We start from the raw sequence: 105010 nt of genomic DNA, 5'->3' as shown, positions 1-105010 counted from the left end.
TGCAGCGCCAAAAAGTTGTTTTCTATGTTTAATCAGTGCTATCCCCCATTTTCCGTGGCTTTGTCTCTTTGTTGTTTTTCTACAAAATTAAATTTTTCGAAAAATAATACATTCTTCTTCGTCGTCTGGCTCTTTTGGCTCTCTAGTTGGCCGCCTCCTCGGATCCGTTGTTTTTCATTAGTCGTTGAAAATCTGAAAAAGAAAACACGTGTGTTTTCTTCACCGCCGTCTAATGGGCTTTGATTAAAAAGTGTTTTGGGGATTAGTATTTATTTATTGTTGTTCCGAAAACGGTTTTAAATAGAGAGATTTGTATATTAATGTTTCTGTACACCGAAAAAAAAAATATTTTGTTGTTCTAAGGCAAGCTTTACGGACCGAAATGGTATGGAAGATATTCCCATTCACCATTTCTTCTGCGCAAAACCTTTGCTTTAAGGTCAAAATTAAGAACTCAAGTTCGTTTCATGTTTCGGCTCATAATTAATAAATCATGTCAGCGTCAGGCGCAAAATAAGGGGGGAGTGGAGTGGGTTTTGACGGAGTGTGCTGGGAGGCCTGGAATTAAATGTGTCAAATGCAAACACGCAGTGTTGTCGGAGCCAAGAAAAACCAAGGCGGACTGCTGAAAACAGGGGACTAAAGCCGGATCCGGAGTCAGGAGGCCCGATTCTGGCAGCAGGAAATGTCAAGAGCGAAGTTAACCCAACACGAAAACAAAACGCAGTCTCGAGGCATTTTTGCCGCTTTGGTTTCATTTTCAGTGGCAGCTAGAATTTCCATTAGCCCGATGGACTGAGTGGGTGGAGGTTGGGGGTGTGGCAAACTGAAGCCTCGCACGCACCACCCACCGGGAAAATCGCCAGCAAAATCGCTGCCAGAGTCGAGCCGTTGCCTTTTTTTAATAAATTAAATTAAAGCCGCATGAGAATCGTCTTATTTACCTGCTGAGGTCTGGGTAAATAATGCCAAAAATGTTCCAAATATGCAAATACATATATTTGAGGTAAGGTGTGTGGGAGCGTTTGTGGGAGCGGGATAGGTGCTGGGGAAGTGTGTTTTGGCAGAGGGAAATGATAAATGGCGTGGTAATATAAAAAATGGCAAAAACAGCGGGCAGCCAAAAAAAAAACATATATATATGGCCTGCGGAATGAGTCCGAACAAAGAATATATATTTATATATAGCGAACCGGCAAAAGTTTCCTCCTTTTTCCAACTTTTTGGTCAACGCCGCGGCAGAAAGTGGAAAAAATGGGCGCCGCAAAATAAAAACAGGCAAAATAAAAGGGAAAGAAAACCAACAAGCGAAGCAACATTTTCCACTTGGTAACAAATTTTCGGTCTAGATATTTTGGCTTTTTCCCTATCTCTGACCATATCCCCTCACTCCCCCATTTCCCCGCTATCTTTTGTCCGTTTGTGTTACGCAATGTTTTCCCGAAAACCTTCTTGGAAAAAAATGAGCGACACACACCCAGTGACCCTAATTTTCAGTCCTTTGAGAACCAGCAAGCACCATGGCCACGGCCATGTCCATCCAAGGAACCAGCGAACCCACCCTGAACTTTGGGCCACCCCAATGCCCCCACTCCTTTGTTTTAATTTCATTTATGGCTTCCGTTTTGCCTACTTTTCGGTGACTTTTCGCCCGAGTCCTCCGATTCAACTTTTGTGATTTTCGTCATTATTCAAATGGTGTCAGCCTAAGTTGGGAACTTCATTTAAATTTATTTTCCTTTGAAAATTAATTTTAGTTTACAATGCGATGAGTTTTTGGGCTGGAACTTATAGGGTTTCCGAGATGAGATCTTTGTGAGGGAAATAAAATAGTTGTCTCGGGTGAAGCATGTCAGGATTCCTGTCAGTTTTTGCAACTAAAAATAAGCATTATTCCTTTCAGGGAAAATAAATTTATTGTCAATAATAAATTAATTAAAACCTAAAATATATATAGTCAAGACCAACTTTAGGAAATACTTTTTATAATATTTTCTTTAGTGTATAATTATCTGAAGGGTATTATCAAAGACCAAGGCGAGTTCAACGCATGAATAGGTGAATACCAAATGTTAGACGTTCCTTGGCCAGTCCTTCGATACAAAACCCTCCATTCCGGGCCACGCATTTAAATTGCCTGTGATAAGATACGCTGCATTCGGGCCCGATAAGTCGGGGAATGGGAATGGCAACGAGTACGAAATGAGGACGAGGACTCAGTCAGCATGCGCTTCCTTCCGGTTGTTTTCCCGGTTTTTCTGCTTCCCTCGTGGGCAAACAGAAGGCTCGTGCAACTGCCACGCGTTTCGCATAGTTTGGCCAACTATGTCGGGGTTGGAGGACACCCAGCTACATCGAAGATGTCTGCGCACCAGTTCCGCGATATCTCATTTTTATAATTAAAACACTTGGGTTCAGGACATGTGCGCTGCCCTCGGCCTGACTTCGAGCAGCATTCCGTTTGGCATTCCTCGGAAGCGCCCTACCAAAGCCGGCAGCGGGCTCTCTTTCTGGCCCCAGCTGCCGTCTCCTTCTTAGAGGGTGATATTTATCAGCTGGCGGGCGAGTGTGTGGTCCTGCTTACCCGTATCCTGGCCAACAATCTACGGCCATCTGATTGGGGGTAGTTGAACCGAACAGCAAATGTCCCGGCGGCAGTGAAGGAATAAATTCAAACTTAATTCCAAATGCGAATTGCCGATGGAATACGGAGAGAGGAAAATAAATTTAATAGAAAATATTCATTTGGTCGGCTTGCAAGAGTTAATATTGTTTAAAGTTAAAAGAAAATCAAATTATTTTTAAAATTGTGTTGTTATTTTTATTTAAGTAAAAAATGTTATTCAGACCCGATTAATATTAATGTTCAATCCATAATCGTCTTGGTATTGGCCCATTCTTAATTACCCATCGATTGTATTTGAATAACTGACCAACCAGAGTCATAAATTAGTTAGTTCATTATTTCTGCATAAATCAATAGTTTGTTTAAAAATTATAATTAATAAATCATTGCTTTTATCTGCCCTCGTTTCAGGTGAGTTCCGTTCCCAAGTATCTGCACCTAATGATTTGTCAAGCAATTATCAAAAAAATATATATATTAAAATCGAATGCAAACTGAGAAGCAAAACTTTTCGGCGACCGTAAAAAATCGGACTGTCAGAAAACTTTGCCACCAAAACTGAATTTATGAGTGCAGTTAACGGGTAAGTTCGAGGCGCCTTTGGGCCAACAGCGAAGGCAACTGGGCAGAAGCCAAAACCCAACGCCAACTAACCAAACCAACTTGCACTAAGGCCAAAGCAAACGTCAGCCGACTGGCCGAGTTTATTAATTTAAAAAGGAAATTCTCGTTTAGTCACCTTTTGATTTAAGTTCGCACCATGGCAAAGTGCAGCCGAGCCGGTAAGAGGGCGCAGCCAAAGCGGCCGGGCTTAAAGGGGATGAAGAAGTGGAAGTTTTTAGCCTGGTTAGTGGGTTTTCCTGCCCGAAAGGGATATATGTATGTGTGCGTAAAGGAAAGCAGTGAAACCCTCCAGCCAACGGGTGAATTCAATGCCCTGGCTTTGGTCGTGGACAGTAGTTCTAGGCATTACTTTGAATACTTTTGTTAAAGAACTATTTAAATATATTTGATCATTTTCAATATGGTACAAATAGACTGATAATTTGTTTTACAAGTTATATTTTTTAATTGCTTTTCCTTCTATAAATATCTTACTAATGTAACACATACCTTAAACCCACTGTGGCCCTCTGTTTCCTTCCATTCGGCTGCATATATTTCTCGAATACCCCCGAACATATATCCCCATTTGTTTCCCACTTCCCCAGACCCCTTTTTCGGTTGCGTTGAAATGTTCTCGATTTTGTTGCTGGTGACGATGTCCAGAGAACATGGAAGTGAAAAACCCCGCTGCAACGTGGGGCACAGCCAAAGAGTTGTGTTTTGTTTTGGTTTGTGGGGCTGGTGTTTTGCTTTTTTACGTTTCTTTCTGTGCAGCGAGTTCATTCAAACTCATTCAGTCACTCGTGCAGTTTGCTGGCTGCCAGACCAGAGCCATTTAAATATGCAAAAAGTTCGCACTGAATGCAGCAGAAATGAGTGGGCCACCCCGCAGATTTCCCCATTTCCCCGACAATCATGCGCAAAATCCAGAGAGTTTTCACCCCCCAGACGGGCCGCTGGGTGGCAGTTGGGCAAAAGTTGTTGCACCCCCGCAGATTGCATGCAAATTGGTTAAAGTGTGAATTTATGTGAGAAATATTGTTTGCTCTTGTTCTGCGCACATTCGCACAAACACTCGAAAGACACGACAAAATGATTTAGCTGCCTATGCAAATTGAAGTCAACTGGATGACTGACATTTGATTTAAGCAGTTTATTATTTGCGGCTGAGCTCGGCGACGCTTTTCGACTTTTCAAAAAGTAATTATAATTTTTAAAAATAATTTAAGCCTCGCCGGCAGTCGTAAATCTCTCACATTAAATTTGCTTTCATATTTATGCGCTTAAAATTCCGAATCATATGCAATTTTCATCTGTGTGCAGCGCCATAAACACTCAATTAACGATTTTAAAAATTAATTTTTCATAAATTTCTGCATTTGGCGCTCTGCATTTCCTCATTTGCCCGGCTGTTTTTTTCTTTCCATGGGCAAATTAACAGAAAATGAAACGAAAATGGAAATTTTGTGGAGTTCACTTCACGCTGCTCTGCATTTCCCGCTCCCTCTGTGCTGGTGTGTGAGTGGAAAATGCGTTTTATTTATGGCCTGGTCCTGGTTCGAGGACTCGAACCTGGAGACTCCTCTCTGCGAAATGCGTGTGTCCGAAAAATTGTCGATCCCCAACCCCGAAACAATCCCGGTCCGTATATTTTTTGCAACTGGCGCCAATGCAAATGTACTGGCTGCAATCTCAGGTCGAGGGGGATTCTCGGAAGGGAGCAGTGACCTTTGTGACATTTCAGTGAATAAGATAAATTTATTTTCAGGGCGAACAACATTTTCGCAAACTTTTCGGGTATATATCACAAGAAATATCTCAAATATTTTAGAGTGTATTTTAGTACTTAAACGTGTTCCGAATCATTTGAGATAGAACTATGGATTTAATTATAAAAAATGTCGTGTTTTGTTCAGAACAACAAATTTCAATAAATTTATAAAAGTTTTGAATATGCGTTTATTATTTCAAAACTGCATTTCAAGTTTCATGAAAGATTAAAAAACAAATACTTTTTATCGGTGTCTTTTGATATAAATAAATTGGCATCAAATAAAAAAGCTTACCGGTAGTAATATGTCCACACAATCACAACGGCCAACTTGAACTTCACCAAGCTAAACATTTTTCAGACGAGTTTTGGAGGGGATTCTCCCTTAAATTAAAAATGCAACACAAATTGCATTTGGCACCTGGGCAACCCCTTTATCTTCCCCTTTCACCCCTTAAAAACGGAAGTGGCAGACGAGTGAGCGAGTGAAAAGTTGTTGATAAACAAAGCTATTCCATGAGTTAAATGGAAATACGGGGAATCGAGGGGCTTGCTTGCTCGCACAATTGAATTAGTCAGTTGAGCAAAATGCTAAATACAGTGAGTGCAACAAAACGAGGCAAGGTCTACGGACACGCTACATCACACCAAAGACTCGCTTTATTTCAAGGTGTTGGCGTGCGGCCGAAAAAACAACACAAAAATTGAATTTTTAATTAAGTGTGGCTCACAGGTGCTAAATAGCCATGTCCCTTTTTGGACATGCAACTCCAAGTTGCTCAGGCATTTTTCGAGGTGTTGCAGTCCCTGTATAGAATTTAAAAACCTAACTTTGGAGAGTGAAAGAATTTAATCTTAAATATTTCTATGCTCTCCACGCTGTCTTTAAGTGATTAAGTTACTCCTCAAAACCTTTAAAAGTTGTGGATATATTTTTATACATTATACTTATATATACAAAGTGTTGCCTAATTTTTAAATTTAGTTAGAGGCTTTTTAATTTTGTTAGAAATAGCGTGTAATTTTTCTGTCACAAGCGAATCTTTATATTTTTATATTCCGTTGCATATTCAGCAATTTTCCACTTCAAATTGCAGACGTAAATAAAAAGATGCAACCCAAATCGAGTGGGTAAAAATAAAAGCAATGCAGCATCAGAGTCACGGGCTTCCGATTCTCGGTTGTAAAGGGGATAAGGAGTATACAATGTTGCTGCCCCCGCTCATCCCACCCCTTTTGGGGTTAAGTGGCTCAGACACAGGCACCTCCACATTCACATCGTCACTCGCAGCCACAGCGTCAACATTTCGAACCCACCCACAGCAGCTGCTGCTGCAAAACACCCACTTGGGCAGAGCCGTATGCAAGGCTTTTTAAGGGGGGTCTGTTTTAAAAATATTTTCAGGTACAGAGGACCTTTTGAAAATGTCATAAAACATTTGAATCCATTTTGATAATATGGATACAAATGTAAAGGTCAATAGTTTAAATAATTTTGTATATTGTAAGGATTAAATCGCATATTTTCAAAAATTCTACCATTACCGAAAACTATACATACAAATACAAGTGGAGTTCATACTATTACGAGCATATAATTAATTCATTATCAAATTGTTAGTAGCCTCTATTAGCAGCTTGGACTACTGACAAGTACAAGGCGTAATGCCTTAACAAATCTACGCCCCTGCTTTTATCACCAACTTTTCCCCCGAAAATCCGACCTCTCCTCGAACTCTGGGCTTAATAAATAATTGCAACGGCGGGAAACATTTCGCGTTGCACTTTCTGCAACCAAAGAGAAAAGGCAACAACAATTGCGCTGGGCAGCACCCGCTTTCCCGCCCCTCCCACATTTTCGTCTGCCGGTTCCTGCCCACTTCCCCCGCATTTCCCGCCCTCCCCTCGCCACCTCGCCCCCGCACAAATGGACGCTGGCCAGGGCAACTGTGCAACAGAATGAAGAGATTTTTATCGGCGATTCTCACTGATTTCATGGCAAATAAATCGCTCATTTTCGCTTAATTGGAAAATTATGGCTTTTTCGGCTTGTGCGGAGCTCTGGTTGGTCGTTGGGGCGAGGGGTCCGGGGGGAATAGGGGGCTGCGAGCCGCGTGTGTTTGATTTGCATGCATGTGAGTGGAAATGTTGCATGCTCCGCACATGCTTAAATTAAATGCAGAAAATTATACGCTTTTGGTGGTCGCTGCAAAGAGCGAAAATATCTGAAGAACCTTGCGCTTTGCATTTGCGTTGCATTTCAAAATTATATCTCATTTAATTTTAGAATGCTGAAACAATGTTGCGATATGAAAATATAATATTTCCTTGTTTTTGCTAGTTCCCTAAATAATGAATTTCATTTGCTCAATATATCACAATTAGTGATTTATTTATGTTTCGTAAAGGAGGGATGAACATAAGATAGAAATAAGTATGTACTCGCAGAATTTTTGTATTTGAAATTAGATAAGATCAATATTTAAAGTACTAACTTTGCACTATAGTTTCTCGTACCGCTCCTGCATAGCTTTATTTTCAATACGTATTTAACTGCATATATTTCACATTTTCACCCAATTCCATTCAAGTATGGGAAAAGTTCCAATTTAACACGGTGTCGTCTCAGCGATGATTTATGGGCCGCAAAAAAAGACGGTCGCAGGGAAAAAAGCCAAAACACAGCGGCCACGCCAACGCCAGCTTGCCTCCGATCCGCCCCCACCCCGAGCCCTCCTCCTCTGCCACCCCACCCCCCCCTCGCCCATGTGCCGCCCATGGAAACGTGGCACATGTGTCGCTGCCTCGAATTTTCCACCACCGCCATTGTCTGCTCGGTATCGCTTGGGTCGCACTAAGCGACGGCAGCATCAAAATCAGGCGGTAGTATCATGGCCGCCACTGTTATCGTTATATAAGCAACTCCACAGACGACTCACATACACACACACAAGGACCAAAAAGGACGAGGCGAATGGCTGCTGCTGATGCTCCTGCACCGCCACATGTTGTCATGCGATGGGCCAAAGGATTTGTCGACCTCTGCGGTCTCAAATTTCAATATCGCCCACGGACACGCACACAGCTCCACTTGAGACCCTTTTTGTGGAAGGGATAAGGGAGCGGCGGTTGGGGGTTGGTGCGAGGACTCTTCCGGAAGATGTAACCCAAGCCGTGCAGACTAAACGCTTTTTAAGTGCGGGTTTCTCAAATCATTTGGCTCAGTGGTCCGAACCAGATCTTAAGCATCAAATACGAAATGCACAACTAAAAATATGTCCCACATAAAATGTACATTGAAAACTGTATTTCTTTTCAGTTACTTTTACCGAGTTATTGATTTTCTCCACTGAAAAACTAAGTTGATTCCTACACAAACATAAACTTTAATTCGAGTGCTTTAAAATAAATCTAATACAAAGGGAAAAGATAGTAAGATCAGAACAGATATTCAGGAGACCTTTAATTCTATTTGCCCCAATTCATTGCCAAAAAGTATGCAATGATTTTCATCAGTCCGTGGCCAGGATATGGATATAATTGAATATTAAAATGATAGTCGATTGGTTTTTGAATTTATACTTAATAAAAAGGCTTGTTTTTCAATGTATAAGTTAAAGTTTTAACACTTTTTATGGCATTAAAAATTGCATTTATTAAAAGTCTGATTGATTTATGGAACTGAATTTTATTCGCCTTGGTTAACTGTGTTAGTTCCGCGAATAACCCGATTATTTCACCCCCGATTCGCATCCCTGTTCATAAAGGACTTCCCTCGCACCCAAAGCCAACCGAAATCCCGCCCTGTCCTGTCATAATATAATAAAAATGAAGTTAACCTTTAAACAAGTTGCACCTCAGCCAACGGCCAGGATCTCCATCCACATATATACGTGAGTGTCTGTGTGCGAGAGAGAGTCCTTTCTCGGTTGCATGTCTGTGTAAACTCCGCAGTGCCCGAGTGTCTTTGTGTGAGAGTGTGCGTGCATGTGCGACTATGATTAATTACTTTTGCATACATTTACATACAAATTTGTTGCCACATTGTCTGCCTCGGCCATCGCATTCCCCAACCCTTACCCTTCGAGCTACCCCGTTTCCACCCAGGGTGGTTCACGGGGGTTGGGGTGGCTTTCCTGCCCGCGGCGGGGTTAATTTCACATGATATTTTTCATTTTCTGCGCAACGAGAACGGAAGGAAGTTGATTTGACAAAACTTTTTTCCTCTTCTGCCTGCACTCGCGTTTTTGTGCCTGCTGAAGCCTGATAATTGCATTTAAATATTTCATAAATTTGGCGATTTTTGTTTGAATTAAACAATTCAAGTTGGTAATGAAACGGTTATATAAATGGTACATTTTAAAAACCTCGAGGATTGTACATAAAATAAATTATTCCGAATTAATCGAATACATATATCTATTCATTCATTTAAATTTAATAAAGTATCTGTTCACTTATTTAAAAAAATCTCCCCAGTTTCACAAAGAAAAGGAAAACATAAAGGGGCGCGACAAACGGAAGCCAGCTAATTTCTGTAATTAAAAACTCATATAAAATGGGTACACCAAATCTCCGTCTCCACGCTGCCTTCCAAAATTAACACGATTTTTCCACTTTGCTACCCTCGAAACATACATGGGTACAAAGATATATACGTACATATGTAGAAAGGAATAGCAGGGGCTAAGCCAAAAAAGGGTTCAAAGCCCAAAGGGAGGCCGACGCAACGATGACGCCGATGAGTCCTGCGGCTTTTTCGACTTCCCTTTGCCAGGGACTGCAATCAGGCTCGGCAGCTGCCTTGCCAGTTAACCTGTCGCCCTGTCTTTTGTCTCCTGCCACCCCCTTAACCCCTCCCGACACCCTTTGACTCCCTTTGTCCGTCGTGTTTTATATAATAAATGAGCTAGGTGGGTTAAAGGCGTATTTCTGTCTAGTAAATTAGCAAAATACACGCAGAGACAGAGGGTCTCAAATGTGAAAACGGCTGAAAGCGGCTAAAGTAATAGAATAATAATAAGAACAAGATTAGTTTTTATAAAAAATAGTACTAGCAAAACTCTTAAAAAATTATATTTAAGAAAAAAATACCGAGTTTTTGTTTTATAGGGTTTAAATTGTGTCCTTAATTAAGAGTTAAAAGGGATCAAGTTAATGATTTATGTTGTCAATAATGTATTCATATAATATTCCCATAAAAGTGTTTTTGTTAACTTAATTTTAAAAAAGATGTATTTTAACCTTCCGTTGCTATTGCTTTATCCTCTGCTGTATGCGTGTGTGTAGCCACACCTCCTTTTCGGGCTGAAAATCCCAGAGGAGGGAGGAGACTAATGGGCTGCCGTGTGCTCTGATTGAGTTCGGCACAAATTGCTACTCAACCGAAACCATCAACCCTACCTACACACACACTACACTCCCTCCCACACGCACACACATCTGTATGTGTGCGTATCTGTGAGAGGTTATCCCCAGTTGTCGGCTTGTTAAGTTTAAATAATGCTTTTTGCCATTTCCTCTATGCCAAGGTCATTCAAAATTCAAACCAAGTTTGCATATTTTCCAGCTTCACCCCCACTCTTTGTTGAGATATACATACACACACACCTAGCATTTGAGGTCGCCCTTTCGGAATTGAGTTTGAAATATTTCCAACATTGTCTGCAAATTTCTGCCGCATCATAAGTTGAACTTAAATGAACTGACTTCATTGAGGAGCATTTTCAGCTTGTAGCCGCAACTCCACCTCTCCACCCACACAGCCCCAATCACACCTACAACCCTACACCCACACAGAGACACCCCCACACACACAGGGACAGAGGAACAGTTGTCGCACATGCAATTTATGGCGAATTCCAAGTCTCAATTGGTTGCCAAAATGGAAATTGACTGAGAGAAAGAGAAAAGTTGAACGAGAGGTGGAAAAGTGTACTCAGGGCAGAGGCCAACCTACAAGTTTAACTTGAATCGACCGGACCAAACTAAGTAATGCAATCGGATGTTTGAACTGAGAGCTTCGAAGAACTTATTTCAGGAAATTTAATATAGATTTTTGTGTCAATAGTTAATATATTATAGCATTCTTAGGGCTTTGTTTCGTGATTCGTAATCATATTTATAAGTGTATAAACGTATGCAACAATACATTATATATTTCTATTTACGGCATACTCTTAGACATCTTTATAAGTGATTTAGAACACCTGCATTTTCACTGCCTTACCTATAAAAATAATTTCTTTAAAACATTAGGAAATGGTGTTGGTATAGTTTGTTATAAAACATTGCCTTGGATTAATAAACTCACAGGACGCCAACTAAAATTACATTTTCACCCTCAACCAGCCCTCAAGCCTTCAATCATTTGGCGAATTAATAAATCAAGATGGTTGAGCTGCGATTAAATGGCAACTAGTTCAGGCACAACCACATAACGGCACTCTCTAAACTGAGTCACTAACCAGAAAAAACCCGCCGAAATTGCCGCTTTTGTCTTATGAATTTAGATTGAATCAGAAAGTGCTGACCATGAAGACGGAGTCATGTAAAAAGTTAATCACTTACCGCTGTCAGGTTGGCCGGTCCTCCTTCTTCGCCGACGTTTAGTCAATATTTCGCCGGGGCAAGCTTTTCATCTGGACCGCTCTGAAGTGGGAACTCGGGAGAGATTCTTATCGCCCCGACCGCAATGGACAGGGCAAATTCATGGCGTGGAGCGAACAACACGAATCATAGTCACATCATGTACGCGCTAGACAGCCAAACAAGATATAGAAACACGACGGAAAAAATATAGAAAAAATGCCAGAAACATCGCACTTGTGGTTCAGGTTCAGGGTCTGCAGGGGGGACCTTATCGTTGGCGCTACGACAACAAAAGGCGACCTTACCGACACATCGTTCATTTTAATTTGCACAATAACTCACATCCAACCAAAGCTAACTCGCTCTTTTTTCGCAAAATGAAAAAATAATTACCCAGCTGAGGAGGCAAAAAAGACCGAAAACCAAAAGGTTAATTTAAATTTCAAGTCACACAAGAGACCAGAAGCGCAAAAAAAGAGTAGTACATGAGTTGCTCTGGCACTCTGTCCCCCAAGCTCCCCACCGGCATTTCAGATAGTGTCACGAAAATGACTTACAGGTTACTTCGAACTCAGTTCTCCATCTTTCGCCTGCAATTCATCAAAATGCAAATCTCGTTGCCACAAGACCGACAAAAAATATGGGATAAACGCCTGGGACTGACTGGTTATTTTTGTGGAAAAACAAGCTTCATATATGGAAAATATATATAAGCAGTGGAGTCGAGGAGTAGGTTCCACTTGAAGATCAAGATCATCTCCCCTTGAGATGATGATTATTGTTTATTAAGTGTCGGCTCTGTCATAAAATTAAAAGGAACTTTACTTTTTATTGCCTTACGTTTTGGCCAGTTGTTTTTAGATGTTTTTTATACTTCTTGCCGTCACTGAGTCTGTGTCTAGCGAATGTGTGTGGTCTTCTTTATATGGTCCTGTTCGTCTTTTGTGTACAAATTATTTACAAGCTTTCGTATATCTTATTATTTTTTTCCATATTTTATTAACCAGAAATCTGGTGACTGGCATAACGATGATGGTTAAGTGACATGCTCAAGACAACTTGTTTGCTTTGAATTTTTATTGTGCTCCTTAGCATTTTTTATTTATTATTTTTTAATTGCTTAAGGTTGCTGAATTCAGAAGAAATGTGTAGGACAAAGAGTGGGGGTGAAAAATGATTGCCTCCGTACGATGTGCAATCGTGGATTGAATAGAGGTTTATTTGAATAAATAATAATAATATAATATGATTTGTCTCTTAATTTATTAATTTTTTTTTTTAGTTATTTATTGTAATGTTTTAATAACAAAATAAGTTAAATAGGTGTAGGAAAATAGCTATAACCTAATTTTCTTACTGAATAGGTATTTGCAAAACATTGAGCTTCTAAATGTCAAACTTTCTGCGTCTTTTTAACTGACAAAAAATAACACATCAATATTTATGATAACCCATATTGAACAGATCGAAAAATGCGTTTTCCATTGAAAATCTTTAACGAATTGTTGTAAAGAGTGTTACCAAATCAACATTTTTGCAAGGAAGGCTCTCAGGACTTCAAAACCCCTCGAGGACCAGCGTTGCCACTAGGAAACATGCCAATAGGTCCAATAGGTGGCGCTTTACATTTATCACGGCTTTCCCACTGATTCGCTTCAAATTTTCCTCCATATTCTTTAGCCGGTAGACCGAACTTTCTGCATTCTCCCTGTTATCCTTTAGTCTGGACAACAACCACCAGAAAATATCCTTCATCCTGAGCTTTCACTACAGTTCATTCACCAACCGTCAGATGGCGCTACACATTTGGCATCAAATGTCAAATATTTTTACGTCAGTGGGAGCATTTCATTTCCACCGTTGCTAGATTTTAAGCTTTTGAGAAATTGTTATCATAGTCCTATGGCTAAGATATTTTTTCCAAGTGTACCAATGCAATCCCCGTTTCGCTGAATTTATTTTTAGCTACAAGTGCAGAATTTGGATTTGGGCATCGGTTACTGCGCATTCAAATGCCGCTTAATGTGTCCACGTCGTCTGCGTAAATCAAACGAACGCACTCCGATTTGGGGACGGTGGCCCACCCACGAACAATTCCGGCGATCCATCGATCTATCGGGGGTACGACCAATTAATTAAATATTGCGATCACAACCGACGACTTATGCGGCTAAAAACTATTTTCGCTGTTTAATTTTACGATGATCTCGGTTCGGTGGAAGGCTCTTTACGGTTTTTTACGACCCGGCCATAAATCGCATCGAGTGCCGCTGCCGGGGCCTAAATGACAAAAATATTTATGGATGTTTTCTGATGTTGGGCGTGAGCTGTGTGTCTGATCTGTCATTCACGTGTCAGTTCCTCGCGCCCCCCGGTATCTTTATCCCTCGGTGTGCTGGCCCTGCCTCGCTGACTTTCAACAATTACGCAGCGAGCGCGAAAATATTTTCGCGATCACAACAAACGGCGCAAATAGCGCAAAAATTATGCATATGAATTTGGGAACAGTTACGCCTAGGTGGTCTCTCCCCTCTAATGCCATAAAATGTTTTCGAATTCCAAGGGTTTATTTGCTTCTTCGTCGCTTTTTTGCGGGTCTACGTGAGGCGGATCGTGTCCGCAGAAATAATTTCAAGCGAAATACCTTCGGGCCTTGGGTGCGAAGTGATTTGGGGGGGGATCGGAACCCCAAGAAAATTTCGAAGCCTTCACTTTCTTTAGCGATGATTGTTTTGATTGAAAGGGGAGCAGCGATATCATTGGCTTTCTCAAGATAAATGTTGTAAATTTGCAAATGGCAGAGCATTGTAGAAAATATTTGGAATTTTACCTAGTTTTCTTTTAGACCTTCAGCAAATCTCGAACTTAAATTTCATAAAAGGGCAAAAAATAAACCTGGAACTATGAGTAGGAAATAATCATTTCTTATCTAATCCTCACCTTCAATGCCTAGATCCTGACTTGCCAAACAAAAACTGATATCTAAAGCTCTGGTAATTCCTCTCATACCTCGCGCAATTAACAATCAGCGGATTCAAAGCCAAATCGAAGCCTGCCCATTGTTGGCACCGCAACCTTCTAAACCAGGTGCATACATGTGTCACTCCTTCTGTCGCTTTCATAAGGTCCCCAAAATAAATATAAAAAGGAAAACATTTCGCACTTTGAGGGTCTTTGAATTGTGTCCACACTGCTAAAAAAATGTATTTCGATATAAATATGTTATGTAGTCACAAAATTATTTTAATAATTACTATAATGAAGTCGAATAAATTTTAAAATACATATGTATTATACATGATTTCCCATTTAATTTATTTGTTTAAAAGAATAATTCTGATTTTCCTTTTACGAAATGAAATATTTTCTGAGTCAAAAGCTAAAGTTGAGTTTGCAAAAACATTCCCAGTGGAATCAACTGCATTGAAATCGCATTATTAACGCCTGCAAGGAGTGGACTGCAGCGCAGACTCTGGGCCACTCCATTCAATTCACTTACCAAATTGGCAGCAGCCAGGGACCGAAGTCGGGTGTGAAAATAATCTGTTTAACGAGGGAGTTTTACAAAAGACCCGAAGATGCCACAGAAAGAGGCAGCAGCGGCCACAAAGGGACAACAACAAACGAGCAACAATAATGACATTTGGCGCAAATGAATGAGAGGCGGCCTCAAATATCCACTGCTCCCCCTTTCCCCCTCTCCACAGTCGCTTACCGCAAAAGGATATGACAGCAGCTCCGAAGTCGAGCCTGAAAGTCTGCGAATCTGTGAGCCTGGAGCCCAAACGTAAACTTTAACTGAAACCTAACCTGACAGTCTGCCACTTGGTCTTTGGCTCTTTTGGCCATGGCCAGCTTCCTTGTTGTTCTGGGTACTCCGGTACTCGGCTGTTAGCGATTTTTTTGCTGCCGATCGCTCCTTTTTCTGGGTTCCGTATGCGAACCGACTTGGTGACATTAAAAGGTGGGAAAATGTCAAAAGTTGGCAATGGAACGGACGAATCTTGTGTCTCCGGCTCGGAATAATTGCTGGAAATAATTGCTGTGGGACAAGTAATTCGTAGGTAGGTTTTAAACAGACAAACTGATTAATAATAGTAGCAAAAGAGAGAAAGTACGATTTTTGCAAAATAACCATTCAAATTTCTAATACGTTTCGGGAGTATAAAAAAAAAAATTTTTATATAATTTCAAGTTACTGATTGAATGCAACCGTACGTATGAGTAATAAAACTTAAACAATATATATATATATACTACAATCCTTTGAATTTTTTCAAATAGTGATAATGTATTGCAACTAACAACAACCAACAATTATTATTATATTTTTCATAAATTGTTAATAATATATATGTGTTAAGTTTATTAAACCTAAATATACCGAAAGCGCATTCCCTTCCATATTTCCGCACAACTCACAATTTTACATGACTGCTTCAGCCACCCGCCAACGGATGGCGCCAGCCAGGATCCGAGGCGTTAATTTGCCTGGGAAACAATTTGAGCAACAATTTTAATGTCCTTCTCCCTCCTTTGCAGTGCAATTTTGGATTAACCCAGCTGTAAATGGACAACAATCGCGGATTACCTACATGGATTACGAGAACTTAGCCGCGCATTCGTCGAAAAAGGTAGGCCCCAATTGAATCAATTTTCGCTACACAAATGTTTAACCCGCGACACTCGGGCGCTCGCTATTAATCCTAAGTGCTTCCTGTGATTTTATGCAAATCGAACATATCGGCGGGCAACGAGGAAAGAGGAGCGAACGAGGCCGCAATTCAATGTACAAATGACAGTTGGCTGTGACACAAAACAGCGACTTAAAGAAGATGTTAAGCGCTCTGCAAGTTGCATGCCAACATCTACGGCAACAGCTATTTTCCCCGGACAAAAGACATTTTCATTTATTCATTGATAATGCTTTAAGAACAAAAAAAAGACTAACGACGACAAAGCGCAGCCAGAAGAAGAAGAGGGAAACATGCGACAAAACAACATAATTTAAATTTTGCGCATGCATCAGGTTTTTTCTCCGTCCCCGAAATAAAAGCGAAGGAAAAAGCCTGGGCAACATGTTGCCGCAACACGCCAACAAGTCCAGCAACAACCTCCCTCTTTCATTCTTGTTTATTTCTTTTTTATGGCTCGTAATCCGGTAGCTGTTGCTTTTCTTGCCCCTTTGTTGTTGCTCCCTCGATTTGCTTTGAATGAAAATGAAATTATCGCATTATTAACTATGAGGAAGGATGCTCCGGCTGGAGGAAAGCGAGGCAGCCCAGAGTCTGCGGACAGGGCTAACAAGATGGTCTAAAAGGAACCCCCGAACTCCCCATTTGGGGGCCCGCCAGACCGCATACTTAACAATAAAATGAATTGTTAATTCCCTTGCACTTTTCCCGCCGATTTTTTCCTTTGGCCGTTCTGGCGGACTCGGCCCAAAAGAAATCTTGGTTGGCAGAGAATACTCCGCCTGCCCTCGCCGATGTAATGCTCAAGTGCCTTTCTTTTATCTGCGCCACAATCGCCCAGTTGGCTGAGCCTCGCAATGGGTACAGTGGACAAGGCCGGGGATTGTGTGGTTAGAATTGGCATTTAAATAAATATATGAATATAAAGTATATATATTTGTAATACAGACTACACTTTTTAAAACAGTTAAAGGTTTTGAATTAAAAATACATTTTTGAAAATGAAAATGTATCAAAATGTACGATACAATCAATAACAGATTTTATTGGTTCTTGATAGAAGGTGTAAAATGTAGGATCTGTACAAAAAAAAATTGTATTTAACCCAAAGGATTAGGATTGGATTTATCTTGTGGAAAAATGTGGTTTTCAAGTGCTATGTAGATCTGCCTAAGCGTGTTTTTGAATAAATCGGTTTCATAGGTAGACAAATAACTCAAAATAACAGCTCTAGTTTTCCAATAGAATCCACTGTTTAGACCAACTCGACTGCCTGGCCGTTCTTCCAATTTTAGCAGTGCTTTAAAGCAAAATACCGAACCTGTTCTTACTTTTTCGAATGTCCAACGAGCAGGGACCAAAGCAAACCAAAGAACGAACCGAACAATTGTTTGCGCGCCAATTGTCTCCGTCCCGAAGTCCCACTGTCCCATCTCACTGGGCTTGGACCTGGGTTTAAGCTCGGGCTCGGTTTTGGTCCCACAATGGAACGGACCCGAGACTTTGGGGCCTCAGCAAATGTCTTCTTCCACAGAATTTGAAACGGAAACATCGAACACTTTGTTTTGGTTCTTGTTTCACATTTTACTTGTTTTTCCTTGCCAGTCGTTTTTTGCTCGCTGTTTCGCCAGTCTTTTTTGTGAAACTCGGTTTGGCGTTTGTAAGCGCGCGCATGCGTAAGTCTCTCAGGTTGGGTCAGTCACGCAATGGGCCGCGACTCTGGGAGCTGGGATCTGGGACTTGGATTGGGAACAGAACCGAACGCAGCACGTAACTGCAGCGACTTTAGTCAAAATTAACAAGCCTCAAAACACAATTTCCAGCGCATGCAAATTCGTTGTCAAAATAAAATAAAATAAGACCAGTGAAACCGAAACAGAAACTGATAGCACACAGGGAAAAATGTTCACTTAAATGTTTTTGTATTTATTACTATCAATTTTAATGCAAGTTCAGCTTCTTCTTCTAGACATTGCACACAAACAGTGTGACCGTGCTCTTGAAAATAGCTTAAAAATATGTGTGGACATGCTCCGTATTGAGGCATTTGACATTTATGTTAGCTGAGTACTGTAAAGTGGTTGGTTTTTGGAATGGGGTAAAACTAGCTTGAGAGTCTTGATTTTTTTCTCTGCACAGCTGAACCTGGTAAAAAGGAGTTCGGAGGGGCAACTCCAGTTAAGCGATAAATGAGTTACTGACGTCCGAGCATGTGCATGTCCAGTATCAGGCTCCATTCGAGGCTCCTTCTCGGCCAGCCGAGTGTCTTGCTCCAGGCCAAAAAGCAGGTGCTACATCCAAGGAGAAACCTCCAACACCCTCCCCCGCCCCTTAACCCCCTTAACCCACTGAACCCCCGCTGTAGCAACATTTCAACAGCCTTCAAAAAGCATTTCCAGACATTCTCATATGTAAATTTATGCACTAAGCGGACCACTTTTTTCTGGGCGAGGGGGCGTGAGGTGGGCGACAGGTGGAGGCAGTGGGGGCGTCACCTCGGGCACAACACGTAGTCGAAGAAGAAGAAGAGGCTGTGGAGCTGTGGAGCTGCGGAGCAAAAATTGATATATGCCCGGGTTATGGTAAAAATCAACTAATTGATCTGCGGCTAACATGATTTTTATCTTTTGAGAACTTAATTATTTTCTGTTTCTGTTTCGCCAGCCGTGCGAGTCGGGACTTCCAATTTGAAATCGATATGGGGCTGGGCCTATACACAAATGCACATATATCGATATCTTAGCCAACTGACAGGGGACAAAAACACCAACAGAAACCGAGATACTGGAGCGGATGCGTAGGAATGCAAAGGTCTTCGTTATGGATCTGGATTTGAGGGGTTTCACCGATTGGTTTTGATTTGGAATGGCTTGAAGGGATTTCTGAATGTTTTTGAAGCTAGTCAGTGTAATAGAAGGAAGAGTATAGCATTAGAATTAAAAAACGTATCTGTTTTAAAAATAAAAGTAATTTTTATTTATCATTTGAAAGATATACATAAAAGTCTATAAAAAGGTGTTTTCCTGTAAATGCTAAAAACCTCTTGGAATAAAATTTATTTGTTGTTACGATTAGCTAAGGTAGAATTTCTAGAGAAAAAAACTTTTTTTTTTAGTAATACCCAAAGATTAATATCTCCATTAATAATTACGAAAGATTTATATTGATAATAATTGTATTTACTTGAAACCAATGAATTTCTTTCGGTGTTGCGAAAACAATTCGACTGTTGGCCCAACCCCATTACTATTGTTTGGCCAAAAGCGAGTACCTTGAAGGGGGTCAAACGTGCGAATGGGCCAAAGACGAAAATAACCAAAGCCAAATCTACTTCTTGTCGGTTGCCTTAAATGATCGAAAGTTGATGTTGCGTGCCACAAATACGGCGGAGAATTTATGTTAATACCGCCTAATAAACCCGATCAATATGCGAGTCAGCCGAGGGCAGTAATCGGTATCGGTCGATTTGGCAATGGAATTAAATTTCGATTAAAAACAGGGAAAAACAAAGGCAAATGCAAATATTTTCCTGAATGGATGGCAAAGGCACTTCCAGTCGGTGCTTTTGCCGTCTCTTAACTTCCAGTGGAGGGGCTACTTTTTTGGCGCCAAACTGCTGCAACAGCTGTGCGCTGTTCTTAAGAGCGAAACAGGATAAGAGAGGATTCTCTTCCTTGCTTTCTAAGAGGGGTGTCGCTCTCTTTCAGCGTCAGCTTCGACTTCTCTCTGGTTCTGCCATTTGGCATCCGCCACTCGAGTTCTTCACTCTTCACTTCGAACTCCGCTCCGCAATGGTTGCAGTCGAGGATTTTTGGAAACTGCCGACGGCAAATCATGGCCGCCTTCCCGTTCCACTGCTCTCTATTGTTGTAGCTGCGCTGTGTGTGTGTGTCTCCGTGTGTGTGCTTGTGTGTTCCTCCCTTTTTGGGGTTTTGCAAATTGATTCGCGCGGCCATCACTCATCTTTTCCTTTGAAAAACAATTAAAGGTCGATGAAAGCCTTCAAGTTCATCGGTGTCATTGCTTATTCACTGTCTCTCAAGTTCATCCTGATTTTGTTGCGCATTTTGTGTAAATTTTGTTTCTCGGAAAGCGTCTGTATAACCGGCCGACGGCAAAACAGAAAAATATCATTTTAGTAAATTAAATAAAACTTCTTTGTTTTTTAATGGTTTGTTTATTTTATGTTTTAAAATGTAAGTGCTGTTTAAATTAGAAGAAATGCAAACAAAACCATCTTTTGCTTAAAAAGCAATCGTAATTTTTAAGTATAAGAAACAATTAAACTTGTTGTTTGTAATAACAAAAAAATAATTTAAATCAATTTGAGAATGTTTAATAAAATTTTTAGGCGTTTAAAAAGTTTTAGGAGTCTTATGGAACCTAAAAAATGAATTTTAAATGGTCCAAATCATGATACAATTTTAAAGTAATTAATTTAGCTTGTACTTCAATAAATTAAAAACCCATGAAATTTATATAAAATTTAAAAATAATCATTATATTTGGTCGCATTCAAAGTACGTTTGTTAAACGGATTATTTCAATGACCAAATATTTATAGTTAAAAGAAATGGTACGCCAATAAATGTTAAGAAAGCTTTTTACTCGTATTTAAATACTTCCATATAAGCCGCATTTCCCCATCAGATTCATTAGGCAGCATTAGGCAGTTTTTTAGAAACTAAATAATAATAAATAATCATTTATTGTTTGATATTTAACTAGTCGCATTTAAAGTACTTGGTGTGTTAAAGAGATTATTTTAATATTTGTACTTAAAAGAAATGCTAACCCAATTAACCTTCAGAAAGCGTTAAGTATTTATTCGTGTTGGAATACTTCCCTATAAGACGCATTTTTCCGTCAGATTCATTAAGCAGCCTTTCACTGGGCCTTCAATCGATTCTCACATCAATTTAGTGCACACCCCGGACGCCAAGTTCCCCGGTTGCCAAATATTGTTCTTGCGCTACTTTAATTCAACTTTGGCTGGCTTTGGTTTTCGTGGCTGTCTTCTGGGGTCTCTCGTTTTCCTTCTTTTTTGATGGAATTGGCACTTAAGTTACTCAAGTGGAAAAAAGTTTTTGTTTTTCGTTACTCGATATAACTATACGAGAAGAGGACCAGAAGCACGGATGGGGGAGAAACTTGGCGCTGTCTCTTTCTCGGGCCTGTCAGCTGGACTTCTTCACGGGGGTTATACTTATAGATGTGCTGGTGCTGTGTATCCCTCGCTGGGGTTGTTTTAGCCCGCGAACTCTTGCCCTCTCGTGCTGTTCAATTTTTGTACTTCGCTGGCTTCTTATATCCAATTCAATTGAAGGCTGACAGCGGCAAGAATTTTCATTATGAAATTGGATCGTTGTCAATTTGGTTGGGAAAAGCGGTGGCTTAGAGGGGAAGAACGCTCCGCGGGCCTTGGGTTATTATGGTTATTACTTGCTAGCCTGAAAATTTGCGCGCGGACAGTTAGCACCTGTTAGGCCTACAACTTTTTTATGGCCGCTCTTGCCTCCTGCCTCTTTTTGTTACCTGTTTATCGCTGCATCTCAACAAATCGCTGTTCACCTTGATGACGGTTCGAGAGTGAAGTGAAAAGACTAGAGCGAAAAAAGAGCCGAGGAATACCGAAATTCCACTGTGCATCGCCTCCTTCTCGTGCTTCAGTTCATAAATTAGAGCTGGCTTCCCTCTTTTATTTTGTGTTTTTCTGGGGGCCTTTCAGGGGTCTTCAGTTAGCCAGTGATGTGATAATTGCGGCTTGGCTCAGCTTGGCTTACTTTGTTCGCCATTTAATTGTTAGCAATTTGTGCTTCGCGCTCGCCGCTTTCCTCCCCGCTTTCCACTTAGTTTTCCCTTTTCATTTGCCAGTCATTTATTCATTTATGCAAGCCGGGCTTTTCCTCTTCGGTTTCTCTGGCGAAATTGTTCAACAAATTCTCGCTGGCACGCATTGCTGGCTTCGGATGCCCTTTAATCCATTGTTGTTATTATGGCCGGGCTTTCCTATCTCTGGGTTGGTTTCTGTTCCATTGCCGGGTGGCAATTGCAATGAATGTTGTTATTCTGGCTTCACTTGCACCTTTACGCTTCGTAGTTTGTGTCTAAGCTTTGACGTGCACTTCCTTTTCATGTTAACGGAAGCGTGACAACCACGAAAATAACGAATACCCGGCCAAGAAGCTGTTTTACCAGGAACTCACGTTAGGTTCGGCAAAATGGTAGAAAGGTGCTTAATTTTGTAATGGGAAATATGGGAATAATTAGCTTGTTTATTAATTTAACTAAAAAAAATTTAATGTTTTTACAAATCAAAACCTAATTAAACAGATTTTATTATAACTGGAACTGACTATTTAATTAATACAATACAAAATTTCCACTTTAAATTAAAGGTAAAAATTCCAATCGGCTTTTTAAATTAAAATAAATTGGCTTCTGTTATGTTGCAGATCTATCGATTATATCTATTTCAAAGGTGTTAGAAAATGTTTCTTTGTATAGTTGATTAGTAATCAAACATAAAAATTATTGACGAAATAAAATCTCAGTGTAAAGCATTTTTACTTTAATATACAAAATTATGTAATTGTTTAGGCTTTCTAGTCCTAATCGAGGTATCTTCAAGATACACCATCTGAGAACCCACTGTACTCAAACAAGCCCTAAAAAGTAGCGTTCTTCTGCGCTGAATTCCCTTGTCGCCTGTTCCAGGAATAAAAAACATAGCCTAAAAAACCAGAAGTCGAAGAAACTGAACCGAAATGGTTACCAAGAACATTTAAGAACCTCGGAGACCGCAGAAGAGGAACTTTGACATTTTCCTTTTTGTGATCAACGTCTGCGCTCTCTCTCACTCATCCCCAGTAAGCCCGCCCTCTGAAACCCCTTTCCCGCAGCCCCTGTCATTGTGCTGAACGTTTTCATGTTTTTGAGCGCAAAAACTTTTTTGGGATTATTTTTGTGCGACTTTTCGGGCATGTGAAGTTGACTTTTTGACTTTTTCGGTAGAATAACATGGACTTTTGTTTCATCTCCGCTCCTCCGTTTCTTTTGCACTTTTGTCCGTGTGTGCCTGCGACTTTATTCATAGTTTTGTGGAGCTTTGGGCTGTCACCTTTTATTTTTCCTCCTTTTTGCCTGGTTTTTGCATGTGTCACAGAACTGAAACGGCGACTGCGGAAATAGAAAATTGTTTTCTCGGCGGGTAACAAGTTTGACCTTCACACTCTGATGAGGTGCCACGCCCACTATTCGGGCGGACCTGAGTCACATATGCCGCCCCTCGAGCGGCCCTTGGTATTTGTGTTTTGACGATGCCCCATAAATCAAAGTCGCAAAACTACAGAAACAGAGAAGTGTCAGGCTCTTGCAAATTACTTGGAAGTTGACATCGCATAGCCGTTGCCCCAAAATATGTGTTTTTTGGGTCCGGCCTCTGGGAATCGCTTAGCAATAAGCACAGAATATCTATATACATATTCATCTCTTTCACTCACTCGCCTTCCCGCTCGCACAAAGCGACGGCTCAGCAAAGTGGAGCAACATGTGTGGGTGTCTTTCGGTGGCGGGAAAATGGGAGATATGCTAACAGTTCGTATTCGATGTAAGCTATTTTATAATGGATCTCAAAAAATCCGTAAAAAGTGGACTTTCCTTTTGTTCCGAGCCCCCGAAAATTAAAATAGGCCCATCGATGCAAACAAGGTTCTGTCATTCAATATCTTTTAATGGATTTAAAAAAAGAATTATCCCATTTCTTCCTCCTTCCAATCCCCTTCACCTTTTCCCACCCCCACTTCAAAAAGCTACATGGGGAATAATATTCAGCAAAGTTTCCCGAATAATAATGCCAACGAAGAACCCCAAACTTTTGTATTAAAATCGAAGGCAGCACTTCAAACGCTCAGCAGCCGGAAAATTACGCTAATCAGTCGCTCCACTGGCGATTAGCGAATACAAAACGGGAGCCAACAATAAATAAATAAATCAAATTCACAACAAACAACAGCAGCAACAGAATCAGGAGGAGGAGCAGCAGCTGAAGGGGCACCAAGAAAGAGGGCAAAGTTTGCCAAGTGATTTGGATAAGTTCGATATTGCGTAGGCAAGTCTATAAACGGGCGGGGGAAAATCATCGGGGACTGAGGGGTTCCGAGAGACTGGCCAACAAATATTTTGACATTTTTCCAGCAGCAACCATAAATCACTCAGCGAGCGAGCGAGAGAGCAGCGGAGGACGCCTGACATGATTTCTTTGCTCTGGACTCATAATTAGAAAATTAGTTCGAGTAACTTCAGGGGCGATTTTAAGTGTGGAAAAGTTTCTACTTTCTGTGGGTTAAAGTTGTAGTCGAATTGCTGACGAGTAGATAGCCGGTTTTAGGTTGTTTAAAAACCATTGCATACTTTCTGGTGACCTATTGTCGGAAATGGTACGGAAGGAACTACCCAAATTATTTTAATGAGCAACATATTGGACCTATCGATATGCATCTTCGGATGTGAATGGATGCAATATAAATAAATCAAATATAACCTGTGTCGATTAAATTAAGACAAATAAAAAAACGAAAAAATTCGAAATAGCTTAAAAAATGTTTTAAGTTTCAATCCGTTTATGATTTATACAGCAAATTTGACGAACCGAATCCCATGTTTTGAGATTCCGCCGATCCCTGATTTAGGTCTGCGTACATCCCTCCACCTCATGGAACATTTCCGAATCTATCCCCGTTCACTCTGCGGATTGTCAAGTGCTAAGTGCTCCAGAGTGGCGAGCTGCGCGTCACAGGAGCAACTCGAGCACTTTGACAGACTATTATGCGAGAAAGGTTTCTTTCACTTTCCGTGGCCCTGGAGCGGAGCGGAGAATCGGGGGTCGGGAAGTTGGGAACTCGGGAACCCGAGAACCGGAGAAACCAGACGTGGGAAGCGGAGGAGCGAAAGATGTTCGAGTCGCTGCGGAACTGTCATTTCCGTTTTACTTGTAAAATGAACATGGAAGTATTCGAGCCGACAAAGTGGCAGCAGAGGCAGTAGCTGTAGCCCTCGCTACAGCGGTGGCCATGCTCATAGGAGCTGGTGCGGGCGGAGCGGAAAGGAGCAGCTGACGCTGACTTGTTATACACTAAACTGCCCGAGGGGCGGCGTTGGGATCGGGCACTGGGAAGCGGATGGCGGTAAGCGGAAGGATGAACCGGGCCAGACAGACAGACAGAGAGAGACGGGGACAGCCGGACGGAGGGCGGACTGCGGAAGAGCGAGGGAGACCGACACAAGGGGCGGACGGACGGACAATTGCGTTTAACGTTTTTAGCAAAAACTTTTCGCTTCGCTTTCGCTGTATATTCTGCGCCGAAGGAAATTGCCGGCGAGTCGCAGACGGAACGGAGGCAGTGTTGTTAACAATAAATGGCAAACTATAGCTAAATCAGATAATCTAAAAAAGCAATTTAAAGAAGGGGAAGTGACAAATGTGATATCTTAAATGGTAGGAGAATATTACAACATATAAATTTCCACCCTTGATCCTTGACTAAAAAATTGGGATATATAGTTAGGAATAAAATATTTTATACAATAAAGATGATATAACATATCAGTCCTTTGGAACCCTTAATATATTTATAATAAAAGTGTTTAGGGAAAAATAATCCGAATTATAATAAAACTCCTTAGTGTTGTGGGCATTACAAAACCCCTAAGGCACCGGAGGGGTACTCGAATGCATCCAAAATTGGCCAGAAATTAGCCAACTTGGCAGCTCCCGAAGGAGGGGAGGCCTCGGCAGCTGGGGGAGGGCGGAGGTGGAGCGGGTGGGTGGTTCGGGGCAACAACGCAACCAAGCATTTCGCACTGTTCCCGCTCCGAAGGTAACAACGCAAGAAAATGCCAGGCAACAAGACAAGCAGAACTGACGTAAAAAGATTTTTGTGTTTCCCCCCGGACGGGCGAACCCCCTCCGCTTCCCCTGGCCCCCACTTCAAGGGGGTGGCGTCTGGCCGGATTGAAGCCTCATCATGTAGCTTTCGCCCTCAACGATAAAGGCGAGTGCGATCTTTAAACGCTGTCCAAACGCCGCGAAGTCCATTACGAACGTTCGGAGGGGAGAGAGCATTTCAACGCGTGCGACTTTGGATTGGAAAAATGGCGATTAAATGGGGAAAATTTAATTAAATGATTTTGGGTCCAAGAAAATCCTGTATCTGCCACCGCTCCAAAATAAGAACTTTTTGAACAACATAAACACTTTATTTAATATTCAAAACATTTATTTTGTCCTTCGTTTAAGTTTCGTTTTGCTTTCAAAACATCGCCGCAAATTGTCCAAGTTACTGTGACACTTTTAACAACACATTCAACGACAATCTTAAAGTTTTCACCACACGTACTAAAATGTGATTACAAAAAATCCCAACTTAAAGTTTTCCTGCTTTCGAAATTTGACATCCACACCCCCACAAAAATTGTAAAATGTTTAATTTTTTCCACTTACAATGCAGAATTTCCTCGGCTAAAGAAAACTATTAGGCAATGGAAGGGACAATTTTAATGAAAAATCTTTTGGCCAGCATGCAAAAGCCACTTGAAAGGGCTGTCCCTCCCCTCTTCCACCCACTCGCCCCGCACTTTCCCGGTGGGCGGCTCTCTCTTTCGGTGACATGAATGCTGACAACGTGTCTTAGTTTGCACAAAACGAGCTCAGAGATGCAGTCAACACACACAGACGCAGGGCTTTCCCATTACCAGGACACGGACGCCTGTTGTTGACTCCTTTCTGCCAGTGTATGTGTGTCTGTTTTCCCGCCTGTCATGTTAAAGGAATTTTAATTTAATTACAAGCCATGGCTGAGGGCGAAATCTGGAGGGATCCGTATTCATATTCTCGATTCACCAAATAAATATGCACGTTAATAGATTAGCCTGCCAAAGATACAAAATGACACACTGCAAAAAATATTTTAACTGGGATTTATGTCTCATTCAGTGGAGTCAAGTAAAATAAAATTGGTTTGCACATCTAAAATCAATACTTAAATAATATTTACAGTGCAGCCGAAAATATCCGCGGCCCCTGGTTGATAATCAATAACAAAAATCAAGCCCGCATAAATCATTTCCTCCTGTCTAGCTAGATGCCTATCGCACTTGTCTGGGAAATTGGGAAAACTTCGGTAGGCCCCTTCCAGAAACGAATTTTCAATTTTCATAATTTTCGGCTGAGAGAATTGCGCCGTCGGCGTTGACACGCCAAAATCAATATCTGGGAAAATTCCTTGCAGGCCGCCTTGCCACAGGTATTTTTTCCTCAGCTCAAATGCTTTGTCACATCAACAGACGCCTGCCCCCGAAAATCGTACCCCCCTGCGGGGACTCCACACACTTTGCGGCAAGGCCGCACGTTCGTGCGTTCGTGCCAAAAAATAATTTCCTACTCGCCAGACGCAGTGGCAAGTAAGGAGAGATCGCAGAGGAGGCAGCATCCGAGGGGCAACTCGAGCGCACTTATTGTTATCAACGGCTGAAATATGGCATTTTAATTTTATTAGCTGCCTTTACATGCAGCACACTACCAGGCCAAATAAATGTGCAGATGATGATGGCCATGGTGACGATGACAATCTCGGAGCGCGACAATGGGATCAAATGGATTTTCGAGGGCACTTGAGATGCCGCAGGAAGCCATCGTTAGGAAACCATTTTCATTAAACAGTAATCGGAAAATCACTTTAATAATGATTAGAAAATACTAAAAATATGTTAAAGCTTTTGGAAATATCAACTATTTGAAAGGATATTTAATTGAGATATATTAAAAGGTAAAATATTTAAAAATGATTAAATTCTTTTAGATTTTTTTTTTTAGTTTTTACGTTTTAACTCTACTGATGGTTACAATAATAATAATTAGAAAACATTTTAATTGTGTTTGAAGCTTAAGCACTCCTATTTAGTATATTATATTACGTGTTATTCCTTTTTTGATTAAATGATTTTAGTTTCCGTAATACCTTCGGTATATATAAGGGATATATGTCCCACTCGAATCCCCATTGGCTTCCATGGTACGGGTTGTTATTGTTCTGGCTCTGATTGTTTTTTGCCTTGGTCGGATCCCTCCACTTTCGACAGCAGGGAGACTGGTGGGGATGGTGGCACCTTGTAGGGGGTGTCCGTTCTGGAGAGAAAGTGAGACAGAGAGTTTGCCCAGGAACTGCGCATGCCGGGAATCTCTAAGAGAATCGGGACTGGCGTGGCACGGAATGGGGCTATCAAAGAGCCATAAAACTATAGTTGCCACAGCGATGAAGTCATTTACCCAAAGTTTATTGCCAGTTGAAAATTGCGTTATTATTATGTGGCCACTCCGCTCTCTGGCCCACTCTCTTGACCCCGGGGCCGTTCTCTTAAGTACAATAATTTATTGCGCCTTGATTTGACCCCACTTGCCCGCCCCTGTTGCCATTTAGCGGTTTTGTTAAGCATTTTCGAGCGCCAGCCAAAACGCTCCCAAATAAGAGGAAGGCGCCGACGGAGGAGAGCGGAAAATGGGGGAAATACGGAAAATACTTTTGTATTTTGGCTCCTAAGGCGGCCAGCAAACTGGAGGCATCTCTAGTTGGCAATTTCGCAGCGTCGAGTCGAGAGAGATTCGAGCGCAATAATTTTCCGGAGAAAAGCGTGGCAAGAAAAGGCGATAAAGTGTCCTCCCGTACAGTTTTTCCGTCGGCAAACGAGCTTTGACCACCGCGAGATCTAGCATAAACAGACTGTCCGCTTGATTTTGGCCAAATGTGCGGCTGACACGGCCAATGGATCTGAGTCCTTTCCCGCCCCCCTCCGCGTCTTCACCTCCTCCGGCCGCATCGAGCGAACATGTGCCCCCTAACTCCCGTTGAGCTACTGTCCACGATAATCCTCGAGAAGCGCAAGCTACGGCCCCCGACGAAGCGGAAAAAGTGCCGCAAGTAGCCGGGAATCGAACTGGGTTCCCCTTATTTCCCCAACTCAGCCATTTTCCGGAGGTTTCAGTTCGACGGAAAGTGTCGCTCAATCCACTGCAGGTAAAATGCCGACTTCAGTTCCCTAGTTTGTTTATTTTGCTTCTTGGGTCTATTAAAAGTTCTTGAGAGTTCCGAAACAGCTGCTGGGCCAAAGTTTTTTGCCGCCCGGCAAGTGTCGAAATGCCTTGTATAAATAATTCCTGTGACTGCATACCAGTTCGCTTTGTTTTCCCGCACTTCGGAGGGGTCAGAGTGCATTATTTTGATGAGCTTCCCGGAGAAAGTGCCTTTGGGAAAGTGTGTATGGGAATTATTATCTTAGTGTTATTTCTGAATCATTTGTAAATGCTCTAAGTTTGCTCCCCGAAGAAATTGCGTTTCCAGATGTCACACAGCGTACAGTAATAATATATCATTTAAAATTTTAGCTTGGTATGCTAACTTCATTTTCTTGTTTTCCATTCACTTTTCCGCTTTCGCCGAGCTATTTTCAGAACTATTTCCATTGAGCGTCTTGCACAGCTAAAATCTGTTCAATTCACCACAAATATTCCTTGGGTTGGCCGTATAGGAATACCTGGCCTGCGCTCTCCGCTTCCCGCTCCCCTGCCCCGGCTTCCCTGCGTTTTTTCGTGGCGCCCCGCATGTCACCGAAAAAAGGAAATGTAATGCATTTCCACCGCTGCTGCCACATGAAAATGGAATTGAGCAATGCAACAACAATGAAATGTGTGTAACGCATGAGATGAAATGAAATGCAACACGCGCTGAGGGCAAAAAAGATTGGACAAAACGAGAATTGAAAATCGGGCGAGCGAGAAGCGAAAAAAAGGAAGCAAAACGCAGACCGGGAAAAAAGAATTTTAAACATGGCGCGAACATAATGTCCTGTGTCCTTGCCGTCGTCCCTCTCTTTCCTTGCGAATTTCCCTCCCGTTGTTGTGGGGAAAATCGAACATTGATTTATGGCGTGTGCGAATGTCGGGGAGGCAAAAAACGAATGAAATGTACGGATGCACGCGGAAAAGGGGCTGACAACGATGATGCTGATGAGCTGGAATTGTTTTTGATATGTCCCGGGCAGGCCGGCAGGCAGAGGGAGAGGCAAGGCGCGCCAGAGGGAGATGGCCAGAGAGACAGATGCAGGTCGGTTACATGAGCACATATCGGACTTTTACAGGACCGATTCTCGGGGTCCCTCATTGCCCCGATTATTATTATTATTTGCGACAAGCGGAGGGAAGAGTCTTCCCTCTCCCTCCGTCGGATATCGCCCTCCCGCTCCCGCCAGCCCGCTTTCCTCATTTCGCATTCATCGATGTTGCATTTACAACAGAGCAGCCGCAAACAACAATGAGAGGGAGAAAAAATTGCAAATGCAATTCGTAGCGCATAAATTTAAAAAACACAAAAATGAGACAGTGGCGGCGAGGGGGGGCCTGCGAACGCGTGTCACATGTCGATTTTCGATTGTTCGCAAATTAATATATAAAACACAACGATGCGGTCTGGCTTTTCTGCGGTTCGGCCGCTTCGCCACAATCCCCCGAATTCGCATTTACATGTTACAATTGCGGATATTGAAAATGTATCGATTTGTTAGCCGAGTCTGAAATTGTCAGGAGCTTCATTTTAAATATAAATGTCAGTTCGCGGAGGAGAAAAGAGCCATTTAAACATTATTAATCGGCTTGCAATAAGGTACTTGCATTTCATTTTCCTCTGCTCACAACACTTCCTGGAAGCCCCGCTTGAAAGGAATTTTTCCGCGGTAATTGGTCGAATTCTCAACAAATCAACTCCATCTACCACTCCGTTTCAATACCCCCGGCCGCCCCAATAGATCCCTGTCTCCACACCGAATCTATCTAACTAAATCTAAACTCGTTTGGCCCGCCATTGCCGACGGCCAAACACGCGCTGGTAATTGCGGCAATTGGCGCTCATTTCTCTGTCATAAATATCTTTTTGGCCAGCTCCGGACTGGCGCAAATTATCGCATCATGCATGGCCGTCGTTCGAGAGGGGGCGGCATAAATTGTAAATCACCTTCACACCAAAGACGGGCGGAAAGCCGATTTTCCAACACTGCCCCCAGGGTCAGGGAGTTTGCACTAGAAAAGCGAGTTAATAAATTACGTGTAAAACAACGTGTGAACTAACATAAATAATTTTCGCTGGGCCCACTCCGCCGCTTCTCGCAGTCACTCCTAGGAACAATCGATTAAGCGTAGATAAAAATCAATTTGCGGCCATAATAAATTGCTCAACTACCAGGAGCATAAGCCCCAGCCCTGCACCCCGCCTGTTGCAGCAATTTAGCTTCATTTTGCCAGGCTCTCAGCAGTCCCTCGAACAAATTGGCCCGCAAGGTGAACCCAGAGTAAGGTAAAACCAAATAAAATAAACCGAAATCTCCGCGCAGAGCCAGGCCGAGGCAGGGAAAAATTTACAAACATTGTAATCACGGGTTAAATATCGCCGAAGCCAGGGCCAGCTGCTCGCAGTGCCCGGCCATCTTAACCCCGCAAGTATCTAGAGTTGAGAATCTTCCGCCGTCGTGGATTAATCACCGCGGGCAGGGCAAGCCCCAGACTCCAAGGCTCTTCGGACTCGGCCAGCAACTCGGACGCCCACTCCAACTCCGTCCGCAACTGCAGCTGGAAGTCTTCGGGTGAAGCGCAGTCCCATCCACTTGCCCAGCGCTCGCCGAGATCACGATTCACAACTTAATCCCAACCAGCTAGCTCAGCCGGTTTCCCCTGCCTCCTTGCGCACTGAAAGAAATGTTTGAAACTACCGAAAATGGCAATGATGAGGCAGTATTAACGACCACTATATAAATATTATCTAACTACCGTAACTAAAATATTATTTGTAATCAGTTTTAAAAGAAAATAATATATATATAAAATATTAGCAAGGCTCGGAAATTGTTAAACTACAAGTAATCTCTTTAATTACATCGAAAGTATAACACTTATTTTAAATATGTGGGATATACAACAAAAATGTATCTTTTTCCCGGTGCACATCATCTTCCATCCTCGAACTGCAGCTTCATCTAGAGAGGTGCAGCATCGTTTGTCCATTTGTTCCAGACGCTTTTGTTGCGTTTTGTATTTTGTTCATTTCACATTTTTATTTACCATCCGCAAATCGTCTGCCGCCCTCTCTTTTTCCGCTCCGACCACGCCCCCAATTCGTGGAGGCCAGGCAATGGCAAAAAGTTGCCAACTGATTCATCGAACCCGAAACAAAATGAATTCATTTGTGAGCGCACAGAGCCGTCGGGCAAGGAGGGGCACTGGCTTTCTGGGGAGGGCAGAGCGGCCTTTTCTAATTGAAGTGTTTGTCTAGACCCCGGAGCGGTGAATGTTGCAAGTGATTAGCAAATGGAAGGCAGAGCGGATGCTCAGAGCCCAGAGGTTGGCTTGTTAAACGATCCGAAACGGAAGATGGGTGGACTGTAGGGACCCCAATCCTGTGGAGGCTTAAGGTTTTATCCAGACGCATATATTATGTTATGATTTAAGGTACATATGTTGACAGACATTTAACTAAACTTAATGTTACAGCTCTTTTAGTTCACAGCTTTGAAGAAATGTAATCCAAAACATTAGCTTTATTTTCAATAAGTCCGCCTTTGACAAATGTAAGAAATGGACATTTTTAAAATATAATTCTTTAGTATATTTGTTTTACCAATACCTTAATGCTGCTTATAGCAACTAAATCCCGTTTTTAACTAGGAAAACTTTAATATTTTTAACGACGTTACAAAACTGGCTTTTAACGTTCGACGAACGGTAGTCAGAAAGCGGAAAACCACCCAGAAAAAACAACAGCTCGTCCTGCACTTTTATCGGAGGGTAATAATTCATTACACACTTTTCGCCCCCTTTCCCTCACCCTTTTCCTTGGACCATCAGTTGGCATCGGAAGTGCAGCATTTACCGCAATCGACGGCCATTTTCCCCATGCTCCTGGGGTGGAAAATGGAAAGGGAAGCGGGATCGGTCAGTTAGCGGGAGAAAGTGTCGGAAAAGATAGCCGGCAAGAGGTAGGAGTCCAGCTGATAAGACATACGCACCTAGGAAAAGGAGGAAAAACAAGAAGAAAGGATAAGCCTGGATAAGGCACTCAATTAACTAATTGTCCTCAAATGATATTCATTAGAGGAAAAGCCCCGGGTCAGCGGGGACTTTGGGGGGAGGAAAGCCAGCCTGACGGATAAGATTTCGGTTATCGTAGGACCAAAAAAAGAGCTCCAAGCGGGACCATAAATCAATGTAACTGTCAGCGTCAACGGCGTCAATAGTTGAGTGCGAGGGAGAGAGCACGAGTGACGGAAACCACCCCCGAGCGAATGCCACGCCCCCAACCCCAAAGGACGAAATCCCGGGGCCTGACGAGGGAAGTTGGCTTTTTGCATTACAACTAGATGATGTCAGCAAATATGAAATGGCTAAATTGTTTCAAAGTGTCAGAGGAAAATACGCAGCACACACTCGCATGAATATAATGTCCTTATGAGTGCCGGCACTTCCTTTGGCCCAGGCCAAACAGGATATTACAAGCAGCTTGTGGGGAAATTAGATCTCCGCAACTGCCTTGTAGCCACAGAATCTTTCACACAGTTTTCCCAAGCAGCAGAGGGATTGGGAGATTGAAAAGAGGAATCGAGGGGACCGGGGTACTGAGCAGGAGATTGGGTAGCCATGTATGTCAAAGGTCCCACGAGGGCATCGGCGGCGCCACTAAAATACATGTTGCACTTAATTGGAATGATTTCGTCTGTGAAATATGACTTCTCGATGGGTCCCCCGATTTTGAAAGGGGAGAATGCGTGTCTGGTAATGGTTAAGGCAAATATGGAATTCATATTTGGGGATGAAATGTGGTTTAATCGGTTAAATTAAACTAGGTCTGTGTAGGTTTCTTGTAACTCTTTATTCTATGCGATCAAATAAGTCACATTATAACAGACCAAACAGTTCCTAACTAAATGGACACAAATAAAATAATAACACACAGGGATAAGCACACCCAATTCGTTCCATATTCATTGAAGTTATCGCACAGTCCCATTCGTGGCCACCTATAACATCACAATTACATCCTCTGATTGCCCAGAAACCCACTCCATCCGTCATATCCACTCTCTATCGCCCACTCCCAATATGATCTCTCAGTTATGCATCTAACAAATTGAACTAATTTCCTATGCTCACCTCTTTGTCATTGCAGGTAAACACGCAACCGCTTTTCAGTCGCCAAAAGACAGGGAAGCACTGTGCTGCGATGCCATCTCCGTCTGCCCCACCAAGTAAGGCATTTGCGGGACGGGTCCTGCGAGGGGACTCTGCGGTGGGATGGGTAGCTGAATGGGATACATTTCAAATACCTTAAATGCGCAGGCAGCATTCCAGCAGTGGCTATATCTGATTTCTGTCAACATTAAAATTGCAGACCTGACAATGCAACGGACAAAAGAACCGAACCGATTCGAGCCAAGGCGAACTGCGGCGAACTAAGTAACCCACAGATAGAGTGACAGGATACAGAATATTGTGGGGAAGCGACGGGTTTTTCGGGGAGCGGACTCGAAGGTTTGGCCAATTGGCCAAGTGTAGTCCTAGGCGATAACACAATGGCTAAAACGGCCCAAACTGGTTGGATGGGGAGCCCAGTGAGTGGCAACAGAGATTATAAATTGAAATTGAGTTCATAAAACACGAATCAGCAAAACGTTTAACATCTTTATTCCTGCGAAATGGCAGAGACACAGCCCGACAAACCGACGTCTCGAGGCAATCGCAATCGCATTGCCAATGCTATTGGCATTGGCATTGGCTCTGGCTCTGGCAGCCACAGATGGCACTGAGACCCGGACCAAGGTGCGATTTCCTCGACTTCTTCGACTGCTCCTCGAGAGCAATCAAACAAGCGCTAGTCAATTGCAGCCATGTCGATTCCTTCTCCGGGCCAGCACCCAGCATCGAGCATCCAGCATCCAGCATCATCTCCCGGGCAGGCAGCCTGCCAACTCGGTCTGGCCAAGAGACTCGATTCTCGGTTCCCGACTCTCGGCCAATACCCAGACCAGCAAATAGACAGACAGATGTACGCGAGTGCGAGCAGCCGGGCTGCCAAAGTGCTGGAGGACCATCGTGCTGAAAAGATGGCCTACCATGGGCCAGGCAGCTGGAATTCCGAACTAAAATGTATCAAAAGATGCAGGCTCCGAAACTGATACTCAATTCTGAGAATCGCAGAGTTCTTTAATTGTATCTAAAGATTTTTAGTTGAGAGCAAAAAATGACTTGCAAATATCTTTAAAAACTTGTTTTTAATTTTTGAAAAGCTCTTCCGCGTAAAACTATTCAGGCAGTCTGAACTTGTGCAAAAGCCAACCAATATTAAAGAAATTGGTACTATTGCCGTCTAACTAAATAGCAACATAACTTCTTACTGAGTTTACAAACAAAAACTAAACTATACAATTTTTAAGAACAAAACACCTAATGAGCCCCACTGTTTAAGCTTTTTCTTGGATGCTGTGTGAGCATCTTGAATGCGGAATGTGCACGCGTTGAATTTCTTGTAGACGTGCGATAAAAATTTGCGACATTGCAACAGTTTGGCGAACGTGCGAGCCCGTCGAAGGTGATGCCGCCCCTTGGCCCCCCTCGGCATGCGCCTGCCTTAGTGGCAGCTCTTAGCATAAGCCGCTGCAGGGCCAAAAAGCAGATGACACTGCCCGATACTCCTAATCTGCGTGAATAAAAATGTAAATGAATTAAAGATTGCCCCGAACCGCATTTATGAGCTATGACCACTTAGCGGGCCGGCAGGGGGGCGTGGAGGACAAAACGTGGACACAAGTGACAAGTGCGATTAGGTCGGGCCATGGGTGACTTTGTTTTTTGTTTTAATAAGCCGCGACAGGCAGGGGAACAGCGCTAAAGCAGAGCGGTACGTAACACAAATGGCCACTGAGCCCCTTGGTCCTCTCCCCGAAAACCAGTTCGATCCGAGGAGAACTCCCGTGCCTTCCAGAGTCGGGCAAACCTATCGGAGCTGAGCCGCCGAATCGGGTTGAAGGCTCAGAGCCAGACTCGGCACAAACATGTTTTCACTTTCCGGACGAAAGCTTCCCAAAATGAGAAAATAAAGGAGAAAACGCACACGGCAATCAAAATGCCACCAGATGGGATCAGAGGCGCCCCGAAGTGGGGATTAGTTGTCCCTATAATGTGGTAAACCTTTAATGACTACTCCATAAACGAAATATGTCAAGTTTGCTATGCTCCAAAATCCAATATATTTCAGTTCTACTATATATGCGTATTTTAATACAGGCTTTCGAAAAAAATCTGAAATTTAATAAACTTTTAAAAGAAGTTTTTTTTAACGATAAAAACCTAGATGTTTTGAAATCTTCATATCAAATTTTTTTTAAGTAAAAGTTTTTTGAAAAATCTTGTTCAATAATATCGGATACAACTGATAACTAACTAAGACCTAAGCTTAAGCTTAATTTGGTTCTGTTCAAGTGCGAATAGTTTCACCATCCACCCCTTTTTGGCACGCCCCTGCACGACCATCTAAGACTTCCATTTCATGATGGCTTCGTTGCCAAAGTGTTTGTCGATAAACCAAGGCTAAGGTGACGGGGGAAGAGCAAGGTGAGGGAGGTGAGAGGGGTCCGATTGACCAAGGCGCATATAATAAAAATTAAATCGCACAATATAAAAACGCTCAACTACAGCGGCGGAAAACGGGGCTGAGGGGAGGAACCTTAAGCGAAGACGGGTCGAAATGAAAACGTAAGCGGAAAAATCGAGTCACGAACATTGAAATATGTGTTGTCTACGGCCCCAGAGAGCTGATGAGGATGTGGATGTGGATGTGGATGCGGAGGACATGGACATGGCATCGACTGATAAATGCGTGGAAAATGCAACAGCTGCCAGAGCTGGATAAGAACGCTCCGCACCAGCAGGCAGCCGGCAGGAGTTGTGGATGTGCCTGTGGAAGTGGCAAAGGAGTACGAAGGAAAAGTGGCCGAGGAAGATTTTCCAGAGGAGGTTTAGTAGCTGAGGCAGCCGCGGCTCTGTTGGTAAACAAATCATTTGAAAGGATTTTCACACACAATCCATCTTCGTTGGACCGCTGACTGAGCCACACTGAGATCTGTCTCAATCTGTGCACTCTAAGAAAATAGGCTGAGGTTTTAAAGTATTACAATTTCAATAACATCTTAGGATTAACACAAAATAAAAAAAAACTAAAATCAATTTTAAAAACAAATTAGGATAAATAAATTAATTGAGATGAGTTTTGATGATGATGATGCTTAGAAGTTATGTATCTAGTTTTCTATAAAGATATTTTTCTAGAATGATATGTTCTTTCAAACCTTAATTTATAAAACCACTGACTGATTTTGACACACACAGGACTTCCTGGTTTGAAGTCGATATTTCTCCAAGTGCAGCTCAGCCCTTCTCTTACTCTCTCTTTCAATCCCTTTTGAGCGACGGGCAACCTGTTTGTTCGCCTGCACAAAGGATCAACTCCTTTGGAGGCGAAAGTGTTTAGGACAAAAGGCCAATTCGGATTAGAGGCAGTACAAAAAAAGAGAAAGTTGCCATTGTCCTTTGGGATGTTCGCAAAATATCAATAGGCAAAACATTGACTCGCCCGGAGAATATAACTTATGCAATCGCTTCGCTGCAGTCACAGTGTCACAGCGGTGCCGCAGGAAGAAGGACAAATGGCAAGGACACGCCTGCAGTTCGCCTGACTTTTGTCCTTAATTTCGGGCCTAGCGTAATCTTATGCAATTCGGAGCCACGCGAAGGTCAACGTAAAGGACAAGTAATTCAGGGTTTTATGACTACCGATCCCTAATCCCCGTTTTCCAGGATGGAGTGGTGTGGGAAACAGGCGTGTGGTCAGCTAACTGTAGCAAGGTCAATGGCTGTGTCCTCATTATTTCTATGGTCATTAGCCTAATGATAATTTTTACGACCTCCTAAGTTGCTATAATTTTCGGGTCTAAATGTGTTGGGAAATTTAAAGTTTCATTTTTTTTTTAGAGCTATTTTCATTTTGAAGCCATATGCTAACGTAAATTTATAAGTATTGGAAATGTTTGGAAAGCGTAAGAAAAATGTATGAGTACAAAAAACCAAATTTCATAAGTATATAAATATCCTGATTTTGTATAGTAGTTTAAAATTGTGGTAGAAAGTCTTTTTTTCTAAACCGGAACTTTTCTCCACTTCCGTTTCAATTTTCATTAAAGAAATTCTCATCACAAGCTCCAACCTAATCTGTATGTAAATTCAAGTAATATTCCTCCTCTCGAATTAGATTAAATTCCTTTCGGCCAGCCATCCCCTGCCAATGTCCTGAAGTCCTGCGAAGTATTTTGTCAGTTTCATTATGCTGCTGCAATTTACACAAAATTAAATTCACACTGTCCTCGAGGCGGAAAGACAACACAACACAACTGAAGAGGCGATTGGGTGGGGCGTTGAGGCAATAAATGAAAAAATTCCAATGCAACGTTTGAAGTTTATTGGCCATAAATAAGGGGCCAGGGACCCCCTTCGACGCAGAGGCTCAAAGGACACTCGGTCTACAAGTCGAGCGAGGACAACGAGCGACAGCGATTGACAATTTGATTAAAAACGAGCGAGTGCAAAAATGCATACAGCCAGGATGCATTTACACTTTTCCCCGCCAGCCAACATTAAAGTGAAAGTTTCGTCCTGAATTTAATTGGCTCTGGTGGAAAAAGTGCTGCGGATTGCCGAACCATTCATCCGCTCTGAGTAATTGTTGCTAATGAAAAATGGGAGTGGGCGGCGAATTTAAGTGGCTAATTTCACTGGGGCTGCCCAGGAATTTCCAGGGGGCTGGGGGACAGGAATGACAAATGAAATTGCAGCCGCTGCACAAAATGCAAATGAAATGTGCAACTCGGGGGCGTTGTGGGGCAAGGGGTTGTTCCAGGACAATTGGTTTCTCATGTGCGAATGTGTTCTCCGCATCCTCGTATTCCTGTTTGCGCATTGCATGAGTGAAATGTCGTTGTCCGTCCCTCCGGCTTCTGTTTTACAAATTTCTCATTTATTGGCCGTGACAAAATATGATACGAAAATTAATATTATTGATTAAATAATTGAAAATGGCAGCAATAAATTATGTCCTGCCGGCCATTCAGCCCCTTTTGCTCCTATTCTCTGACAGTTTGTTTTGCATTTTGGAGTTGGCGTTGACATTTTCCGGTTAGGGATTTGGCTGGTTATTTTGTTTGGAATTTGAATGATTCTCAATGGAAATGCATTAATTTGGCGATGGCTATTGATTTGCTGCAGCTTATGGGCGCTTTTGGTGGAAAGGGAATTGAAGTTGAGAGATGGAAAATTGTCTATGCAATAGAGGACGTTTAAATAGGATTGATGATAACCATTTACCATGGAATATTTATATGAAATCAGTGGAAGGTAAAAAATATATAAATTTTGTTCATAACGTAAGTTAGTTAAATGTTGGTTTTGAAAGTTCTTGTGAATTAAATAAGCATATTTTTCTAGTGAACCATTTTTAAAGATTTAAATTTGAAGTGAAAATCTTAATTAAAGAAGATTTTAGCATGCTACCAGCTTCCATCTTTTATATGTGCTTTCATTTAGAAACAATTACCACCGAGTTTCCACCCTTACAAGGCCCTGCGTTCTCCCCGGACGTTTTCCCATCCCCTTCTTCATTTGCCTTTCGGTTTTAATAAAATATTTCATAATTCCCTCGGCGCTTTTGCTATTGACACTTGCTGATGGCATCTCCCTCCTTTGTCCGTCTCTGTCTTTGGCTCCATCTCTTTCGCTCCGGGCTCCTGCTGTGCAGTCAAACGCGTAGGTGAAAGTTCACTCCGGCTGGTGGGAGAAGATGCACAACAGTGTCCTCCCTTGTTCGTTGTCGTTGTTGTCCACAGGACCTGAGGCTGGCATCATCAACAATGCCAGGAGCAGACGATAGTCCGTTGGGTCTGGGAGCACTATGAGAAATAATTCTAAGGGATAAAAAGATAAAAATTTTCAAAATTTAAAATATTTATTCTCGTTTTTTTGAGTTGTCGTAACTTTCAAATGGATAATAAATGAATTACCGCTTTTCCGTTTAATAATTATAAATCTAAAATACACGTTTTTCTCAGTGAAACAAAACTTCTCTCTCTCATAATTGTGAAATAATAATTTTAAAAATCTAAATTGTTTCCCAAAATCCAAACAATTTTCTTAGTGGCATTCTGCTGGGGTTGTGAGCTCGGTCCTCTGGCGACGGAGGTTGAATTGATTTCAGCGTTGATGGCGTTGACACAAAAAGCTTTTACGGCGCCCTCTGCGGTCGCTGCATACCGCTGGCCACCTACGGCGCATCCTGGGAGCCACCCCATCCTCCCCTGTTCACCCTGCATCCTGTTCTTGTTGCTCTGGGATGATTTACATACAAAGTGAACATGTCGTAAGGGTTTTTTGCGATCTCTCCTGGTGGCAAGAGTTGTCGTCCTCGAAGCCATGGCGGAAATTAAAGTTGTGACACCTTTAACCAAAACCGTGGAAAAATGTGCGAAAATCCCTTACGGATTGGCCAAGAATTCGCGATGAGTTGGATTATTTTTCTTCAATTTATTCCATATTTTTCGGTATGCAAAAAAAGTTTTCATTTGGAAATTGCAACCACCATTGTTGCTGCCGTTGTTTTGCGGCTACCTTTTGGCACAAAGGATGTGTCACTGGTGCTCGTCCTCATCCTCATCCTTTTCCTGTTCCTGTTACTGCTTCTGCCCTCCAGCTGCGTCAGAGAATTTCGGGTTTCCTTTTTTTTTGGCTGCCCTTTTCAGTTGATTTCGGCCTCGAAACCATTTACGCCCCTCGACGCCGGGGCTGGATGGGGGCAGGGGATGTGGCGGAGCAGGGGTGGCGAAGAGGGGGATCACACAGCATGTCTTCTCCTTGGGCAACGTCAAAAAATATCCGCCCGTGTCTGCATCGAATTCAAGCGGCGGTTTATTATTATTTTTTGAGCCCCCTCTCAGGCTGTCGGTCTCTTTTTCATCGTTCCGTTTTCTCCCTTCCCATATATTAATGCAGATATTTTTTGAAGTGTAATGAATTCAATTAAAGTTCCGCTGAAATCAAGACCTTTTATAAAGAGCGAATTCTGTTGAAAGGAAGCGGAGTATTACAATTATTTTGTATTTAATTTTACAATCGGTACAATATCTGTATATTAATACAGAATTTCTATGCAATATGCAATACATTTATTTAATAGTGCTTTTATGCACTTTACAACAAATAAAAAATCCCAATTTTTATGACTCCATTACAATGCCTTGTTAACATCTCCGAAGATTTACTGAAAAGTCACCCAAATCACCACAGCTCATACTAACCATACCGCCATTAAAATCTGCATCGCCCATCGAATGAAAGGAAAAATCCCTTACCAATTCGGAAACCCGTCAAGGTCGTAAAACTAACCACAGTGAACCCTTGATAATTGCCACTCACAGACATAAAAAGTAAAAAAGCGTTAAATGATTTACTTAACCAGTTGGCCTGCGAAAACCCAACGAGCATTTGGCACACATTTTATTGTAAGGCGTGTGGGAAAAAGAGGGGAAGGCGGAAGAAACGAGTGGCAGAAGGAGATGGGGATACTGGGCGAAAGATAAACGTCGACAAAGCGATTTGTATCTAATTTTATGAGGTCATAAAAAGCAATCATTTCGCCATTTGCCGCTCAGACCGCAGCTGGCTGTGGCCCATAAAATGTGTGGCCCAGCCCCTGCTCCACTTCAGGAAAGGTTCTTAGGCGGCAGTAAAACGGATTTTATGGCCTTAGAACTCCCGTTCCGAAAGCCCGAGGCTGGTTAAGTGAATTACATGAATTGGCTGCTTATTGGATTTTAATTGTTGCGGCCAAGCGGGGGAGTGGCCAGTTCAGAAGTCGGAAGCGGAGAGGTTCCCCCAGCCAAGCCACTTCCGCCGAACGGCCGACAAGACAAGAGACTCTTTATTTCAGACTCCAGATAAGCGTGTCACATAATTAATTAGCTACAATGAAAACTTCAACTAATTAACGCAGAAAACAATAACACAGTTGAGGGAAAACTCTGGTTTTTTATTACCTTTCATTTTTGGGGGAGGTAAGGTCACCGAAAACGTGAACGGAATACAGAAAAACGCGCAGCATTTGTTTTAATGAATTCATAAAATTATTTATATAAAGAGGAGAGCGAGATAAAAGTTTCAAGGTTCTCTGCACAGCAAGCGGGGCAGTCGAGGGTTAAGCGAGCGTTTGAGGCAATTTTAATAATTGTTAAAAATTAGTTCCATGTGTTTCCTGCAGCTGTCCACGAATGGAAATCAACTTGTGGGCCCGACCCCAAGTTGATACCTTTCCAATAATTCCCGCGATGGAGGGGAGGAATCTCCTCAATTTGGGGCCATAAATCAATCCCGGTCCCTTTCAAAATGTCTGTGTTTATTTTCGGGGGAGCTTTTCGAGAAATCTTTATAAATATGTATCCCGATCCGGCTGTCTCGTAAACATGTTGCAAAACACTTAAAATATTTGGTTTATTTCTTATATATTTCCCTAAAATAATAAACATCAGTTTCTTTCCAAGCGTGACACTTGCCGAGCGCTAAAACTGTCAACTTACCCGCCTTGTCATAATTAAAACACACAATTTCGGCTAATTCCCCGGTGGCTCTTTTTGTTTAAACAAATTCTTGTCATGGTCGAGAAAATCCATTTGGCACCCAGCGTTGATGGCTGATTTGGCACATTGTATGTGGGATAATAAATTTGAAGAGGCTCTAGTATACTGGCTTGAAAGAGAATTGTGACAAATAACAGCGGGTGGGGGTTATTTATGAAGACTTTATTAAAATATAATTAAGTGGGGGCGCTCAGTGGTTGCACACTTAAGGTGTAGCTAGTCAACACATATTTTTAATACATTTTCTAATAAACTCTGAGTGACTTCCCGACTCAATTTGGATGTTTCAGACATAAATCCAGCTCGAAGTGAGCACTCCAATTTCCCCACACGGGTCACTTCGCCCACTACAATCTTAATTGCTCCACAATTATAAATACACACACATAAAAAAGACATTCCCGCACGCAAGGCTAAACAGGAATCCAGTATCCGGATTATGAATAAGCGAGTCCTGTAATTAGAGCAATGAGCCCGGCGTCAGATCGTTATCCTTGTGTGCAAACATATGAGCCACAATAAAACCCAATTTGGAGCAAAATATTTCTCCACTCGCTTGTGCCGCCTGCGCTGTTTGTATTTAATTACGAATATATTTTGAAATACTAGCGTGGCATACAAAATGGGGAAATAAAAAATGTTTGCACGCACATGTCATGTCAACTGCAAACGCATAAAATTTATTCAAAACACGCAGAACAGCAACAACACGAAACACACGATACCCAAAATTTTCAGCCGAACGGTTTGTTTTGAACACCCAAAAGCAAGACATCCCGAAAAGGAATAGTTCCCGATACGCTTTAAGCGCCATTATAAGTATGAACAAGTCCAAAAATATGCCGCCTCTGGCACGGTTTAAATCGGTTTTTTTTTAAATGAAATTATATATCAGATTGATAAAAGTATAAAACAAGAAATAGCATTCAACACCATGGACTTTTTAAAGAATTTTTTATCACAAAGATCAAAATCAGGGTTCGATGAAATGTCCTCAAAATATAATTTTGTATATTTTTAAAGAACTTACAACTTAACATGAAGTTTCTAAACCGACTGTAAATTCAGCTGGAAGTTATCATTAGACCCTCAGACAGGAAGAGGGAAAATACTCAGTCTGGGAGCCCGAAAAGGGCCGAAAACCCCTTCTCCAACTCCGACTTGAATGAAAGGTGCAATTTTTATGATTTATCGCCATTATTATTAAGAAAGCCGCCGGAGCTGGAAATGAAACCACAGCCAGGGAAACCAAACCTAAGCCACAAAGGTAAAGGCGAAAAGGTAACTCAAAGAATTTCTTAGAGTTAAATTATTCAAAAAAGCAAAAAAATTAAATAGGAACTTGTGTGTAGTCTCCACTGTAATTTTCTAAGATTGGCCAAAAGTTTTCGGTCAAAGAAACCGACGAAAACAAAAACAAATTAACTAGGCGCGAACCAAATAGTGGAAGATGGCGGCCAGCCAGGGGAACATTACCATATGCAGCAGTTCACACGATATAGATGTATATACATTTGGCTTGAAATATACATCACCCACACCGGCAAGAAAAACACACAGATACCCGGCCACTTACACACTTGCACTGACAGGTGCCAAGGCATTGAACATTGACTGGCATCTGCTTGGGGGAAAACGAAAGATACGACCTGGACGAACACCTCCAGATGGGATCGATAAGCACTTACATAAGCGATTCGCCGCGTACTATTAGCATGGTAATTTGCCCGGGGCCTATCGCAAATCTATTGATAATTTGTAGTGCAATTTACGCCTCGTTGTTATGGTATCGCAAGAATTTAGCGGTTTACTGAGCTTGGTGGCGTCATCGGGTCGATAAGGCAATCTAGTAGAGCCCACCCAAAGTTGATCAGGGTATAACTGCACCACCACTGCATAAAAACTTTAAATTTGAATGTTGTTAGAATTGCGAAAAAAATTACAGTGGGTACTCTTTGTTCTTAAAGTAATGAAGAAAACATCCATTCTATAGGGAAAAAGCATTTTTTAGAAATGTGTGTCATCAAAAGACTATTAAAATTTTGGTAAAAGAATTCATATACTATTTTTAAAACATTTTTAGAAATGCGTCATTAAAAGACTATTATAATTTTGGTAAAAGAATTCATATACCATTCTTGAAACAACCAGTTAACAATCATATTCTTTTGAAATCTTTTACAAATTATTTTAAAAAATTGTATACAACTCCAATATTTATTTACAAGCCCCACTGTGCAGCCCCGTCATTAGATGGACGCATGACGCACAGTTCGGGCCGAAGTCAGTTCCAGACACCAGTAAACAACCCATGTCGATGGTGGTGAGCAGGACCCGGCTGAATACAGTTTCAGAGGGGCTTACAGGGGGCCTCGATATGCTAATGCCTCGGTGTGTGTGATTTTCTAACGTTCGCCGTTCACAAAAGCTGAGGCCATTCCGGACAGGTTGAGACACACGCGTAAAAACTGCACAAAATTGACGGGCCAGCAAGGAAAAAGATTGCGAGGAGTGGGTGAGCGATAAAGATAGGTATACGGAGGGGACAGAGACGGGGAGAGATTGGGCCACTAATCGCTTCAACTCCAGGCAACCCTCGACCAGAAGACCAGACAGCCAGGACTGACCAACTGCACGAGATCATAGACGCTTGATAGGAGGTTGAAGGGGGCTTCGGAGGAGGTACTAGGGGCCAATAGAGGGGCGTCAGGGGTGCTAATGCACATGTGTGCGATGGGGAGATGTTGGCCGGATTGGAGCTGGAACCTCGAGCTGGGACTTGGCCACGTTCGGCCAATTCCCGGCAATTCTGCAGTCAAAGCGTTCGCATTTTGATTGATTTTAAATGATTATGGTTGACAGTGATTTATGTGCGCCGCATGCATATATTGGGCCAACAGGAGATGGCCATGTGTCCGACTGGGGACCCCCCTTTCTGGCCACAAAACGAGTTTAACTGATTCGCACGCACACAGGAAGGACAGCAACATCGATTCTGATTCGGATTCTGATACGGCTTAGATGACTTAGAAGGGAGTCGGGGCCGTGGCGGGGGCCTCTATTCAAAGCACGTTCCCTGACCTAATCTAAGTAAAAACGCCCACAAAATTACCACAAGCTGCGAACTCCTCGGACCCACTGTGTGAGCTCGTATATGCCTGGGATTTGATTATGGGTTGGCGTCTGGGTCTGGTCAGCTCTTTGATTCTGGTTCGATTTCTTTTTGTGTCTCTTGGCCGCTGCCCAAAATCGATCCCTTGCCACATTTTAATGAATCGATTTGAACTCGAAATGGGAGCGGACAGAGAGAGGTTCCAGGAAGTTCCAGGCCAAATTGGATTACCATGTTGGTCATGGCCAAGGGCCAAGGGTCGCGACTTGGGTCGGGTCTTGGGGAAGCAATTCATAAAAATTGGGAAGGAATTGGGATGGATTCAAGGAAAGCATTTAAGCTATGAACTTATGTTTATATACAGTTCCTTATCTGAGTAATGTTGGAAATATTTAAAATTTAATACTTTGAAAAATCCCCAAATCAAGCTCTTACAGAGTATATTTTCCCATGAAAACCCTTTTAATTTAATGCCCATCGCCAGAGCTGTGCGAAACTGGAGACACCATCCGATAAGCCTTGGACCGGGCCCAATCTTGATTATCTTGGATCGGGACATAAATGGGACGTGTGGGGGGCAGGGGCATTACGCGTGCATTGCGTCATTTCACGTCACAATTGTGTGACAATCGAAAATCAACTCAAATCGAATCGAGTCGGAGGGAAAAACTGTAACAACTTCATTCCGCAATGAGCGAGATAAATTTGACTTGTAGGTGCGTGGCTTACAAGAAAATGTCACAAACCGGTCGCGAACGGCCAACCCGGCTAACAATGAGGCGCAAAAACGGCGACAACAACGTAACAGGTTAACCAACATAGTCGCAGGCATCTTGTGCATGCGCAGATACCCAGACCTCAGACCGTAGGCTTCGGACTTCAGAAGGGGGCCCAGAAAAACGTACTCCGTATATCATAAATACGCATAACTCGTGCGCAAAAACGTCAGACACAAATGGTTGAGAAAAGCCGGCAAAAACGGAGAAACAGAAACCCAGGCCGAAAGTTGCATTAAATTCATTAGCCCAGAGCCGACTTTGGCGGCCGAGAAGGAGCTCTTGGCCAGTTGCAACAACGAATGGGGCTCGGATCGCAAAGAGCAGCCACAATGGGTAACCAGGGGAGCAATTGCATGGAATTGGGATCAAACAATTGAGTTATAACAAGACAAGCACTTGGAGTAAAAAGGGCCAGCGCTTAAAGCAAGAGATTCTACAAAAATATATAGTAACTTGACTGTAAATTCATTACATTCAGGGTATAGTTATTTTCGAAAACATAAGGAATATAAAGGCAAAATATTTTTTTAATGCAACATAACTCGCATAAAATATTAAGGGAAAATGTTAATTTAATAATTATTAAGTTATCTTTAACAAGACTTTGCTTTCTAACTTATTACTTTTTTAAAGATTATTTATTCTAAGCTTTCTCAATTCTTTTCAAGTATTTTTAGGCATATTTTCTCGAAGTGTTCTCTTCGGTGACACATTCGTGCTGAATCCAGATCACCTGATGAAGATGTCGAGATCAATGATCGAGAGCGGCGAGTTCATAAATTTGTTTTATGAAGTGCCAGAGACATTTGTAACGAATGAACGACGAACGATCAGCGATTACGATTGAAGGCACTTGAAAAAGGGGTTCCCTTGTATAATACTCGTATGATCTTCGAAGGGAATGCCTGAATCAGTTCTCATGCTCGGTCTCTAACAGGTTCCCTGTTTTAGCGACGAGAAAATCATTATCCGGCAACTGTTAACTTTGTCAGCAGCAGATTTTCCATTTTCGGGGAAAATAATTCATTTCAAGAGAGAGGGAAATGAAAAGAAATTGAAAACTCAACAGAAAAATATATATATTCCCTTACCTTTGCCGGCGGCGCCAATCGAAAATTGTTTGCAAACATTTTTGCCTGCATTTTTTTCGCTTTTGCTTTCTCGCTTCCGTGGGGAGGGTTTTTGGGAGGTCCTGTGTCATGAGTCCGGAATCCTGCGCCCAACGGATGCTGACAACAGCTACCGGCCAAAGGCAGTCGGCAGTCGTGTCGCCTGCCGAGTGAAAATAATCGAATTACTTTCAGCAGAATAATTTCTAATTGAAAAATATTGTAACTCATGTACGGCGCGGGTTCTGGTGCTGCCAATTCTCCAGCTCTAAGGATTCCTCCGAAAGTTGACCATTTTCAGCTCTGGCGGTTGTTGATTTTCGCTACTTCGGGTTGGAGTTTCTTGAACTGATTTTAGGCATTGCGTTGGTGTCGCTACAATGATTCATTAGGGAGAACGTTGCCAAGGGGTTGCTCTGAAAGGTTTTAGGGGATTGCCCTCCTGTTTAACTTCCTTCGGTCACGTGTAAGCGTGTGACGAATTTTTAAGTGCATTTCGCTTGTGCAAATGAATCCTATCGATGCTCTTTTAAGACTTCAATAAACCAAAAGATTTGTTTGCTTCACAATGTTGGTCATTTAAATAGCTGTTATAAAGATTTACTGTCTTTATATTTTTAAAACACACGCCGCCTAATGTTAAGACTATTACCCTAAATTGTGTTTCCCTTACAATAGATAACATTTCAGCCCGTCATTTATAAGCAAATAAACTAACCACATATTTACGTTTCTTTCGTTTCAGGTACCGTACATTTTCCGTAACTATGGTTTGTTCTGGTAAGAAACTTCGATCTTGATATTCTCCTGGCTGTAACTTTATCAGATCACCCTAAAACTCTGACCCGCGAGAAGAATAACCCATTAGGCATTGTTCAACTTCAACTCATCCAAGTGTCTCTCAAGCGCAACCAATTAATTTTTTGTTCTTCTTGTGTTGAGTCCGAAAAAGCAAACCAACCCCAGACAAAAAGAATACGCCATGAATAAAATTTGGAATGTTTTGAACATTTTTTGGTGCCTCTCACAAATGGAAAACTTTAAAACATTTCCACAACTCCACTTCGACTGCGTGCGCTTTCGACTTGAGTGCGTGGCGCACAATTAACATTTTCCATTTTCCGGCTGCCAGCTTTGCACCTTTCGGGCCCGCCGTATCTATGAATATTAATCGGGGATGCTGGGATCTGGCACGAGTGTCCTTCGGCGGCCATGTTGCCTCGGCTTATCCACTTTGAGAGCAATCAATCTGAGGAAATCCTCCCCCTATCCGCTGGCTGGTTTCGGGTATCTGCTCGCTGGTGGATGGACAGACGCCATTCCAGATGCCACAAAATCTCTCCGACTGGCGAAGGGAGTGCGCCAGTGAGTGACAGTTCGTCAGCTCGATTTTAGACACACTTCAGCCCTCGTCGCTGCCGCCATAATGACAGCACTCATCCGTCATTGTCCGTGTCCGTGCTGCCATGTTTCGGCTTCAGTTCCTGGCTTTTCGGGGGTGTTTTTCCTTTTTCCCGATGCACACGCACTAGAAAGTGTCCAAAAATCCGGCAAAGACAAGTCAAGTCGCCCTGTCCTGTTGCAAACAAAAAATTTCCATTCCGTGTTTTGAAGTTTGTTTTTTATTTTTACCCTCCGAACACGTTTCTAAAATTGAAATTCTATTCTATTTTTTCCCGGCTCGGTTTGCTTCGGCTCGGGTAATCATTTCATGTACAGTTTTTGTGCGCCTAGATTGGAACATGTGCGTTGCCAACACCAGCAGGGAAAACAGGACCGGGAAATGGGACAGGACAGGGCGACTTGTCCTGCCCCTCGGACCATGTCCTTCGGCTGTTCTCTTTGTGAGTTCCCCTGCTGTCCTTAGAAAATGTCGAAATTGATATTCGTTACAATGGAAACATTTCAATTTCCACTTGATGTTTTCGCCCTAAGAGGGGGCGTGTGCGACGCTTGTTTTCCTCGTTCTTTCTCCGTCATTTGTTAAAATTTTCGGTGGAAATTATTCGAAGGGGGGATGGAGATCGAGGCCGAATCGATGACAGGTGCGGCTCGTAATGCGGTGTAATCATCTCGGTAGGCTTATGTTCTCATTTGCGGGTAGGGATATCAAATTGGTTGGGAACTAGGAGCTCAGGGAGTTAGGAGCTCATATTTTGGGCTCTTCTAACTGGGCTAAAAATAAATTTACCATATTTAAGCTAATGGATTGTGAATGAGTTACACCTATATGGCAAATCAAAGTAGTTTAGTTTTGTATACAATTTACAGAATCGCGATAATTGTGCAAAGTTAAAAATAAATCCCTGCTGCAGTCCCAGTACTTAGCCAACGTGTTCTATTGCCTAACAATTCTATTAGCGTTAATTAATATTCAGTGGGTAAAGGGCCAGGCCGCAAATGTGACCGACACAAGGCCTCCGCCCACTCGCCGCCCTTCGTCCTTCGGCCAACTGCCACCCACACAGGCACAGACACGGACAGGGACGGCGACAGACAGGGAATGCCAGGATTGGGGCTGCCCGCTGCTCCGTTCCTGTTGCTGCTGCTTCTGTCCAGCCCTGCCTGCTGGTTGCCCCAGAATCCCCCACACCTCGGCCCTACCCCCACCACCAGGACCCTTAACCCTCTGCTGGTGATGATTACAATGATGGCTTCTCCCGGCTTCCTTTTTGCTTATTTGCGAGCTTTTGTTTTGCTTTCTCTGTTTGTTGCCAGCGGCCTTTCGGGCTGATAATTTTTTGTTTCAGCCGCTTCTGCTGCTTTTGTTGTCTCGGCTTTCGGTTTGGTGTTTTGTGTTTTTTGGCTTTTGTTTCGTCATGTGTGCATTTCATTTCGTTTGATTTCCTATGGCGACTGCATGGAGAGAAAGCCTTGCCAAAAAGTATGACAAAAATGACCATTAAACGCCAAAAAGAAATAAATAATAAATAAATAATTGAGTTAAATAGAATTTGATTAAATTTTAATTTTTGAATGCACTCTAACTGAGTTTCCCTTATAATTATTCAATTTAAATAAATTTTTTAGTTTAAATAAGTATATAAATACATAATTGCAGGTAAATATGTATAGCTTAACTTAAATCACGCAGAGAATTAACTTTTTTCCCAGTGTAAGACGGTGACGTCGACTGAGGCAGCGGCGGCGGCAGAGGCTTGTGCGCCCATGTTTGTTCTTTTGACAGGCAGTCAACCCGTCGTCATTTCATTTGTTCAGCAGCGCGCACTCAGCCATGCCCGCACCACCCTCCGCCGCCGCTTCCCTTCCCACCCCCTCGGTTCGCCACCCCCTTTGGCAGCCCACCCCTCCCACCACTTTGCCGCCGAACCGTTAGCAGAGCAGCGGCTGCGGCAGCGGCAGCAAAACGGCGTTTCCTTTCCCTTTTCAGTTTCATTTCCCGTGCGCCCAAAGTTGAGCCCCTCCCCGGAGTTTTCCCCCTCGGCCGCCGCCCCTGGGCCCGGCAACGGAGTCCGCCTGTCAGTCTAAAACGGAGAGCGAGCGTCCTTCTCGACCGTCGACCGTCGACCGTCGACCGACGACCGACGACCCGTCGCTGGGTCCGCTGTCCGGCCATTTTGATTTATGTGCGTTTCATTTCGTCGTTCAATACTCATATGCGAATGCGAGCCGGAATGTGCGATTGTGTGTGTACGGGTGTGTGAGTGTGCCAGTGTGTGTGCGGATCGGATATGGGAGTTTGGAATATCTTTTGCCAGTCAACTCGCTCGCTCCCCGCCCCTGGCTCTGAGCCTCCTGCTAGACTGGATATGGATGCGGGATATGCACAGACTGGAACACGCAAATAGGAGCCCATTCCCTGGTTTATCTTGAAACTAACAACTGGAAAATAGGTCAAATATTATGTATATGACGAGAATACTTTAATATTTTAAATACATTGCAGAAATTGTGTAAGAGAACGGAGAAATAGAACATATATATATTAGTTGATCATATTGGAGGTTGAAATAGAGTCGAATTTATATGCATTTAATATGTAATATAACTTAAAAAAAAATTTTTTTTAATTCTATAATATTTGAATATTTGCCATAATATTTGTAGTATTTTATCAAGTGTGATTCAGAATTAGAATTTATTTTAACTGTAAATTTGTATAATCTTTGGATTTGAACCTAAACGGAAATATATTTAAATTGTAATTTAATTTAACTTTTATATAGCTTATTATATTTCAAAATAGTGAGAACTATTTACTTTCCCACGAGTGTAAAAGTGGCCATGTGCGCGAGTTTTAGTTGGAGGCACTGTGTGTGTGCTCCCATTAGCAGTTGCATGGGAGGCTCTAATTTCGAGTCCTGGAGTGGAAGCTGCCAGGACCACGTAACGTTTTTGATTTTCGTCTTTGTCAGCTTTTGGCCTGACAACAGTGGGTCGACGGAGGGTGGTCGGATTTTGAAGAGGGTGGCCGCGGGAGTGGTCCTTCTCCCCAAGTTGAAATTTCAATTCAACGGATTTTGTGGCGAGAATTGTTTTTGATACGCCGTTGGCCACTGTGCCCTGCCGCTTCTTGCCGAGGCCAGGATATGGCTAATGACGTCCCGCTTCAGAGTCGCCCTGATTGAGTAGCGATTCTGTAAAAGGGGCAGGATGATGTGCGGAATGAGGGCGTCCCTTTCGAGGGAGGGGAGAAGTGCATTAGGGATGGCCCGTGTACAAGGATGTGAGTGCAATCAAGAGAATTGCCGCGCTTAATGGATGTTAAATGTGCTCGAAACAGATGCCGAAATAAATTAAATTAGAGCGAGTGCAACGGCAGCAAGTAAAATCTGGGAAAACGGAAGAGAATTTCCTGGTTTAATTAAAAAAATAAAATTTAAAACAAGTTTGGAGGATGCATTACTCGGATGTTTTTTAAAAAATGTATTAATTCAAAAGATAATAATACTAATACCCCTGGGTGTTATACACGTCTTTTACACCTAATTGTGCGCTATAAATGTTACTGTGAGCCAACCAAAGCACTTTTATCTGGCATCTGCACGAACCTTTAGCCCCCGGCGGATCTTAGATTTCTGGCCCAAAAACGAGAAGGACCGACAACAACAACTGTTGCTAGTTGGTGCGTTGCAAATGCATTAAATGAAGTTATCAACACGATCGTGCCCTCTCTGTCTGGCCCGCTCGCCTTCGCGCCATCTCTGTCTGCGTAAAAAACAGAATTTAGATTTATGGCTTCACGCAATTAGCGCTTAAATATATGCAAAGGGATATTGAAAAGTCAGATATAGCGTCTGATTTGAGTGCAGGAGTGGAACAGGACCTCTGGGCATAATGAAGCCATACCGCCGGTCGGGAAAAGGAGCGGGAAGGGAGGTCCTTGGCCGACGGCGTCACTGACCGACAACACTCTCGATGACTTCCCCGTTTCCACGCTTTTCACTTTCAATTGCGGCCCAACTTTTTACTATATAGTAGAAGCGGCAACAACAATTGCGCCGCCAACAGCCATAAATCTCTTTTCTCCGCTTTTTATTTTTTGTGTGCGTGCTCTTTGAGGGGGATTTCCGAGAGGGGGATATTCGTATTTCATATGCATGGCGGTAATTTTTGTGATTATGTTGTTGCTGTATGTTGTCCGAAGCAGAAAAAACAACAACGTCGAATTCAAGTTCAGCCTGTTCCCATAAACAAAAAAGCTGAAAGGGTTCGCTGGCTACTAAACAAACACTGCTCCCCACCCTTTGTGGATTCTGAACTATTATATATTCATGGCAGCAATTATCGGCACAAAATCAAAGCGCCAGTCCAAAAACGACAAGGAATTTCTATCTGAAATTTGTATTTCCCATGTGCAAAGCTCTCAATTATTTAGTTATCATTTACATTCAACATTTATTTGCTTATTACCATTTTTCTTGATTGCTTTCAATGTGTATTTAATTTATGCCCGTTCAGAAATGACCAGTCGCTGGTTGTAACTTCTGCCATTTAATGTAATTATTATTTCGATTTCGTTATTGCTTCATTTGCACGCCAACAAGTTGCGCAACACTCCCGGCAACATTCTAAGCGAGTTGCCTGGCAACAAATGTTGCACGGGAGCACAGTGCGCGGAAAAAAATGGGAACTGCAGTTATTTTGTTGAATTACAATTGGTTGATCACACAAATACCCGAAAACATTGGACAGATGATCCCTTAAAATATTTATAACTATTTAATTAATTTAGCATTTAGCAAACGGGATGGAACTTCAACATTTTTGGTTTTTACATTAACAATAATTGAATAGGACGATTCCTTGGCTCCCTTAACTAATGTAAGAAAATTGAATATTAAAAAATGTTTGAAATGTTGATTTGTTAAACAAACATTTAATTTTTCAATATAAGAAGATTTACTTAGGAAAGACTCTAAGCACTTTAAAATGGAAATCCACGTAAACATAATTTAAAAAGATATCATTAGTAAAGTAAGTTTTTTTTATACAATATTGTATAATTGAAGTCCTAAAAATTAGGAGTAGAATATAAATATTTTGGCACTACACATTTAATAATTATAAATATGTTATCAATAGATACCGAATTAAAAAATGTTTCCACTTGTGATATGGTTAAGTATTAAAACAGCAACAAAGTTTGAGATGGACGATTTCTGTATTTTAAAAATATTCCTTAATTTGGGTAAAAATATCACAAGCATGTGAAATGTATAAGTTGGGTCAGTTTACTGGAACTCTAGTCGGGCATAAAAATGGTCTATTATTTTTAGATATATCCCTGTTCTGATTAAGCAAAATGGCTTCAAAGCAGAAGAGCGTCTGATAATAAGGGTAACAAGAGACCTGGTTTTGCTTATTTAAATGATTTTTAGGCTGTTTGTTTCCCATAAACTACAAAGTAAGCCCTGCAACAGCACCTAGTCGGCCGTCCCGCACTGTGTCCCTCCTCCAGCCGGCGAGTGTGTGTTTGCACAAAAACAATGCCGCCATTTATCATTTTCGTGGTGGCTGTGTGGCTGCCGCTGCTGTTGATGTTGCTGCTGCTGCCGGGCAGCAACATGTTGCTGGCGGGGAGCAACTGGCAACAGCACGGCAGCAGCAGCAGCAGCGGCAGCGGCAGTCGAATGTTTACGAGCCGGGCTCATTGTGATTCACTGGCGGTTCAGTTGTGAATGAATGAACGTGCCAAATAGACGTGCGCCGCCGCTCGATTCGCTCTTGGTTCTCGGTTCTGCCGTCGTTTCTCGCGTTCAGCCCGTTCAGCAGTTCGGTTCATTCCCAAATTCCCACAAAATCGGACGTAAAAATACACTCCAGCGGCCCAGCACGGAAATAAGATAAAGAAATCTCGAATAAAACAAAAATAAATTCGGAAAGTCGACGGTTTCTCGTTCCCTCGCGCGGCCTGCTCAGGACGAGGCGGACCAAAACAAATCGAAGGGGGAGTAGAACTCCTGTTCAGATAATAGTGACATAAGCGACCTTTTCGCAAATATTTTGGCGCAAAATGAGCGGGCGCCAAGTGCCGCGTGGTGGAGCCGCCTGAAAATGACATGGAAAATTCGCCGAAAATCGCGAGTGCTAGCATCAGCATCGGTCCCAAAACACACGGAGTTGGATTTTTAACAGTTTCTGGCTGCAATTCGGGCTCCCCATATACACCCGCGGCACACAGGGCTTATCAGATAGCCCAGCAGCAACATTGAACTCTCCGCTGCGAAGGAGACGACACCGAGATTGCCAATTTTGGTTGGGTTCGGTTCGAACGGCTCTCTAGGCCCCGGCGATAAGAAATCCATGCCGATAAGGACAGGAGGACGGTCCGCGGCAAATTGAATTCGCATTCGATTTTGATTTTGACCTGTATGAAAGCCAGCGGAGATACGGATACCTCTGGGTTTATGGGTAGAAAACGCAGAGCGTCGCGCCAACATCGAAATTATTTGCGTTTGCATCTTCTCGTCCTTTCGTTTATCGTTCTGATTGCCATCGTGGTGGCGCGGTTTCTTCTAATTTTGCTTCTGTATCGTTTGCAAAACCTCAAGAAATTCAAAAAGTTCATCATCAGCAGCAGCAGCACAGCAACAAACGCGTGTAAAAACCAAAATTCGAGCAAAAGCACAAACATTAGCGCAGACCCAATCTCAAAACATTCGCATCGTTTCCACACAAGTATGCTTAGTTCGCCTGAATTGTGATTGTACATATGTATTTAACGGCACTAAAACTACATTTTAAGAAGTAATCTAAGTGTAAATCTTAAAAACGCCTACGTTTTAAAAAAGAAATTGTGATATTACATATTTAACGGAAAGTATCAGCGGAAGAACAATACTGTGTACATATAGTGGGAGGAACATCAATGAATATTTAGCTGAGCAAAGTACACACGAGTAAATATAAATATACATGAATATATATTTTGGGCACCGATTTTTACACACAGCAACTATATATCGATAGAAAAGACACGAAAACAATCACAGAAAACTAAGGTAAATATTGAAATCATTTTTTAAAATAGTTTTTAATAAGGAAATGTATTTGAATGTGTCGGAAAGTATGTATTTCATTCAAATATTAATTTAATTTATTTTATTTTTATTTTATTTATTTATTTTAATTTAATTTATACAATTTTAGATTGTTATATTTGTTAAATACACCTTGGTTGCACCTTCGATTCAAAGGTAATGCATTCTGTTTCCCTTTTGGCTCAAATCGAATTAATTAAAGTCAGCGGAAATTTGCATTCCTAAAAGCTCTCGTTTTCAGTGCTGCAAAATAAATTCAACTGTCGTCACATTCCAGTTTACCGTCTCACACAGTAAACAGCCTTTAATAACACGGAATTCAGAACCCATAAACCAATTAAGTTTCAGCTTGAACCGCCTAAAACAATCGTACGCCAAAACGCCGAGCAGATAATAGTTGATAATCAAATTAGTTAGCATAAACGCGTGTCGATAATTCAATGTAATCACAAAGTCCGAACCTGAATCGGAATAATTCCCATAGAAGCACTTGCAGGCGGATGATTAATGGCGGAGAATAGTGCCATGATCGTCGAGAGATATTCACGGCTAGCTGCGATTTAATTAGATCATTAAAGCAGTTCATAAATCTTTCTCGTCGTTTACAAAGCAAATTAGCACCGAGCAGCGAGTAATCGGAATCGCGAATGGTAATCGCGGATTAGGCACTCGGCGCCGCGATAATCAAACAAGTGTTCTCTAAACGCCAAAAATACAAAATGAATCCGGGAAATCATGGAAGTGCACCTAATTTACGGTGCGAGAGGGACGGCAGGAGAGTGGGAGCGAGAGGACCGCCGAACATATGAAATAATTAGCGCACGCAGATGCAGCGATGGCAGATAAGAAGGAAAGAGAGGGAGAGGGCGCAGACAGAGAGGGGCGTAGGCGCGCGAGCGAGACGGAGCGAGGCCATTCCCCAATTTTCGACCTTATCCCCCGCGGATCTCCCTTCTCGCTCGCTCAGCTGCAATTGGCACTGGCCATAAATCATTTCTCGCTCGTATTTTCGCGCATATTTTTTAGTTTCTCTCAGCTGGCATATGAATATGTTCGCCACACACGGGCACTCACACAGGCACTCTCGCCGGCCTCTCGGTGTGGTGGTGCAATAATGATGTGCCGCTGAATGGCGTCAAAGTATTCAAGTAACAATTAATTTAATTGCCGCTACAAATATAACATGAAAAATTACAAGAATTTTCAGTGTTTCCAGCGGTAATGAGAAGCGGGATCCGATGGATCATCACTCTCGAGATCTCTATCGGTACCCTTTGATTAAACGATTGGGGATTATTTTTAGACTCTGCGGAATAATCATAGCTAATAGCTGTTTTAATTAGCCTTGCTATTATTATGCTGTGAGTTAAGCCGAAATCAAATACATAAGTGGGAAGAAGATCAGGTTGTGTTAGGACAATGCTCTATAGTACCTTTAATTAAAGCAGAAATATTACTCAATTTATTTTAAAAGGAACACTGAAAATAAAAAACATAAGTTTTGCCACGTTTGAGTGACCAATGGAAAAGTAACAAGGAAAGCGTATCGCTTATCACATATTTTTAAGAACACTCCACTACAATTGCCCCATTTTTCGGCGCATTTCCCTTATGAAATCATCAACAAATTGCATTTGCACCACGTTCTTTATTTGCCCGGCACTTTCATTGAGCAAACAATTCCGAGGCAGACAAAAAACAATCTCTTTGTTGGCCGCGCATATTTATATAGTAAATATAACATGCTGTGGCAATCATTTCAACGCCTCCCGTTGCACAAAGCTCTCACCCTATCCGAACCCAAGGCTGTGGGGCACGAACGGTTCTAAAAAATCAGTGGAAAAGCGAAAAAACTGACAACTGTTTGGCGAAACTAAACCAGGCTCACAAGCCACCAGCGGTGCAGGCTGGGAGGCTGGGGGCGGGAAGCCGACTTGTGGGCCCCGTCAGACAGCCGCTTTTCCCCTGTTGTTGTTGTCTATCGGTTTCATAAGTTCTATGAATAAATTTCCATAAATGTGTTTATTTTTTCGTTGTTTTTTCATTCTGCTCGTCGTCTGCCTGCCCCAGAGCTGCGACTACAGCTGGTTCTGCCCGTGAGTCTGATCAGAACTGAGGTGAACTACGACTGCACTGGGGGAAAATGGAAGGTGAAAGCCTGAACAAAACACCCATATTTGAAACTAAAAAAAGTATCTTAAGCCAAAAAACACCCATATTTGAAACAATAAAGAGTATCTTAAGCGATTATAAGTAAAGGTCTCAGTTAGATATTTCTAAGACAGAGTTTTATATATAATACATTTATGTTACTAACTTGTGAATATTGTTACATTATTATACATACTTATTGATAAGGTTTTTTTAATACCAAAAAATCTATTTTCTCTCCCCATTTTTGATTCGTTTAATCATCCAAATTTTTTTAAAACACTTCCTAAGCGTCTCAAGAACTTTTGTTTGGATCAAAATAATTTTTGGAACATCTCTCCAATATTTTGTTCAGATGTCCAACATTATTTTCTCTTCTTTCACTGCAGCTGTAGCAGTAACGTCGGATGCAACTACTGCAAATGCGATGCAGAAAACAATTTTCAATATAAGCATCAAGTGACTAAATGTTGTTGCCGCCGTGCATGTTGCTGCTGCTGCGCGTGTGTTGGAAGCGACAGTTTGACTGACATTTTTCTAGCATATCGTTTACATATTCGTTAGATTTTGCAGCGTGCTCCGGAGTCGCTGCAGTGGCTTGCTGCTTGTTGCAGTGCTGTTCAACATGCTGTTATATTGAATAACACACGCACTCCAACAACTCGGGCCGGAGACTCAGACTGCAGACTACTATATGCATATATGTACGGTGAACACATATATGTTCGGAGTAGGGACCCGAGAGTCTGGGGCAGACAAGTGCAGGCTGTCAGCTGAAGTTGAGCTTGAGGGGGCTCGTACGAGGGTCCCATGTGGGTGTCCGTGTCCTTTGTGTCCTCTCATGTGACTCCTGTCACTTGCAGTTTTCGCTGCGCGTTGTATTAAAAATTAATTTTGCCATAAACCCCACTAATTGCTTTATAATGAAGCTGTCATTGTCACCTGTCGCCCGATAATCTCTCTCTCTAACAAAAGTATCTTCCCAGCGCAGAGTGATACGAACATGCAGTTGTCAGATGCACTTTGGCACTGCAATTAGCTTCAACTGTTTGGCACCTTAATTTAGTTTGTGACGCATTCATTCCAACCTATACATAGTTACAGTCAATATCAGCTAATAAACCAATGTCTAACTGCATTTTGATGAAGCCATCATTGTCACATAACATCTATACCGAAAGCATCTGCCGCACTCAAATGCCGTCAGATTTTTAGGCTGTCAGCTGCACTCTGGCATTGCAATTAGTTTACAAATTTTATGAGCTTCACTTTATTTTATGATAAAATCAATTTGAGCGCAGCATCATTTGCATGGCCACCAATGATCAAAGGCTATGGTCAGATAATCTCCGCTGCTCTCGGTGTCCATTAATATGGAACGACTGGCGATTGTCGACCGGCGATTGCCATCAATCTGGCATTAATTTCAATTTCAATTTCTGTGTTTTCCCCCCTTTTATCTGCAGCAAGCGATAGAAATGTCACAGCGCTTAATCAAAGCGCCGGCGGCAGCTTGGGAAGATCTGTGGGACATTTCGCCGATTTACTTCGCTGTTTCTCCTTGGCTGGCCCAGATTTGAGTCGGCCAACTAGTTCCCACTGACTTCGACTCTTGGCCCATGAGTGGCCATTAATTTGCCTTAATTTAGAGCTCTTGATTTGCGGATTTATCAAATGTGGGAGAGGTTGGCCGGAGCTTTATTGCCGATCGGGTTGCTCGCTGATGAGGCGATGTGTGATTCAAAATTAGAGCTTATTCTTGCGGTGGTGCGAAAAGAAATACCAGATTTAAAACTAACGAAGAATAATGAAATACATTCAAAATGCTTATTTATTTGGTGACTAACAGAAAGCCAAATATATTTCTTAACATTTTCAATAATCTATCTATATATAAACCAGTTCGTCTCCAACCTCGATATTTTCATCAAATATTCTTGCTAAAGTGAGCCTAAACAGCCCCAAAAATATATTTGTTCATGATTTGTTATTACTAGTTCAGTTACTTTCGTAAAGTTCTAAGAAACATTATTTTAATTTTAAATATACAAGTAACCTTAAAATACCCAAGTCCTACCTAGTTTCCAGCCGCCAGTCCCAATTTTTTACTCGTATCCCTATTATTTTTGGGTCAGTGGCAACTGTCGATTCTTCGCTCCCCGATCTCGTGGCATTTTTTGTTGCCGCGGGTGTTAGCCGTTCCATTAAGGCGACTGCCATTGTTGAGGTCTCCTCGGGCCAAGATGCGGCGGGAACAATGTGAAAGGGCAGGCACAATGGACGCAGTGGAAAGGAGGAGACGGCGGGGATGTTGGCCACGTTAATGATGACACGCGCCCAACTAGACGCTGCCGAGGAGATCCCAAAACAAATTAACATACAAGGCCGGCAAGGGGTGGGGGACGGCGGAGGGAAACCGCCAACGCAGTGGATCCACTGGCTCATGTTGCCGCTGCAGTGGCAACAGTTGTTGCTGCCGCTGTGCTGTGTTGTCGGTACAAATAAGGCGAGTGCACAATAGTGCACCTTTGGGGCAGTTGCAGTGGCAGCTGCAGCTGCAGTCCGCAGTCTGCCGTCTGGCGGCAACAACATCGGGCCACAGCTTACTGGGGATTAAGTCAATTGCACTCGAATGTCAACCAAATGCCGCAACAAGTTGCCAACGTGCAGCCAATAACTTAATTAGCCAGGGACGTAGGCTCCGTGATGTTGCCTCTGCTGCTGTTGTTGTTGTCTTTATTGTTGTGGGCAGGATGGGGTTAAGTGGGAGTAGGACATGGCTTAAGGGGAATATGTAATCCGGTTGAGCCCGGAATATTTATGCATTTCAGAGCTCTGCGAAGTTTTCAGGGCGCTGCAAGTTGATTTCTGCAGAAAAATGTATTTTTAAAAACGTATGTTTTGCTTATTGTTGTTGTTTACTACTTATGATTCCAAAAGGTTAATGATTTCTTAGGTATTTTATTTTTAAATATATTTTATGAATGTAAGGAGAAGTATGACCTCTTATTTTAAATATAAAGATACAGAAAGGAAAATCTATTTTAAAATGTAATATGTTTTACTAACAATCAATACAAATAATGAATAAGGAGATACATTTCTCACAGTACCTCACTTTGGGTTTTTAAGCTAAGAGTATGTTACCAGAAAATGTGTGACTCATTGAAGGATCGAGTCTTGTGTGGCTAATTTGCTTATCCCCGAATCGTTCCCCTTCTCCAAGCCGATCGCCATTTTTTAGCCTCTGCCCCAATTCAAGGCTTTTGTTTCAATTCGCGACACAAGCCCCCAGAAGTAAACCAAAACACAAACAACAGCAAAAACGAGACCTGAGTGCGGCGCATAATTGTCGTTTTCCTTTGAACTGCAGCGCCTGCAATTTGCTTATCGCCCGCCGATCGCGATTGCCAATAGGGAGCTCCCCGAGATGCGGGGGATCAAAGGGGGCTCCGGCGCTGTCTTCTCCGCCGGTGCTCGCTGTAAGTTCGAGTACATTTCAATTAATTAACATTCAACTGCACATGCGCAGCGACATCACAAAAGCGGATACCGAAAATTGCTGATTGCGCCAGATAAACTCATTTACAGCGGTTAAATGCCACCGGCGGCGCACATCGCCAACACTCACGGGCGTTTCGGGCGGTACAGGCCACAGGCGGGAGGCCGGGCGGTACGCCCGTACGGCGATTGAGCGGTCTGCACACAGTCCACTTGGGGCCGCAGCGGCGTCTATTGTGCATTTTCAATGAAGCCAGGCACTGCGGAAAAGCTTAGGTCTACAGCAAGAAAGCTTTAGGAATAAGATTAACTATGATTAATATGCAACCTGTTTTATTTTGCATTAGTTATGTTCCTTATTTATTTAAATAAATAGAAAGAATTATATAACCACAAATTACATAATACAAAGAATATTCCTGATAAGCCTCTAAAAATGACACTATTTTATTAGCGCTGCAGTTTGCAAATACTATTTGTTGACTCAATGTCAAGATAAAAATCTATGTGAAGTTCTCCCAATTTTAATATAATTCTCGGTCTTCCACAAGATGTATATTAATTAATTGGATTTATATTACAGATTAGATATCGAGGAGCGATTTTTACACATTTTTCTGGCAGTGTACCCTTGTCTGAGGCCCCTGATTGACAACGATCCGAGCGATCCGCCGATGTCTATCGCTGCACACGTTTGTGGCTCTGTCTGAGTTTCTGTTTCTGGCCCGGCTTCTTCTGCCAGGGCCTCTTCTCTGCGGCTGATGGCCACCTTGTCCATGTTGGCCAAGTCCATGTTGGTCTTCCATGTTCGTGTTCCAAGGCTCTGGAAATTGTCATGTTGTTTTGTGGTCCGACGAACTCCGTCGCTGAGCAGAGATGCTTATCGCCACGTCACGTTACAAATTTATGCCGCAGCGACATTAGAAAAATTATTGTAATTAGCCAGCGAGCAAACGAGAGGGGTGGAGGTGTGCCGGGGGAGTGGGAGCCCCACACACACTAGAGTTGGGCAGAAGTGGCTGAAGTTCGGTTAGCCCTGTTACCAGCTACCAGTTACCAGTCGCAGTTGGTTGTGGCCGCCTTGTAATCCTTTACACAAACAGCCAACGGCGACAGGCGACGCCAATATCCTGCGCACTCACAAACAAGATATATACAATATACACGGGAAACCCAGATACATAAGCGAATGTGTGTGGAGCACCCACATATGACAGCAGGGCGATTATAAGGGAACCGTGTAAAGTGTAAATGTCTTAATGATAAACAAACAGAAAAGTTTTGTCGGCTCCGGTTAGGATTTTGCAGAGGATATCCACCCACGCGTATTGATGGTGGGTGAAATGGGGGTTCCCTGAAATACAGGCGAAGCGGGACCAAAAAAACGACTCAGCTGCCTGATAAGTCTGGGTTACACGTGGCGTATACGCTATATTTGTTTATTTCACTAGCACTGAGGGAAAAATGTAATTACTCTATTTAAGTCTTATTCAGCATTTTCAAGACATGAAATACGGTTCATTTTCCTTAGTTTTATTACACACCATGTAATATTTTCTTAACTTTGCAAACCATATTTTAGCCCGATTTTCGCCACTGTTTGTCATCACATCCCGTTGCTGTTTAGAATTTATTCGCAATTCTTTATAGACGTGTTACAGCTCTGCCCCTTTCTCACCACCCTCCCCCGCCCATGCACTTTTGGCTGGTTATATTGAAATTGCATGTTGGCACGCAAAGTTAAGAGACCGCCCCTCCACCCGCCGCTCCTGTTTTCCTACCGAGGTTGCTGCTGCCACCGCTGTTGCTATAATGTCTTCTTATTATGCTGCGACACTGTTGCGGCTGAAACTCGTGCGCCGCCCCTTGGCCGTGGCTCGTGGGTCGCCGGTTATTGGCAAATAAAATGTCTAAGCGCGCAAATTTTGTGTACAAAAAGTAAACCACATCGGGCGAATAAATAAAATATGGTTTTGCTATCAGTGGAAGGGATCGTGTATGCGGCTAATAACATGCAATTTCCAGCAAAAGCAACGACGAACGGCACGCATATCCACTCCCCACTCCCCACACAGCCACACAATATAGCCGAATATAAGCCCAAGCACACACGTAGTTCTCCTGGCGGGGCTTTTGGCCAAAAGGAAGCAGGTGAAAAGCAAGCCATTTGCATGAACACCCACGGGGCGTATGGCGGTATGACGACGACAGCCAAGGCAACCCGCAGTGGTGGAAAAGAGAGGCAGGGCCTTACCGAGAGCGAGCGAGAGGGGCGGACTGGGAGTGACAGAGATGGCGATCGGCAGCGGCTCGCTGCAAAGGTGTTGAAAATTAGTAACGGTCGGCGGTCGAATGGTGGATGATGGACGCAATGGGGCCTAAAAGTTGGAAAATTATACCTAAAGAAAAAATAAGTAAAGATATTTAATCGGCTAAGTAACTATTTTCGACCGTGCATTCCGGCTATATACGTGGGTGGGTTTTCTAAATATTAAAACTGTATGAAGTTCAATCAATTTGTGACGTTCACATGGGTTATTTAAAGTTTTACTTATTATAAAACTTAACGTGGGAAAAATTCCAAGCCAAAAATCCACACAGGATACTTAAGGATTGAATTAATTTTGTAGCCCCAATGGAGTCACATTGATGACTATTATTTAGGGTGTAAAGTAATTTTCCCTTTAAATATACACATATTAACTCAGTTTAACTTTTAACTAACTGCTTAAGTCGCGACACTGAAAATACAAACCAAGTAGAATTTCCACTTCAAAATTGTACCTTCTGATAGTACCATTTTTCTGACGATTTAGGAAAGCATTGCCCACTTGAAGTTAAAGTATTTCTTCACACCCAACTCAACCTGCTGCAATCGCCACAATAAAAATACAAATCAAAATTCTGAATATTTTCCCAGCCTCTCCTCCGCTTGTTTAAAAGTAACTCGCAAACTTGTTTGCTTGTTTTTAACCAACTTGGGAGAACAAGGCCAAGAAGGGCAGCGAACAAAGCGACGCGCGGACGGAATGGGGACAGGGGGACGGACGGCGGACAAACATGAATAAAATTTGCGTAAGAACGGACGACAAGCGAAATTCGCAGCGAAAGGGCGGCGGGGGTGTGGCAGGGGCGGCATTTCAATTGGGTTGAGATAAACAGCCAGAGACGCAGAGCTGCGGACCGCTCGCTTAATAAAATAATGCGACAGAAGGAACGACAGCGATGAGGACGCGCTGCACGATGATCAAAGACGATGATGATAGCCTTACTCACTGCGAGTGATTGGCTGCGAGTGTGTGCGTGCGGCTGTATCTGTGTGCGAGTGTGTTTGCATTTGTGTGGCGCGGAGTGAATTAATGGCTTAATTGAAAAATTTGTTCTCGCCATGAGAATTCACTGGCCGGCTGGCTGGTTGCCTCTCAGCGGAGGCAAACAATGTGACAGTCGAATGGACAAATTGAGCGATTTTCGCAGTGCCGTTATGGTTGATGTAGAGCGGCTTGATTTACAGATTTTCAAAGTTTTTAAACTAGTTTTAAGTGTATTTTCAAGGCAATAACACTTGGTTTCATTAGGTTTGCTTGCCCATGAAAACGGTATATTTCAATTGTCTTGGTCTTAATTTATGTTTTCTTAATCACATTTCAAAGATTTAATTTCCATCAAAGATAAGGAAAGCAAAGAAAGTGATTTTTATTTCTTAATGTTTAAAAGTTGGGAGAGCTTTTCAAAAATATCCTATTCTCCCTGCCCGCTTTGGCATCTTCATTAAGGCCAAGCACTTGGCCAGCGCAAACCAGTTTGCTGCAGAGGATGGGGAACCTGTAGCACCTGTACCCACAGCATCCAGTTCGGCGTCCACGTCCAAGGGGCACTAATCAATTTCATATCAATTTGTAAATTTGCAATAATTACGATAATTAGCTGCGAGTATCTGCCAAATGCGTTGGCCTGACTGGTCTGGGGCCCAAGTCCCCCCTCCGAATGCATTCAAAGAATGCAGCGAGGTGATAATGAGATTTTCAATTCAATAAAACATCAGGCCGGCATTCGCACTTGCCAATTTTGGTGGGACCGAAAGGCAGGAGTCTGGGCCTTCTCCTTCGGCTTCGCATGAATATTTCATTCAATTTACACTTTGCCGTGGACCGCTTTTTGCCTCCTTCTGCTGCTGGCCAACTAATTAAGTAATTTTTTCGCTCTCGCGACTTTTGCTGTTGCTGATGTGTGCTTCTCGGCTCCTTTCCCGCTTGCTTATTATTTTTATGGTCTTTTAATCAACACGTTTGCGGATTCGGAATCGGAATTGAGTTAGGTTCTTGGCGAATGTCTGCAAGCGACTTTTCCTAATTAACGCTGGTCAATGATTTAATTGGTCCGAACCGAAAGGCAATTAAGCTTGAAATTACCAAGAAATTGCTGGATAATGTTTATAGTTTGGGGATACTACTTCGAATTATATACCAAACTGCATATTTATATAACACTTTTCTCTTTCTTTTATTTCAGGTAAATCTACAACGCTATTCGGATGGGTTTTCAATAACCGTTCATGGTAGAGTAAACTCTTTTCAATCTCATTTCCTAACCCCTGAACAATGTAATTAAATGCGTGTGCAATTTACCCTGCCTGTGCCCGGAAAAGCGAAAGGAAAACTTCAATAGGGAGACGGGATAACTTGAGCCTGGCCAAATAAAAACCACCCTACGAAGTCACACACACACGCAGGACTTACCCCATTTTGGTCGGGGTTGTTTTTCCCATTGAAACGCCATGGATGGAACAGGAAAAAATCGAGGAAAATCCACCCGGTTTTGTGGTGCCTGCGATTACGATGTTCTAATGCCATTTTCGGTTCTCCACCTCCGATGTTTTTCTGCCTGTAGTATTTGGTATTCATCCATATGGCAGCTGGTCAGGAGCAGGACCAAGCCGAAACTGGACTAACCTTATCGGGCGAGAGCCCGGCCAGTTTTAGTTCTGGTTATGGGTCTCAAATTCTTTCGTGCACAGAAAGAAATATTATTTCGGAGCTGATCCACAGAGCTCATTTTATATATTTTGGATATTTTATTGACTATTATATTTTGTTAGCTCCTTTTCTTCTGAGTTCTACATACATAATTTTCCCCGCTCTTCGCGTTTCCACAGTCCCCACTGTGGCATTCACTTCACGCACATTAATACATTTCTAGGGCCGATTTTCGGCCTTCGAATGTGCTGAATTTTCCCATGGGGCAACAGGAGAGCACTGAAATCTCAGCTTGTGTTATTTCCACCCGTGAGTGTATCTGTGTGTGCGGGGGCTGTTTTCCAGCCATATTGTATCTGCAAAGTTGTTTCATATACCTCCACCACCACAACTTATTCTTGCTGCTAAATGTTCGCACTAAGCGATAGCCAAATTGCAGTTGAAATGCCTTTATCGATTAAACAGAATCGTGTTTGGATTGCGAGTGGGGGAGGCAAAGGGAGTGGGATGTAGTTAGTGTTTGTCACGCCAAAGTTAAAATGCAGGAAAAACAGATTTCTGAGACAACGGCAAAGTTCAATGGAACCCACCGGGGAAACAGTGGTTTTAACCCAGGACTTTTCACAAGCTAAATGAAAGTTTAAAGATTAATATTTAAATATTAAAATGAATTTCAATTTAAATAATAAATGTATATATTTATATTTCAACTGCTTTTATTAAATTTCATTTTGTTACTTTATGTTTGCAATTAGGAGTACACCACTGTGAACAGGCTTAGAATTTAAGTTTTAACAACTGCAGAGTTGTTTTCTCGCCTCTGAAAGGCCATTTAATTACTCTAATGAATTTGCGAGTGCATTTTCGTGAAACCCTCTGCAATTTTCGTTTGTTTTCCGTTTTTTAGCGCCCTGCCCCTCGCCCATTTGTAATAATTAGACTAAATGGATGACAGGGCTGAAAAGAGGCGTGGGTGGTGACGAGGTGAGGGAAATTTTTAATTAGCAGGCAGGGCCGTCAGCGTGGTCGCTGCGGTGCGTTCAGTTGCGTTCTGCGGTGCTCTGTGGTGTTGCTGCAACACGTGTACAGTGCGGCACATGGCTATATGAGCACTCACTCACAGTTACAGCGCAGTCCCCATGGACCCGGGCTCAGTCTGTTTTTCGGTTCCCAAACAGCGAAAACTACTTTGCCCCAAGGTGTCGGTTGGTGGCTCGGTGTCAGCTGCGCATTAGCCAAAAGTCACAGCCTACAGCACTGACAGAAAATCATAGTAATGTCAATGTAGTACATAACATAAAATGTTACATTTTATACATGTTTTGAAGTTACCAATAAAAGTGGCAAACAATATATACAGTTTATTAAAATTAAAAATAAATCAAGTAATCTATTACTTTTCTTACATTCATAACTTTTTTTACTATCAAATTTCAATGATCTGGAATATTATTGAAAAATATTATTTTTATAAAACTCTACATACTGAAAACATTATCTTTCATAAGATAATTTAAAATAATAATATTATTTAAATTTGTAGAGCAGTACCTATAAAATAGACCACATTTAAAAGCTACTTTTTGATATCTTAGACTTGCTATTTTTGTCAGTGGATGGAACCACCCCCCTGCCACGCCCCGGATGGGCGTGTTCGTGGCGGATACGGCGACATTTGCCTGGCAGCTCGTCATGTTGCCAACTAATTTCATGAAAGTTGACACAGAGCCACATGTGAAATCAGGCGGTGCTGGTTTTCGGTTGAGTAGGTGGTTGCCTTCGCCTCGGCTAACAATGCCCAATGGAATTGTCGGGCTTCTTTTTTCGCTTTTTGTGGCGCTGACTAAATTAACATTGACATGGCTCGCTGTTGTTGCTGCCGCTGCCACATGTGCCTCACTCTCGGGAGGAAGGGAAAATGGAGTTTGGCTGAGAGCAAATAAAATATTCACACATTTTCCATTTCATATTTTGAGTGGCCGCGTTAAAGTTTGCGGCCAGCGCTAAATGAAAACGAATTTCACATTTCCATTTCCGCTTTTCCCTGGGTTCTATTTTGTGGCGCCATGTAATTATCATATCATGGCGAGTTCGAGGACGCGCTGCAAGTCCCCCGAGGGCAATGAGTGGGGCATGTGCTCCAAAAGGGATTAGCGCTGGATGAGCATTAAGTTTTTGTGGGCAGAAAATTACTATCCACTTTTCAGCCTGGTTTGGTTAGTTGACTTTGTGTGGCTGCATAAAATTACAAGGACTATTTAGGGTAGAGGCTTAGCTTTTGTTTAAATAAATATTAAATTCTTCATACCTATAGATATTTGCTTAAATATTTATATAATATATATTAGTGCACTAAAAAATATTAATTTTTTCCTGTTCATTAGGGTTTTATTTATGTCGTTGTAGGTCAGTGCAGGCTCCACAAAAAAGAAAATCAATTAAAAACTCGTTTGCCAATTAAGAAAGAGCACAAAAAATGTAGACACTCTCGAACGTGTATATAGAAATATGTGCCACAGCGATCCGTCCATATAATTTGCTCAACTTTCGTTTGCCGTAGCACTTTGTCGCATTTTGTGCGAAAATCTTCTGCCTCCTCAGTTTTCCTGCCCGCTGATTTCTCAGTCAAGTTCACTTAAACAATTTGTTGTTGCCCGGATCGCTTTTCTTGCCGTATTGTTGCTATGTGCAACCAATGCAGTTGCAGCTGCATTGTTGTTGCAGCAGTTGCTGCTGCTCCCAAGGCATTTCACGCTCGTTGGCAGCCGGCGCCGCTGGCAAGACTGAAGCTGAAGCGGTGAGAAACAGTGTTGGCTAGTTGGCTATTTTGTAAAAGTTTGTTAAACAAGAGTTGAAAAGGGCGATAAAATACAAAATACATAGCAAGCAATTGATGTAAATAATAAACAAATTAATTTAAATAGCTTAAAAACGAAATGTTCAAAATGAATGAAACTTTTTATAAGAAAAATATTAACATTAATTCTTATAAAAAGTAAATGAAAACCAAATGAAATGATTTGCGAATTTTGGAATACGAAAATATTGAATTTATTATTTTTGAGAAACTTTTTTAGATTATGATTATTTAATTTTAGATTTTTGAGTCCATAGTTATGGCATCTCTGCAGATAAAAAGAAGAGCCAGCGAGCCGTTGCCAGACAGCCCAAAAAGAAGTGGAACGATTGAGGGCGGGGAATGGAAAGGGGGTGGCGATGGAAAATAGGAAATGGGAAAATGGGCAGACAAAAGCCAAGTCAACTCAAGGCAGGCAGAAGCTATGCAGCAGAAGGTGGCGGCTACTGGGGCGGTCGCGTTTTCCATTTCGTTGAAGTGGAAAATATTTTGTAAATATTTTCGTGTATTCCTCGTTTTCGTTTTGCCGCGTTGTTTTTTCTTTGATTTCGTTTTGTCTGTTGTGGCTCTGCCTCCGCAGTTGTTATTTTTGTAAGGCTGTGAGTTTATTTTCCCGCCCGCCCCCTCGGCAGCGGCCCCTTGTTCTGCTTTGTATTTTTACAAATATTTTGTGTAATCTTTAAAGCAGACAATGATGACAGCCAGCGACGATGGCGGCATTTTGTGTCACATCCTGAAGACTTCCATGGGCGGCGGGGCGGTCTAGCAGAGGGTGGGTGACAGTGGGCGGTGGGTAATGCCAAAGTATTTAAGCACGTGCACGCACAGTGGAGCAGGATTCAGATGGGGATTACAGGACGGGCCCTGGGGCAACATCATCATTGTCGTCAGGCAGCCCTTTGAAAGAGGAACAGTTGCCACCAAATAAAAGTACCGAGTGGTGCAAATTACTCGGGGAGCGATTCCATTCATTTAATTAAAGAAAATGAGTTCCCAAAATTATTATAAAATATAATGGAATGATAACTAAATTAATATTTTTAAAAATGGCTACTTATGAAAGTTACAGTTTTAGGTTTCAAATATAAACCCCAAACTTGTGATACCTTTAAAATACCTCTCGTAAATTAAAGAGAATCTCTATAGAACCCTACCTTGTGTGCGATTACCCACCCTTTCCAGTACCCAGTACACTGCGCTGCGGTATCTCTTTTGCTGAAATGGACTCATATTTCGCGACAGGCTGTTAGTCAGCAATTCAGTTGGTTCCCGGGTCCCGAAGTCACTGAGCCTGTCATGACATTCGCCACGAGTTGGGGGGTGAATCGTCTTATACATATAGATTTTTTCCAGCCTTTTGTTTTAGCATTTTTGCAATGTTGCCTGCTTTGCCTGGCTGTCGAGGGTTTTCTCGTCGCCGGCTTCTGTTGCGGAAAATAGAACAAAAGTTTTTGTCGCTGTCACAAAAGTGTCAGGCGGCAAAGTTGAATGCTGTCCCACGGAGAGGGGGGAGTGGGGAAGGGCCTTGGGATTGGGTCAGAGGGGAAAAGCGGGGACGGGAACTCTCAACGATTTGAATAAGTAAATAAAGTACGAAACGGGAGCACATGGCGGCAGATGAAGATGACACTGCTAATGCGACGGCAGATAATCGAAAGGAGGTTAAGACCAGGGAGAGATATCACAAACTTTATATTTTGATGGCGAATAGATTTTTATTTGAATATATAGCCAGAGTAGGCGGAATGTTAGAACTTAAAAAGTGACTTATTTAAAAGACGGCCGATAACTAAGCCCGAATGTCTGTCAATCTAATTACCTTTACGTTTTATAGATTGCTGGCTAATTGATTAAAAAAGCTTTTTGGCCGCAATTAGTGACATTTCCACGCAATTGATCGAAGGGAAGTCCCTCAGTTCCGTCGCTCCCTTTTTGACGAGGAAACCAAGTCGAGATAATCTCTGACACTAACTGGCAATTAGGCAAATTACTGCGTTCCCTGCGACTTAGCCTGGTCCAAACACCGGGCACGTAGGCCAGGTTAATTGCTCTATTTTCTTTGTTGTGCTCAAGGTAGGGAGTTGGGAAGTTTTGTGAGTTTTATGGCGATTACCTGACCGGGTCCTTTTCGGTGTGTTGCATCATCTGCGCCAATCCTTATGCAACAATTGCAACTTTCACCTTTGACACCCGCTGACTTTTGTGAGCCCAAAACCAGCAGGGCCTCGCAGGACAGGTTCTTGCCGGAGGGTTTCCCTGGAAACATTCGAGGAGAAATCTGTAAGAGAAATCGGCATTTTGCGCCTTGCTAACTAGCAGTTGGGGTAACCTTTTCACCTCCTTCCCCCTGGCTCCGATCCAACTAATTTCACTTTCCGCGCTAAAACACTATTTACTTCGTGGCGCAACCAATTTCCCTTCTTTTTTGCTCGGCCAGTGGTCATAAAATGAAATTTAATTACCTTCCACTTAAATGTTTCTACGCGTGGTTGATTGCGATGCCGCAGCAACATAAAAACCTTTGCAAATTGTTGACAACATTGCTGTGCTGGTTTTATGTGTTTTTCCTCACAGACTAGTACTTTTTTGCCTTTCTGCTGGGGTCAGCAGCTCTGGAACTGAAACTGGTCAGGAAATTATAATTTTCACACGCAACCCGGTCCGAAGGCCAGGCACTTAACAATTCAATTGTAGCACAATATATTTCAAAGCCAACTGCACTTAACGAGGCTTTTGCGGTGACAAACGGAGATAGTGGAGTCTGCGCTTCGGGTCCTGGGGATCGCGTGCTCCGGGATCTGCGTGCGGAGTCTGCATCTGGGCATCTGAGCAGCCGAGTGTCTGAGTATCTGCGCACCCGAACATCTGAGCTTCCCAGCAGCCGAATGCAATGCGCATGCGTGGCCTGCGTTTTACGCGCGTTGTAATGAAGGCATTTTTGCCATGGCAAACATGAGCCCAATGTGTTGGCCATGTTTCATTTTGCCAATCAATTTCCCCAGCTTTTTCTCCGCCGTTTGCCTGCCAATCAACGGCAACAGATGAAGTCGAACATGGATGGATGTCAGTGGCAGCGAATCTCTGAGAGCTTCGGATGGTCCGAGTGCCCGAGTGCTTCGAGTGTGGACAGCAGCAGACAGCGGCGGTTGAGGTCCTGCGGCGTTATCGCGGCAGGAGCGGTCCATCGATGGCCGTCCGCAGCGCCCGATTGATCGATGATTCGATATGATCGCAGCAATTTATGTATTTCGTGTGTGCGTGTAGATTGTCAACTTGTTCCAGCTTTTTCCTGCACCACTCACCATTGTGATGGAGAGAGCCAGCGATGGAGCTGGAGCTGCCACGATCATTAGCAATGCAGTTGCAGTTTTAATTGCATCTCGGATCTGGGATCCAGATCCTCGCTCGATCTCCCGACGGAACCGCGGACGGGGAGTCAACCATTGCAAATGTGTCAATTAGATTTATTATCAGCTCTTGTCATTGTCCATTTCTGTGTGTGTTTACTGTCTGCCCCCTGATTGGCCTTCCTCCCTCCAGCCTTGTTCCCCCGGGAGTCGCTGACTTGGGGCAGGTGCCTTCACACTGTGCCTCATGTCCATTAGTAAATGCTAAGTATGCGCCAATTAAATATCCAGGAAAATGCCTTTTTCTGCCACTTGGCCCTGATCATGGCCAAAATTTAAATGCAGCAAAAAAGGGAAACAAAGGCTGTCAGAAAAAGGAAGGCCACACTGTAAGAAGTATGGGTTTCAAATAATTACAATTTATAGTTTAGAAAATTATAATTTAGCACCTTGTAATATCAAGAAACCTGCTAATATTTCAATCGCTTTCTTTTAAAAAACATCATTATACATAGGACTTTTTAGTAAACTGTCTAATAAAAAAATTGAGATGCCTCTTTCCAAAAAAAAAAAATTAATTTATCCCAATCTTATTGACTTTAAAAAATATTCATGAATGTATTTAGGAGTATTTTACTGCAAGAATATGGTTTCCCGTTTCCAAAAAATATTATTTGTAGGTTTCTAAACATTACAACCTATAGTTTTAGATATCTAGAATACTTTCTAGTAGTCTCGTTATTCATTGCTAGTTTTTTCTGTGTCTCTTAGTGCTGCACCTTATTTATGAACCGACGGGAACGACGAGGAGAATCGTCAAAGCCTGACATTTTTATTCTTATCTCAGGGAACCAGGAACCCAAAACTCGACCAGCTGTCCCTGTGCCTCGCCCCTCCCGCGGAAACCCATCCCCTTCCCCGCCCCTGGTTTCGATGACTAGCCAAGCGTTGCCCGCTGCCGCGTTGACAAGCTCAATTTCCAATCGCAATAAAACGCAGCACTCGCAGCAAGATAAATGTGAGAAAAATGCAGGCTCGGACCCTGGGCCCGCTCATCGATTGCCGCCGCTCTTTAGGCCCCCGATCCACTCCCATCCCCTTTTTCCGTATCGCCGGCTCCTTTCCTTCCCCGACTTCTTGGTCTTGGCGTCTCTGTCTGGCCGTCGTCGCCAAATCGCGTGGGCTTATCCTCCTGCAGGCTGAGCCAGAACCTGACCATGGCCTGCAGCACAGGGGCGTCGAAAAGGGGACTTGGCAATTTAAAAACCAACTATTTATCTCTTTAGCAAATCGAGTACTATGCGAAATGAAGCAAATATATTGAAACTTTTTGCTTTCAACTACCTTTCCCAAAAACACCCCCTTTCAAACTCTCAGCCTACGCCTCTGGTACGTTTTTGTAGGGGTTTTTAGGCTTTCTTTTTGCTGTTTTGCGTTTGCCTCTGTTTTTGGTGCGCCGCTTCAAGTGCCTGAAATTTATAGTGGTAATAACATTTTATTTGCTCTTTTAGTTGATGGCACAATAAACTCTTCTGGCATTTTTGGGCCCTCGAAGAGCACGTGCTCTGGGTCTTCTTCTTCAGGTGATTATATTGAAGTACATTCTTTGCGGAGACGGATTGAGAATGCCTGATTTCAAGGTCATTTGTAAAATCAGGTGTTTATATACATACATAGGTAAAAAGGGTTTAAAATAAAAGTAGCACCGAGGAATATCTTGTATCTTGATAATGCCTTTGATTTATTCAACACTCGTTTTGAAGAGCTCCATTCATTTCCCCATTTTGGAGTTTCTTGTGTGATTTCCAGTAATTGGAGTGAATGCTTTCAAACAGCTTTTTAAGGCCAATGCTACGCGTTCCACCCTCCGCCCAGTCCCACCAACCGCCTTTTCCCATTTCCACCGCTGCGAAAACTTAGTCAGGCCAATTATTATTTAAATAAAATGCAAAGCAGCAATTTAAGCCGCCGGCAGAGGTCGGAGCAGCCGAGCAGAACGCCTCTCTCCCCTTGCTTTAATTGAGAGACGTCCACCCAGCACCGCCCACCCCTGTGCCACCTGAAGACGAGACGCACTAACTGGCTGTAAGTTTACCGTTGCCGCTTCCTCTCGGCCCTTCTTCAAATGATGCCGACAACAAAGGCAACTCAGGCAGCGGCAGCGGCGGCAACGGGAACAACCAGAACGAGAACATGAACTGACAGCTGACGGGCGACGCCTTCGTCTAACGGCTGAAAATGAACAAAAGTTGGCAGCAAAAAAAGTGAAGAGGAAGACGTCAGAGTTGCCATTTTGGTTCATTTCAAGATCTTAAAGATCTTCAAATTATAGAGTGGAAATTGGATAAAGAGTCGGCTGTGGTTTTCTATATTCATTATTATACCTCTTGAATGGCTACAGAACTCTCTCCCAAAAAATAAGTTTTTATAATTTATTTTTTAATGAAGATATTATAATTTTGTGTATTTTCTGTAGTATTTCGGTAAAACAAAAAATGTAGGGAATTATTCAAGATTTGTAATCCACAGTTTGGATCCCCATGAGTAGAGCCATGCGACGGCACAACAGTCACAGTCGCTGGCAGTCGTAAATCAAAATGGCTGAGGCTGAAGTTGATGGCCGAAGAAAGAAGTCATTCATTTCATTCCATTTTTGTTCATTTGGTTCCGGGCGCGTTGGTTAGACAGGGACGGCGCATGCGTGGGAGTGGATGAGCGGGACGGAAAGTGTTGATGTGCTCATTAACCGAATTCTGGGTAAAATCCGCCGAGTGAGTGATGGACAGCCGTCCAATGGACCTCCGTTCCGCCGACGGATCCACTTTTCGCCCGATTCCGGTTGTGCAAGCAGCTGTCGAGGTGTGTGGCTTAAGGCTGGTAACGGGACTGCCCACATGGCATGCGCACTCTGTGCCGGGGTGTGTGTGCGGGAGTGTGTCCAGTGCGAGTGTGTGCGTGGCTAAGTGGGCTGGGCTTAAACTATGGTTCTTGTCTCTGCTGAACCTGAATGCACGGGCAATGCCATTGCACAGTGGGGTAAATATGAACGCGATCTCGTCGAATTTTAAATGTAATTGTTATATAATATATATATATATTATATATAATAGTCATATATATATATTATATATATATATTATATTTAAATATTATATATAATATATATTGGAGCAAATACTGGTAGCAGCACGAACCAGATTTGAAGCTATTTAAGTGTTGTTCCATAACTCGGCCAACCTTTTTAATATTTTTTTTATTTAAAGTGCCCAATAAACAATTAAATTATTCGGCTTACGATTGGTAAATTAGCTCGTGTTAGCTATAGTATTAGCAAGCAGAAGTCCTCTTCTTTTTGGATACGGTTAACTTGTCAACAACATTGGCATTTTGATCTAACCACAAATTTGAAATCAAAGATAAAAAAAATTTATAAAAACAAAACCAGGAAGTTAATAAATCATAAATTCTTGGCACTTATAGGTGACCTGAAAATATGTCAAAGTCCATTAATAAACAAAGTTACATTATTTCACAATATTTTTCGATAAACACCACTGTCAACCAGTGATGCCGAATCAGCGTTATTTCACATGCTTTTAATTTTGCTTTAAAGTAAGCTGGGTGTATTTCATATTTTTTTGTTTTAAATTTGTTTTTTTTTTACCGCTTTGTATATATTTTACTAAACATTTTGTTGTTGCAAAATCGATTTCCTTGCGTCATATCGTTCAAACTAGTTTCTTATCAAAAAATATATAAAGTTTTACAAAAAATATTGTATAAAAGTACAAAAAAAAAATATTATAACTTTATTCAATTTTTTCAAAACTTAAAAGCATATTAGTCCAACTGTAAGCTTCTTTTTCCTTTGTCTCGCAGAAATATTTTTTTCACCCCAAAAACACGGCTGTCCAAACTGTCAACTTCAATTTCATAACGGACAGTTCCCTCGCATTCTGCTAGATGGCGCCGCCGTCCTCTAATTTTCGTGGCATACTTTTGGGCGAAGGCTGTCAAATTTGACGAACTTTTGACATTTGACATGCCATGTTGGTAGTTCCCGAATATAAGGCTAGGTGGCGTTGGATTTAGTTTTAAATGCTGCAAAAAAACGAAGGTATAAACGAATAAGATATTTTGGTATAATTTATAATTATCTCTCTAAACAATATATGCAAAACACAAAAAAATCGATAAAAACTTCTTCCTTATTTTCGAATACGTTGGCAATTAAAGAGTGGCGAAATCAGCTATGGCAAATCAAATTTGAGCAATTCCTTCGCTTGAATAAATCACATCAGACGAACATAAATCATACAGTGAGCAGGCATTTGCCACTCCCCGCGACCGCAGCAGCGGCAAAAACAGGAAGAACAGACAAAACACACATCAGACATTATTATCATCTCGCTTGTGCTTGAGTGGGTTTCCTTGCCTACCCCAAGGCCCAGGGCTCCGGCCTCGACCCTCGCATTCCGCCCACCCACATGTCTGATATAGGCAGAGATCGGGGCACAGTCCAGCGATTTGCCAGCATCCGCTTGGCCCTCGCCTCACACACAAAAGTGCGGAGCACTCAGCACACCAGCACGAACACACGCTTCCTTCCGCCGCTGCCATTGTCCTTTCGCGCCATTTTGCCCATCCCGAGCCGCCCGCTCAATCGCCATCATTGGGAAATGTGTAATTGAAAGGGAAGCTTTGGCTTTGGCAGCGTCGGAGGCAAGAAAATTATTTCGTTAACAAAAGGGAAAATGCCAGGGAAACGGGCCCTCAGTGGGGGAGGCGGGGGAAGCAGGAAGAGAATGCAGGACGAGCACAATGCGAAGGGAGCGAGAGACAAGACTGAAATATTTTAAAGTTTACCATTTCGTTTATTTTATGATGCCTTTTTTGTTTGCGCTTCATGCTTTGTGCAAGTCGGGGAAGTTTCATTTCCGACAACAAGTTACCGTTAGTAGTTGGGCATTTCGGCAGGGTTGTCACCATCACCACAGAAACAGGAGCAGACTCAGGCCCTGCCAGGGCGGGACGGACATGTGAATATGCATGGCCTGGCAGGGAACGTGTGCCTCCGTCTCCCTCTTTGTGTCTGGATGATCCGAGCGGATTCTCATACTGGCAATCAGTAGGACAAAATACTATCGGTGATCTTGAAAGAAACTTGCGTCGAATCGGCACACCCTTCAAACTGCTCCCCCACAAAAAACAGATTCGTTGACTTGTTTTTAAGAACTTGTCCATGCATACAATAAACAATTTGTCAGTGGGCTCCACATGTTGCTCTCCACCCAGGGAATATCTGAAATCATACAACCCAAATATCACTTCGAACTCCACTTCAAACCAAAGCTTTGACAAGAGAACACCAGTAACAACGGAAACTTCGTCTTCCACTATTTACAGAGTTTCAAAATCAAAATTGAGGAATACCAACTAGAGGATAAGGCTACTTAAGGATCAAAGAACACCAAGGAGAGGAGATTTTCTACCAAATCGAGGGACGAGGAGCAGCTTAATTTCGTCATTTTTTGGCCAAGACAGCAAACAGAGGAACAGCAAAGCGGAAATCATTTTATACCTCACACAACAACTACACACTAACTAAGATTAGGCTACGCAACTGTACATTGTACTTAAGTGTTCAAAGGTTATTAGGTGAGTACGTGGTGTAACAGAGGAAAACAATGGATATTCAAGCTTATGCTATGTAATTAGAGATCAAAACCCTTATGTTTTTCAATCCTTCAAGTACTAAGACCCCGGTTTCCCTCGTTCCAGTTTACTTTGTATATAAGGAAAGTAGCTAAAAGCACGGAGACAGGGAGGCAGGAGCACCACAGTCACTAGCCACTAAGCAGAGTCACAGTCACGATCACGTTCACTCCAGGATCAGGACTCGCGGCGGGATCAGCGGACGCTGAGGAAGCTGCCACGATGACGATGAGTACAAACAACTGCGAGAGCATGACCTCGTACTTCACCAACACGTACATGGGGGCGGACATGCACCATGGCCACTACCCGGGCAACGGGGTCACCGACCTGGACGCCCAGCAGATGCACCACTACAGCCAGAACGCGAATCACCAGGGCAACATGCCCTACCCGCGCTTCCCGCCCTACGACCGCATGCCCTACTACAACGGCCAGGGGATGGACCAGCAGCAGCAGCAGCACCAGGTCTACTCCCGCCCGGACAGCCCCTCCAGCCAGGTGGGCGGGGTCATGCCCCAGGCGCAGACCAACGGTCAGCTGGGGGTGCCACAGCAGCAACAGCAGCAGCAGCAACAGCCCCCGCAGAACCAGCAGCAGCAGCAGGCGCAGCAGGCCCCGCAGCAGCAACTGCAGCAGCAACTGCCGCAGGTGACGCAACAGGTGACACATCCGCAGCAGCAGCAACAGCAGCCCGTCGTCTACGCCAGCTGCAAGTTGCAGGCGGCCGTCGGCGGGCTGGGCATGGTGCCCGAGGGCGGCTCGCCCCCGCTGGTGGATCAGATGTCCGGCCACCACATGAACGCCCAGATGACGCTGCCCCACCACATGGGCCATCCGCAGGCGCAGGTGAGAAGGGGTCTTATATTTGCAATACTCCTAGGGTAGTTTAGATGGATTATAGATCCTGATTAAGACACCTTAACACGTGGAAATAGATACTAACAACTACACACGCCCACATTTTAATGTATAATCGCGTATCATTTGATTTGTATCGTCAAATATTATTTTCTCCAATTCTATCGTACGATTATGATTCATAAATGGCGTTCTCATTAGTTTCAGATCAAATTTCAAGCTAACTTGCTTTACTGAATACGTTATTTTAGTACTTTTGATACTAAGGTTAATTGTAAGTTAGTAAGTAGTTATTTAAGCATTTTCTCAAAACCATAACCATATGTAGAGCTCCTTGCCCCACCCGCATATCTCGCAACCACCTAACGCTTCTCCCATCTTTTTCACCTCCGCTTTCGCTGCTCGCACCCGCAGTTGGGCTACACGGACGTGGGAGTTCCCGACGTGACAGAGGTAAGCCTAGATCACATTCGCTTGCCACCCACTTCCACACCCGCTAGGACTAACCCCTCCCAGTGGCGGGAAGCCCCATCTCCAACGACTCTGCATCACTAATCCGCATAATCCCCCTCGCAGGTCCATCAGAACCACCACAACATGGGCATGTACCAGCAGCAGGCGGGAGTTCCGCCGGTGGGCGCACCGCCCCAAGGAATGATGCACCAGGGCCAGGGTCCTCCTCAGATGCACCAAGGACATCCTGGCCAGCACACGCCCCCTTCCCAAAACCCGAACTCGCAGTCCTCTGGGATGCCGTCTCCACTGTATCCCTGGATGCGAAGTCAGTTTGGTAAGTGTCAAGGAAAGTGATCGACAATTCCACGAAACGTATTAAGTGGAATTTTTCTTCTTCTTATCGTAGTGGGTTGCAGTAGTTAGTCCCCGTAAAGAGTTGATCGTAGTTCCCTTAGAAACGTAATGTGCATACACGACAAGAGCTACATACTTACAGATAAGCCCTTGCAACTTTTACAGCGAACCTCGAATTTCGAACGTAAAGCAGTGGTTTTTCCGTTTGAAAGCAGTGTGTAGGCTAGTATTTATGTATGTAAGGTAAATGTAAAATGTAAGATGTAGATAAGTGATCAAGCAGTGTATGTTCAAAATGTGACTTCCCTTTGATCACATTAATACCGAAAACAGGTTGAAAAAATGTTGCCTTTAATTTACCACCTTTAACTACAAGGAAATACATTTTATATTTTAAAGGCAAAGTTAAAAATAATATTAGGTAAATTACCTACAACATTTTGAAAATCTGACATTCTTTTTGATCACATTAATACTGAAAACAAGTTGTATATTTTAAGGCAAAGTTAGAAGTGATACTAGGTTAAATTTCTCAAAAATGCATTACAAAATATTTAAATTGCTTAATATGCTTTTTGTGTCACTACCTTTTATTGATTGCTTTTAAATTCTGTTTATCTCATAAGCCCGTTAAATTTATTTAAATTAATTCCAAAATGCTGAGTAAACTGGCTCTGCCAAGACTCTGTGCATTTGGTTTCGGCTCGAAACAAATCGACTACGACCTTGGCACGTCAGGGCAATTTCACTTTATTGCCCTGGCCAATTGCCCGACATGGGCCGTAATCCATCTGCAGGAGACAGACCGATACCTGACATTCGTTCAAATTTGCGAATTTCCGAAATCCCACAATCGATGAATGCAGGCAGATGAAAGAGGTGGCGGAAGAGGTGCCCCTTGGGTTACGCTTGTCCAACGGGTCCGAGCACAGAAGGCGGTCCTGCCAGCTAATGCAAATCGACAATAGACCCGGGTCCTGTCAGAAAAAGGTTTGCCAAAAACCCGAGGCGTAACTAATGAGAGCTGGAAAGTAGAGCACACAGACTGCATGTGGTTCGGCTCTGGACTCAAAGGATGTTGCATAAGTGGGGATGGTGTTTTGCCCGCCTTTCGAGGGAAATTGGTGTACGCACAAGGAGGCGAGTCCTTTCCAAATATAGAATTCCGCTGGCATTTCACTTTCATATTTCCCCGGAGAAAGTGAGAGCAGGCCTCAAGTGGTCGGTCCTTTTTCTCCTCGCCGCCAGCTGACCTGCTCCCGGGTCATTACCAAATCCAAGGAGCTGCCCCATCCGCTCCCCATCCGTGGATGTTGTGGTTTTTTGTTTGTTGCCGGCCGTATTTTTTCGCCAAAGCCAGATTGAGATGTAAAGCAGAATTGATGGGCGCCATTAGTTACACGTTATGTGCAATGGATGCCATCAATTTATTAATCTCCAGAACACGCCGAGGCTCCATTCATAGTGGCCACTCCGTCGTCTTAATCCCCTCCCCCTACGCCTCTGCGGCGGTGCAAAAAAAAACGCGCCTCAAAAAATAAAGAGAGGGAAGGCACCACCAGGCCACGGTGACACGAAGTTCCCCTCTTTTCTCTTATTATATACTTTTGGATTTCTTGCTTCTTTTCTTTATTAAAAATGAAGCGGTCAGAGAGGATGGGGGAGGGGCTATGGCTGGGGAATTAAAGCTGGAGTTGGCCCAGAGCCCGGTCCGCATCTCCCGCGGCGGCAACTGCGGCATTCTCACTGTGCCACAACATGATCCCCGAGCTTAAGTTACGATGATTAAATGCATACGAGTTTATTTCTGCTTAGGTTTTTGCCTCGCCAGCACGGTCCTCTTCGCCCAAGCAGGCTGCATTTTGCATAGCCCATAAATAGTCGGCGACAGTGGGACAAATAATCGAAAATCGCCCAAGGGCCTGGGGCCAGGGAGTAGAGATCTAAGAACATTGAGGGTTGGGCCAACTCAGGTTTGGTCGTTTGCATTTTATTAAAACATATAATCCAGTAACACAGACTTTTACCACTTTGAATATTACATCCAACATCCCAAAGCTACCACAATTCTAAGTCATACGTGGCCTCCAAGAACACCACCTATATCTCAACCCATCCACTGTAACACGATTGCAACTACTTAACGCCTGGACATTTTTCAAGCGTGCATTAGGCAACAACTGAGGCGAACAAATAAAAAGATAAAGGTGCCACAAAGGTTCCGATCGTGACTGGGCAAGGCGAGAAGACTCTCTTCGCGGGGTCTTTCGAGGTAAAAAGTGTGGGGAAAACTAAACTCCGTTTCAATTAAGTTGTAACTCATGGATGGCAGTCGGCACAATGGGGCTTGGAGGCCCTTTTGGCCCCTCAGTCGGCTCTCCTGCCTTAATGTTGTTTTGATATTTACCAAGTTCAACTCGATTTCCCCCACTTGCCCCCTTTATCTTGCTGCCTTTTGATAATTTGCTGGTGAGTTGGGGGGCGAAACTTGCAGTCCAAGCCGAATCCTTTGGATGCTGCTGGCTCTTTTTGCGGTCCTCGAGTTTTGGGGTCATAAATTTAAGCGACAGTCAACAAATTCTTGCAACAAGTGTTTGCCTGGCCTGCTCTGTGCCCACTTACACACGGAGAATAAGTGTCGCATAATGTTGGGGTTTAAATAAGGAGTAAATAGCAATAAAGTGCTGTATTTGGTTTAGATAGGTATCTTAAAATATTTCCCATTTTATGTTAGAGCCCCCCTTACTGCTCACCTCAGCCGCGGCTTGTTGCCCTTAGAAATGCATTTTTTATTGCCGCTGTCAGAGGCGCTCGTTGTGATTCACTCAGATTGCCCGGGAAAGCTCTCGCTTACACAAAATGGAAATATTTATGCCGGCGGAGCCAAAGCTGAGCACTTTTCAATTCTGGGCAGCCGGCAGCCGGAGGCGAGTGGGAAAAGTGCACTTCATTGTGCGCATTATAAGCGACAGCCTCCACTCCGCTCCCTCGGAAGCTGTCAGTGGGGTTCAAGACAATGAAAAGAACTTCTCGCTGGCCAAAAAGTTGCACGTTGTCTGCTGGAAAAACTTTTGCCCCGGCTTTGGTAAAACGTTGATCCCGGCCATCATCCGTTTGGCAGTTGCCAGCGCTCTGAGGAGAGCGGGACGGGCGGAAACTTTGCCATCCCTGGACTTTGTTGTCTGTTGGCGCTGCACTTAATGTCCTGGAGAGTTTTGCTTAACTTGAGGATTTGCGCGCAAACTACTTTTCGATGGCACAAGAGCGACAGCGGGCGGTGGGCGGAGGACAACTACTTAGGCGGACGATTGGCCCGGCTTAGATGTGTCCACCCAAAGTGAAATTGTGTTAACGTATTTTCCTCTGCCACCCTGCGGGATTTTCTTACCCTATAGGTACTTGTGCGGCTCCAAGGATGTTTGGTACTCTGAAAATGCGCTTTAGCAAGAGATTTTTGAATGCAAGTTTAGTTTAGAGAAGCATTACTACACCTTGAAGTTGTCATGAAGAATATTTTACATCTTGTTTAAAAACGGCACAACATTAGCTTGAAGATGTACGTCTTACTGGGTATTTATTAGTTCGATTCGCGCTACCTTAACTTATTCGGTTTTTTTGCCGCTGGCAACTTAAGCGGGCGGATCAAAAGATAATTTGCCAAATGCGTGAAGATTTTTCTAAATATATACCCAGGCACAAGTGCGTATAGAAGAACGCACCCCTCTGACAGGGACTGTCAAAAAATTTGAGCAACGTGAAGCACAAAAAATGACACAGGAACTTTGGGGATTTCCAACCCACAAACACACGCAAACACTCTGCGGCGCTGGGTGGAAAAGTTTAATAAAGCGCAGCAAATGCGAAGAGGAAATTTCGCTTTTATTTCGGCAGAGCCACCCCTTCTCCACGCCCACGCCCACGCCCCCGCCCCTGGGTTTTGCGGCCAGCTGAGGAGCGCAAAGTAATGGCAACAGCTCGCCAAAGGTCCTTGGGGGCCCAGCACTCGGAGATGGGTCAGTTTTGGACATGACAGAGGCGTCCGGGGCCTTGTGGCTCAATCGCAGCTCTGTTTTCGGATTCCATTTTTTCTTCATCTTCTGCTCGGGCCGCTGCTGTTTTTGTATTTTGGGATTTGGCCAACCTTTTGACAAATTACGAATATTATTCATGCAGCAATGAAGTGAGGAAGCTCTCCCGCCGTCCCTCGCCAACCTTTGGGCTTCCTGTGGACCGCGTTTCGGCGTTTGGGATTCCTTAAAAATGTATCTGGTGGCATGATGAGAGCGCAGGAACATCCGAAACTAGTTAGGAATTATTAATTTGAGGTTATGCAAAGGACTTGGGGAACAGCAAGTCGCCTTTGGATGCTTTCTTCAATTATATCAATTAAAACTAATGGTAATTTAAGTACTTCGGGTGAAGGCAAAGGAACCCTTGGAGTCACTGCTGCGTTTATTCTTTAAAGTAGGGTAGAATTCCCCAAAATATACCATCAAAATATATTCAATTTGAATGGATATAATAGTTCCCAGACTTAAAAATAAAGTACACTATAATTCAAAAATAATACATTTATATAAACAACAACTTGACCTTATTTTTTTCATCATAGCTCAATTTATTATTAATTTACTTTTAATTTTAACGTCAGCAGATATTATCAGTTAGTGTAACTTTGCGCCCTAAAAGCAATTCAATTTGGTTCGTCAAACTCAAACTAGCCTTACTTTGAGATGTTATCCCGTAATTTGCTTTCATTATAGTTGTCGTTACCCAGGCTCAAGGCTTTTCCCCTCTGAAGGAGGACTTCCGCTCTGGTTTCCTCACCAGCGTCCCTTGCTCTCTGCCCTCTCTCCCTCTGCCGCTGTCGACGTCGACGTCGTCAACGTCAGCCACATGTTTCAATGGCTGCCAGCCAGCGGCCATTGGAGGAAGCGAGACGGCGAGAAGGAAAGAGAGTGAGCGCGAGGGAGGGAGAGAAGTTTCGGCTGCTCAGGGATACTTGATACGAGCCTGACTTGACTAAGCGCCTGCTCTCTCCCGCGTCCCTCGCATAGCGTGTCTTAGTCAGCTGTCAAATATTTTGACATGGGTAGCCATGGCCACAGAGATCCAAAATGGGGGAATGGAGGTCATGCACTGCGAAAAATGGTCTAGGCCTACGAGAGCATATCAATTATTGAAATTAAGATCTCTTTCAGCAAATTTTTTTTGTATTTTAATAGTTAAATCAACAAGTTCATCTACCTAAATTTTAAAAATAATAATAGAACTTAGAATTGATAAGTTTTATTTAAATCAAAAAAGGTTATGTTCAGTTGCTTCATAATTCGTTGTATTATTTTTCCACCACTGTGACTTTCAAATTCTAAAACCAATTTGTCCGTTATATTTTTCCCGGTGTAGAGCACCAAAGCGGTGGTAAGAAAGCGGAGCGACCGAAAGAAGGAAGAGCCCGCAACAACAATCAGATGGCGCGCATAGTTTTCCCCGCTTTCCCCTCCGGCGCGTTTTGCTTTTGTTTAAACGATAACTAAATAAAGTTGAAGCCCCCGACCTCTTCTGCTTCAAATGAATGCATTTACAAGCCCCAAGCCAACTCCTTGGCGATCCTTTCCGCTCTTCCCTGGATTGTGGGATCCATTTTTTGTCAACTTTTGTCGATTTTTAACCCTCTTAAGTGCTTAACAGGTCCCAAATTAAAAACGCCGTCGAGTCTCCCGAGATTATGGCCAGCTGGAAAAGGGCAGCCAGATGAAAATTAAAAAAAGACTGCCAACAAATGATCAAATGGTCAACGGCCATATTTAATTGTTACTCTTACCTCGGAAAATGAAAACGAACACTCTTGGACTTAATTAAAAAATGAAAGGGCCAAAAGGCCACGGCTGGCAGTGCAGTCGAAGACACCAAACCTCAAAAAGGTTTTCGTGTTGTTTTATTCCTGCTCCTTCCGTTCCTTTCGGACAACTCCCCAAAGGTTGTGAAAACACCAAGCGGAAAGTTTGCGACGGCAAATACGTCAAATATGCAAAACAACCAAATGGGAGGAAAACTTTTGGCTGGAACCGGGCACCCACTTCAGTTTCCCCCGTCGCCCTGCCCAACCCGCTGTTTATTTTGCACAAATTCATCGAATGAGTTGGCAGATTCACACCAGAACAGCGCGCAGAACAGAGTGACATCAACCTGCGGTATTTGCCTCCTCTTTTCTACAAAATGCCACACACGAACACTCTTCAGCTGGGTGAAAAATTTATCAACTTGCGATCATAAATAATAATAATTTTCCAGCTTTTGTTGCGGCGGCTCGCGTCTGTCTGTAATTTCCGCAATTAAAAAAACATTTACTCGCATTTGATGTGAGCCTTTTTTGCTCGCTGGCTTGCACTTGTTTGCGTTTCGTTTTGCTTGCTGCTAAATGCACTTTTGTATTTGTTGCATGACGAGCGGCTTTTTGGCCAAGATAACTGCGGCTGCTGCGGCGACCACCCAGCTGCAGTTGCGCATGGATATGGCCTTAACCCGGGGCAAGTCATCTATTTTGGAGGTTATCCGCAGTAGTTGCAAAAAGTTTTCCTATAAAAAGTTTATAGTTAATGCAGATTGGCCCGAGAATTCGTTCCATTTAGGAAATAACTAAGTGTTTATATTAAAGGGTCATTATTTATTTCACTAAAGCCAATGTAGATGCGCCACCAGGACCAGAATCACAGAATCCGATTATTTTCCAGATCTCCCCACCTTGAAATTCACTTCGCATTTTCCCCAGCTTCCCCGCACAATGCTGGCCCTTGTTTTAGTTCCGCTCGGCGTGTGTCGCGCCCGATGAAAAAGCAATCTCTGCCAATATAATAATTCATGATGGGCATTAAAGAATAGAATTTTTTCGAGCTATTAAATAATGCTTTTTAATTTTTTCCTGCTTCAACGAATTCCATAAAATGTGGCCGGCAATTATTTTAACGATTTCCTTTAAACGTTAACCGACACACATACGGCAACAGCACTAATGTAATTGTGTGTGCGGGGAGGGGAGGGGCTGACAGGGGAAGAAAATGAAATAAAATCCATTATGGAGCCGGAGCAGTGTAATAAACGAGTAAAATGGTTAAAATGGTGGCCTAATCGCAATTTAATTACAATACGCTTTCATATCAAAAGCATTAATGCCCCCGGTCCACTCGCTGCGTCAGTCAACCACTCAGCCACTTTAGGTGTACTGCCCGGCGAGGGGCGGGGGCGTGGCAGGGAGCGGGGGCCGCAGAGGTCTTGCCGTTGGTACTTCACATGTATCGCTACTCTTTTCAAATTAATTGTTTCACCTTTATTATATTTCTGTTGCTGATACCTTGGGCTCCACTTTGCCCCTGCTCCCCGCTTCCCTTGCTCACAGCGCCATTAATGCGTTTATAATAATTTCCCAGCGCTCAATTCGAAGCTCCTGTCCAGGAAGGGCGCCCAACTGATCAACGCACGCCTGAAAGTATCTAAGAAAAACAAGTATTTCTTCTCGGCCTCTCCTTCTCGGTATGATTTTTCGCTTTTTGAGTGATGGCAACATGAAATGTGCAAAGGCATCATTAAAAACGAATTTCAGAGAGCGCCCGCTCTTAAATTGCCAATGCACGCCCCCAGCCCCTCGAAAACCTCGCCACAGACTATGTTTATTTTCAAGATATCCCAGTCTTCTATGCGAAACTTGTAGGTGTTTTCGTCAATTAAAATAATCATTTATTTGCAATGCATGAGGGCAGGCATACAGCTTTGTGCGGCTAATTATCAGCAAGAGCTTCTGTTACGTCAAAGGGGAGTGGAAATGCAAATGGAAATGGAAATGTGCTGGATGTGTACCGGAGAAAGAATAAGTGGTAATCAGATGGGAACTGCGGCAGTGGTTATGGAAAAATTTCTCTGTTTGATTTGAAAAATGAGTGCTAATGACTGGCCTTTTTAGGATTTTAATTAGTTTAACATCACTTAAATCAAATTAATTGAGTCGAGTAGCACGACAGCGAGGTTGGGAAGGCTTTCTTCAGAACGTGTACAGCAGTTACTAGATATACCAGTGACACTTTATAGTATTCCTATAGGCACACATCTCTATAAAGCTATTTTTGGAAAAAGCGTACCTCTCCCTTTTTGCTATCCATCATCCCGGGTGAAAGTCCAGCGCATTTATTCCGCTCTTAATCCGCTCCTAATACTCAACTCTTTGGACTTCCCCCACGGATTCTTCGCAGACTGCAGGAGGATGGGCGCGGACGCCGAGGGGGATGACCACGCACGCTTTTTGCCACAAATCTTTCAAGATTTTTTGCCGGCGCAGCGACTCGTCTAACTGATGATGATTAAATGCGAACGCCTCGGGTTATAGACATGGCATCAGCCGTGTCATTTAAAAGAAGGTAGCTGCTCTGACCACCGCTGTGCTGGGTCCCCTCCATATAGCCACCCCTCCTCCGGTTCTATATGGTTTGGATTCGCGCGCCTTAATGGATGCCGCAAAAAACACAAAAAACTTCGGAAACAAAATACATAAAAGAGCTTATGATGTAATGACCTCGAGCCAGAGATGGAAGACACAAAATACGTGAAATATTAAAAAAGAAAAAATTGGAATAGCGAGTTGAGCAAGACAAATGCTGAAGATGTTATTAAAAAATAGTTAAGACTGCCCACCTCGGGGCTGGCTTTTTGGGGTGGGGGACCTCCACTGATTGCCGCTTGGCGTGGTTGGTCAAAAGCCACCGCAATGCCAATGCTGCTGTGGCCGCCTTCCAATTTCCGGCCGGACATTTTCCAAGCCCTAAAAAAGAAACAGAGAAATACACCCAAGAAATGGCCGGGAAAACTCCACCCGAAAATGGCTTCTCACGCTAGCAACCCATTTCAATTACCTGCCTTCGCCATTGACAATTATAATATTTGCTGCTGCGTATTATATTTGACATATTTTTCCCGACGTTTTCACTGGGCTCTTTTTTTGTCATTACCGAAATTATAATTATAGTAAGTGTCATTAGGCGCCGAACTCATTTGGTTGGTTGCTTTCGAAATGGAGCGGTTTCGAGTGGGGAGAGGGCAGCCCTCGTAATTATGCCGAATTATTTTACAGTTATGCCCTGCTACCGTCCGAGGGGAAGGAGTTCAGGGGGACTGTGCCGGGCTCGAAGGTGAACTGCACTTGCCTGAATCACAGGCATGATACCTTTCTGCTTTACGGACAAAGATATGGACGGACGGAAAGGCGAGCGGACAGACCGCATTGGGGCATAATTAGTTACCTTGTCTGCTCGCCGCTTGATGTCCATGAAATCTCCGCCGAGCTTAATCCACAAGTGAAGCCATAATGGGTGTATAATCGACAGGTGGATGCCCTTACCAAAACGAATATGTAATTATTATTAAAAAACCAAATAATCTTTTTTGCATTTAAAGTAAGGTAAAATTTCTAATTTTACTAGTCTAATGTTACCTATTTTGGTTTTACACTTCTGGAACAAAGCTATCGAGCCGTTGTTGCTAAACGTAAGTGTAGCATTTTTACAATTCTTTTAAAATCCTTTTGACTCTCCAAGTCGTTCGACCCTTGGAAAGGGTATGACTTGAAAATTAAACCCAGAGCTCCTATCGGGATGGCCGACAGAGAGGAGGCCCCTCGTCACAGACCTGTTGTGGGCCCTGCTTTTTTCTCTCTTTTTTTGACAAGTACAAATATCCGAATTCGGTAAGGTTGTCTTTTAATCAGCCTCAGTTTCAGAGCCTCAGCGCCTTGCTCCATGTGGTTTTGAGTTCCCCCAATCCCGGACCCTCAGTCCTCATCCGATTGTCCGGGAGAAAGAGAACAAAGATACAAAACACCGAATACACATATATATTTATATATATTCTTTATCCAGCTCTTGTTGTTGTGTGCACCGTAGTGGACCTGTAGTCATAGTAGAATTTGTTGTTGATTTGGTGGCCGGTCAAGCGTTGCATTGATTTTAATTGTGAAAATTGTTTTATTTCTTCGGAACCAACAGAACGCAAGCGCGGAAGGCAGACGTACACCCGGTACCAGACCCTGGAGCTGGAGAAAGAGTTCCACTTCAACCGCTACTTGACCCGTCGGCGGAGGATCGAGATCGCCCACGCCCTGTGCCTCACGGAGCGCCAGATAAAGATTTGGTTCCAGAACCGGCGCATGAAGTGGAAGAAGGAGAACAAGACGAAGGGCGAGCCGGGATCCGGAGGCGAGGGCGACGAGATCACGCCACCCAACAGTCCGCAGTAGACCGAGTCCGACGGAGCCTCACCAGTTAAATGAAATTTCTATCTAAATACAATTTACGTTAGTTCGGAGAGCGCCAATGAATTTACTTCGATCCCAGAGGACTATCTATTACCTATCCAACCCGTTGACTTCGCGTGAACTAAACTAAACAAAGAGCAGAGCTGAGAACTCTACCTACAACTTAGTTAATTGTTATTATTTTCTACTTATTATTTAATTGTACACGAATGGCAAGTGGAGAAAGCGAAATAAGATAAACGTAAAGATAGCGATTACGATAAAGATACAAGTAAAGCGTAAAACTCAAACAAAACCAACTCATGTGACCTCAGATCTAAATAAGCTATATTTAACTATAATGCATATATATACACATAAATATATGGATAACTATACATGATACCAAGTAAAGCTAAAGGCAAGGCGTTATATATTAATAAATATATATGAAGCATATATACTATATACACGATAACATTAGTTCTTACGCGTCATAAGTACTGTACGATTAACTTATATATACACCCCTGCATAAACCCTAAACCTAAAACATAAACATTAAACTAAATCAATGTTTGTAGCAATCCTAGCACAAAAGTATAAAATAAAGACAAATAAAAATCTAAAAAACCAAGTGGCGTCAAAATCCATTGCATGTTGGTTCGAGAAACCCATAAATATTTCGTAACACTGAACACGATAATAGAAAACTTTGCCCTAAGTGAATGTCGCAAATTTAGACAAAGAAATACCAAAATCGCAGAGGAACGTTGCTTAAAGTAAACAAAACGTTTTACTCATACAATAAAAAATAAAAATAAATAGAAAGAAATCGCAAAGGATTGGCAACATTTCAAAATAATAGATGTAAAAATTCGGCAACTACACATTATAAAACTCTCAAGTGGAAATTTAATCTTAACAAATTTGAGAGCTCCTCAACTTTCGGTTAAAAGAGCCGCCTTTTCTGTATTTTTTATACTCTTAATTTTTTGTGCAATTTTAAGTTCTTGCAAACATAAAATTCGAATTAGGTCGAAAAGGATATAAAGTATACCGAAATGCATAAAAATATATGAATTGTCAATGGCGAGGAAGAATATAAATTGTTAACAGACGAACACAAAGAATATGTATAAATAATGAATTCGTGCAAGAACCCTGTAAAGTAGTAAATTGAAATGCATTATTATACGAGGATGTAGAGAACTCTTTTGAAAGCAGAACCGAACGATTTCTATATGAATATTCGCCTAACAACTAATTAAATGTATGTACGTAACTCAAACTCAATTTCCACGCCATCTGTGGAAATCCATATACCAAAGTCAAAGGAACGAAGGAGAAAGAGATAAAAGGTCGGGAAGGAAAACTATAAAGCATCATATGTTTATATGTAGATATATATAATTAAACAAGCCTCTTATAAAACATGTATCTTTATAGAGCGTTTCGTTTGTAAATTCCCCAGAAAACCCTTCCCCTCCCAAACCGATTCCCAATCCAAGGTGAAAGGATTTGTGATTTGCAATAGAAGAAAATAGTCAAAAGAACTCGTAAAATCTTTACAATGTATTGGCTAGAAGAACCTTGAGAGCAAAATTCAACTCAATCCAGATACGTAACTTTCGGCCTCATTCTGTAAGAAACTATTAATTTAAGTTTCAATTCAGAAAATTAAAAAAAATTGGAAAACACATAAACATAGAATGTAGAGATTCACAAGAAACAAAATTCGAAGGCGTTGATAAAAATATATATATTTGAAACGAAACAAAAACATTAAATACACCCAAACATTTGTGCGAAATTGAAACGAAATGTGGAAGCTAAACAATTTGTTGTAAATAAAATTTAAACTTTAGTGTAAACAAGATGGATGGAGAATGCAGTGGGCGGGCTGCAGGCAAAGCAAAAAGCATAAAGAAAATTATAATTAAATTACAAATGAGATTTTGTTTTTATTTGTAATATTTATAATAAAAATATAGTATTTAAAAATTTAATCTGATGGAGGTTTTACTGGCATGGGCTTTTCTTTTAGTGGGCCAAAGAATGCGGATCTTTTGAATGGTAAGATAAGTGTTTCAAAACATGAATATTTCAGTCTTCAGTTGATAATTCCTTGTATTTTCAGTGACTTCCATTGTGCAATAATGACATGAATGGGATTTCCTAAGGCCACTGATTATGTCAGAGGGTAAGCGCTGAATTGAAATAACAATTTCACGTGGAATCATTCACTAAACATTCGCTTTTTGCAGGCCTCGAACACGGACCACTTCTGAAAACGATCTTATTAATCTGACATCATAATAAGCGATTAATCAAGTGGCATTAACAAAGCTCTGGCCAATGGCCAGCCCAGACACCTGAGCCCCGGACCCAAAGACCACGATCAGCAGCTGCTCCACCCGCATAAACTGGCCTTAACTTGACTCAACCCGAGCCAGGCGCTCAAACAAATTGAATTCTCATTGTTCGCATAATCGCCGGCCATTTGTAATCGCGAAATTCAGTGAATGTGCTCACGTTTGTGTCACAGAATGGCATGAATAATTCAGGCAGAGTCTGGAATTTTGAGTTTTCAAACTGCACAGCTAATGCAATAGATGCCGGCATTCTCGCCGTTGTGTTTGCCGCAATCACAGCGCATCCCTAGTTGACATAAATAGCCTGGGATTTGAGCAGCTGCCAATTTGGACTCACGGATGCGAATGTGCATATTCCATTTCCATGGCCGAATCAGCGACATCGAGAAGACGCATCCATTCCCACAAGATTTTCTGCCAAGTTTGAGTTCCTATTTGGTTTTCGGTCTGATGAAGTTAATTAAAATGGTTCCCATTTGGCCCTCAAATAGAATTTTCATTATGAATTCTACCTAGCCCACAGAATGTAGAGATCTAGCTTTGAAAGTGTACGCACCTATGCTGTGGACCTCTTATTCGATGGGGTGTGATAATGAGTTGAATGCCTTATTACAGAGATATTTTCGAGGGACTGATTTGTAATTTCGGCTAAATTATCCATAAGCTAGCACAGGATTATAAGTTGGCAGAATATGGCCGTAAAAGATGTCACAAACAAGTGTGAGATGGAAAATAAGTGTAAGATCTAAATATTAATAATTAAAGTGTAAAGTGTTTATTATTTAATAAGATCAATAGCTAATTAAACACATATCTTAAATTGTATCATATAAAATTTATTAACTTATTTTAACCAATTTTTATTAAATTTAAAATCGCAATTTCACAAGTTTTACCTCTTCAAAAATGTTATTTTGATTTTTATTTCCATTTTACAATGTTCATTAACTATGATGTCTATAGGTTTGTATTAAATGTTTATTTTTTGTTTTCTGATTTTAAATTTCATTGACAAAGAATTCTTGAATGATTAAGCAAGTTATTCCAATAACTTTAAAGAAAATTGGATGAATCGAATAACTAAGGATTTTAATTAATGAACACAAAGCTCTTCGATCAAAAACTATAGTCCAATAATAATGATGTAACATAAATGTCTGATATTTAATATACCAGTAACCCCCGCCATCTGTAAACGAGCAAACTGCAACATTCAATGATCGAGCCATCTGCCTAGGGCCAATCCGAGATGGATACCAAGTCACTTAAGACATCTCACACTTTCGGATCGAGTGAGTGCGATGGAGAAACTATCAATAATCACTTCGCTGGAATTAAGACAACACAAAAAAAATGGGATAAATCATTAATTACGGAAAGCAAATTGAGACCGGTTGAGAATTTGTAGGAAACAAAGCAAGATGTCAGAAAGATGCCACTCGAGCTAATAATGAAGACAGTGCGAAGCGAGCGGACAAGTGCTCGGAGACCGGGTTCACACAATCCATCAATCGATCGGCCATCGATCCGTCGATCCATCAAGGCACATAAATCATTGGAAGGGCGACTGGTCGATAATTAGAAGTGGAAAACAAACTCCAATTGCCAGTGCCGATTTCAATTGCGCAAAAACCCATAACACATCCTGGCTGGCAATCAGCCAAATGAGCTCCTAATAGAATATTAACTCCCAAAAAGCGATTCGGGCAACCGCCTAACCGAGTGCAGTGGTTATGCCGGGCGTATTGGAGTCGCATTTGGACCCAGCACGCTCACAGATGCAGAGATACGGATACAGGTGCAGAGATGCCCGAACAGCAGGCAGGTAAACTGGGCCCGGAGCAAACCAGTTATGGGCCCCAACCGAACGCCGAATTCAAGTCCGGTTTTGAGCCGAATTCGAAGACGAGTTCGAACTGCGAAAATTCGGAGATCGCACCACTACCAGTGCAGCGGGCACCAATACAGCGACAGCTACCTGAGCGGGAGAGCGCAGCCACACCACCGAGGCTTCGAGCTCGAATTCGAGTTCGAAAACGCGCGGCCCGGTCCTGAACCCGGGTCCTCTAGCGGACCTGGGCAGTTCCTCCTTTTCTGCCGTGCGATGCGCATGCGACGTCGAAGGGCGAACGCTCCGCACCACACCATCTTACCCAGCACACAGCGACACGGGAGTATCGGTGGCATGGCCGCTCCAAGCGCGACGCACTCTACGCACACACTTGTCGCCTCGCTCGCACCCGCACTTGCCCCATGCGCATGCGCATGCGCGTCGATTGGCTCCGCCCCCGGGTTTCGAAATACTTGACTGACTTTCAATATGGCCGCCGTTTTGACAGCTCCTATTGTTGCTGTTGTGCGAGTGTGAGTGTGAGGGCGATGTGTTTGTTGTAGGGGCCACCATTTGCCGGCGATCCGATAGAGTCGGTGTGCACTTGCCGCCGGCGGAACGGAAACAAAATGTTGTACTACTGGCAAACACCGACCAACTCTCCAAAATGTTAAACATTATGCAACTGATTATTTAAAAATAAAACTATATTCATATTTAAATAATTGAAGCACAAATTCGGAAGGCTTTCGCTCACTTTACTATCTTTTTATTTTGTTTAGCTTTTATGAAGCATAACATGCATAAACATGTTGTAAAATATTTTAAAATTAATTGGCTGTAAAAATTTTCATATATGATAGAAATTTAATAAAAATATATTACTTTGTGATTACTACAAAATTTGTGTTACACAATAAATTACAACAAATATTTATATGATCTACGATTTTGAAGAACGAGTTTTTGAGCTTCACTTGCAAAGTAATAATCACGTTTATTTAAATGTTTGAATGGATTGGTCTTGTTAGATCCTTGTTGCACTAATCTTGTTTTTTATTCGTAAATAAATGAAGGGCTCAATAGAAGTTTATAAAAATAAAACTTAAAAAGGATGTCTAATAAATACTACATTATTATTTATGGGTCTTAAAGACACATTAAAATACTTTAATAAGTACATTCGCCATCGTTTGTATTTATCAGATCCTTAAAGAAATGCTTCATTTTCAACACCATCTGATTGAGTTTTCGATTTCAATTACCGCCACCAACTGTTGAGTTTATTAGACAGGACGGAAAGAAGCTTACCGCCTTAAACAGAGTGCATAAATTTCCCTATACGTCTCAATCTTTTCGTGCGATATGGCTGGCCATTAAAATTAAGTAATTTGAAGACAAGGCAGGGAAATGTTGTCACAACATTCCAGTAATTACCCGTAATGCCGAAAGAACACAACAATCCCGACTGCGACCAGGAACGACGTCGCTAATGATCGAATCATTTCGGATAATGGCCCGAATGAAGAAGCAGGGAACTGTATCTGTAACTGTATCTGGAACTGTTGGCCATAAGAAAGGCCAGCGACAAAAAGCGGAGAGCGAGATACTCGACTCACCAGAAGTCAAACTGAAAATTGAGCTGCAGATGTAAGTAAATCAAATAAAATCACGTGTCATTTGTCTCAGCGACTCATTGAAAGATAAGATTTTCGGTAGCAGGAGCGTTCGCGTGGGTTGGAAGAGCCCCAGATACAGATGCCGATAGGGAAACAGGAACTCGGAGCCGGTCAAATGCACAAAAATGAAGTGCGAACCCATTAATCAAGGCTTTACTAAATTTAATATGCGGTTAAAAGTGCTAATGACGCTGGTCGGGCAATCGTTTAAGCCTCGTCCCCCAGAACCACCCCCGCCCCCGCACACAAACCCACTTCGAGGAGCGGGACAGGAGCGGGCTGAGCCCAACGGAACCAAACCAGACCGAACCGAACCGAACCGAAGAACCGGCGGAGAGCAGGGCAGTACATAAAGTTTAATGAGGAACCACTTAACACTTTCAGAGCTTTTTACGTTCTGCTGTCATTAGAATGATTTTTGCCACTAAATGCGATCCCAGAAAGCACTGGAAGAAATTTGCGGAAGGTTGAATAAAATAACAGATAAATGTGACAAAATATATTATCTTTTGAATATTCCAAATACATTTTTGTATCGACGGTTCGGGAGATTTAAAAAAAAAAATATAATAAATATAAATTATTGTCTCACAAATTGTTAATTTGTAAATTAAAATCTACTAGAAGAACGACTGCTTTTCGATGAAAGGTATTGTATAAGGACTCCTTGCAATAGCTAACGATATTTTTTGCTAAAGTGAGTAAGTGGCACTGTACCTATCCTTCCCGCCTTTCTCACCCGTCCTCAGCCTGCGGCCAGTGCATACTTCCTTTCGAACCCACGTCGGCGTCAATGGCTATGGCGTTGTCGTCATTATCCGGCCATGTTCGCAATATTGCACTCTCCCAGCCCCGCCCCAAGCCGCCGCCCGCATTTGGCACGAGCAGGGGCACCGAAACAAAAACTGATTCTGTTTCTGGAGCTGAAGCCTGGCCCCAGGGTTGCGCGGAGGGGAAAGGAGGGGCACGGACTTACCGCCCTCACTGTATTCCTTCGGAGGAGGCGTCAAGCTCCAAGGAGCGGAGGGGTTTCCCGGGAAAGGGGGAAGAGCGGGAGTGCGGAGCGAGCGCGTGTATTTTCAAAACAAATCGGCAACAATTTCATTAAATGAGTATCATATTAAATTTAATGATGCAGCCGTATTTCAGTTTTCGTTTCGCTTTCTGTGTTTTTCCTGCCCGCTTTTTGTTCTAGGAGGTGGGCTGTAGGATCGAGGAGTTGTGCAGGGCAGATTCAGGAACCAGAAAGACCAACGGTAGCTGATTTCGGGAAACCCTCGATTATGGATAGGGACATGTTGAAATCGAGGTGCTCGGCATTTATATTATGAGAGATATCCACATTATATCGCCGACATTTGGCTGGCTGAATTTACGCTGCTTTTTGAAGTTTTCCTTCTTATTTTCTGGTATCTCAGTGACGAATTGCCATCTTAAATAACAACGATTATGGTTTGTAATACATCTCGCACCTTGCAGCTCATTGATACTTATCCTCCAAATCATTAAGACATTGACTTTTAATTATCACAGTCTCGACTTCTTCTATTCACCAGTCAATGCATTAGGACTAGGGGATGGATAGCGAATAAGAAGCATTCAGAAGTTCACTTTTAAAAATCGTCCAAAGATGTATTCAAAAAACGTTAAGGCAATGGATTTGCTATTTTGTACAGAGTTTTGTCAGCAAGTAATAATATACATGCTTTATAAAACCATTTTAAATCTGAGGTAGTTGCGTTTGCTTTAAAATTAAAACTGTTTTACAATTTTTGTATACTTCGTTTTTATTCGTTTCCTGATGGAAGCAAAGAATATATTTTAATTGTATCTCAATCAAATATCTTCCCGCTACCACCCTAGCTAGTCTAACTGCCAATGGGCTAACTAATTCAGTGTCCTTCTCAAGAGCCCAAGAAAATGAAACAAAGTCAAAAAAAAAACAGAGAAAATATCCTGGGAAATAGAATAATGCGTAAGCTCAGTCAAGTCCATTACCAGGGAGTGAGGGAGACGGCGTTCGCGGGAGCAAGATGGAGACAGGAACATCGATTGATGTCTGACTGGGCGGGGTGGGGAAATTAACCAATTTATCTTTGTTTTCCGCACAACCAGAGGAAGCTGAGCAGAAAGCTTGAGGAACAAAAGCTCAGGACAAAAAGTTTACAGTAAAAGGCCAACAAAAGGATCTGCCAGGACACATCAGCAACAACGGCGACAATGGGGAGAAAAACAAGGAAAGGGTGGCGGAGTCGAGGAGTTGCACTGAAAGGATTCAGCCATTATTGGAGGGTCTTCGAGCCTGCGGGGTCGGGGGCTGCCCCGGGCGGAGTGTATTGCCAACGTGTGACACATTTCTGCTTTTAAGGAGGATTGCATTTGTTACGCGTGCGTTGCCTCCGCTACGGTTCAGCGGCAATCGATCAAGAGCAAACATTTTTCGGTTCGGTTCGGTTTTTTAGTGGGGCTGCCTGTTGAGGTGGGGCAACTGAGGAGAACCCGGGGAGTGGGACAGGGAATTTAGTCAGTTTGAGTGAGTGCACTCATATATTATTCGCCTGCTTCGCCCTGCCCTGCCCTTTCTTCCCCCGTCCTCGCAACTCCTTCCCTTTGTGTGTGGCATTAACGAGGAGGGGACGACAGCAAGGACAACGACAGTGGCAGTGCAGGGAGAGAAAAGTGGGGGAACAACACTCATATGTTTTTTAAATATTTTATGATGAGTTTTAGCTACATTTCCAAGTAGGTGCGCCCAGTTGGTCAACAATGAATTTTGCAGAGTTAGTTAGGAAAATCTTCCTAGACCGTTTTATGATAGGATTAATAAAGAGAATTCTATGGTCTAAATTGAAACTCAAAGCGTAGTAAACAAAAAAATATTTTAAAAACAAATAATAGAGTGGAGATTACTAAAAATTTTAAAAAAATATATTACCATTTTAAATGTCACTAATTTTATTTATTTGTAATACTGGTTAGTATACCTTCAGCAAATTGGTTACAGTAGTAATACAAAGTTTAGTTACCCTGTTGACATCAGCAATCTCCCAGTTTTCCCGCAGTGTAGAAACGATGTCCTGCCGCTTCCAGGCACACTTTTACCCTGCCACGCTGAGTCGCTGCCTGTCACGCAATGCTGCATGAAATTTGCCTGCCGTCGCGACCTGCCTAGGCGCACTTTCACTCTCACTGTCTTCCGGCCGAGAGCAGCCCATCCCTCCCCTGATCCCTGGCCCTTGCCGAACCTCCTCCCCAGGTAACAGTTGGTAACACTGCCACTGGCGTTGGCCTAATGTTATTGGGTCGTCCTGCTGGCGGGGCCATTCCTCATTTTCCGTTTTCCTCAGTTTTACATTTGCGGCGACTGCAGATGTGCCGACAGCAGCAGAAGTGGCAGCAGCCCGTGGCTTGCTGCAAATATTACGTGTCACTCTTCACATGGCCACGCATCCGTTGCATCGTTGTTTACACTGCCGACGCCCCCACAGGCCCCCTATAAAACCCAACAAGAATCCGCTTTCCACGGCCGGACGGGCAGGAGGCAGCTCAGGAAATTAAATTCCATAAATCTTGGCTGCCTGCAAAGGAGTTGCATACGGGATTTGCCGCAGGGTGAGCTCACTTTTTAATATGCTAAGTGGGGACAGCAACACGTGGTTGCCAAGAAGGGAAAACTAAACTTAACGCGGTCTTTAAAACTCGAACAGAATCTGTTGGGGTGAAACCGCAGCAGAGGATTAGGGATTGTCGAAAAATATGTCGGTTCAATTTAATTTTTAAAAATGTATTACTATTAACATTAATTTAATTTGCAATAGTCAGTTACAATTATTTTGAAATTGTATCTTTTATTTATGTGAACAATAGCCAAAAGCTTAAAATTAAAGGTAAAAGGAGGAATCGGTCTTAGTTGCTAAGACCTTCGGCTGCCCTAATTGTTCTAAAGGTTTACTTAATCAGAGAATAACCTTTTTTGATTGTATAAAGTTGAGGATTTGCTGGAGATTTTCAAATTAAGGGCAACTTTAAAGATCCTTTATCTGCATCCTTAATTTCAAACAATTAGAGGTAAAATATACAACGTTTTTTAATTTTTTGGATGAAATGGGGTCCATGGATCAAAATTTTTGTTTATTTTCTTTTGTTTTCTAATATTTCACTCTTAATTTAAATTTAATAAAGTCCAAAAATTGCTTTGATTTTTGTCCAAAAATCACTAGTGGTTTCAAAATGTATACATAATGGAGGGGATGCACAAAATTTTTGCACTAACCGGCAGTAAGTCCACTCCTTAAGATCATCTGATCTTAGGCCAAATGGGCGTAGATTTGACCTCCACTCCTTCATTTGGTGAACAGCGAGTTTGACGACATCCGACGAGGCCAGCGGCTCCGTCATCATCATTAGAAACTGCGAAAAGCCCACCAAATACCAAATACTCGGCGGTGGCCTTAACTCGTTTTTGATGCTGCAGCAGCAATCAGAGGCAATCACGACCCACCACATATATGGCCGGCCAACTGATGGATCGGACGGACCACGGAATTCATTATCCACGCTCCCAGCCAATCCGCAGGTGCCGCTCGGGACTCCAAGCCCGTCGCTGGTAATGCAACTTTAATTGCCGATCAGTCGTTAATTGTGGCAAATTACGGAGTGAAATGGGAATGCAAAAAGACAAACCCGAGCCAAACGCAGATTAACAGAGACCAACTCCTCGGTGAGGCCGAAGAAAAAGGAATATTTTGATTGGAGTAATTAAAAGCGACGCTTTTGAGCGCCACCAAAGGAAGTCGCTTGATAATGTGTCTGCGCATGGACAAAATGTGGTAAAAGTTGGGGCATCAACTTGATAAATGTTACACGCAAAATGTTTTTGAGGAAACAAAATGCAAGCCTCCTTTGCTTTGTTGCTGAAGAAGTTAATTCGCCATTTTATAAATATCTTAAATAAGTTGAAATACGAAAGCAATATCCAATTTCCCGTGTGAAAGTATATCGAAGTTTTGCATTTTCTTGCTGTTTTGATTGATTGGGTTCAACTCCACAACAGCCAAAAATACATAAAGTGAGTTCCATCAACATAAATGATGTGTAGTTTTATGTTTGACTTTAAAAAGAATGTCGAAAATTTAAAACATTTATATTACATTTTTAAGCTAACCGAAAAAGTTAAATGGTATTTCGCTTATGGGAATATTTTTTTGATGGTTCAATTTTAAATAATTCCATACTATTTGGAGCTGCTAAAGCGATCGATTGGAGACGCGTAACGGAAGTATTGCGATCTTCGCCAGCAGGACCCCAATTATGGTTTTTATTCCCACTTCTGGAGCTCCACCCGAGACAGAAATACCCCGGCCGAGCTCAGGTGTGTGCATCTTGCACAGCTCATAAATATTTCATCGCAAATTTAGAAGCAGCGGAGAGAAAACGATTTAGCCTGTTGCACTTGGATGCCCCGGCTTCTGGATGTGCTACCTTCCTCTTATATGTACATACGTGGTCTTATGCAAGTGTGATTAACAAGAATGGTGGCAATTACAGGAAATTGCTTCCTTGCACCTTCCGTAGACGTCGGAAAACGGGCAAAATAAAGGAAGGCAGGTTGATTATTTCATACGGAAAATGTGCGTGCACTTTTTACTTAATCGCAAATTTTATGCATGTTTAATGAAGACGTTTCGTCGGGGAGCCACCTCTCTCCAGCTCATTTTGCAATCACTTTAAAAGCCATAATAAGGGTGAAATTTTAATGACTTCATTGGCCGGCTTGGAGCAGCGCGGCTGGCTGGCCTGTTGACACAGCCATTACCCACTGTAAAGGAAACTCTACTGCTCCACTCCCCATTTAGTGCGTGTTTTGGCCCTAATTCGACCAAGTAATTTTGGTTTTTTGTTGCTAAATAATTCGGTCGATTATGGAAAACGGCCTTATAAGTGGTGGCTGGTAAGTGCATTCAACGTTTTCTGCCTTCTGGCCAGCCATTTTGGGAGAGGCAGAAGAAAGGGAAGAAAGCGGGCCCACACAATCAAAGGCCCTGCCGGTTTATCTCTGGGATGCCATTAAGGTAGCCGCTCATCTATTGACAGGTAGAGAATTTATCGCCTGCCTGTCGGACTGACCAGGCTCAAATGGGCTGGAAAACCAGTTTTCCCACCGCTTTGCCAGCTGCGTGGGGTCAATGGCTGATTTTGGTTCCCTGCCTTTTCGCCTTCTCCTGCATTTTATTTTAATTAACAAACAAATCCATGTGATTTGAATAAAGGCTAAATATGTTGGACCAGGGGTAGGGAAAATAAATAAATCTAAAATGCACCCGGTGGCCTAAAACAAAGGCTACTGACTCGGGCAGATAAGGAAGATCATTTGGAAAATCATTTTTCATTTTGTGTATTTAAATAATCTCTTAAAACGAGCTTACTTAAATTATATAAAGCACAAAGACATGGTTAAATTAAAATATTAAAAATATAAATCAAATGTTCTACTTTATAAAGCAACTTTTAACTATCTTATTTTGGCGGTTTTGTTTTACTGCGCTCATTTTCATCCTCCCCTCTATAGAAGCATAATTACTTTATTAATTACTCAGATAATTCGAAGTTGCTGCATTTCTTTCTTGCTCTTTCAGGCAATCAATGTGCATGTAAATTATATGCGAACGTATGCATTTTAAAAGCACAATGAAACAACTTGTTGCCCTGAAACTGGTCGAGCGTAATTGTTATGGGGCTAATTAAAAGCGAATTAAATTTAAGCATCAGTCTCACACTAATGAATATATATTGATAATTACCATAATTATGCAAATGTGCAACAATTTCGTACGGCACGGAGGCGAGTAGCCCCAACCCTCACCCATTTGCATTAACAGTCGGTGAATGGCCCGAAAGCAATTTCCAAATTGTGGGCCATTTGTCGCTGAGTGTAGATACGGAGGAGCCGAAAACTCATCTTGAAAACGACGTCAACACATGTCCTTCAATTGCAGCAGGCCGATTTATGGGATCGCTCTCCTTTCAGCGGCCCTACCCTTAACCTTTGACACCACTGCACCCCGACCTACTCTCTCCCATTTCACCATTGTTTGCGTATGGAATGTCCTTGACATTTCCGGGATGCGTGGCGAATTGATATGCAAATATTGTCCGTTCGACTGTTCGGCAATCCTTTGTAATCCTTCTCCTAGGTAGTCCATGTCCTTCAAAACGTCAATTGCCAAGTGACAGTGACCGTCATAAAACCTCGCTCTGCACACATCCTTTCTCCGCGTGGGCGGAATATTGGGTGTTTGTTTGTTTTGTGTTTTGACTCTATCCTTTGTGGCCCACTGTCTGTCGGTGATTTATGGCCTACGACTTTTGACTCCGACGAGCCAGATGCGAATGGGTGCAAAATGGCAAATGGTAATGGGAATGGGATGTGCCGACAACAGTAGATCAGTTTCCATTTCACCGCCGAGTCCAGCGGTTCGGACCAGAACTCTCCTTTGCTGCAAAGTAAGTTAAGCGAATCTCTTAAATTTTCCACCATTATATATTTTTGAAAGAATTTCTTTCTTAAAATTAAAAAATTAAATAAGTATTGAAAACATTTTAATAATTACTGTAATTTTATACAGCATATTGCTTGTATTAAAAAGCGTTGTGCTTTTACGGCCCCACCTCGTCCAGTGTTTAAATTAAAATTCCCAATTCTTTGTTACATTCAATTTTACCCCATTCCGTAAACAATCTCGACTACCACTCCGCGTGTGTGTGGTCCTCCCTGACCATTCTAGCCCACTCAATTTGTAGCCACAAAATTGAAAGCCGAATAACAAAACCGAAAAGCGATCGGCCAACACAATCAACGGGATATTTAATTATAATTTTCTCTAGCGAAATAAATGAATTCTGGTAATGAAAATTCGCTCACTTTAATCGACTCGCGCGGCGGCGTGACGATGATCGATTTCGAAAGCCCACGATCCCCGGCCAGAAGAGATGGGGCAGGGGACCAGCACACCTGTTTGG

General features: G+C 42.6%; 2 protein-coding genes and 1 long non-coding RNA gene across 5 annotated transcripts; all 3 read left to right on the top strand.

Annotated features, from left to right (window-relative positions):
• The first annotated feature begins 29170 nt into the window (after window positions 1–29170).
• Window positions 29171–78931, top strand: LOC122817810 (uncharacterized). Its single transcript, XM_050888445.1, has 2 exons — window positions 29171–29358; window positions 78851–78931. The coding sequence occupies exon 1, from the start codon at window positions 29171–29173 to the stop codon at window positions 29264–29266; it is 96 nt and encodes a 31-aa protein (XP_050744402.1). The 3' UTR covers window positions 29267–29358; window positions 78851–78931.
• A 437-nt stretch (window positions 78932–79368) lies between these two features.
• On the top strand, window positions 79369–93115 carry LOC108027265 (homeotic protein antennapedia). Of its 2 annotated transcripts, XM_017098639.3 has the most exons (4): window positions 79369–80008; window positions 80435–80473; window positions 80597–80810; window positions 90859–93115. In XM_017098639.3, the coding sequence occupies exons 1-4, from the start codon at window positions 79382–79384 to the stop codon at window positions 91107–91109; spliced, it is 1131 nt and encodes a 376-aa protein (XP_016954128.1). In that variant the 5' UTR covers window positions 79369–79381; the 3' UTR covers window positions 91110–93115. The 2 variants fall into 2 exon arrangements, with proteins under 2 accessions (XP_016954128.1, XP_016954130.1); XM_017098641.3 differs by lacking the exon at window positions 80435–80473.
• Window positions 93116–94571: 1456 nt separating this feature from the next.
• LOC127011509 (uncharacterized) lies at window positions 94572–97586 on the top strand. 2 transcript variants are annotated; one of them, XR_007764502.1, is made up of 3 exons: window positions 94572–95845; window positions 96603–96962; window positions 97021–97586. It is a non-coding gene; the product is annotated as an uncharacterized LOC127011509 (long non-coding RNA). The 2 variants fall into 2 exon arrangements; XR_007764501.1 differs by having other exon boundaries at window positions 96519–96962.
• The last annotated feature ends 7424 nt before the right edge of the window (window positions 97587–105010 follow it).

Source organism: Drosophila biarmipes, chromosome 3R (assembly GCF_025231255.1).
Source record: "Drosophila biarmipes strain raj3 chromosome 3R, RU_DBia_V1.1, whole genome shotgun sequence".
NCBI classification, from domain to species: domain Eukaryota; kingdom Metazoa; phylum Arthropoda; class Insecta; order Diptera; family Drosophilidae; genus Drosophila; species Drosophila biarmipes.
This window is presented reverse-complemented; position numbering and strand designations above follow the sequence as displayed.

What these genes read in the sequence shown, in the direction of transcription:
- LOC122817810 (XM_050888445.1), top strand. Translation starts at nt 29,171, where the DNA reads ATGTGCCCCCTAACTCCCGTTGAGCTACTGTCCACGATAATCCTCGAG.
- LOC108027265 (XM_017098639.3), top strand. Translation starts at nt 79,382, where the DNA reads ATGACGATGAGTACAAACAACTGCGAGAGCATGACCTCGTACTTCACC. An exon ending in TGGGCCATCCGCAGGCGCAG is followed by an intron (nt 80,009 to 80,434) that starts GTGAGAAGGGGT and finishes TCGCACCCGCAG; the next exon opens with TTGGGCTACACGGACGTGGG. An exon ending in GAGTTCCCGACGTGACAGAG is followed by an intron (nt 80,474 to 80,596) that starts GTAAGCCTAGAT and finishes TCCCCCTCGCAG; the next exon opens with GTCCATCAGAACCACCACAA.